The sequence below is a fragment of the Lissotriton helveticus genome, chromosome 8 (assembly GCF_964261635.1).
Source record: "Lissotriton helveticus chromosome 8, aLisHel1.1, whole genome shotgun sequence".
NCBI classification, from domain to species: Eukaryota; Metazoa; Chordata; class Amphibia; order Caudata; family Salamandridae; genus Lissotriton; species Lissotriton helveticus.
In genome coordinates this window covers 1,319,681,266-1,319,825,444 of record NC_136069.1, presented here as the reverse complement: position 1 = coordinate 1,319,825,444, position 144,179 = coordinate 1,319,681,266, and positions in this window count along the sequence as shown.

Genomic DNA, 144,179 nt, shown 5'->3' with positions numbered 1-144,179 from the left:
GTAAGGCGTTGATCTCTGCGTACTTCCAGCTCTCCGGGAGGGTCGCTGTCTCAAAGGAGATGTTGATGGTTTTCTGGAGATGGGGTGTGATGGTGCGGCTTTGTTGAAGATGTGTTGTGGGCAGGGGTCTGCCGGGGATCCGGAGTGGATGGTGTTCATGATCTTGATGGTATCGTTGTCGTTGATGTTGGTCCAAGAGAGCAGGCGGTTGGTGTGGGTGGTGGTCGTGGTTGGTCTCAGTGGTTGCTGGGGTAGTCCCTGCATTGAAGCTGTCGTGGATGTCTGGGATCTTGCGATGGAAGAAGATGGCCAGCGAATCGCACAAGTCTTGTGAAGGTGGAATATTGTTGGTTTTGGAGCTGAGGTTGGGGAGTTCCTTCAAATTGTTGAAGAGCTCTTTGCTCTTGTGTACGTTGTTGTCTAGGCGGTCTTTGAAGGACGTCCTTTTGGAGGATCTGATGAGGTGGTGTCTGCGGGTGGCGTTCTTGTGGGGTGTTTAGCTTTCCGGTGTTCGCTCACGGATCTAATTCGAGTTTTTGGCAGGTCCGCTTGGAGGTCCGGAGGTCTTCGGTGAACCAGCTGGCTTTCTTGCTGGTGTGGGTGTTTGGAGGGCTTCTTGAGCGGGGCGAGGGTGTTGGCGCAGTCGTAGATCCACTGTCTGAGATTGTGATGCGGCGACGTCAGGGTCGGTCGGGTCTGCAGGTGGGCTCCATGCGATGGTGGTAGAAAGCTAGTCTTTGGCATCTGTTGGGTGCGGTGGACCGTGGTGGGTTTTCGGACGGTGAAGTAGATGCAGCGGTAATCGGTCAAGTGGAGCTCGGTGGTGTGGTTGAAGGAGATGTGGGAGCTTGCGGAGAAGATGGGGTCAAGCATGTGGCTGGTGGAGTGGGTGGGTGTGGTGACGAGATGCCTGAGTCCGAGGTTGGCGAGGTTGGCGATCAGGGTGGTGGAATTGTTGTTGTTGTTGTTGTCGAGGTAGAATTTCAGGTCTCCGAGGAGGATGTAGTCTGTGGAGGCAAGGGTGTGTGTGCTGACGAGGTCGGTGATGGAGTCGCTGCGCTCAGGGTCCGGGGGGTTTGTAGACGAGGGTTCCTCTGAGGGTGGTGTTGGGATTGGTGTGAATCTGGTGTGAATCTGGAAGTGTAGGTATTCGGCATTACTGAGAGTTTTGTCGGTGTTGGTTGAGACTTTTTAGAGTGTTCCTGTGGACGATGGCGATTCCTCCTCCTCCTCCATTGGTGTGGTCCTTGCGGGAGATCTTGTAGCCTTCTGGGATGGCTTTGCCGATGTCTGGTTCCGCAGAGGGGTTCAGCCAGGTCTCCATCAGGAAGGCGACGTCTGGGGTGTTGGAGTCCAGTAGGTAATAGAGTTCCATGGCGTGTTTGTGTGCGGAGCGGGTGTTGAGGAGGATGCATCTGACGTAGTTGGGTTCTTTGGTAGGTGGTTTGGTAGGCCGGATGCTGGTGAAGAGGCAGTTCTGGCAGGAGAAGGGTCCATGGGTGCGTATCGGGCGGCTAGGCAGCAGGAGCTTGATCCTCCGGTGTGGAGGGTGCTGGAGTCATAGCGGATGCGGAAGTCATGGCTCCTGCGGGAGCCAGGGGTCCTGGCACTGGGCACGGTCCAGGCATGGACGTGCGCAGACGGGCTTGCCTTAGGTGCGCCAGCGGTGGGGCCGCTGCGCATCCACCATATTTGGGAATGTGGGAGGGAGGAGCAGCTGGGAGACGGGAGCGGGCGGTGAATGGGATTGCGGGGGGCAGGGACACAGAGGAAGCAGCAGTGGAAAGAGCGAGGGGGGAGCAGCCGGTGTTTATCGAAAGCAAAGTGGGCACCGGGGACAATAGGATGAGACAACAGCGCAAACTGAGGGATGAAGAAGCGGGCAATACAACAGTGCAGGATGCCGCAATTCAACAGTATAAATCAAAATGACAATCAAATAATACAGCGGAAAGCACTGGGCACGAACCAGTAATAAATGGCAACAGCGGGCTCGGGCACACAGGTGGAGCTGAGCAGCAGTGAGGGCAGCGAACTGCCTGGGGACAGGGTCAAGGGTCAACAACAACCACAGCAGACCTACATGTCTGTGTGTTGGAGACTAATGCAGTGGTATGACTGACATCGGTGCATTGATTTAGTTACTTAATTTGGAAAATGCTATGTTGCTGTATATGTGTGCTCTGTCTGGCTCAAACATCTAAGCTAAGTGGAGGTTGGGTGGGCACCGCGGGCTTGCTCTGTCCTGCTATTGTTGTAGGTTAATGCTCAAAACAGAGTAGACATGATTTAGCCATGCCGCTTTGGAAAGTGATCTTGTTGCACTCCTCCGTAACTTATGCATTTTAACTTTAATTTTCTCCTTGATTTTTCAATATCCCTTTTGTTTTTCCATCTACACTTACAGGCCCGCCTTTCCCCTGTGCTATACTAAGAAAAACAACTCACACGTACCTCACCAATCCTCATCAGCCAGGCAGGCAGTGGCATACAAGATTGACGGACAGAGCGTCCATGGAAGGAATGACCAAGAGGAATGCCGAGATGCAACTCTCAATTATACCATAACATAGTAACTCACAGTATTGTCTTCTTTTATTTCATTTGCTTAATTTTTTCTCTCCAATCATTTTACAGCTGTGTGTGTTGTTGTTTATTATGTTTGCTTATATATTTGACCCCTACAGCTCTTTTTTTCAATTTTCTATGCTAACCTTAAAAGGAAGCCCGGTACAACAGAACATAAAATGTATGTAATTTGGGTCTCTCTGGGGCAGACAGGCAAAGCAATTCCATAGTAATAATAATTAATAATCTCCTGCTGCCCTGGCCTGTACTACTAGTCTAGTACTATTCATCATTAACCATCAAGTTATCATCATGCATGTATTTCCTTTTTCTTCCTAATAGATTTATGATGGTTGCTCTTAAGATTGTGTGTTGTCCATGTGGAGTGTTTGTCTTTGTCAAAACCTTTCCTCAACTACCCCTTCCCAACCATTCATCAAACCCTAACCCTCTTCCCCCAGGCTGTGTGATTTATATTGAGGTGTGACTAAATTAAATTAATTTACGCCAATAATTGATAACACACTTTCTGGGGCAGATTTGGTGAAAGCAACACTAACTCAAGGCAGGGCGAGGATCTTCTTCTGCTTGCCCACCCATGCTCAGTATTTGCAAGTCAATTTGTTTTCCAAAGAAACATACTCCATCATAATTAATTGCCAGCATTCAGTCATCATCCTTACACAGCACTAAAGGTTATGCGTGTCCACTTCATAGGTCGAGTCAACTACAGTTTGTAACATTCACTAGACTATCCCCGCCACCATTATGTTTTATTTTACTTTAGTATTGCTTGTCATCATGGTTTCTTGTTTGGAAGTCTTCTTGTGCACTGTACTTTGTTCTACTACTTCTTCTTGAGTCTCCCTCAGGTGATTGACTGTCTCATTTTCTTTTTTTGCAAATTCTACTGCCAGTGTCTATTAGTACGACCACCACCACCATGTCATCTTGGGAAACCAAACCAACATCTCCATGCCACCATCGCTTTGCCTACGTTTAAATAAATATCAATCACAGGTAAGAGAAGAAGTTTGGGGGAGGCATAGCTAATACTATGGAAATTAATTCATTAATTCACACACCCATAGCCTTCCGTTTAGAGTCCAAATGCAGACTGTATAGACTAGGAGGAGAGACTGACAGTACAAGTAGGGCAAGTCACTCACAAGTGGGGGTACCGCATCTATCTGTTCATGTGTTACGCAATCATCATATTATTTAAATCAAAAACTGGCTGCAGCCCTGCAGCAGCAAAGGAAACCATGTGAAGTAAAAGAGTAACCCCCCACAAAACATTTACATTGTATGTGAACTTTAAGTATAAATAATTTATTCCCCCAACCAAATAAACACATTTTAAAATCCCACAACACCGACCCATCCCTCTCCCTAACCCCAAGCAGTGTCCAACGATGAAGAAAGAGCCCAACCAATGTCTACCCGAGTCCATTGTCCATAATAAATAATAAATATAAACCCCAACTTTTACCCAAAGCCCAAATCCCACCCACCAAAAAAAAGCTTAAGAAAGGGGCAATGCGATGGAGTTCTTCTAGCAGCAGGCTCACTGGTTACCCTCAAGGACCTTTTTCTGCTCCTCTCGGCACACCACTTGGAGGAGAATGCAGCACTTGAATGATCTACAATTGCATCCATGGGGGGGGGGCAGCAGTGTTGAATGAAGCACTGCGGGCGGCTGGCAGACTGCAGAGCTATACCACTGGGGGGCCTGGCTGGGGCCCAGGGCACTGGAGAAGACTGCAGCTGCTGCCTGCTCCTCCTCCGCCAGAACCACCAGCCACCGATATTCTTTGCAGATGGCCTCTAGCTTCCGGCACCGGGCCATGGCTGCTAACTCCTCTCTGTTTGGTCATTCTTTTGGTTGCAAAGGAGTAGATCTTTCAAGAAAGAAAAAAGACAATAGTAACCAATACTCTTAGCAAAACAGTAACACAAAATTAATTCCACATATAGTGGCACAGTATTACTAGCGAGCACAGTATGTAACATTTGTGGTACCCTCCCAACTCCTCAGCCTCTAACATTTGTGGGAGTTTCAGGCATTACTACTACTAGGCACTATGGAGTAGACAATTCTTCTTCTTTGCTCTCTTGTTTATCTAAATTAACCTTGTTGTAGGCATGCCAGCTCAGTCAGCTTGTGCCCTAGCCAAACATACCTGTGTTGCATACTCATGTTATTTTTATTTACTATGGTCTGCAGGTGGAGAAACTGTAGTCTACAACTACACAATTATCTTTTTGTCTATTATGGGTGGCCATACTCTGTTACATCATGGCAACTGCTCAACTTCACTTTCACCCTGACTACTACAACAAGGTAGATGATAATGATATCTGATCCAAATGATCAGTGATTATATATCTAGGGCGACATGAGGTACTTTTGATTGATTGTGCCATGCAGCCGATAGGCCACCCATGTCAGGCTGACACAGTCGAAAATAAATGACTTAGGTAGGGAGTGAGCCTCGGATTCGGAGGGAGGAGCTTGATAACATACATATACAATATATATTTTGTGCTCGCAAACTACTGTGAGTCAAGGGAGTATTCTGAAAATACAACCTTGAATAAAAAACCTTTCAAATAAAAGTCCTGATGTTTTTCTTCCTAGAGATTTTTCCATTTCTCAATCATTGCATTGCTCTTCTAGCCTTATATATTTTTAATTCTAATCTTCTATTCTCCTCGGCTTTGCTACTCTGGAACGGTTTATTTTTCTTTTACATTCTCTTCAAAGACTCTTTATCCAGTGAAAGTCTCCACTTATGACTAAATACCATCCAGGCATTTTAGTAAACATGTCTATCATTCTTCTTAATCTCTCAACAAACCTTAGTGTTACCAACAACATACCTTTGTTTTTTTCTTTTAAACCACCACCCATGCGTCCTTCCTTGCTTGCCTTTGAGTTTGACACAGGAAAGTTTTCTTCCTATCACCCATACAGTTTCACCCATCCTGGCAGGCATCTTTTCTTTCACCTTCCACTCATCCTTCAACCACCGATGCATCAGATTCCTATCAGCCACCTATAGATAGATCGAAGAAGATAGGTAAAAAATAGAATTAGAAAACGGAAATAACATTTCGGAAACAATAAGGTGCAGTAAAAGTTAGGGAAATATAATTATTAATATTAACAACAGGAGGAATTACTGGCACCAGCAGCAGAGCCCTCCGTAGAAGAGTGTTCCTGGCCCTGGGAGGCATCTCCAGCTCCCGCCTCACATGCCGTCGTCTTCTTGCCCCTGGGTGTTGATCATGTAAAATCTAATAAAGAAACAGACAAACATTGATGATTGGTGTGAAACAAATAAAATATTTTTAAAAATGCTCTAGAAACATTGTTAGAAACAACAATTTCAATAACATTGACCTATCTAACCTGATTGACTAGTAGTATCGAGGGATTCACGGACCGTCTAGTTATTATTTATTAATCCAGTGTCCCATTTTGATTCCAGAATCCTAAACCTAAGTACCACCTGCCATAGCCCACATAATCCATTCCAAAGCCATTGGAAATCAATTGCCAAAAATATACTTGCTTCTTCTAAGTTTCATTCGCATTTGAAATCATCAATGAATCAACCCCCTTTGACGGGCCAATTGTTCACTAAGTCTGCATTTCCATTTATTCTAGTCCTCAAAAATGCATAGATGGACACATGCATAAATACACCAAATTGTTGGTTGGTTGCTGCTGATGTGCTGATGACTTAGGGGCAGATGTATCAAACATTTTTTTTGTCGCAAACGCTGCGATTTGCAAAATAGCAGCGTTTGCGACAAAAAAAACGGAAAATGTGATGTAACATTGAAATCGCATCGCAAACTTAAGGAATCGCAAATTTTGCGATTCCTTAAATTTGCGTCAGCATTTAAGGAATTGCAAATTGTGATTCCCTAAATGCTCTGTATGAAGCATTCAGGTTTTCCGAATTTACACTAAGAAATCGCAAATTACCACCAACTTGTAGTTGGTGGTAATTTGCAATTTCTTTTACGAATGCACTTATTAGCATTTGTAAATGTGCCATGTGGCGCTCATACATGTACTTAGGGCATGTATGTGTGCCATATGCGCACACATGTAAATTTTAGAGGTGCAGGACACCCTTGCACTCTTGAAATATTCTCAATTTGCGATTAGCAAATTGCGAATCGCAAATTGAGAATAACTTCACATTCATTCTATGGGCCTCCTGTCCCATAAAAATGAATGGGAAATTATTCCTTATTTGAGAATTCGCAATTTGCTATTCGCAAACAAGGAATTTAAGGAAATCGCTAAAAAATTGTAGATACATACCATTTTGCAATTCTCAAATAGCGATTCTCAAAAAATCGCTATTTTAGAATCGCAAATAGGTATTTTGATACATCTGCCTCCTAGTTGCTATATTACTCACTCATTAACAAACTACGAAAAGGTTCTACTAAGGAGGAGTCAGCACTCAGCAGCACGTGAGTGACGTGACGAATAATGCGACACACATTCCGCTAAAAAATTACCAATTTATACTAAGTAACTAAACTACCTATCAATCTACCACTATCTTAGTAATAGGAGGACAAAGGGAAGGACCGGAGTCTCTCTAGATTTACCTAACTTAAGTTCTCTAAACTCTCTTACATAATGATCAGCCCAAGCAAGCGCAAAGTTGCAAACAAGTATGATTAGTAGCAAAGACCACCTGTCTAGTGTCTAGAAGAATAACAATCACATAAGATTTTTGAACATAACTTACCAGCGTGTAAGCAGCAACATTCTTGCTATTTGGGAAAAAAATAATATTTTCAATAACACAGACCCCAAGCCCCACGACCTCAACACCTAGCAGATCCAGCAGGTCCTGCTCCAGTCCAAAATGTCTGACCACCGGGGAATCAGTTGGTTATGGGTGGGCCTGATCCCAGAGCAGCGAAACACTGCTTGGCGCACCCTTGCCCTCCGGCAGTGATGCTCCTTGGCAGCGTAACAGGATCCGGGCCTGCCGCCTGCTGTCAAGGTTAAGGGGAGGTGGCGCTGTACAAAAAAAAATAAGTGCAGCCACCTCTGCCTCGGTGAAAAGGGCCCAGGGCTGTACTCCTTCCGGGCGCCATCTGCTGCAAGGAAGGCGGCTCTTGATGAAGGCACCTTCCCCTTCCCCTTGAAGCCGGTAGAGGTAGCCTTGCCCTTAGCCATGGTTCTGGGTGGGCAGGGCGGAAAAGAAAATGCAGGACAAGAAGTAGGAAAGTAAAAAAGCAAGTAATATAGAAACAGTGGAAAAAAAAGTCAAATAACTCAGTAAAAGTAGAAATAAAATGCAAAATATATACTTAGGGAGAGAGAGGGATAGATAATAAATAAAAAAGATCAGAAAAACAGTGTAAAAAACAAAGGATTGAAAAGATTAGAGCGGGATTGAAAAACAGGCCCCAGAACCATGCAAAGACTAGGAAAACAAGATGGCTGTGCCCATTGGTGACCGCGTGGTAAAGTTTGTGCGATATTTCCACTTGAACACGCAATCCGCATTGCCGAATGTCAAAAACTTCTCCCAAGCAGACGCGAGCATGCGAAACAAGCAGCTCTGCATGCTCGTGTAACTCCGCGTAGCGTTGCAGAGTTTTCTGCTGCTTCACGTAGCCTTGCGTAGCGCGGCTATGCGAACTCCACCCGGGGTTAGAATAAATATGTTATCAGACCAGACACTTGTATTTTTGTATTTATGTGTTGTTGTGACATAGTGGTGACCCTGAGTTGAACACTGTTTACATACAACATACCCATGCTTCGAGCAGTACCTAGTTTTGACATTACAAATTTCACATAGTAGTACATTTGCATTGTCATATGTGAGAATTACTACAGGAGACAATGATTTGATGACGTGTTTTTAATGAAGTGAACAAGGATAAGATCAAGAAATTTAATAAAACTTACACAGTGAAAAGCTAAAGTGAAGTATTTAGTCATGGTGGATGAAACCATGATTGTAGAGTCCAAAATGACTGGAGTACAAATCCAACATACTACTCCCATCAGATTTGAAAAAGAGGGTAGGAAAAGTACATAAAGTGACCGTGTAGCACACATAGGAGGACATTTGGGGCAAGGTTTCTTACTGGCATTGGTGGGTGTCTTGCCATCCCGACCTCCTGGAATTTTGTCTGGACATCTCCTCTTTTTGCCAGAGGAGGATAAGAAGCTGCAGAAACTGGAGTGTGGCTGCGGCAGATGTACATGGCCTGGGTAGACCCCAAGAATGGTTTGATGGAGGTAGAAAAGCCCTGCAAAGGGTGGTGTTGTTATCCCGCAGCACCCTAAACAGGGAGGCCAGTTTGGTGTTGATGCTGGCTACCTCGGTATGGATGCTGGCAAACTCCTGGTATGTGTTCCTGTGTACTTACTTCATTTCAGTCAGTACCTGGCACATCACACCTTGGGAGTTCTGGTAGACTCCCAGGACGTGGTTGATGGCAGCCTGGGTGTCTGTGGCCCAAGTGGGTTCAGTCTGCAGGCCCAATGTTACCCCCTCATGAACTCTACCCCCACAGGCTGTGACTTTGGCACAGACCGCACCCTCCAAAATGATCCTGGTTCCTCAGTGACTGGGGTGGTAATGGCCACCTCAGAATCCAGGACTGGGGACACAGGATGTTACTGACTTTGCTAGGTACATAGCATGGGGGTACAGTAGTTAACTGTGTTGTTGTAGCTATGGTGGGAGGTGCTATGCCTACTATACACATTTACAGACAAATCAACATCTCAGATGCTTTGAGCATTGCAAATTAGGAAAGTAGATACCAAGAACAATAGCAAAAGCAGAGTTGAGTGCAAACAGGACATTGTGGTATTTGGACAGTTATTGAAGTGTAACTTACCAGAGTCCACTCCCCCAGCAATTCCTGTCAAACCCTCAGAGTGCAGGATGGGCAATACCTCCTCCTCCCAGGGAAAGAATTGTAATGGGGCACTGGGAGGGCCACCCCCAGTCCTCTCTGCCTCCCTGTGATGGTTGTTGTACCATGTACGCACCCTCAGTCTGAGGTCATTCTACCTCTTCCTAATTTCTTGCTGTGTGTGCAGGGTAGTACTAACAGCATTTACTCTCTCAACTATCCTGTCCATAATTCCTGCATTTCTACTGCAAGAAGTACGTGGTCTTGGGAACCAAAAATTTGGGGCCCTAATCTAATGATTTCCTCCGCCATGACTGTCAACTCAGCCTCAGTGAACCATGGGTTTTTGGGGCCAGGAATGATAAAAAAATTTGTGAGTGACTATTTGAAAGGAAAAAGTGATACAGGTAAAATGGTGCAAAACAAAAATTACAGGTGGTGGTGAGTGCTAAATGGGGAGATGAAAAAAAGGGTGCCTTAACTCAAAATGCATATAACGGTGCTACCTGTCTTGTGGGCTGCAGTTCAGAAGCAAAGGATCCTAGTCAGGGATGCGGTGCGGTTTATAGTGTGATTTGCAGGCATGTTTACTTTGCAACAGCACATAAGCTGTGAAGCATTCAAATCCCTGCAATGGTCATTGTTGTGGTGTTTTTTTGATCATGTACTTATGCAGTCTACCATTGTTGGGTAACCGCCGCTGGGAGACCTCCAGTCCTACTGTGTAGTTGTAATAGCCTCAGCATGTAGATGGCGGACCTAATGGCGTTGGAGGACATACCACCAATATTGCAGACACCTGCAATCTCGGCAGGAAGAGCGCTGTGGCCGCAGTAAGTGTTTCATACAGCACACCTTGTAATATGGCAGGTGGTAGACCAGCAGCATTGCAGTGACCTGGAGAACGCGGATGCAGCGGTCAGACCTCCAAACTCAAAATCAGGGCCTTAGGCAGATGGCTGTAGCTAAAAACAGTTCTACGAGCCCTGATACCCTCTGGTGAAAAACCGCTTAAACTGATTTGCCGCTGCTGAGAAGAATGTAGCCAGAGAAGCTGCAAAGTCATTCCAACTGGCAATGCACCCAGTCATCAGGTTCATTGTGAAACACACAAAGGAGGCCTGAGGAGGTTTAACGACCTGCAGGGGACAACTCTTCTCGTAGTAAATGTGGCAACACAAACAAGCCACCCTGGGTCAGACTAGTAACAACGGAGTGCAAAGGGGTCCCCTTTTAAAGGTCAAATTCTCTCACCTACCCGCAGGTGGCATGATTCATCCTTGGGAATCTCCACGCACTGAGAACCTAGTCGCAGTGTGGGCTACAATACCCTTACTGGGAGAGAGGAGCTCAGGGATGTTTTTGTTTATGATGGTAAGGAGGTATACTAAAACCTTCAGATGAGCTGGGCAAAGGGGAGTGTGTGAAGAGAGTGACAGTGCAATTAAAACTAACTCCCTGGTGGGTTAAGGATTACTTTTAATAGGGCACCCAGGGGTCAGAATTAAAATCTTAGAATGTGGGCCATGGTAGAAAGATTCAACCTAATATGGTCTAAAAATGGTCACTTGGTCGACATGTTTCAGCCTTGATGCCCACTGCACAGGTGCCGTAGGTTTCTTAAGGACCAGATGAAATGTAAGACTGTGTGAGTGTGTAAGTCTGGCCACCAATCCGAATGTGGTAGTGGGAAAAAAGGATACAACCAACTGATGGGTTGCTGCATCAATCAAAGGACACTGCTCTTCAGCGTTGTCCCTGTGAAGAGACAAGTGATATAAAAAAAGATTAGGTACACAGGCCCAAATGCACTCCTAAGAAATGTTGCCACATGGAAATATGATGTTGTAACACTATGGTGTGGCAATCTAAAATGCCAAACAGATTGTTACTTAGATGCTTACCTGTATTGTCGGGAGTGTAAATGGCTAACTCACCCTCGGCGCACGCACTCGAGGTGGCTTCCAAAACCTGAGTGAAAACAAGGAGAGGAAGGGTAAAACAAAGACGGGGGAGTTGACTATGATATACAGTCTTACAAAAGCAAATCATACAGTTGACTTGGAATGTTGTGGGTTACTGGTAACCATTGAGGAGATGTTTCACCGAGTGTCAGTCACAACAAGGTTAAGTGACTGGTATGTGAACTGCACACAACTGTGCACAACCATAAATTGCAGTGTCCGTTACAGATCATGACAATAGTAATCAGAAACCTTGATATCTTACATATAGACCAAGTGATCGGATCTACTGAAAGTATGTTTGATTCCCAAGGCTAGGAGTAATACGGTGTGTAGTGGCCTCAATTCTCCAGTGGAATAAGCAAAGAGACACTCAATAGCAGTAACGTAATGTTTAGCAAAATGACAGAAGTTGTACATGTGACATGGTCTAGTGACATGGACTCTCCCACAGAGAAAGCGAAAAGACAGTCAATAACAGTGACAGATTATGAACATGTGACCCAAGTGATACAGGATGAGTGGGTACTCAACATCCAATAATAAAGTTGAATGGGAGTGTCAGCTGGGGTTTTTGCCAAGGTTGCATCTCCGCCTATTGACAAAAATAACAAGAAAAAGGCTAGGCAGGGAGCCAGGGGGTTCAAGACCTACAGAGGTTGGCATGGCAAAGGGCAGTAACCTCCCCAGCGGAGAAAGGCAAAGTGCTGGTCGAGTGCCTTCAGGGGGAACGGAGAGAGCAGGCCCCCTAGGGGGTGCGAACCTGAAAGGGATGGGACCAGTCTGCTGATGACTGGCTGCTACTAGGGCTCACCAGGAAGATCAGCCGTGAGCCCTGGGTAGTGGAATGAACAAAAAAGGTGCAGAAGAAAACCCCATTGGGGCGAGGAAAGGACAAGGTATGGGTGGCTGGGCCCCTCGGGCAGTGAAGGAGCCACCCGGAAGGTGCCAGTTGGTAGCCCAGTGGGACAGTACGCACCTTCAGAGGAGACCCTCTTTACCGGTTAGTGCAACTGGGGCAGGGAGAAGAATGTCAGGGAAAATGAGAGGATATTATGTATAGCTCCACGTCCCAGAAACGGAGATTGCAAGCTAACAGAATAAAAGAAACCAACAAAGGGCTGAGAGTGCGGCCAAAAATGGTGTGGACTTGGCGGCCATTGTAGCATGGTGTTAGAAGGTATGGGGTGGAGGGAGAACGCGAAGATATTGTGAACGTGGGACGTGTGGCTCCACCTCCCGGGACCAGAGGTGGAATGAACCAAGCTAAGTGGATAAGGGAAACATCAATGGGCTGCAAGCATGACCAGCAATGGAGCGGATTTGGCAGCCATCTTAGCATGGTCTTGAAAGTGCATGCTGAAAACCTTCCACCTGCGAAAAAGAAAAGGGGGGCATATGGAGCGATTGTCACGCAGGGGCACATAGGCTAAAGGCCAATGGGATAATGGAAGGACAACCAGGTAGCTGGTATCACAAAAGGATGCTGGTAACCAGTTCCAAGAGGGGGGGCATCATGAACAATTTGGGAGAAGTGTGCACAGAAAGGGGACAACAGGTTCCTGCGATGGTAAACAGGGTGTGATGTCGGATGTATTATGGCTAACATCATCCTGTGAGAGCTATTCAGAAGTGCCTATAACTGATGTGGAACCAGATCAAGTGTGTGTTAGGTTAAACCAAGGAATCTCATCATTAAGGGCCTTTGTATCGGTGTTGCAGTCTGAAAACCCATTGTTGTTCCTTTCTGAATAGGAATTGAGTTATATTGGCGATGGGCTGGATGATGTTGGGTTTATCTAGCATGACCCATTTAAAGTCATTATCGTCATGGCTTGCCTCCAGGAAATGTGAGGTCATCCTACTAATCTGCTTTCTGCAGCGCATCGTGCTCTTCTGTTCGAGCATACTTGTTTTAACCTTTCTTGTGGTCATCCCCACATATCTGAGACCGCAGGGGCAGGTAGTGAGATAGATTAGGCCCTCTGAGTTATGTTGTCTCAACTCCCAGGGACGACCAGTGCCTATGTCTATAGAGGTTGTGAGCGCAGTCTGTGCACAAACACTGCAGGTCCCACAGGGGAAGTGCCCTTCGATTGGTGAGAGGTTCCAGAGGGTGTTTTGCTGGTGTACCTGTTTTGTGCATGGTCTAGTATGAACTAGCTGGTCCCTGAGGTTGGCGCTACGTTTAAAGGCAAACGTTGGTATGGTCAAGCTGCAGGTTCCTTTATTCATGATACCCCAGTTCTTGATAATAATTTTTTGCAAAAGACTTGACTTCCTACTGAAGGTGCTGACACAGATAAGTCTCTTTTGGGGTTCTTTAGGCAGAGGTGGCTCGAGTAGAGCTTCACGGTGATTGTTACGCGCTCTTCTCATAGATTTACGGATTAGTGAGTGAGGATATTGTCGGTCGCTGCCAAAGTAGATGCATGCTTTTTGTATTGGCCCACGTCAGTATATTTCAGTCAGATCCTAAAAAATCTTACAGTGGGACTAGGCAGATGTCTATAGCTAAAAATAGTTCCACGAGGCTAGATACCCCTCTGGTGAAAAACCGCTGAAACTGATTTGCTGCTGCTGAGAAGAACGTAGCCAGAGAAGCTGCAAAGTCATTCCAGCTGGTGATGCATCCCGGACATCAGTTTCCTTGTGCCAGCGCCAAATGACATTGGGACACCATGGATGCACTGCAATTACAATACAGGACTCCATTGTGCAAGGATTAACAGTTGCATCAGAAATTCTGATGCATCTGTAGGCACAAAAGTGAGGCATTGCGGGAGTTGGTCATAAAACTGATTTAACTCCAGCAATATGTCAGAACACAAAGGCGAATCCTATAGTAAAAGCTCTACGTCATTACTTATGCCTGATCTGAGCAGGTGTAAGGATTTTGACGCAGTGAATGCGTAGACTGATGCAGTGAAAGTTGTAAATTCACTGCACCAGTTCTACATGGCTTTTTCTTTATGTGGGAATGATTACCCTGCATGCATTATAGCTGGCACAGGTATAATTTGATGCAGGGCTCTAGAAATTGATGCAGTGTGGAGCACTGACTGATTGCACCGCAGTTGCGTCAAAAAACAAGAGACGCAGCAATGGAGCAAGTGGCTTGCAAGTGAGGCCCTCAATTCGGCTAATTGTAATGCCAAAATGGATAAGATATGCAAATGCAATTAAACACATGTGGAAATATATTTTAAACAAAAGCACCACCAAAGACCCAGACAAGAGGTTTTTGAATCCGTGTCCACAAATGTGTTCTTCAAAGTTCTTTTATTTTGATATAAGATTAAAACACGATCAAGACGATCACAAAATAGCCAACGCGTTTCGTCCTTACAAAAGGACTTCTTCAGGGCACAATAACTCTGTACATAGAGAAAAACTGAGTGATCCAAGGGCTGAAAGTAACCAGGGAAATGTTATACTTCATCATTAAAATAGTGCCACTGGTGATATCAGATTACTCAAAAACTTCAATTAATTTGATGAAAGTCAGTGCCTTGTCTATCAAGGTAAGACACATCTTTGTATAATTACTCCAGGGTGGAGTAGTTCATGGTCCAAAGCGAATACAAAGGAATCAATATAATTGGCTACATTTCCGTGACTGGCCAGGATCAGTCAGTATGCGGATTCCTAGCTGCCGCTCGTCGGGAGCGTCAGGAACAGAAATATGCCAGCTGCAATTTCATTTATTTTATATACAGAATAAACTGTTAATAACAGAACTATGCTTAGAACCATAGGAAATCAGTATGTAGGGCCTGAGTCACCATACCACCTCAGTATTTATGGGTCCGAGTCTGACTAGTTACAGTGCCTCACTTGCCCTCCTAACCTTACCAGAGAAACAAGTTAATTGCCACCCCAGATCACAACCCTCTCAACCCTCTCAGTGATTGCAATAACAGAACGCACCCTTCCCCTCTCTAACTCATACTCGTCCACAATAAAATAACCAGGAGCCACGATGGCAGTTTATAATATTTATTAAATCTATTGTGCTTTGAAATGCAGCATAGGTGCCACAGTTAGAAAATAAATGCATACTAAAAATACTGTTAGCATAGTTAATAATCTATATATCATGAAAAGTCTTGTCATTTTATAGGAAAGACTAACCTAAATCCCCTTCCTTGCTAAAGAAGCTAAATGATTATATATCAAAGATCTTTGGGATTACTGTCAGACCCTGTACCTCAGAATACACAGATGGACTATCTACATCTCAGCAGATGCAGTGCTCTTGTCACGGAATTCTAGTTCCATATGTGTGTTTGTTGGTTGTGGGCTCATCTATTTGATAGGACATGTGTTCACATAAACAACAGCTGCCTTTTTGTGTTATGTCTAGGTGCTAGTGCCTTGTCAGAAAGAATAACAAGGGACTGTGTTGTTCCACCTTGTCTATGTTGTTCAGATGAAATCCCAGGAACAGAGCAGAACGCACAAACATTTTCAGATTCCGTGTGAAAGTACAATGTGGCACAAAAGTGAACGTGTTTCTATATTATATGTGAAAGGGAAAATGAGGCCTACATTGTGCACAGTAAGGCTAACATAGGGGAAACTACAATGGGACTTGCTGGAAACACACAACACCCCCCCCTTTGGTCAGGATAGTAGCACATACAAAGATACTAGATATGATAAATGCAATTTGAAAATAAGCACAGCCAGAGCCGTATTCCAGAAATGCAAACAACTATACATTTTAACTAAATAAAAATGTATATGTGAAAAAAAGATAAAATTAAGGTGCTTTGCAGATATCCTTAATGTGTCTCGCCATTTTGTAGGCAAAAGACTCCATGAAGGAATCCGACTCTGCATATAACGATTGGTCCACAGCCTAAATCAGAGCTCCATGGAACAAACATGCTCTCTGATCTCAGCCAATGCTGAGACAGTTACTGGGCAACCTGAGTCCTTGTTAACAGAGCCTATATCTTGTGAGTCATACGCTGATGCACAGGGCTCCTTGTAGGCCAAAGGCTCAAACTTCGCATTGTGTAGAAGTTGCAAGCCCAAAGGACAATTCTGAAAAGGGGTTGCTAAGGGACCCATCAGCAGTCCAAAGTACAAGGCAGTGGGTATTTGCGAAGCCAGGCATATATCCAGTGCCTATTAGAAGGGACTCCACATGCAGTGGAACACAGGTTACAAGCAGATACACCAGGAAGGTTGAAGTAGCAAAGACCAATCAAGATCCAGTTCTTGTGGTAGATGCATTAAAGAGCACCCACCAGGACTCGAAAACAAAGAATTAAATGTACCATTCTGCAACATCCCATTTAACTGTTCTTTAGTATAATTTGTATGAATCTGCCAATTATCAAAACTGGCAACACAGAGAATGGTTGGGGCATACATTTCTTTAATTTTGGCCAATCCTAAACAAGTAGTCTGCTGGATTGTTTCATTTAGAAAAATCATTTGTGTGGGAAACAAGCATACCCGAATCAAGGTTTCAGTGCCCTGAATCTGCCAGGACTTCATACCCCATATTGATTTCAAATCAATTGTGTCCTTCCAGTAATCATAACCTTTAAGGGCCAATTAGTTAATGTACCAATTGGTATATACACGTTTATTTGAGTAATCATATATTTCTTTGGTGTTGGAGTTAATTTAAAATAATATGACATGGGGTCTGAAGTGTCACATCCTGTGAAATAGGTATACTTATCTCTTTGCTTTTTGGAACTTTCTGGGGGGAGTTGGGGGATGTTCCAATTTGGTATTGTTAAACCGGGAGCGCTGTCTGCTAGTTTCCTGTAGGAAATCGTTCCCCTAATGATGGTAGCGGAACATATCAGCATAGGTAGCAGAATTAAGGTATAGATTTTCTGGTCCAAAAAGAGTATAATATTCTAATTCAGAAAGCATAGAATTTACAGGGTCTTCATCCTAGTCACCTGACTGTAATCTAGGTACTATTACATTACCCATAGAAACTTTGAACCCATATGGTTTCTGCAGGAACTCCATCGGACCGAATATGTCAAAAGGAACTTCATCCCAAACAAATCCATCAGTCACTGGAACGGCCGATATGTTAACAAAGGACAAGTCTCTTTTCATTGTATGCGATGAAGAATGGGAGACCAACACCCCGTCGACCAGTTCTGTACTAGAGAGTACTGGCCATGCATCAGTAGGAAAAAATTGTCACAAATCCAATCCACAAAAACAGGAAAAACAAGGAGAGTATGAGCCAGACATATATCCAAGGAGTGATCAGATAAGTGCACTTTAACAATAAAATAAAAACATAAATCCGAACTGGAGGCATGTACAAAACTCAAGAACTTTCAGAGGAAAAATTATCTTGATCCATATAGTACCTACAGGTACTCATCTGAAAAACAGGTGGTTGTGATTCAGAAGCAGGAATGGAAAATGCCAACTCAGAGGAACTCTCCAATGGTGGATCATTATAAATGACATCTTGTTTAGAAGATGTGAAATTAGAAGCAAGTATCATGTCAGGGAAATTGTCGTCGGAGGACGCAGCTTCCCCTTCTCTCAGCCAGAAAGTATCAGAATTGGTGGTGCTCACAGGCTGCAACAAAAAGTCTTGCAGCAAAGAACTGCTATTCCATGGCATACTGTGAAGTAGCTGCCACATTGTGCAGCTTGACATTTACAATGTAGACAAAATGATTGTCGTTGTACCCAGGGAGAGGTGGCAAAATCACAGTTTGGGTATCTTGAAGGCCAAGGACTAGAACAGCAGCACGGCATGCTGGGCCAAATTCCTTTTTGATGGCCACCTTTTCTCAAACCAGATTACCAAATTTCAGAAGCCAGCCGGAAACTGGAAGAGCCACCGCAGAAGTAGATGGATGAGTTGTAGGCGAATATTTGTGTGAGTTTCCAGCACAAAACTCTTGTAGGTCCTGTAAGACAGCACAATGGTTATCTATGTCAAAGGTTGCAGCAGCCGCCACAACGTCTGGACCATCAAGGTCTGGAACATTCATCTTGATGACAAAAAGTACTTTGTACGGGGTCCTCCCACCCAGAGATCTTTTAGGGAGCTTATTTAGAGCTTGTTGAACCCCATGTAGATGGCTCAACCAGCAGCGCCTTGTGCCTAATACTCTAGCTGTCAAGGACTGCTTTAAGTCACAGTTCATTCTAGGCACAACAGAATTACCCTTGGGTCTATATGGGGAAGCAACATTCACTTGCGCACCTATTGACTACCTCAAATCATGGTACCCTTTAGAAGCGAATGCCGGACCTTGGTCCGAGTGCAATGTGCAACAGGCACATGTTTCAATAAAGACTTGCAAGTCTTTATTAGCACCTCGAGAATCAGCCAAGCGCTGTGGCCAAACCCAGAGGAATCTAGAGTAGGATAACTGCAGCCAAAATATATTTGAGCACAGATTCAGAAATCAGAGTAGTGCTGTGATCTAAGTAAATGCAGCCAAAAGGATGGTTGGAAGTAAGCAGATAGATAAGGCTTTGGAGGACAATACACAGTGGAACGTTTCATCTGTTAACAAATGTCACAAGCTAAAACATATTTTTTAGTTTGTTGGTAAAAAGCCTTGCCACCAATACCGTTGCAGTTACAGTGTAACAGTTGCAGCCACACCTGCCTGTGCAGACGCTATACACTCATGTGTGGCCATAATTAAATCATGTCCGAGGTTTGCATTGGCAATCACGTGATCACCAACTCCAGGAATATTTACAAATGGAAGATGTTGGTCATTTAAATTATAGGAATTGTTTAAGAAGTAAAGCCCTTCGGTAAAGTGGTACTGTTTTTAAAAGCATTTACATCAGTCAAGATATCATTGTTGATATGAGTCTTAGAGCTTGTTACCATTGCAATTTTAGCTGTGGCTACTGTAGATTTGGCCGCATCTTCATCCAGAGGATTCCCTAAAGCGTGTGATCCGACATGTTGATGACTCAAAGTAAGTATCACATGAGCAAGAGGCAACCAATCTGTAAAATCTGCCACCTTAACACAAAGCAACTTGTGCTTGTTTGTGCTGCCTTTTGAATCTCTGAAGCCATTTTGCTTTCAAAAATGTAAAAGGATTGTATGTAGTAATACGAATCACACACTATAGGTATGGGGAATCTAGGATTCGTAGTTCAAGTACAAGAAGTAAAGCCTTCAATTCAGCCAACTGCACAGTTTTGTCTCCAAGACACTGCATGCAAGTAGTTTGAGGGTGAAAAATGCCATTGGAAATACCGCCCAGAACAATGGCACCTGCAGCAGAATACTGCTGCTTAGAACCTATAGCCGGTTATGCTGTTCCATTGGTATACATTGTTGACTTATATTGGGCAAGTGGCTGAATTGAAGAAGGCATGGCATAAATATGTTTATTATGCAAAAGTTTTTGTGTTTGCAAAGAAGGGTCAATAACATAGTTCACATCCACGGCCGATAAGGATGTAACCCACTGTATCTAACTAGGGTGGAGGTCTTTTGCCTTAGGAATGCTAGCTTTAGTGATGGCCTCAAGGGCAGGTCCGGGACAAATAACGATAATGTGCTTACTATGAGCACGTGGCCATTTCTTTAGAATGCCCATTTGGACAGCAATTAGCATTTTTTCAGTTGAGGCAAAACGCAATTCTGTAGAAGAATATAAGTGCAATTTATAAGCAATGGGTACTGTTTCACCTTCATTAAAGGTGACATACGTAAATTCAATAGAACCTGGCAAAAGCCGGATGACCAAATTCATAATATTTACACTTGTATGCAAGTGGCGTTTTTCAAGTAAGGCAGACAGCAAAGACCTGAGCGTCAGTATGCTTCGACGTACAAAAGGAAATGGAAAAACCAGCGTGTATTAAAGCATAAAGAGATTTAATACATTGGGTATAATCAGGTGTGTAAGTCCTGCCAAAATGAAAAAATCCCAGTAGAGACTGCAATTTCTTAAGGGTACTCGGAGACTGCAGTGGAGAACATTTTTCCAGAAAATAAGGGGCAAGACTTTTTCACTCATTGGTCAGACGCTATCCCAAGAAGAGGACATTGAAAAAAGCTATGAAAGATTTTTGGAAGTTGAATTTGTAACCAAGATCAGCAAATTGTAAAATAAACAATCCCCTCTACCAAATGTGGGTTTAATTCATCATCAGTTAGATAGATATCAGCAAAATAGGATAGCGCATCAGGGTCAATTTCATGAAGAATTGACGCTATGCGTACCTCAAAGACTCCTGGCACATTGTTGTAGTCCATAGGGAGTCAGGCGTAGTGCTTCTAAAAGCCAAGGGCGATAAATGCGGACCAGTCATGACTCTACGGAGCCAAATTGTGTCTGTAAAAAACATTAGAAATATCGAAGGTGGTTTTATATTTTTTACAGACGATATTATTAATCAGTTCTATACTATGAACTTTTTGCGCTTCAAATGTGTGAGAATGACAAATTAAATGTTTGTAACGTAAAACAATATGATGTGAATAATCAGGTTTCAGAACAGGAAAAAGAGGATGGTTAATTTGAGAGATACAGGGCTCAATGACTCCCTGATACTCCAGTTGGGAAAAAATGTCTGCAACAAGTGCTTTAGTATTAAGTTTAATGGGATACTGTGAATGTATCCGAGGTGTGGCTCGTATAGGAATAATGTGGTAAGGAGAATTCCTTTCCCAACTTGTATGGTTATGATATAGCGTAGGGGCCAAAGCAAAGGCCCATTCAGGAGCAAAAACTTGTTTAACTTCTCAGATGCTAGATGCAAAAAGTAAGAGAGAATGATATCCTCTCTCGGAGGGCATGCAAGAACAAAAGCTGGGGGCCAATTGACCTCCGCCAAGAGAATATCATCCGACGTTCCTCGAAGATAGCTTTAATGGTGAGACTAACGTTACCCTCAATTTGATTATCCAAATGATATAGTCAATTGGGGGCTACATGGGTGTATGCAGCTTCAACCACAACAACAGTTTCAGTTGCTATTGGTACCAGAGATTTTCAGAGATTCCAGCATACTATGGGGACATCTGCTGCGTTGTCGAAGAGAATCACTGCCCTTCTCCTATTCAAGAGTAGGGTTCTCACCATCTGTGGCATATTTAGCTGTTAAAGCTGCTGCCTTCTTTTTCTGAGCAGGACGTTTGTACAGAAGAGACCTACTCTCTAGCTGCTACTTTCTGTTTCTGAACAGGAAGTTTGTACAGAATAGGCCTACCCTCCTTCTTTATCTTCACGTTAGATGAGCGTTGAGTTTCCCTCTTCGGATGCACGTACTCTCCTTGTCTGCAATCACACGAGTCCTGAAAGGAATGAGGAGAATGAGGATCAGGAATCTGACACCTGTCAGGTGTTTTAATTTTAGTGCAATCACGAAAATCGTATTGCCTTTAAGAGGATTTTTGGGGGGCGGAGTACCTCTGCACTGTCTAACTTGAGGCTGTTGTTTACACTTGGCCCATTGTTTCATTGGAAACTCATGAGTAGGTCTGACATCCTTGTCAGAGCTAGGCTTGTCAAGTGGTGGTACTGAAGGTCTGGTTCCCAAACTATTATGTCCCAAAGACTTAAATACATTGAAAATAATGCCAGGCAACTCGCTTTGCAGTTGGCTACTTCCACCATGGCAAATCACTGGCATATGGCCAAAAATGCTGCTTCACCTTTATTTGAAAGAATAATTTCGGAGATGACGCGAACATTCCCCACAAGTTTCATGCTCAAATTAATGGCAGGACATGCCCATGCTCATTCTGCATTTGTTTGAGGACATTCAGTAGAATGGCCCTCGAGGGAGTGCCATGACAACGAGTGTAGACAGTGGCATAAATGGTCCCCCAGGTGTTGCAGTCAGCTCGAGGGGGAACCGGGCCGTTGGATAAGCACATGGTCAATTTTCTGTGGTTGTCTTGTGGCCCCGTAAGGGTAAACACAGCTTCAAGTTGATACATTTTTTGAGCTATTCAAAAGGGTATTTCTTCACGATTTGTGGGTTGCTTGCCCATAGCTGAATTAACAATTACAGGACTGATAACATGACCAGCAGGCAACTGCGGTTGTCCCTGCAGAGCAACCCTAGCTGGTCCAGCCAGCTTGGCATGTGCAATAAATTTGGTCATGTGTCTTTATAGGACAATAAGAACATTATATAAAGCTTGAGTTTGCACTAAATTGATATTACCTATATCCAGATATGGAGTATGACCCACTAGTGCCGGCCAGGTCGCCCCTTCAGTACCACAGATGTCTCTGTGTAAAGGTGCAAGGGCATTGTGGACAAGAATAAGCACTACTCATGGTTCCCTTAAATAAGTAACAGACCAAATGCTGGTGGCACAATATTACAGGGATTTTGCTCTTATAGTGGAACTGTGCTTAGAACCATCGGACATCAATATGTAGGGAATGAGTCACCATACCACCTCAGTACTTATGGGTCTGAGCCCGATTAGCTATAGTGCCTCACCTGCCCTCCTAACCTTACCAGAGAAACAAATGAATTGGCACCCTAGGACATAACACTCTCGACCCTCTCTGGAATCTCGGCAACAGGAAGCACCCTTTCAATCTCTCAGTCGTACTCATCCAAAATAACATAGCCAAGAGCCACAAAGGTGGTTTAGAATATTTATTGAAACTCTTGTGCTCTGACATGCATTATAGGTGCCACAATTAAAAAATAAATGCATACTAAAAATACTGTTTACATGGTTAATATTCCATACATCATGAGGTCAGACTGACCTAAAACCCCCTTCCCTTGATAATGATGCTAAATGATTATATATCGAAAATCTCAGGGATTACTGGTAGACCTCGTACCTCAGCACATACAGATGGATGCTTTACATCTCAGCAGATGCAGTGCTCTTGTGAGAGATCTCTAGTACCATGTGTTTGTTTGTTGCTCATGGGCTCATCTATATGATATGGCAGGTATGCGCATAAACAACAGCTACATTTCTGTGTGATGTCTAGGTGCTAGTGCCTGGCCAGAAAGAATAGCAAAGGAAATTGTTGTTTGACCTTCTTTATAGTGCTCTGACTAATTCACAAGAACAGAGTAGAATGCAAAAACATATGCAGGTTCTGTGTGAAAGTACAATGTGGCATAAAAGCAAACGTGTTTATATAGTAACAAGGGCAAAGAAAAATGAGACTTACAACGCACACTGTTAGGCTAACATAAGGAAAACTACAATGGGCCTTGCAGGAAACACATAACAAAATATATGCAAATACCCGTGAGATGATCAGCAACCTGATAATGGTAGATACTCACAGAAATTATAGAAAGATTAATACTGTAAATCCAGACATTCTGTGTATAAGTGATGGGAAACGTTTTGATGAAGAACAGCCCAGCACATTGGCCATGTTTTCAAAAGAACTCTTTAGAGAATGTAGTGCACTTCCTCGAAATAAAATTGAAAAATATCTAAATACACTAAGGTAAAATATTTGAGAGCAGACAATATGTTTACCGACAAAAGTCCTAATGGGGAAACCATGGAGACAGGCAGAGATTTAAAAGCAAGAAAGAACGTTTTTCTTATTTCTTTACCAGTGACTGAATTTCCCCTATCTCACTGTATTGGCATTATTCCTATGACATGGTTCACTATGCGGCTTTGTGTATTAAATTGATCTGACATGACAATGGTTATCATGTTTGCCGGCAGCATACACTGAAGTAGCTAATATCACCGAAGCATATCGTAGCCATTGCATTGGAACTGTGGATGATTTATTTACTGTCAGTGCATCCTATTCCTTTATTTCACCTCTCCAAGTTATCTGGTCTGAGGCTGTGTTAAATGCATTTTGTTTCTTTCTTTCACAATTTTTTCAGTCCTTTTAGCCCACCGAAGACAAATGATACATTTTCATTCTAAATTTCCAGCCATTAAATGTATCACTGAATTTCTGTATGGATATTATCGCGTATACAGATTTTTGTAAAATAAACAGAAACCGTAAGTTACCAGTTTATTTTTTTTGCAAACTTATAACCGGAGTTCAAAGAAAAGCATACACCAAAATCTCACAAGGGTATGTTCTTCTGTGACTGTTCTTCTTTGAGGATTTAGACTAATGGTATGATTTTATCTTATCTCATATATCTTAAATTTAACTAGACAATTATTTTTTGTTCTAAAAACATACATGTAATTTAATAAGGCCTAGTTACAAAGGGAACATTCTGTGTGGGTATTTAGGCATACTCTCAGGCAGAAATCTCAACCTAGATGTCATTCACAAATTCTAGTCGGAAATCAAGAACAGTAGTAGGATTCATGAGTCTCCAAACCCTTATACGAGGGGGTGGAGCCTGCTGCTTTTGAAATTACAACTGTGTAGTAAACTTAAAATTAGATTTCAAATACAACCCTGATTGTGGTAGAGATTGCTGGCACCCATGTGAAGAATTCTTAATGTAAGAAATTAGGGAAACACCAAATACAAGGCCCAAAACATAAACACCTGACACACAATTATACTCCAAACAAATTAATGTAGCACTAAATATAGCACACTCTCTAGTCTCTGCCCTCTTAACCTTGAACCGCTTAGCTGTGCAACTAACAAGATACCACACAACAACACAGATTCCAAGATACAAGCAGTCTCTCTGAAGAGAAAGAGAAAATTCACTGAGGAGGAAACAGACTGTACAATTTGCTTTGTGACTGGTCTTTACAAAGAACTACAATATAGTCAGTCTCCATATAGCCTCAGTGGAGCAGAGAAGGTAGTCACATGACCCGAATTGACAGAGGGCCTGATTTAGATCTTGGCAGATCGAGACCTGCAGTGGCTTTTTAGGCGGTCTTCCCTCCTGCGGGCCTCATGGTCCGCATGGCCTATTTAGATCTTAGTAGGCCTAAAGACAAAAGACTGATGCAGTCCTGCCATCACCACCAGGAAAACTCACCCGCATCGACAACAGGATAGAAGTGCAGCTGTCGGAGGGATTACCATCAGTTTCCCTGCTGGGCCAATCACGATGTGTCTCCCTGCCAACGTGGCGGTAAAACCTCCACAACTGAGTTGGTAAAATGGAAGGGATAAAAGGCATAAACTCACCCTTACTGACCTTCCCATTTCTTGTACTGCCATGGGCCTAATACTACACATCCTACCTCGCCTGCTACTGGCTGATCCCAATGCAAATCAACACCATCATCGCATGAACCAAAGATTCCCTCCCCCATTACCTGTTACCTTTTCACTTGGCTGTTCACATTTGCTCAGGACTCATGCATTTTTAGTTCACTCACACATTAAATATCATTCCAATTTGCAATGCATATGTCTGTAATGTTGAAATTTAAAAAATTAGAACCAACACGCCTGTTTAACCAAGTTGTGTTCATAAATTTGGTGCCAGCTGCCTTCTAAAAAAAGAACACCTGCACAAAAATAGGATATCAAACCAAAAATCAAAATCTCATTACCCAGGTGTGTTTAAATAAATTGTGAAAATTGTCACAATAAATAGTTATGCATCCCAGATCAATGGGATAAGTGCAATGTAACAGCACATAGAAATTGCAGTAGACAAGCTGTAACCCTCACCTCATAGATTTCCTTGAAAATCCATTGCAGTCCCAAGTTTGAAGCACTCTACAAAATCATCCATGTAACATTTCTCTTTGTGTGTTCAAGTCCGGTATTGTTTATAATTTCAATTTGCACATTATATTACAAAGTGCAATGCATATATATATGCATACTTGTCGGTAATCAAGGTGAAACAAACACACCTCTAATGAGATAACCTTCAATAATATGTCAGCATCTCTTTGTTAGTGCAAGTGTCCACTACTATGTTTAATGACTTCACCTAAATTCAAATGAACATCACAGAGCATGTGAACAGTGTATGCACTTTAAATAGAAGACTTTTAAAATAGTATGTAGTAGTTCCTGCCATCATGCTAAAGAAAAATATGTACTACTTTACATTGAAACATTGCTAGGAATCAAACAACTGCAAAGGAAAATGAATGCCAGGACAAACTTGGTGGAAAGAAAAAAAATTGTGATGTCTTCACAATGAGATACGTCTTCTCAGCTCTTTTAAACAAGGCAAATGCCAGTCCAAATGGTGTCCACAAAGTCCTGTGCACAGGTGTTCCACTGCACATAGCTTGCCTCCAATTGCACTGCCAGGGAAACCTCCCTGGGTAGCAACATATAGTGGGCATATCAGGCACCTCAAAGATGTTACTTGGGAGGGAGGGATGGCTTGGGTTTGGGTTGGGAAGTTTGGCTGTGGGAGGGTTGGTATTGGAATTGAGAGGGGGGTTTAACTTTGGGAGAGGGGATCTTGATTTTGGGATGTGGGCCTTTGCATTTTTCATGGGTAGCTTGGGGGTGTAGATGGGGTGGTTCCTTTCTTTTGTGGGGTGGGTTGAGACGCGGAAGGGATCAGTCAGGGGTGGAAGGGATAGGTGTGCATTTGGGAGGGGTGGGCTTGGGTGTGGCAGGGGTCAGGGCAAGGGTAAACAGAAGACTCTCATGGGTAAAATGGGTAGAATGTTTGGTAGGAAGATTGGGTTGGGAGGTAGAGGGAGTAGAAGTGTTTGTTGTTCATGTGTCAGTTTAGGGTGTGGGTGTCTGTGGGTCTAGTGTCTATCATAAATGGCTGGGTGTGTCTTACTTTATCGGTTTGTTGTTTGGATGAGTGTGGGTATTTCTTATTCTGTGCATGTGTGTGCTGTGGAGATGCTGGGTGTGGTCATGGTGAATGTAGTTTTGGTGGTGGGTGCAGTGTCTGGAGGTGTGCTTGAGGTGGTGAATATGGCTGTGGTGGTGGGTGCAGTATGTGGGGCAGTGGTTATGGTGGTGGATGTGTCTGTGGTGGTGGGTGCGTTATCTGGGATTGTGATTGTGGTGGTAGATGTATCTGTGGTGGTGGGTGCATTGTCTGGGTGTGTGCTGGTGGTAGTGGATGTGTCTGTGGTTTGGGTGTGGTCTGGTGGTTGCTTGTGGTGGTGGATGTGTTTGTGGTGGTGAGTGCTATGTCTGGGTGTGTGCTGGTTATAGTGGATGTGTCTGTGGTGGTGAGTGCAGCAATTGTGTCTGTGCTGGGGATATCGGTCTGTTTGGATGCGCATCTGTGTTTTTCCTGTTGTTTGGGTTTCTGTGTGAGTCTGCTGCTTGTGTCTGTGTGAGCGGGTACATGTAAAGGTGTGAGTGTGCTTGGGACAGGCCTGGGATTGGAGATTTTGGATGCAGATGAGGCAGGAAGTGGAGGACAAGGTTGGGTTGATTGGGAAACAGCGGTCAGTGAGGAGGATAGACCTTGAAAACACCTCCGTAGGCCAGACATAGCCCTGTGAATGCCTTCCATGTAGGCTACCATTTATTGCGATTGGCAGCCATGCCCCTGGATGGCTTTCAGTACTGCAGTCTGGCCTACAAAGATGTTCCTGAAAAGGTCAATAGCCTCCCCACTCTGTGCAACTGGGGGGGGGGGGCAAGGCAGTGGGTGAGGAGCCTGGATTGAAGGAGATGCAACCCCTTTTAGGGAGTTGGTCTGGCCAACTGGGTGGGCAGGAGGGAAGGTGAAGATGGTACTCTGGCGGACAAGGATGAAGGTGTAACAGGAGCAGTAGTTTCCACCACCACTAGGGAGTGCTCGCTGGAGAAGGCCTCCAAAGAAGATGTCGAGTTGCTGGTGGCCCCTGTTGCACTCTCCCACCCTCCATGCCATTGGGTCCCCAGTGTTGGTGGTGTCTGCACCAGAAACACTGTGGCCAGCTGCTTCACCAGCTACTTTGGCAACTTTTCCTTCGTCTGCCCCAGATGATGCTGACATGACATATACAATAGTGTTATTGAATCTGTGTAAACAGACCTGATCATGAACTTTGATCATAAAAGAGTTGTCAAGTTTTCAGATTTCCCCCGCTTCAAGCCTCTCAAACTTTGGTCCCACATTAGCATAAGCTCATGCAGGCACCATTTGGTCACTATTATGTCATTCCCCATAAAAACTCCTATATTATGTATGAACTTGTCTCTTATCCATTATTATGTCTTTCAGGAAACTGTTTAACACCTCTGAATAGTTGGCCTTTGTTTTTTAGAATAGTCAACGGATGTCGCCAAAAAGGATATAAACCAAAAATACTCTTGTACAGTGTGTTTACTATGCCCTAGAATATGCATACTTTTCATTCCCAATAAGTAAAATATGAATCAATCTCTGTCAACAAATACTGCAATGCTGTGCCAATATTAGCACAAACTGAAAGCAGGTTACCTTTGCATTGCACAATGGTAACACTTACTTCAAGTCACCAACATATATGTAAATTGTAAAAAATTGCTAATGAATTTGTGCTGAAGTAGCTTAGCAATGTATCACATGCTATGTAAATACATATGCTGTAGAAGGCAGTCTGAAACAAGTATTTGTGTGGATTGACAAATATCTTCTACAGCACAAGTCTAGAGTAGGTGTGGGTGTAACGTGCATAATTCCTTGTAGAGTAATCACACTAAATTACCAAATGATTTTTACTAGACTACAAGAGGATGCATTTTGAACTAAAAAATTGTGCTAAATGCAACAGAACACAAATAGCGAGCAAGAGCAGCTGCTCATGCTTGCTAAATATGCTCTTGGGGTAGAGTTTTCTCCTCCTGACATTTAGAGCTAATTCTTAGTGCCAAATGCACTCTTGCTTCCGAATTTGATGCATGGATGCATTTTACGCTAATTACCAGCACTAAATGCAGCAAAATACAACTAGCAAGCACGAGCGACAGCTCATGCGCGCAAAATGTGTTCTCTTAGTAGAATATTTTCTCCCCAAATTCTAAGAGGAATAATAACGTAATAATCAGTAATTCCACATAACAAGAGTAATGCAGATTACCAAAATTACGCTAATGACTCCTTCATTCTCCTTAATAATTGAAAATCCGCCCAGGCCTAGCAAAGATCCGTGTCAAAGGGCCCTGAATGGCTAAAGCTGGAAATAAAATGTACTTTGAAAATAATTGTAAGCCTAGTGTCCCTAGTAGGACTGGGACAGCGTAAGAGTAATGCCATTCCATCAGTTACTGGCTTGGACCTACATTTATCCGGCATCCACATCAGCAAGCAACAACTAAAATAACCCCGCTGTAATAGGAAATGTTATTGGTGCCTATGACACCTCAACTGTTACCCAATTAAAGAGAAACATCTCAAAGTGAAAAAAAACATATTGAATTGCCCAAAAATGCATTTGATGAAGCAAAGGATGATTTGATGCTTTCTTTCCAGTATTTAAATCATCAGACAGTTACTAGACACAATAAGTAAGTCAAGAGGCTGGGAAGAGGCTCTGAAACGGCTGTCGACTATGCTGGAATGATACAGTAATCAACCAAAATGACTGCCAGTGCAACACGACTTGGTTTGCAACACATGCTCGTGACAGCACCCATCTGGAAATTGTTGAAGATAATTCCAAAATGGCTGCCAGAGCACACATATGTTACAATGCATGTGCATTTATGCATGCACATGGCTGCCAACTTGGAATAGATAACAAGCATTTCAAGATGGCCATCACGTGTGTGTACATGTCCTTTTAAAGGTCATAAAGAAGGGAAAGGAATGCAATACAACAAGACGTCTGTTTAATTCCTCACATAGTTAGGGATAGTCTTACACGGGATAAACTGCACACATTTGGACTGAATAATGGACTATGTATGAATGTTTTATTTGAAGTCTCATTTTATTTTCTGGTTACATATTTGAGAGTATAATATTCAATTTGCAGAGACCTGTACAACCTAAAGGGCACACATTTATATCCTGGCAAGCCCAACTGGCAATTTCATTGTTATGAGCATAACAAAATGAGTGCTTTCATGTCATCATAACAGCAGGAAGTATGGTGCAATAGTTTTGGATAAAAACACAATATACATAGTTTGACGCAAGGATTTATTTGGAGCACTATTTATTCTGAAACAACAGTTATTCTGTTGCTGCCTTAAGTGGCTGAAACATAACGTTCTTGCAATTGATCGATTCTAAATTCAAGATAAATTTTATGGATAATCATACATGGCATTCAAAGTGATATAGTAAAGCTCCAGGTTTTTATACGGCATCTGAGTGGTGATGCATTATAATTCAGGTTATAAAATTGCATTTACACTAGTGTGTGTTTGTTTGCACTTGTAGGTGAAATAAGTTGTGACACATACATTCAATATTTAAAAGATGACAGGGAACCTTAAATATGTGAATCATCAAATTAAAATCTAGTCCACTTGCCCTTTTCTATTATCTGAAAATGTATGCTTTCAACCTATGCATGTCTTGGCTAGCCTTTGGATTGCTTTATGACAACTCCCTGAATGTTCTTATAAATCTGCAGCTTACATCATTCTACTTTCACATCATCCAGTCATTTATTTATCACCTTATGAGCCCGATTGTACCGTTGCCTGATATCATAGTGGTCAGGAGATCGCCCAACAAACAGTGAGCCTCATTTATGAGGCTGTGCGTCACTTTTACGCCGCCGGTGCGTCACTTTTTGTGACGCACCAGTGGCGTAACAAATGCGTCTTGTTTAGCCATATTTCCAAAGTGACGCATCTAGGTAGCGTCACTTTTTAAACCCCTGCGGTACATTATACCTGTGCCAGGTATAATGTATGCAAGGGGGGCGTTTGACGCAAGAAAGGGTCATGGAAGTGACGCAGTGAAATCTATAAGATTTCACTGCGCCATTTCTTGGCCGCTAATGCGTCAAAATCTTACGCCTGCTTCATGGGAGGCGTAAGACTGACACAGGCACTAACAACATGGGACTTGCCCATGTGAAAGTACACATTGCTGGAGTTTGCGTCACCTTTATGACTCACTCCAGCAATGTGTCACTTTTGCGCCTACAGATACGTCAGAAATACTGATATTATAAATATGATGCATCAATCATGTCGCAAGGAGTGCGCACTGAGAAGTGGCGCATCGCTGCTTTCACGCAGCGATGCGTCATTACTCATAAATGAGGCCCAGTCTGTGGTCTGACTGCCAAATTAGGATGCAAGCACCGTGCTGGCTGTCAGAAAAGTGCTCTTTGTCACGTCGGCTCATGCTGAGATCCAGGAAAAGGGCCAAAGCACAAACCACAGTGTAACATGTGTAATGTATGGCACATGGTGCATGAATGTGTGTGGGGACACTACAGGTGCCCCCTGGGACACTCTACAGTGGCACACGAGCGATGGGAGCCCTGTTTGGGCCCCCCAATGTCCCTTTTAAACAGCCTTTTCATGGCGACTGGACCGCCAGGAAAAGGCTGTCAGAAAGAGACATTGTAACCCCGATGGCAGTGCCTGCCTCTGCACCACGGTCATTAAAGGGAATTGATTCGACTGCCACCCCGACGGGATAGTAGATCCTGTCGGAGGCAGTGGTCTTTCTCCCCGATGGTTTCAGTCTTACCCGCTGCATTATAATGCGGCAGTGGGACTGAAGGGCTCTTTGTCAGTGGGACTGCCACCGATGTCCTGTCGGTGCTGGTCCAACGGACATCAAAATCAGCCTCCCTTTTCTCCTTAAAGTCTCACTTATTAGAGCCGTCTTTGTTTTGAGACTAGTGTTGTGTGAAATTTGCACAATTTGATTTTGTGTAATAGCGAGAAATTGCAGCAGAATTACGTAAAATGACTGTTACTTATGCAAAATGCAAAACAAGCATTTGGAACTGAATATTGCTGCAAAATGAGTCCTGGGAAACCAGGGTCCATTTTACACAAAGATCCTTGGGACGCAATGGGCATGTTTGCCCACTTTGTGCACCCCAAGGCTCTCTGTTATTGCAGAAGAGGCCACAGACTCTTTTGGGCCCCTTCCATACTATTGATAGGGCTAGTCCCTATGTAGCATCAGCGCTATCTTGAGTGGGTATTCCCTCATTTGAATCGGCGTGTGTTCAATGCAAATGAGCAAAGAAGCTGCCAGGGGACACACTGGAAATGCACCAGAAAAAATTGTGCACTGTCAGTGACTCGCCTGAGGACAGCCCTCTGGAAGGGGAAAGGGAGATCCCATGGATTCCCAGACATCCCCCTGCGGGTTTGGGTAGTCACTCACTGCACCCATGTGGACAGAATATCTCGCCCCCCTTGAAAGTGCAGACGGTTTGTTGCCTGCTACATGAAACACTGAGTGCCTTGTAAACAGCATATTTCATTTGAATGTGCTGCCCTTATGGTTATTAAAAATGGTGGAGGGAGGTGAGGTGGCGGCCGCGTAGGTTTGCCGATAGCAGCACTGGCGAGTACGGGCTAGAAACAGACTTGAAACCTCCCGTTTGAACTTGATGAACAACCGTGAGGCTCTGCCGCCCCCCTCCTCATGGTGGGCTTACGTTGTCGCAATAATAGTCTTGAGGCGCTTTGGCTAAAGATCGACCCCGGCTGATCGAGCGTGCTGCTCGGAGACTGCTGACTCACCTGCTGATGTCTGAGGGTGTACGTGGAGGCGAGATAATGGTGCCGAAGATTGCAGCGAACTCTGTGGGCTCGAAGGGTGCTGCGGCAGCTCGCAAGCTCAGGACGGAGGCTCTGGCTGTTACGCGGCCGGATGTTGCCGAGCAGACGAAGGTAGGCTCTGGGCAGATCTTCTCGCTGGATCCGCCGAGGAGGGGGAAAGGTGGGATTTCGGCGAAGAGTGGACCGCCTGGAGCCTCAATAGCGTAGATGCTCACTCGTGGCAAGGAGGCGCGGATACAGGCCCTGACTAGGACACCCACGAGTGTGGAGAAGGGAGCGAGGGGTCTGGATAATAAGGAGGTGAGCGCATCAAACTCCACTGGATCCCCGGCTTCAACTGCAGTGTGTGTTGGTGGTCTAGCTGTGGACAACGCATTTGGGGAGGGGTCCGAGGCTGCCCTCTATATCCCTTGCTCTATCCTTGGTGAAGAAGGAGAAAATGCTTTGATGATGGGTAATGGCCGGGAAAGCACTAGAAATATACCAGCTGTTTTACTAACAGTAGATCATGAAACTGCCGTGAGTAAGGACAAAACCCAGGTCATCGTGGTTCAGGCGCTAGAAGGGGCTGTGCATGATAAAAAAACTTCTGCGACCTGGCCTGGAGAATGAGGAGAGTGATGTAACCACTGCAATAGATTCAGCAGTCGCTGATAAAGCTAAAGATACAGATAGACCTGACACGGATAAAGAACCTAGTGACTGCTTTTTCTCATTCTCTGATGGGGGAGAATGGTCAGAAGGCGACCAAAGCTCATCACCAGGTACCAGTAATTTAGATTCTGACCCCAAAGACGATGAGCCTGACCCCCCCATTACGGCTAGAAAAACAAACCAATCTATATGCCAAAACCGAGGGAGGATTGATTTGAAATGGGACTACTCATCTACCACTCCACTATCAGGCCACGTAGTAGTGAATCCCCAGTCCTAAACTGGTGCCATTCCATCAACGCTTGAGTTGATTCACCAGGCCATCCTCTCGCATAGGGAGGAAACACGACAAGACAGTCGGAAAACACAGGCAACAATGAGGAAGATACAAGGAACTGTCAGAAAGCTTTCCAAGGCATGTTTAAATATTGGAGAGAGGGTGACAAATCTCGAGGAGAGAATCGTGGCAACGGAGTCAGAAGCTGCCAATGCCTCAGCCCAGGCCGAGGCCTATCGTTGGCAAATCAGGGACATCCAGTGGAAACTCGAGGAATCCGAGAAGAGGCAGAGGCAAAATAACCTCAGGGTGCAGGGTGTCCCTGAAGAAGTTGAGGGGCAGGATACAAGAATTTATATAATTGGCCTCTTTAAATCTGCTTTCCCTGAGCTAAGTGAATGGAATTGGGCGGCTGAAGTCCAAAGGGCCCATCACATTCCATTTAAACCCAGAGTTCAAGCAAAAGAGGGGGACAAACCTTGGGTGATCCTCATATTTCTTGGCAATTTCCTCCTAAGACAGGCCATAGCAGAGAAGGCTAGGCCAGAAGCAAAAAGGGCAAGTGAGGGCGTCTCGTTTTTCGTCTGCCCGGATTTCTGCCCCTCAACGGTGGAGAGACGATGGAGATTAAGGCAGCTAATAAAACCTTTTCACGACAAGACAGTCGGAAAACACAGGCAACAATGAGGAAGATACAAGGAACTGTCAGAAAGCTTTCCAAGGCATGTTTAAATATTGGTGAGAGGGTGACAAATCTCGAGGAGAGAATCGTGGCAACGGAGTCAGAAGCTGCCAATGCCTCAGCCCAGGCCGAGGCCTATCGTTGGCAAATCAGGGACATCCAGTGGAAACTCGAGGAATCCGAGAAGAGGCAGAGGCAAAATAACCTCAGGGTGCTGGGTGTCCCTGAAGAAGTTGAGGGGCAGGATACAAGAATTTATATAATTGGCCTCTTTAAATCTGCCTTCCCTGAGCTAAGTGAATGGAATTGGGCGGCTGAAGTCCAAAGGGCCCATCACATTCCATTTAAACCCAGAGTTCAAGCAAAAGAGGGGGACAAACCTTGGGTGATCCTCATATTTCTTGGCAATTTCCTCCTAAGACAGGCCATAGCAGAGAAGGCTAGACCAGAAGCAAAAAGGGCAAGTGAGGGCGTCTCGTTTTTTGTCTGCCCGGATTTCTGCCCCTCAACAGTGGAGAGACGATGGAGATTAAGGCAGCTAATAAAACCTTTTCACGATAAAAACATCCAGACGTATCTTATCAACCCTGCACAGCTTAAAGTAATTCATGAGGGACAGATCCAGTACTTTGCCTCAGAAATCAAAGCTAAGGAGTATTTTGATACAATTGCCAAATAAGGAGGACCTAATAACATGTTTGTAGCCGAAAGTTCTAGAAGCTGTTAGTTTTTTTGGGGGGTATTCGGGTATTCGGGATTGATGGGATTGGCAGAGTGATAGGGGGAGGGGAGGGGGGTTCCAGGTTAGCTCTAGGTTGTTCATATGTATTATGATTTGACGGATCTGATGGAATTTTGGGAGGGTTCACAAATTTTAGGTTATACTTTTTTGGTTGGCCCAGCTCGCCAATGCTGTATGCATCACATGCGCAGACTAAGGTCTGAGAACCTCACAAGGTTAGGGGGTGTGAGGGGGAGGGAGGGCAAAGGGGGGAAGGGGCGAGGGTGGGGGTTGAGGGAATGGGGGACGAAAAAATTGAAAAAAGAAAAATTCCTGGTACTATTGTTTTATGTGTGTCATTGTAGTAATGATGCTTCTGTGTTTGTGCAGTTTATGTATCTAATTCAGAGATGGGATGATGACTCAGTGGGAAAAGCTTTAAAAATTGGGAATGCTTAAAATCTGTATAGTTAATATAGGAGGATTGAATGATTGGGGGAAAAGACAAAGGTTACGGTATTTTGTCAGATCAAACCAGATGGATGTGATCTGTCTACAGGAGACCCATCTCCCATGGGCCAAAAAACATTTGCTGGGTATAAGAGGTTATGACCTCCTTGCTTGTTCCTCTGAGACATACCCAATTAGAGGGGTAGTGATTTTGGCTAAATCCTCCTGGGGGAAAATAAAGCAGCAAATGACAGATGGTCTCGGTAGATGGTCGTTGGTGGAACACGAAATGGGGTATACAATCTGTAGAGTCTATGGATCCAATCAAGATGATCCGGAGATCTTCAACTTCTGGGAACTGGAACTAACTAATTGTCCAAGACCCATTATTATGTGTGGAGATTTCAATATCTCTGCTGATTTGACTGATTATACTATTTATGGTGGTCGTAAACCCAAAGTGTTTCGTGCCCTAAGCTCTTTAATGGAATCACACGAGCTGGCTGATGTCTGGGGGAATAAGGAGCCTAACAGACAGGGATTTACTAATTTCTCATGTCCCTATAAGAAATACACCAAACTGGATTATTTTATAATTTCCTCCACTGAATTAAATAGGGTCAGGCTTAAAAAGCTACCCAAACTATTATCAGATCATGGTCCACTAATTTTGCAGTGTGATATCGGTATTTCAGCAAGGAATCAGACAAGATGGACCTTTGAGAGGAAGCTACTACCTAACCCTGTATTTGTAGAGCATCTAAGGAGTTGGGCCCGGGAATACTTTGATATGAATCGATATAGTACTAATAGAAACATGGTCTGGGATGCATTTAAACCGCCCTGAGAGGAGAAACAATACATTTCTCTGCAAGACTACGAAAAAAGAATCGGGAAGTCAATTGGAAATTGACCTCCCAGCTTGTAGAGGCAGAAGTGCGTCATATAAGGGATAGTATTCAGGGCTGTGACGCTACTGAGAGTCAGCAAGGGATCCTGGCTATAAAAGCAGAATTATGTAAGGGATTAGCCCAGAACGCGGCAGATGAATGCCAGATGCAGAAGGGTAGGCTATATGAAACAGGGGAACAGGCAGGAAAGCTTCTAGCATCACGAATAAGGCAGGGGTCTAATAGCAATATTATATCTAACATCCAAGAAGGTACCCTGAACTATACAGAACCCAAAGACATTATAAAGGTTTTTAGAAATTCCTATCAAAAGCTATATATTGAAGAGACGCTCCCTGATGGTGTTACCACAGAGTTTAAAGATGAAGGACCTCAGCTGGCTGGGATAGATAGAATTATGCTTGATAGTGACATTAATATAGAAGAAGTGATGGAAGCATTGCAGGAGCTAGCAGCAGGGAAGGCCTCGGGTCCTGATAATATGCCACTTGTAGTATATAAAAGCCTACAGAATGAGATTGCCCCGATACTGTTAGATTTTTTTAATGGTGTTATCTGTGCTGGTGACGTACCGCATTTGTGGAAGGAAACAAATATTGTTGTATTCCATAAGAAGGGCAAGCCTAAGGAAAAACCTGGCTCGTATCGTCCAGTATCCCTCATAAATACTGACACAAAGATTTACGCTAAGGGCTTGGCCAAAAGGCTCAGAAGGGTTATTGGCGGTCTGGTCTTCTCATGGCAGTATGGGTTTATCCCAGGCCATGGGCCCATGGATCATGTCAGACGTGCTATTACGTTATTTGATGCACAGGCTGCCACAGAGGGAAGGATGGCCATGATCCTTCTGGATGCCGAAAAGGCCTTCGATCGCGTCACATGGAGGTATTTCTGGGGGATATTGGACTGAAGGGGCTTTGGCCCTAGAATCTCGAGAGTTATTAAGGCGATGTACTCCAACCCAAAAGCCAGAATTCAAGTAATGGGTGGTAGCTCAGAATTATTTTCTATTTCAAGGGGGACACGACAGGGGTGTCCCTGTTCACCCATTCTCTTTGCCATGTATATAGATCCCCTGATACGTTGTCTTTTAGAATGTAGGGACATTGACCCAGTAGTCTGCAATAGGTTCGAAACCAAGCTGCTAACCTATGCGGACGATCTGGCCATTATCAGCCCGGAACCAGATAAGGCTTTGGCAGTGATCACAGGTATAGCTAGGGATTTTGGACGAATGTCAGGATATGTCCTAAATGAAAACAAAACCCAGATAATCTGTACAAATAATATTACAAGGTCTGATGGGAGGTATCTGGGCGCAGCTGTCTATCTGGGAGTTAGAATAAGCTCAACAACTAATGAAATTGTAAAAGATAATTTTAATCCTCTGATAAAAATCAATTACAGCAGATTTAAAGAGAATAGATGTCCTCCATCTTTCCATAATAGATAGAGTTAATGTTCTTAAAATGACCATGCTCCCAAAAATGTTATATATATTTCCGTTGATTCCATATTTGATTGATGAGGCGCTTTTAAAAACCATAGAGACAGTTTTTTTAAACTTCATCTGGCAATATGGCAAGATTAGACGCTCACTGAAATATTTGTCCCTTCCGCAACAAAGGGGAGGGCTGGCAATTCCAAATATTAGATTTTATCAACTGGCTTGCCTGCTGAGGCAGATGGCAATCTTATTCGAACCTGCCACAAATCTGCGCGACACTCGATATAGTGATCAGGCAATTCCATCTATATACGAGCTGTTGTTGGGCATTGAGGCCCTGGGACTTTTGCTACATAAAAACTAGGCCTGGGCGGTAAATTCTGTTCTTCGCGGAATTCTTTGCTTGTTCGCGTTCTCAAAATGCGTGTTCGCGAGATATTTCCCCCCGAGCACGCAAACAGTGACTGCGAACAGGAAAAAAGCATCGCGAACATGCAATTTCGCATGTTCGTGGAATTTCTGCGTGTTCGCGGTGATTGTTTACCGTTTCGCGGGGATTTGCGTAACGTGATTACACAAATTCCGCCCACCCCTAGTTAAAACGACAGACGATACTATAAGAAAATAAGATACAAGGTGCTGGATAGCCTCTGGGAAATATGGAAGCAAATTCAGAAGGCAATGGCGATCCCTAAAATCAATTATTATACATCTTTGTGGAATTCCAGTATTCTTCCAAAATGCAGCAATGATAGAATGGTGAGATTGTGGGAGCAACAAGGGGCTACAAGAATAGGGGATGTTTTTGGAGGAGATAGTCTGTTGAGCTTTGTAGAGGTCCAGCAGAAATTCGGAATCCCAGCAAATCAGAGATTTAAGTTTCTGCAGATCTCCAGAGTGTTGAGGGGTATTAGGCCCCGGATCACCGCAGGAGGCCAGATCAGCATGATAGAATATTTATTAAGGGGTGGAACCAAAATCAAGATGATTTATGGCTCTCTGCTTTCTAGTATACAGGACGATCTGGAAAAATGTGAAATGTCCTGGGTAACTAGATTAGATAACCCGGATGTCGATAATGATAAATCACTGCAGATGGCTAGTAAAGTATTCCGCTCCCCAAATATGAAAGCCCAACAGTATAAGACTCTTTTTAATCTGTATTTCACCCCTGCAAAATTATATGAATGGGAAAAAAGAGCTGATGACAAATGTCCAAGATGCCAAGAAGGTCCTGCCAACTTGCTGCAAATGCTTTATCAATGCGACAAATTAACTGTAATTCAAGGGGAGATTGAGAAATTTTGGGAGGGGCTGCTAGATTTGAAGATCAACCTATCCCCTACCCTAATGTTGACAGGAACTGATAGCAATCTAGGGCTTAATAAGGAGAATGAAGCTTTTGTGTTTATGTGTGTGGCCGTTCTCCGGATATTGCTAGAATCTGGTTGGAAAGATACAACACCTCCCTCCTATCAAATGTGGTTGGCTAGGCTCCTGGGTATCCATAATATCGAGTCCTCCCTCTACTCACGGAGGGGTAGAAAGATGAGGGCTTGGGGCCAAGCCATATGGGAACCAATCAGGGGCTGGCTCGATGTGCACATAGAAACTTAATGCTTCGAGAATTCTATTTGGTGCTTATTGATTCAGGATCTCCTCTTATAAATGTAATATGTTGTCTCTCATTTTAAACTGTCTTTTTTTTAGAAATCTGTACCTTAGTCTGCCGCCCATAGATTTGTCATATACATTCCTCTTAATATCATGTCTAGATCTTAAAATAATGATTCAGGATCTCCTCTTATAAATGTAATATATTTGTCTCTCATTTTTAACTGTCTTTTTTAGGAAGCTGTACCTCAGTCTGTCGCCCATAGATTTGTCATATATATTCCTTTTAATATCATGTCTAGATCTTAAAATAATGTATTTTGATACAAAATGTATTTTTTATATGATTGTACCAGATGTGTCTCAATAAAAATATATTTAAAAAAAAAAAGAATGGGCTGCCCTTAGGTCAGCCACGTGTTAATGGCTGCCTTGAGGGGAGTGTATTAAGCATAGTAGGGTAAATTTTCACTGTTTTCTCCTGGCACACCTTTTGAAAGGTGCACCATGGTGCAAACAGGGAACATGCGCCATATAAGTAATATGGCCCCAAAATGCATTTCTCCCTTAAAAAAAGGTTAAATAAAGCACACACTATCATTCATGTTGATCCCATGCGTTTGCAGTAGACAGCAAAAGCAAATGGTGGATTGATGAAAAAGGAACATAATTATGCAATGTGGCATAATAGTGTTATCTAAGGAACTGATAAAACATGAGTAATATGTAATTACTGAAATTTTGCCAATGTAGGACAAAGTTTGCCCACTTGAGACCTGACTATATCAGTTTCCTGCTCCATGGTCTGATTATCACCCTGACCAGAAAGACCCAAACAATTTTAAATATAAAAACATAACTGATTTCCAAACTGAAGACAAATGATGTCCCCAGCAAAGATGTATATTGGACCAGAATAAACAAAATATTGGGCATACTTTAAAGTTCTATTGTACGTGTAAGTTTAGTTCACAGATGCATTAAGACTTTTTAAGAGCTTAAAATATATCTACTCCCACAGATGGGAATGACGATACCAGCTATGGAATACCCTCAGGTTTGCACACTACATCCATTGTGTGCATATTTTCTCAAGCTAGTCACATCCTAGAAATGATTGGAGATGTTCTGCTGTCAAAGCCAGGAACACATGCTTCTGCTGCATGGTATGAATTCAATCATAAATAAGGTTGCCATCTAAAAAAAAAAAGCCAAAAACAAAATCAAAGATTTTTTATGCTATACACACTGACCACGTCTCCCTCTATCCTTAGCCACTCCCAGGCTGTCACCTTGTTCTTAATCGGCAACTGATGAAGATGAATTAACACTTTGATTCTATTTGCCTCTGGGAGAAGGACTTCACTCACATCTGTCCTGAACTGGACTCCAATGTTTGCCAGGCTTTCCCTGGGTTGTAGATGATATGTGGAATGATTTATTAAGAAGCCCGAATCTAGAAAGATCTCCACGTTTTTCAGTGACTGGGAATACAAAGACCATTCAGGTACAGATGAGTACTGGTGGTTTTGCTGTGCAGAATAGCCATTACTGGAGCCAAAACATTCTTGAATACTTGTTCAGTCTATATAAGGTACCCTGAACTGCCAGCAAAGATACCCTACACCAAACCTGAAAACTGTCTTTAGGAGAGTTTCTGAGAGTAATGAGAAGATACATATCTTGCGGGTCTATCTCAGACAGAATTTTCAATTTCTCCCTTTCAATCACACACGCTACATGTTGAAGTGTATTCATTTTTAAATGAGACATAGCTATACGTGTGTGCAAAAGTTACAGGACTTCTCCTAAGGTGGGACAGAGAGAATATCCTTCTTCCAGGTCAGAGAGTCAATGGTCTCCAACAACATCTTCCTCTTCATCATTTCTTTGGTCAAAGAAGTGTGGATGAAATGAGAACCTGGAACAATAGATGAGAATGGTATTGAGACACAATTTCTATTACCAATGTATCTGATAGCACACTGACCCGTTTGTCCTAAATCAGTGTCACAAGTCCTCCAACTGGCTCTGAAGAAGTCACCATCCTGGCATAGTTAAAAAAAAAGTGGTTGCCGATTTCTTTTATTTGTCGAGGATGGGCAAGAGACATCACAGTGTGTGGAATGTTTAGGCTCAAACCGGGACCTGCTGAATGTAAACATCTATTTACCACTATAATGTGTTTTAAATGATCTTCTACCCTTTCAAAGCTTCTTGATTTATATTGAAAGGGTTGAGTATGATTTTGATATTTTAATGATTTGTGATCTGCAGGCTCAAAATTTCATCCCAGAATTCTACTGTCTGAGAAAGGCATTCTAAGCTAGTTCTTTTGTGAGGCTTCCATTGTCCATTCTTTAACATTCAAATATATCCTAGCTGTCAATATGCCCTTGATACAGTGAAAAAGGGGCTCAAATGATCAAACGTAAAGTCAGACAAAAATTTGATAGACGTCCCATAAATGCTAAAAGCTGCATGCCTGAAGATAAGAATTGAAAATCTTTTACCAGGTACTGTGATGCATAAGTAAATCTCGGATCACATTGACATGTTGAAGTCAGATTTTTAATACATTTTTAGGAAAGATAACTTTTAGAAGACGTATCTTTGTTCTCCAATTTTTCCCAGCCACTGATTAGCATTTGAATAGGTGTGGAACAAGTGTGATGTGGCTCCCAGGAGCAAATAATAAGCTGACCTGCATAGACAGAGAGGGTTCCTCAGAGCTTCACATAATATGTGGGCTGCCAGGTTCTTTTTGATAGGACAGTGTCAAATTTTGCTTGGCAGGTATGCTGAACCGCATGTAATACTTGAAAAGGAGAGAACGGAGTGCCTAGACAATTCTTGTGTATCCACTGTCTGTTGCTGAAGGCCACTGCTCTTTCCTACCAGACCTCTGTCTCTGAGGTTCACATTTTACACTTGGGGTACACTTGAAAGGAAGGCTACAGGATGCCAAAACAATTCTTGTATATCTACTGTCTGGTTGCTAAAAAATCCTAATTGTATCCAACAAAACTTTTTTCTTTAGGTTTGTTGTAGCTGCAGTGTGTTCCTCAAACTGAATTTTAGTGTAAGATTTAAGAGGGCATTAGGATTACCACAGTGCACTCCACTCACTCCCCTAGCTCTCGGAGCTTAAGTTTATTATAGCCAAAGACGTTCCCATCTTGAAAATGCCCATGGTTGGCCCTGGGAACTATTGGTTAGGGCGTGTCTTGGTGTCATTCTCGCTCAAAGGTTAATGGCTGAAATACATATGGCACCTCCAGGCACCATCTCAGAACACTCCTGGACCTGGGGAAGAATTGAAGAGGACTGGACCTACTGTCTGTGACTTAAGAGGAGCCCCAAAGTACTGGGCCTGCTTCTTCATTGTCTTCCTTGTCTACGCAGGACAAAGAAGAGGACTCCAAGGGCCATAAGAAAGATCTTCTTTTCAGCTACAGGTTTACAACAAGGTAAAAGAAGATTTTCTTGCAATTTCCCAGCTGACCAATGGCAACTTGACCAGCCCTCGGCCATGCTGTTGGCTCCTGCCTGCCATTCTGTGAGTATCTAAGTGTCTTCCCTGAGGTCTTGGGAGCTTGGGGCTCAACAACTAAGTCAGATGGTAAATTCTTTGACAAGGATGAACCTGGTTGGTGTACCTTGCTCAAGCTTTAGCATGGCCAACCTCAAATTGTGCCCAAGTCCCAGCTTACTGCTACTATTGGCTATCAAAAGCACAATGTGCTTCTTGGTGCTATTCCTCCATAAAACTTTATAAACATTTATATACCTGGTTACCTATATTGGGGGTTTCTCATTTTTGTGTCATTTTATTTATTACATTTTACTCTATTTTTCAAATTTGGGATTTTTATTCTTTTGCATTCAGACGTTATCACCATTTTGGTTTTGCATAAAAACTCTGTACATTGCAGTAATTTAAGCCTGTCTGCTCTGTGCCATACCTACCAGGGGAGTGAGCTCAGAACAATTTAGAGACTTTGAGGGTACGCCCTGACAAGAGTTCTGATTATTTCTTGAGGTGTGTAGTCACCCAAACCAAATAATAAGCCAATTGTGGGATTTGAATTAGCAATTACCTTTGTCATTAACATAGTCTGACAAGTTAAATTTCTCAGAAGTAGTTCAATGATTAATTCTTGAGGAAGTGACTAATCACCTGTAACCAGTGAATAGAGTCTTTCTATTAAGTGAGGAACTGTAATCCTATACAGACCCCCCATTTTCCTCTGAAGAAACCTTGAATAGATGGAATCATGAGATGTTTTGGAATCAGTGGTCTACAGAATAGCTAAAACCATTTACCACTTGTACTTGGTGGTTCTTCTTCTGGAGGCAATTGCAGGTTTGAAGATGAATAAGAGATTGCTGGTTGCAACCCTTAGTGATAAATGTGTTCTCCTCTGGTAGAATATGAATCACCATGGAAATCCAACTCAATTTCATAGTCCGGAGATGACCAGGCAGATGACACTGTAGAAGGTGAGGAACAAGAGACATAAGAGTGATCAGATTTACTTGTACATCTTAATGGGTAGAATAATATATTACCCCCTGCTTCTTCCAAACACCAAAGGAAGACTACACCTTAGCCTGCAGCGAACTCTTCGAAATTGCAAATGACGAGCAGACCCATGCACCATAATAACAAAATGGGTCACTGCACTGTAGTTGGTGACCTCAATCCAGGCAGGCCAAAACACCACAAATGATACTTCAGATCATGACATACCAATCCACTTCACCAAATTCTCGAATTTGAGGAAATAAACAATGTTAGAGTAAGTACAACCACAAATATCATGATAAAAAGAAACATGCTGACGCACTACTAAGAAGGAGAAAATCAATTTAAAAAAGATGGAACATGGCCAAATACTTTTCCATGGTAGAGGAATAGAAAAGAGCTGTGAATTTGGGCAACAAAGAAAACAGGAAGGACCTCATTTATGAGGTTTTAATGTAGGGCATCACCGCAGGCCTTCCTTCTGCACTGCCCTACAGTGAAAGAAAAGGGCAGGAATGCACCATATCTATCAGATATGGCACATTTCTGTCCTTTTTCCCTGCACCCCCCGCACAACACAGGCATCCTTGCACCATGGTGCAAGGGTTCCTGCATTGTGGGGATGTTTATTTCTGTGCAAGAAGGCAAACTTTCCTGCACAGAAACATACGTGCGTTGTGGGGATGTTTATTTCTGTGCAGGAAGGCAAACTTTCCTGCACAGAAACAATCAGAAGAGGTTTTTTCCTCTTTCTATGTGTGCTGCAGAATGTAGCACACATTGGGGAGGTGTAAGTTTTTGGTGCTGCCTCAGATTTACAGTTTCTTGTAAATCTGGGGCAGTGTCAAAAAGCCATGGATGTTGCTGGGAACGCCCACAGCTACACTCATTGCACGCCCCTTTAACACAGAAAACTGTGCTAAAGGGAGCCATATTTGCGAGTCAGCATTAAGCCTAAAAAATGGGCTTAGTGGTGCCTCGTAAATATGGAGCCGGCTCCTGCGCCACGGAATGTCACTAAAAGTGACATTCTGGCAGCACATGGTGCCTCATAAATGAGACCCAAAGTGTGGAGGGTGGAAGTACTTTTTATAGCAGCTGGGCTTCCTCTATGGAGGAAGAAGCGATAGAATGAGATTTGAGAAAAAAGTTTTGGAATATAAAGAGACATAGTCAACTCAGTTTAGTGAGTAATGGGATAAAGAATTATATAAGAAGGTAATAGTTATATGGAGTCTGTTAGTTACTCGATTACCCAGTGAAATCTATTTACCACAGCCCATAATGGAAGACACCAGATATAATTGGTAATAGCAAACATTGAAAAATGAATTTACCACACAACTCTCAATTTCTTTGACCACCTTATAATCAATTCAATGAAATCAGAACTCCCAAACCTAAATAATCACATTTAATCTTTATAAGTATACATATATTCAACATCTTTTTTTAACTATAGGGACAAATGATATATTTGAAACCCCTTCCTTTACCTATTGCATCACCCAGTTTGTTTCACAACACAAGAAAAGTAGTAACTGTTACTCTCGTCCAGCGAGCTTTCCGTCAATGAGTGTCAGGCCACAAGTTGTACACTGAAGGATTAGGGTGCTCTTTAATTGAGGATTGGGCTGATAATGTTCCCCTTCTGTGATCACCTATAAATGATAATCTTAATTTTATTTTGCTTCTGTACCTGCTTTTCTTATCCACGTCAAGAACAACAAGGCATATAGCTACTAACTTTGGTTCAAAGCATTTCTCCTAATTGAAACATTGAATTGTTACCATGATAATATTCACGCTTTTGTATGTTTTATTGTATAACAATATTGTATGCAATATAGGTTTTCTTTGATTGTGAGAGAAATAGTACCTGCAATTTGCCTGTGCTTAATTACTTCTTTTTCTTGTGCTAGAATCTTAAACAGGTGTGGGTTACAGTTGGATGGTTGATTTTCATATAAGGTATTGTATGTTTTCTGAAAAAGAGAATTTGTAGCATTTATGAACAGACAGAATAATGCAAAGCAATATAAGTATGTGTGAATATACATTTCTATAGGGCAAACCTAGCCTCAAGCAAACACGCGCTTTAAGGAATAGGGGATTACAAAAGAATGGATGAATCAGGGGGGATAATGGAGCAAGATCAAAGGGAATTATAGGAGTTTGGTGGGATCTCTATAGTCATGAGCGGGTGCAGCGGATTGACGGAGAAAGAGTGCTGTGTCGCTTCACTGCATGACCCCAGTGCAAAGGAGAAAGTGGAGGACAGGAGTTGCATGAAAAGAGGTACGATGAGGAAATGGATGATGTTAGGAGAGGAAGGTAATCAATAGTGGCCAGGAGTTGTCTTCAGATGGCCTAGATGTTATAATGATATATTACATAAAAATGAAGACCCTGATATCTCATCAACTGTTAACATAGTCATAGCCCCTTTTAGGTTGCCTAAAAATAATTATTTCATTGATAAAAAGGTTTTGAATACTACATATTGACAAATTATTATTTCATAACCTTCTAACTTTCCTTTAAGAAGCATAGGCTATTCATTGACAATAACAAAAGGAAATTAAATGCTTAACCATTATTAAAATATGTCTTCTTGATGAAGAGTGACTGAACATTGACTATGGCATACGAAAGCAATTTGAAAGTATTCATAGATTTGATGAATTCAAAGCTGTACATATTTTACCATGAACTAGAGTTATTTCTAATAAGTGATATTAGAGAAGTAGAGGCACTATTAGTTCTCAGTTGCAAGACTGGACTGGAAACAAACTTCAGAACCAACAAAATATATACGAACCAGACCTACACTCCAAGAGGCCATGACTGAAGCAAGGCCATGTATCCATTCAAGTTTGGGTAACAACATCTAATACAGCCCCCTAGCCTGCATTTGGAACATTCTAGAGTGGCAGAATGTCTACTCCTGCTCTACTAATCTGTACAATGAAATTCAGTGGTGCATTTCTCTTACAGCTGTTCCCCAGTTTTCATAAAAAAGAATCAGTTCAGGATTTTCAGGCACTATTAAGAGGAATGGCTGATTTGTTAAGTCAGTGATCTTTAAACATTAAAGGCCTGATTACAAATGTTAAATCCCCCTTGAGCAAAGTATTTTAATTGTTACTCCAAAAATTCTAAATAATGTAGCTGGTCATATTTCCTCATGTTCAATATATAAAGTCAGCACAGTAAGATATTTGATCAATCTAAATCCATTTAGGCAACAGAGGAGAAGATGATGTTTTAAAGAGTGAAGTAAACATTACTAAATGTGTTTCGGGACATCTCTTCGTTAGCTTGTGATTTTCCTTCCTAAATTAAAATACTTCATGCAGTACATTACAAACTGCTAAAAATTGATAAAAACTATTAGGTTTAAGTACATCGGAAGTGGTGGAAGCACCATATAACCTCCTTGTCAGAGTCTTCTGCCACAACAAGTATTATTCCTTATTCCCATGCTATTTTCAAGGATGGCAGACCCCACTTCTCGAAGGCCACTAGAATATATAAAAGTGGTAGTCTTGCAGTAATGTTAGTTCACTACCGGTACTCCTTTAAATCATCACATTAGCCATCTACTTCAGCAGAACAATGATTCTTTAAAATTTGGGTCACAGCCAATCTCCAAACCTATCTTAAGTTCAGCAGCCCACTTTTTAGAATCGAGTCAACATTCCATCCATGCCACATAGCTAAGGGGCCTATTCACAAAAGTAAATCTACATGTGTAGATCAAACTACATGTAAATATGCACCTACACTTTTGAGTAACAGTAGTACTTTTGGCTACTCACCATTTATGAGTGTAATGTTACTCAAACATGTATCGGTTGGAGTCAAAACCAAATTTCATATCCAACCATAAAGTTACTTGTAGTAGTGACTTTACACCTGTATTGACATTTGCACACTTGGTAAATTTCAGAAAACGTTTGAAAAAGATATTTCTATGTTAAATATTAATGGTAAATAATTGTATATATTTATTTTAAATGCAGAACTACATACAAATGTTACAGCTTTTTAACCCTAGATCTAAATTAAAAATCAAATTATTAAGAATATATTAAAGTCGAACAAAATATATTTTTTTAAGTTTAAATAAAGGGAAAGGATATCACTCAAAGCAAAAACAATCTATATTTTTATTAAGTATAAGACGTATTAAAGTGATGTATGGAATTAATTAAATATAATGTAACTTTTGATTAAACATAATGTCATATTATTTTTATCAAAATTAAAAATGATTTTAAAATAGGTAAAATAAAATATTATATAGGTTTAATTTATAGATAATGTTTTTAACAATGTATTAAATTGATTTTCATTTGCAAATTGTTTAAATAGTTTTCATTTATTTTAACATTAGTACCTATGGGGTTTTATTTTAAGTCTCTACCTCCATTATTTTTTAATGGAGGATGTTGCAGTACCACTGTTTGACCATGTGTGGTGCTGGGCTTACTGAAGCTCCTAGATGGAGTACCTATTCAATGGTTTTAGGATTTTTTTTTGCTGCCGTAAATATAGAAGTGCAGTTTTTGAATATGAATGGGCTTACTCTTTTGCATGTCAGTGATGCCACTTCCAAACCCCTACGTTGGTCTCCCTAAACCGCTACTTACTCCAACCTTAACCCACCCCTTTAGTTATAAATATTCACAATTTTTCCACCACTCATCTCTGTTCCTCCCACATTTACTACTAAAACATATACTTACCTTGAGGAGATCTCCACAATCTCAACAGAGATTTACGCACATAAAAGATAGGAGAGACAGAGGTGGAGGTGGAGACATCTTTACATAGGTATGTGAATAACATTTTGGAGCATGATAGTAGTACTACTGTGATAGTAGTAAACATACAACAAAATGCAGTTTGTGAATAGGCCCCTACGAATGTGACAAAATGTCTGATTGAAGCTAATATGTCATTGTATGCATTAATGTATTAGATTTGCTTTTTACGTAAAAAAAAAATAGACCAATTTATTCAAGCATATCAAATGGAGAAAGGAAACATCAGAGATGTTTTATTTAGTATGCACATAGTATGTGAAATGAATGTGCCTTATTTTGTTTTGAACTAAAATCCCTTTATCCCAACAAAGTTCAAAATGGAAAGACATGTACCTGACTCTTTACTTACACTTTCCCTGCTGCTGGTATGCTTGTAAAATTTAATTTGCAAAACAATCTTTTATTTGCATGTGTCAGAAAATGTGTGGCATACTGTTTCTTTCTATTTCACTGCATACTGTGTTCCAGAGAGAGTGTCACTATATTCAAATTAAAAACTGTCCTCACCTGGTAGCCATAGAAAGTAAATCAGACATAGATCTTCAAGTAAAATCAATAGGAAACAGTTTGTTGCCAAAAGAAGCCTGGCAGTCTGTTTTAAAGGAAATGTTGCAACAAACAAAATCAAAGGCCTCTCTATTTTTTATGTCTGCATCTGGACTCCTTTAAGGTTATCTGGGGCTACTGCACCACCTTTCATGCACCCAGGGATATAGCATAAGTATCTGCTACCCGGTATCTTTAGAAGCACAGCTGGCTCCTCCTGTCACATGTTGAGGACAAAAAAGACTGTAAGAAAGATTACTGTTCTGGGGGGGGCAAGACAAGGAAGTAAGGGGGGGGAAGGGGGAGGGGTGGGAAAGGGGGGGGGGAAATGCAAAAAAATGAGATGTTTTGGAGTAAAGAGGTTTCTGTTGGCAATCAGAGGATTACATCTATAATATTGGCCAAATCAGGGCTGCCGGATTTCTCCTGTCAGGAAAGATTATCTCAAAAGGATGTCTCACATTAAAATTTGCTCCGTCAATATTGGTGGGTTAAATGATTGGAGAAAGCGCCAAAGATTATGTCATTTTGTTAAATTTAATAATTTGGATGTTCTGTGTGTGCAGGAGACCCACCTTCCTTGGGCCAGTAGAAATTTGCTGCATATAAGGGGGTATGAGATGTTAGCCTGCTCCTCTCAGACTTCAATGACAAGGGGGGTGGCTATTCTTGCTAAACCGATGTTAGGTGGGGTGAAGAGGACTAAATTAGATAGCTCTGGGAGATGGGTAATAGCGGAACTGAATCTTGGGTGTACGATATGTACGGTATACGGATCGAATCAGGACGATCCGGCAGTGTTTGATATACTAGAAGGGGAACTTGTAGACTGGCCTACCCCTATTATAATTTGTGGGGATCTCAATATTTCGGTAGACTGGAACAGACCTGGTAGTTATTCAGGTGGTAAACCAAAAGTGTTTCATGCTCTGTTCTCCCTAATGAGATCACATGGTTTGAAAGATGTCTGGAGTGCAAAAGAATCTGCCAATCCAGGTTTTACATATTACTCTTTTCCACATAAAAAATACACTAAGCTGGATTCTTTTTTGCTATCTTCAGAGAAACTTGGCAAAGTCAAGATCACAAAGCTGCCCAAATCCCTATCTGATCATAACCCCTTGATTCTATTATTCGATGTAGACAATATTGAAAGAAGACAATCAAAGTGGTCATTCGAGAGAAAGCTCCTTGCGGATGATAGATTTGTGAGACACATAAGAAAATGGACCAGGGAATTCTATGACATTAATCGGTATAGTGCCTCCCGCAATGTAGTTTGGGAAACCTTCAAGGCATCTTTGAGGGGCGAGACAATAAGCTGCTCTGCCAGACTGAGGAAGGAGGGTAGGATGAAGGTTGAGACCCTGATCAGGGAATTAGGAATAGTAGAAGCACAGCATATTAGAGAGATAGTACAGGGCGTGGATGGTCAGGCAAGTTTAAACAAAATGGTTACTATCAAAGCCGACCTCCAGGGAATAGTGACGCAGAAAGAGTCTAGGGAGTACCAGTCTTCTAGGGCAAAGAGATACGAGACAGGGGAACAGGCAGGAAAGGCATTAGCACTCCGGATTAGGCAGGAGAGATCCAAAAACGTTATCACTAGCATACAGGAAAATGGAAACGAATATACTGAGTCTAAAGAAATATTGAGGGTTTTCCATACATTTTACCAAAAATTGTATGATGAAGAGGGTGGGAGGGAGGTACAAAATCCTGTTCTCCAAGATGATGGCCCAGAACTAGATCAAAGTAGTAGGGAGATGCTGGACTGTGATCTGACTCTGACCGAGATTAAGATGGCGCTTCAGGAACTAGCAGCTGGTAAGGCGGCGGGTCCTGATGGGCTCCCCTTAGAAGTATATAAATGCTTAGAGGAGGAAATTGCCCCAATATTGTTGGATTTGTTTACTGGCATAGTGTGCTCGGGCTCTATCCCTGATTCCTGGAAAGAGACAAATATTGTCATATTTCACAAGAAAGGTAAACCCAAAAATAGTCCAGGTTCGTATCGACCGATTTCTCTTATTAATGCGGACACAAAGTTATACTCCAAGGTGTGGGCGAAAAGATTGGGGGGGATAATCGGTCGATTAGTCTCCCCGTGGCAGCATGGGTTTGTGCCAGGCCGAGGCACCACGGATCATATAAGGCGAGCTATAGTATTGTTCGATGCCCATGCTGCCACGGGTGGAGACATGGCCATGATCCTCCTCGACGCGGAGAAAGCTTTCGACCGTGTGACTTGGGATTGTTTGTGGGGAATCTTGGCTGGAAGAGGTTTTGGGAATAAGAGTATAAGGGTAATTAAGGCGATGTATAGTGATCCGGTGGCTAGGGTAATGGTTATGGGCCAAAGTTCAGAAGAAATAATAATTAAAAGAGGGATGCGTCAAGGATGCCCCTGCTCCCCGATTCTTTTTACGCTGTATATCGATCCCCTTATTCAAAATTTTTTACTGTCTGAACAGATTACTCCAGTGACACTGAATGGCCATACTACTAAACTTTTGGCATACGCTGACGACCTGGCAATTATAACAACGGCCCCCCAACAAGCTATGGTTGAGATTTGCCGGCTGGCTAAAGATTTCGGTATACGGTCAGGGTATCGTTTGAACGAGGAAAAGACACAGATCATATGTACAAGTAACATCAAAAAGCTAGATCAAAGATATGTGGAATCAGCGGTGTATTTGGGGGTAAGGGTGAATGCCAATGTAAATATGATAATTGCGGATAATTACATGCCACTGATAGATTCAATCACAAAGGAGCTTAAGAGGATAGATATATTGCATCTCTCACTGATTGGTAGGGTAAATGTATTAAAAATGACCATGTTCCCTAAACTCCTGTATTTATTCCGGGCCATCCCTTTGTTGTTGGAAGAATGGATGATCAGGAAAATTGAAGCAATGTTTATCCGTTTAATCTGGCAGTATGGGAAAATCAGGAGATCAATTGCTCACATGTCCCTACCAATTGAGAGGGGGGGTTTGGAGATGCCTAATATCAGGTTGTATCATTGGACATGTCTCTTGGTTCAAATGAATGTATTGTTTCAATGTGATCTGGAAATAGTAGAACACCAGCCAGGTAACCAGGTGCTTCCCTCCATCGTCGAGCTCTTAGTGGGTAGCAAAGCAACAGGGTTATTAATCTGTGAAATTGACCGGAAGTACTATAAGAGAGCCAAATACAAGATACTAATGGGGGCATGGGGAACTTGGAAATCGGTAAGAAAATTTTTGAAAATCCCAAAATTTCATGTTAACATCGATCTCTGGAAATCAAGTATCTTTGCCCACCTAGGCCAAAATAGAAATAGCCGTCTTTGGTGGGAGTTGGGAGTCAGGTGCCTAGGGGATGTTATGTTAGGCAATGAGATTCTTAGCTTTAATGTTCTTCAGCAAACATTTGGGCTCCCAGCTAGCCAGTGGTTTCTATATGGGCAGATTGTACAAACTATCCGCTCATTTAGGCCCAGGGTATCCCTTATGCTGAGCAACCCAATAGTAGAATATTTGAAAAGTGGAGGGAGTAAAATTAGAATAGGGTATAAAAATCTCCAACAAGAGCTGGAGGATGATATGGAAAAAACAGAAACTACCCTAGCTCAGAAACTTGGTGACCCAGATGCGGATTTAGACCTAGCCCTAGTTTTGAATAAGAAGATCTTTAGGTCCTCAAATTTGAGGGCCCAGCATTATAAGACCCTTTTTAATTTGTATTTTACACCAGCAAAATTATTTGCTTGGGGGGTTAGAGATAATGATTTGTGCCCCAGATGTAATATGGGTCCAGCTGATCTCCTCCATATGTTTTATAAATGTCTGAATTTAACACCGATTATTAGGGAGATACAGCTATTTTTGGAGGGGCTGCTAGAACAAAACATCGTTCTATCCCCTGCCGTGGTCTTAATAGGTATGGATGGCAAATTGAGAGCAGAAGCTGGAGCTGAAGCCTTGGTTTTTATTTCAGTGGCTATATTGCGTCTATTAATTTCCGCTGGATGGAAAGATCCTACAGCACCTACATTTCAGCAGTGGTAAACTAGGCTATTGGGAATGCACAATATCGAGGAGTGCCTGTATGATTTTAAGGGTAAGAAAACACGAGAACTGGGCAGAAACATATGGGCTCCTGTTAAGAAATGGAGGGTGTCCAGACAATGAAAATATAAAGGCGTAATAGGAACTGTCTATGGTTCATGATTAGCCTATCTATGCCTACCGTAGTACTTTTTCTGTAACCCTGTCTATCTAATTTATGGTATTTATCATCCATTGCTGTATTTGTATCTACTGTATATATCTATGTTATCCATTGTATTTATTCTGATTGTGTAATGAAATGATATCTGTAATGATTTTTACCTCATTTTATCCGAAACATCTCAATAAAAATATAAAAAAAAAAAAAAGATTACTGTTCTGATTCCTCACCGTTTGTAACTTTATTTTTTACAGTATGAGGACTGTAACACTGCCATCTAGAGCCACCGTGATTGACGCTCGCCCTAAAATGGTACTGTAAATTTGTTTTCATCCAATGATCAACTGAAATATCCAGTATGGTCATTATACGTTGGCATAGAAGTTGCACCAATGTTGTGGAAGTTAAATTACCTATGTGGGCTGCAGTGTGTATTTACACCATCCACATAGGTGGCACAAATGTTTGTCTACAGATAGCTTTGGCTGGGCCGCATTTGAAAGCATTGGTGTGGCACATGACTAGGCAAAGACACTTATCCATGAAGAAAAAAACATGTTTTCTGGATTAGATCCATCACACCTAAAGTGTGCCTTGTGAGCCCACAGTGCAAAGCAAACAAATGATGGATGGAATCCTGAATAGATCATGCATTCACCCCCAGTCAAGAAATTTGGGTTAAATCCATTGTTCTTTTGCTCACCGTGCCACCCCAGTTTAAACCCAGCCATATGCAAATCAGTGTTGACCCTGTGCCTCATGGAAACAGTCCAGACAGAACTGCCAACCGAGGTCCTCCCTGGACCGGAAAAAAGCATCCTGGGACCAGTTTCTGGGTATTACATATGGCTGGGTCAAAACTGGAATGGCATGGTGAGCACAAAAACGATGGATGATATTGTTCTGCATTTTGTCCATCAATTGTTGTTTTGCATATGTAAGCCCACAGGGCTTGATGCTTATTATATAAAAATGAGGTGTACTACAGTTTGGGACTAGTATTCCTCCACAGTGAGCAATTGTCTAGTAGTGGTTTTCACTGTGTGGGTACAGCTGCATTTCCCAAGACAGGTCTACTGAGTGATAACATTGTTAATTCTTATCTATGCCTGGGGAAAATTTAAGACAAATAATTAAAAGTTACTTTTCACACAGTTCTAAAAATCTAATTCAATAATGAAAGTACATTTTGATACCTTTAGTGGAAAATAATAAACTATACTTTGTGCTGTCTGAAAGACAACCTATTTAGAACCGGTTGGCCAATCAGTGCTCCCTAGAAGCCTACTAGACCTCCTTGGCTAGCGGACAATGGCGCTGCTGCTTGAGGACAATTCCTAGTCTTCACGCCCCAGGAAGGAGGGAGTGGTGGAAAAGAGTGGTCAGTTAGAATGAATTAGTCAATTAGTCATTTGGGAGAGTGACAGGAGCAGTTGTCACAACAAATGTTTCTTTATTTCACCTAAATATGCCAAAGGGAATGGACAGAATGAGCTGCTAATCATTCCTGTGTTCTTTAATGCAGCTTCTTGTAGGGTTCGCTGGAAATCAAAGGAGCAAGCACAGCAAAAGGATGAAGGGAATCTGCGAGAAATAGGATTGGCAGCAGGAATTCTTCAATCACTAGCTAGTGCACAGGATAAGGCTGGTGCCTCACCAATGCCTCTTCTAAATGTTCGTAGATCTCGGAAGAGGGTCTATGGACTACAGGAGTGACCAGGAAAACGTTCTCAACAGTAGGAGAAAAAGGCAATTCAGTTATTGTTTCTGCCTCTGGGGTACAGGGCAAAGGTGTTGAGGCTTTCCCAGGCAGTGTGTATCCTCAATACCCAAGAATGTCATGTTCTTCTCACTTGGAGATTTTTGCCAAGTGGAATACTGGTTCAGCAGGACCTCATGGGAAAGCACCACCTGCCTGACATCCTGCCAAACTATAGCCACCAGCCCAGCTATGCTGGTTGACTTTATAAACCAAAAAAAGTTATTTTCTCCAAATGTAAAACCTTGGATTGTGCAAAGTGCCAAGCCTGCTTGCTATGAAATACAGTGTGTCCCCACTCTGAAGTTATAGAGTCAAACCCAATATCTTCAGCAGAGATCAATAGCAATACATCTGACTCCAAGGGACCCTTATCAGTTACACCAGTGGACTTTTTCCCACTGAAAGATTTTGTGCCAAGGTAACACTTTGACCAGTGTGACCCACTTGGCTTATCTGACCACACCTCCATTGTGGTTAGCCAGAAAGCACACTGAGCTGATCCACCCTGAAGAGAATATTGACAGTGGCACCTTACATTATCTAGGTACTTTTTGCATTCATTGTCTGAAAAAAACTCATATTGCCATATCCCTTTATCTGATTTTATTTTTTTGTGTGTTTGTTTGCTCATTAATTCTGTCTCTACAGTTTTACATTGGTTTGGTGATTTAGATGTGTTCTTTTCTTGACTTTAAAGTTGTTGGTACTGATAGAACTTAACTTGCATATCTTTGGGAATTGCCTGCTGCTTGTGCCACATCTACCAGGGGTTGAGTAGAACATCTCAATGAACATGTTTTAACCTAGTGTGTTGGTATCATTGCATCAAGGAATTGAGGAAATGATCCAGAATACCCCTAGGATGTTTTGGTTCACGAAATCAAAAGCTGTTTTTAAGTCAATCAAGGTCTTACTCTGGGATACTTTTTTGCCTTGAGTATTTCCATGCTTATTAGCTTAAGCCTCATGGCCTGGTCAATGGTACTAAAAGCATTCTTAAAACCCCATGGGGTTTCACCCACAAATTCAATTGGCTCAGTAGAAGTTTCCCATATTTTTCCTACTCCATTCAGGAGCAAGATTTGGTGATAGTTTGCTGGAGCAAGGTGTTTGCCCTTCTTTTATATAGAAACAACTATGAGCAATCTCCAGGAGTGAGATATGTAACTGCTGCTATACACTGCATTAAAGACTTCACATACAATGACCCTCTACCATATTTTTACCAGGTTTTGTAGATATCAGCATGAACTCTACCAGGTCCAGGGGCCTTGTTTAATTTAAAACTGTGAATGGCTTCCCTCACCTCTCTAGTATGAAAATCCGTACCTCAGAACACTGGCTTATTACCTTTGAGGTTCTGACTGCTGTGGAAGTTATTAGGCAAGTCCCTTCAGCCCTTGGCTCACTGATAGACTTCCTCCCCCTTGTTTTTTACAGGGCTTCAATATGTTTCTGCCAATTGTTTGCCCATACTTTCACCTCAAGTCCCATCAGGTGCCCTTGCAGCCTCAGGAGACTAGTTCTTCTAATGTCTTTTTCAATTAGAGATTTATTTAAGTCCTTGCAGGACTGTTTCTTTTTAAGCTTGAACAGTTTTAATTTTCTTGCAGATTTTAAGAAGCTATACCTTGGCCTGATCCCACATGCCGTAATTGTAGTAATCTTGTTAGTGCCTGTTTAGCATTCCCTTTTAAGGCAGTTTAGTTTGCTAATAATGTTGTGACATGGTAATGATATCTTCGTAAAGTATGTTGATTTCACTATCAACATTTTCTGAAAAAGCAGTACCACCTTCTTCCTGACTTGGCACTTTTGTTCTTCAATTTTGTTAAACTGGGTCAACTTTATATAATCAGTGAATGGTGCTAAGGAATTGTAGTTTTCAGGGTGCCACCTTGTTGCTTTCTGGCTTCTGCTTCAAGCTAGCACTTTAGATAATGCCATAAGCTCAGTTTGTGGTGCAGATTGATTAAACCCATATAGGCGTAAGCAAGTTAAATCAGGTCAGGATTACTTTCAACTCTATGGTGGATCCTTGCTATAATATTAAGAAAGGCATAGTCAAAGAGGCTACTTCTGAGCCCCCTATTGTATGTGTTCAAAGCTGGTGGATCAGACCTGATGTGGCCATTTAATGTTTGCAGGTCCACAACCACCATTAATTTTACAAGCTGGCCTCTTATTTTTGTGCATTTCTTCTAGGATGCTTGTTTCCAGTCCAAGGAGGACACCTGCTTGGCAGTTCAGACTGGACTATTTCCATGAGGAGCAGGGTCAAGCCTTATTTGCACTATGTCATCCCAAACAAAGTAGTCAGCAAAAGAACAATTGATTTAACCGTGATCTCTTGACTGGGGTGAATGTTTGATTCGTTAAACATTCCATCCATCATTTGTTGCCACAGCACTTTTCGTCGTAAGTGGGATGGGTATGTCAAGATGTGAGTCCCTTGCTCACTGTACCACTGAATTCAAGCTAGCCTGGTTGATGAGGGGTGTTACCCCAAAACCGGTCCCAGGATGCTGGTTTTCGATCCAGGAGGGACTCAGCTTGGCAGTTCAGGCTGGACTTTTCTCATGAGGAGCAGAGTCAAGAGTGACTTGCATATGGCTGGGTCCAAAATTGGGGTGGCGTAGAGAGCAAAAGAATGAAGGATTTAACCCAGATCTCTTGACTTGGGTGAATGTTTGATTCATTGAGCATTCCGTCCATCAATTGTTGCCACAGCACACAATATTAATTAAGGCATAGTCAAAGATGCTACTTCTGTGTAGGCCTGGGTGGTAAATTCCTTTCGGCTCGCGGATGTTGCGGAATTTGGGTAATTTCGCGTTCCGCGGAGAAGGCAAAATTGCCCAAAATTCTGCGTTCCTCGACTTCGCAAAATTATTTGCTTGTTCGCATTCTCAAAATGCTTGTTCACGAGATATTTCCCCCCGAGCACGCAAACAGCGATTGCGAACAGGAAAAAAGCATCTCGAACAAGCAATTCCACGTATTCGAGTAATTTCTGCGTGTTTAGCGGAGATTTTTACAGTTTCGCTGAGATTTGCGTGACGGGATTACGCAAATTCCGCCCACCCCTACTTCTGAGTCCTCTATTGTACGTGTTTATAGCTGGTGGATCAGATTTGGTGTGACCATTTAGTGTTTGCAGGTGCACAACCACCATTCACCTCACAAGTTGGCCTCTTATTTTTGTGCATTTGTTCAATTGCATATCTGGCTCTGAGGGCCCTTATGAGTTTTATTCTCCAATGGGTAATGGTTGACTATTCTAGGATCAGGCCAGGAATTGAGGTTTGTCACAATCTGGAGCAACTAGTTTGTCCATGTTCTTATGGATTTTTTTAGAGGCTGAAATAGCTGCCTCTGTTTTTGCCAGAAGTGACTCATCTTCCTTATGATTCAAGAATGCCTAATAGCTGCTATAAATTTCAAATGAAAATGTGCTTATTTCAAGTGGTGTTTACTGAAGATTTCTTCCAAAATCCATATTTATGGTGGCATTCACTTTCAGAGTGGCTGAAACAAATGTTACTGGACCCCCCCTTGTCCTCCGTTATTTGCCTTTGGTTGCTACAACATGATAAGATATGTAGCCATCCATCTCTCCTGCTACAAGCGGGAGCATGGACTCCAGCCCCCAGGCTCCACCGCTCATTCTTGCCTTACTTCCTGGTGCCAAAAGGTGCATAAAAACAATCACCAATCCCTGCTGTGCAGGATGCCTGCTACAAGCCAGCAGCACAAACTCCAGCCCCAGGCTAACCCGCTCATTCTTGGCTCACTTCCTGGTGCCCGGGGGCACATAAAATCAATCACGAAGCCCTGCTGCGCGGGCCGTCTAATATGAGCCGGGAGCAGGGCTCCAGTCCCCAGGCTCCACTGCTCATTCTTGCCTCACTTCCTGGTGCCCGGAGGTGCATAAAATCAATCACCAAGCCCTGCTGCATGGGCTGCACCTTGTGCGAAGCCCAGGCCAAGGGTGGGCCCGTCCTGCGCCCATCAGCACCAGGAAGTGGCAGGGCGAGGCCACCCCCCTTGGCTTTGGTCGTCTGGTCAGTTTATTCAGTTTGCTGGATGTTACAGTGTGCTACAAGACCAAAAGGTATTGATTCAGTTAATTTAGTGGTGGCCAACTTTGAGATCTCTCCTAACTGGAACCCTTGAGTCCTAAAGGTGTACTGTTTTTGGGAAAACTTGACTTTGGCAAATTTTGTGACTTGGCCTTGAGGGGGGTGGTTGTGCTCCTTCCATGGTCTATATGGTCTAATTCTGAGCTCTCCATTTTTGTTGCCTTATTGTCCTGCCTACTGTTAGGCTCATTTGTTGTAAAGAGAGTTGTTTTTTCCTTGCCTATTGCTTGTCTAGCTGTAATAATAAGTGCACTTGTAGAGGCAATCCGAAGGTCCATTGTGCCATGGGCAAAAGAAAAGGCCCAGATAAGGCTCAGGGTGTGTCTTGTTCCAAAAAGAAGGTTATGGGAACAGTTTCAGATGAGGTAATGGATAGATGAACCTATACTCACCGAATGCCATTAAATAGTTCAGCAAGGGACACCCCAGCCTACCCCCAAACAAGAAGTCCCACCAGCTTTGTCTCCAATCATGGGGTCTCAAAGGAACTCTCTTCTGCACCCCCCAGCCTAAAAATCTGCTAAGCACATTCCCCTGATGTTTAAGAACTCCAATAAGGGGAGAGGGAAAGATCTCAGAAGAAGGTCCACCTTTTTTGTGCCCGGACCAGAAGCCACAGGATTACACTGCAGTGGTGCACGCAACCCAAGTAAAATGCCATAACAGATTTCAGGTCCTTGCTGAGGAGGAGACTGGGTCTTCAGGGGAAGGGCTCAATGGCCATGGTGATAACTTTAAAGTTTATGCTGGTGAGTTGCCGGCTCTAAAATCAATTATCAAGTCTCTGAAAGATGAGGTAGTCCCTCTGATGCTATAGATTGCTGACCTAAAGGGGAGATCAAAATGTGTAAAGATCACTCAAACAGAGATCAGCTCAGAACCCCTGACTAGTGTCCCTAGGGGCGAGGCTGTTATTTGTCCTGGTATGTCTAGAATAGTCGATGCTAGACCCTCACATAGTGTCAGTGGTCCCTGGCCTACCCCACTTATCCCCCCCAGCCAAGAGATTGCTGCTGTAGAGATTTTTACACTAACAACTCAATTCCATCCCGAAGTTTCCATCAGGGCAAGGCGGGGTAGGGAGATTTATAGAGGTGAGGTCGCACTTGATGAAGGGTATCCCGCTACGTATGGCCCTGGGGGAGTACTTGGAAAGGGGGTTGTGAGGGATGGTGTCTATAGCATATTGGATCCCCAGAGGAATAAAGCAGCAATATACCTAGCAGAGGTACCCGAACTTCAAAAGGGTGGCTTTGAAGATCATGATTCACTCAAGAACAAGGTCACCTACTGGTTTAGGACCACCCAACACTGCTACTCAATCATAAGAGATGACATTACGTTTGTTGAAAGATTATCTTTCCCGGGGATGTTAAAGGATATGGTTAAAGTTAGCTTCTCTCATGTGGCCCTAGTCGATAGCCTAATGTCAATCAACTCTTGTACCATCCCCATTGCTAATACATCTATTGCCATCAGATATAGACCAACAGAAAGGCCAGAAAGGACGGACAAAGAATTATATAGGGGTGCCTTGCAAAGGGGGTCCTATAACCATTTCAGGTGATGCCGGAAGGCAGGAATAACTACCACAGATAGGAGAACTGTCACCATGAGATGAAAATGCAAGGCCCTTCATGCCAAATGCGATTATGTATCAGCTTGAAGCTTATCCTCTCCCTGGGTTGGCCACAAACCTTGAGGCTAATTGTGAGTTACCAGATGTGGACCCAGGGAGATAAGGGGCAGCCAATCCCCCATAATTGTAGAAAGGGGAGTCTTTAGTACCATTCTTTCTGCTCAAAGTAATATCAAAGTATCCCATCAACCTTTAACGGTCCTAGTTTGGAATGTGGCAGGGATTACCAAATTGTTAGTAGTCCCCGACTGGTGTACTGTGATGGTTCTACACAATGTGATTTTATAGAAACCAGGAGTTTGAACACTCTGAATAGAAATGGGTTCTCCACATATGGTTTAAATGCAGATAGGAAAGAGCTGGGGTGATCCTCAGGAGGATTAGCAATTTGGGATAAAATTGCTCTTAGTTTCAAAGTAAAGCTAGTCCACTTAGATTCCCAAGATAATATAGCAGTTGATCTGGCACTCCTCTGTGGTGGGAAAATCTGTATCTTTAATGTTTATAACAGAGTTGGATGGGGCTCTGAGAAAACTACTGCTATTTGTATCCTAGACCATACTCTGTCTGAACTCCCAAACAATATTCCATTGTTGGTAGCTGGTGATTTTAATTGCACCTTCAAATCATTAACCCTCACTCCACTAGATCTGACCGAGGAGAGGGATTGCATGCAGCAAATCCCACAGCTTTATTGACCCTCAGTTAGATGGTCAAAGAAAAGAAGCCAGGTGTTGGTCCTCACATTACAGCATGACTTGAGACCCACCACTGGGAGAATAAAATCTGATTTAAAGGGTGAACTAACTTTCAATCGACCTGGCTATACCAGCAGAATTAATTATTGCTTGATTCCTCACAAACTTTGGCCCCTTGTCTATGACATTTCAGTGGCCAAAAGATCAGACAGAGACCAGAATGCCCTTATTCTCACCCTTTTAAACCAGGGTGAATCTGAATCCAATATATGGAGCAGGTCTGATTTGGGTGACTTATGTTTTTCAAATAACCAGAGAACAATTAGATGGGACTGTGTTAGGTTTGAAATCCCCATTCCCACAATCCACTTGTTTCAGGCTATATTAGGTTGGCTGTGCATGGCTAAATAGTTGACCTTTGTGCTCATGTTATGAACCCACTGTGTTATCCCCGTATTTGTAGGCTCCAGTCAGCAAGTGTGACTCCATTTTGCATTTCGTAACCTCCATTAGGCTGCTTAGACTGTGCCCGAGTTAGGCCTCACTGTTGCATTGCTCGCCTCAGCAGAACACTGTATGTCGTTATTATTTTCTCTATTGCTCAAGGCTGTTTCATGACTTGCTAATGAATAGGCCATTCTGCCCTGACATACTTATCTGAATGTGTAGTTTCTGCTCCCACGTTAGGAGATGCTGAGACCTAGCACCGTGGCCTTGGAGTCTTGATAATGTGTACCTATCTGGCAGGTGTTATATCATCCTACTGTGCCTCTTTGTTCATGTTCGGCTCAGGCCGGTATTTTTCCATTGTGGGCGTGGTTGGGGGCTTCACAAGAGGAATGATTATCCACTGTAGACTGATGGGGGTCAGTCCTTCGTCAGACATCTCAGGGTGCAGGTGATGCCGGACTCCTCTACAGAGTATTGCTAATAAACTAACAGCTTGTATTCTCTACTATCTGACCGACTCTTCATTCTTGGGAAGGTTTAGCAGGTGGTTGTGAGTAGCCCGCGTGGCCCCTAATGGCCAAATCCTTCAACTAGGTGGTGGAACATGCACAGGCCCTGGAAATAGCCAAAGGTAAAGTTTGCATGGAGGTGGAAGAGCTGGCAAAATATCCTAAAGACGAAGCAACCATGAAATTGGGTATTCGCCATGAACTCCTTTACAATGAGATTAGGGATCTGGTGGGTAAACCGTGCAAGGAGCTCAAACTGGGCAAAAAAAAGAAACAACTGAGGTGTGACCCACAGGTAGCATGGCATAATCAAGACTGCAGGAAAACCAAGGGGGACTTGGTACGGGCAATAAAACCTAATGAGCTCCTGGATATAGTGGCCTGCAGAACAAGGTATAGGCAAGCTCCAGAGTTAGCTAAGAAGAACTAGGAAGATTCCTTACGGTCCTCCCTACATAGGGCACTAACATGTAAAGACTCCAAATCCTTCTGGAAAAAAATGGCCCAATGACTTAATGGTAGAATGACTGTATTGAAGCTTACAGTGCAGCCTGAAAAACGGGTGTCCCATTTTGAACGTCTCTATACATTTAACTACCTGCCCGTTGAGGACCCTATTGAAAGGAAGGGGGAGGCTTTATATGGAGTGGATAAAGCTCTAGTATTTTCTCTGGAAGAAACTCAGGTAGCAATTCATTCTTGTGTTCCTGCCAGAGCTCCTGGCCGAGACAGAATCCCAAATGATCTGTACAGAGAAGATCCAACTGTTTGGGACCCGTACATCAACATGTTAACGAATGCCATTACATTGGGTATGGATATCCCACCATCTTGGAAGCTAGCAGAGATAATACCAATCTATAAGAAGGGCGATAGAACTGACCCGCCCAGTTATTGACCTATAAGCCTCACCGATTCCCTGCAGAACATTTTCTGCAAGCAGGTTACCGCATTTTACGTAATTACAAGGCTGGATTTTGTGCTAACATTAGGACATTGGACCAGGCCTTTCGTCTTCTTTGTCTTTATTGGAAGGATTTTCTTTGTCTTGATTGGAAGGAAGTGGCTATTAAAGGTTGGAAGCTACATGTGGCTTTTGTTTTTCAGTCTGCATTCGATTTAGTACCTTGAGCCAATCTGTAGAGAGCACGGAAAGAGATGGGCCTACCATACAACCTTTTAGATATCTTAACTCAATTGCACTCTTCAAATGCTGCTCAAGTCAGATGGGGTGCGAATAACCAACTAACAGAGCAATTTCCAATCAAATGTGGAGTCAGGCAGGGGTATGTGCTTGCACCCATCCTTTTTTCACTCTTTATCAACAGTGGTTGATTTTTTAGATAGGGACGGGTGTGATGATGGCCCTTGAATAGGCAAGAAAAGAGTACACTTTTCTTTGCTGACGACACCCTACTTATCTCAAAATCCCCTCAAGGCCTCCAACTATTGTTGATACGATTCTGCATTAAGTGGGGCGTGGTTTTAAATGAGGCCAAAACTAAATATATGGAATGCAACTCCATCCAAAAGATGTTTGTATGTAGGAAACAGTATCCTGGAGTAGGCATCTGCTTTTGACTATCTGGGTATCTACCTAACATCTAACCTAAACTGGGAACCCCTTATTTATAAATAAAAGTTGTCGTTAATCCAGCAGACTGCCCATATATCCAAATTACACAAAAGTACGGTGTCCAGGAAAAGTGGCCCCTGCACTAGAAATTTACAACCTTAAATCTCTAGGTGGGACTCTTTATGGGGCGGTATTGTGGGGAAGTGGGAATACAAATTGTCTCACCATCGTGGAAAATCGTTTTTTAAGATCTCTTCTAAATCTACCCCCTAGTATGCCTCTGACCCCACTGTATATGGACTTCGCCCAAAGACAACTGGCACGCAAGCTAGATTGTAAATTATTAATGTTTTGGTATCAATTGTGGTCCATTAAAGAGCTAGCTTCCTACAGAGCAGTGGTGATTGGCCTCTTGAAACAGCTCTAGGTAACCTCCATCCCATGGTTTAGCTCCTTGAGAGATCGACTTAGAAGACTAGGGTTGGAGGTGTACTGGTCTAATCCTAAAATCTTGTCCCTAATATCAAAGGCTAGCGCCAAAGTGATATATTGGGAAACAATAGCAGAGAAGGAGGCAACTAATTTGGCGGGTACTTTGACTAGGGATTTCATAGAATTTAAAACTGGCCCAAGTTATAAAGAAACTATTGATGAAATTGTTCCTCCCTTGGTACGCAAACTATTTATACAATTTTGTTACAAGGTTTTGCCTACCAAACTGTTCTGTAGCAAGTGGAGCTGAAATGTCTCCCGGGATGACTTTTGTCCATCTTGTAAAGCCAGTCCAGAATCTATATGCACCTGTTATTTTTTTGCCCCTATTATAAAAATCTGAGGGGCAAGTAGATTATTCCATTGTGAAGACTGGTTGGTCCTGGTCACTATCTGGAGGTGCTGAGAACTTTGTTTACTGACACACGCAGGGCAACAGTATTCTGTTTGGCCAAATATTGGCACGTACTATCGATTAAGCATTCTAAATGCATTGTATGAATTGTTTATTCATCCTTTTTTATTCAACATATCGTATTTTAGAGTATTCATGTATTTTTCTTAACAATGGTTTTTAACTTGTATATTGTTTTAAACTTGCTCAGTGCTGTGTACTTTTTAAGATCGCTATGTTCGAAATAAAGTTATATGATGGTGATGATATCTCTCCAAAGGCCCAGGTCTCCTAAACGCACCTTAGGTGGTATTTATTTATTAAGGATACTCAATCTGAGACCTCTAATTTGTACCTTGGTCCTGCTGTATCCACTCAATATAATGACAAAGAGATTTAATGGAGATCATGCTGCACTTCTGGGCTTCCAGGGTCCACGGAGCATCTACTTTGGAAGTTCACTAGGGCTGTGTTAGACCTGTCAGCCTTAGGGTGGACTTCCCCCCAACATTTTGCCTTTGTCCCCCATATTTCCTGAAGTTTTTGTGCTGGCCTTAGGACTCTGAGCACCTTGCCACTGCTAACCAGTACTAAAGTGCATGTGCTCTCTCGTCTAAACCTGGTAATTCTGGTTTATACCAAATTGGCATATATAATGTACTTATAATTCCCTAGTAGAGTGGTAATATATGTACCAAGGACCTGTAAGCTAAATGCTACTAGTGGGCTGCAGCACTGATTGAGCCACACGCATAAGTAGCCCTTTAAACATGTTTCAGGCCTGTAATTGCAGAACCTGTGTGTGCATTTTTAAGTTGTTCATGTCCTGGTTGTTAAAAACTCCTACTAAACACTAGGCCTGTGCGGTAAGTTCCACTGCGATCGCGGAATTTGCGGAATTTTGGCAATTCCGCGTTCCGCGGAGAACGCAGAATGGCCGAACATTTTGCGATCTGCGGCATAGCAGATTTTTTTCCTTGTTCGCCCTTACAAAATGCGTGTTTGCACGCCCAGGAGCAACTTACCGTGATCCCTGCATTCGCCAATGAGTTTTCCTTTACGTTTGCGTCCAGCTGCGCATTCCCCATGAGTGTGCGATCGTGAACACGACATTCTGAGCTCCTCCCTCACAGTGAGGGGGTTGAAGCCCTTGGCGGCGCAAGGTGTCCCCGCCAAGAGAAGAATCCCAGATGATGAAGCATGTCACCTTGGTGGGTGATGGGATTTCGTCCTAATTAGAGGACTACTTTACTAGTGACAAGTTCTCCTTTGCTCGTGTCTTAGCATGGTGGTTTTTCTAACACAACAGACCCGTGTATACTTTGTGTATAACAGTAATTTACCTTGGGGGATCTATCCGCGCTGGTCTTAAAATCTCCCTTGGACCCTCTACTCCCAGTTTGTTTTGTCTGTTAAAAACTCCTAACTTATGGTGAAGTTGGATTTTAAATTACAATTCTGGAAATGCCAATTTTAGATATGTGGTATTTTCTTGCTTTAGCCCTTTCGTGCCTGCAGCCTGTCTCTGGTCCCATGATTAGGTGTAATTGGCAGTTGGGCTTTGTGTATTTCTCCTAGACAGCCACGCACAATGGGAGCTTAGGTGTGACTGAATGGGCAATCACTGGCAGATGAGAGGAAGAAGCTGGGCCCTGACTCACTTACACCTGAATAGCCTGTGTCCTGTCTGCACACAAAGGTCCTTAGGACCCTGCACTGCCACTTCAGCCATCTTGTAACCAGGGCAGGTAGATTAGGAAATTCCCTGCACTTCAAAGACACTGTCAAGAAGCTTCTCCCACCTTTGAAGAACTAGGACACCACGATAAAAAAGGGAAACTCAGACACCAACTCTTCAGGACTCTTCTGGACATGTGGATACTCTGCCAGGAAGAAGGAGTGCTGTGCTACTTACTACAAGGACTTCCACTCTGCCGGTTCACACGCCAGTTTACCCGCAACCCAATTTCTCACAGGCTGAAGCTACCCAATTTTATTCATCATCAATGCCAGGATTTTGTCTCTTTTCATTGCCATATTAAAGTATCTATTTTCTCTCATTTACAGTTTGAAATATTATCCTAAACTTTAGCTCCTGACTATTTGTATGCAAGCACAGATGGAAATGGTTCTCTTATGGGTTGCATAACTTTTATACCCCATTTAAGAAAGGCAGCATCTTCGATAAGTAGTTTCTCAACCATAAACTTATGGCCCTTTCAGTCTCAGATGCTTGGCTCAGATCATCTTTGTATTTCTTCATAAACCTTCCTTCAAAAATATCTTAAAATTTTATTTTGGCCATCTCTGGTGATGCTTTCATTATACTCAAGATGTTGCCTCCATGTAAAATTCCATGGGGCCCTGAAAGTGAAAGGTGGTGAAGATGATTCTGTTGTCCCGGTCTTCATCTACAGCATGTTTAGTAATATCAACAACAGGCTAGTTTTGATTCATCATGTCCATCAATACTGTTGGATTTTGTAATACTTGATTTTCTCTGTGTTTTGTGGTTCCACTATACCATGTATCAGTTGCCCTTGCCAATCTGTCCTCTAGGTACATGCAATGATAGTATGTTTCCCCTAATTCTTAGTCCATCACTTGCCTGGCAACAAGCAAGTTAAACACCTGCTTCAACAGAATTATGTTCCTAGTAGTGGAAAAGAAGGTGTTGGCTTATGGCCTAAAATTCACTGTCCCTAGTTGGATGCTGTTTGCGGCCCTGTTGGTCCATGGTTCTTCTTTTGTGTGAATTGAGAATGTCCATGCATTGGGTGCACCATCTCTTCCTCTAACAATTTTAAGCCTGTAAGGACCGGCGCTGGAATAAGTTCTATTGCCTTTCCTTCACCTAAATCTTCGATATCCCATTTCTAACAAAGGCGTATGGGACACCACCCATAACACCACTCCTTCTGTGTTAAGCATTGCATTACGTCTATTTGCTTCCCACAGGTATTTTGAACAACACCGTGGATAATTATGTTGTTGTGAATGTATCTAGGCCCCTAATTAAATATTCCCGATTGATGCACTTATGTGGTTATAACAAGACATATCCTTATAAAGGCATAAGAATCATGTCCATATTTAGTCATAGCCCATGCAGTCCAAATACGGCAAGGCTACTCCCATAGACTCCTAGAAAGTACAACGCGTTCTTTAAACAAACCAAGCCTCCAGCAGCCCGGGAATTCCCCCTGCTTTTGTTTTGATTTGCACAGGAACTCCTGGAGTCCAGAAAGAACTGTTAGTTCTTAGTGACGTCTTATGTCAAACCTTACATCAAACTCGGCACCTTTCAGGTATAAATATACCAACGTTGCCTTAAGCAAACACAAGGTGGTTTGGAGCAGAGCGGCTATCTACTTGCCCGACGCCCAGCTGATGCGAGTGCCGAAGGAAGCGGAACCTCCCATTTGACGCACTGAGAGAGACGCTGTATTTTCTCCTGCCGAGAAATTCCAGCTCCGGTGTTTCCAGTCACCCTTGCGGGTTGCTGGGAGATCGAGTCCTGAGAGAGAGATACAAGACCTCCTTCATTCTATAACCCAAGGTACGGAGCTGATTAGAACCTTAAGAGAATTCTTGATTCAGATTCTTGTCAAAAACCAACTTAACTTAAACTGCAACTTACTTACTCCTTCCCACGTATTAGGCTTAGGTCAGGTACACCGGGGTAGGCGCATCTTAGAAACACCAGTTGAGTATGTTAGTCAATGTTTTTATGTATGTATATATTTAATCCGTTTTAAAGTATCATATGGCTCAGAAACCATATCAATGCTTTTACAGTATTATTTCATAATACACCTTTTACTGTATGCACTTTACTTCATGATAAGTATTGCAATTGTGGCAACTCACTTCTCTTGCATGAGAAATAAGACTGCTCAATAAATAACAACTTTTATTGAAAACGCCCGTTTCTCTATTTCTCAGCACTCTGGTGAAACTAAGCACGCACGATTGACTGAGTGAAATAGCTGTCTATTGTTTTCACATGACTCTGGAGATATACTCCTTATTCTGGGGGGAGCAAAGTTGTCATGTTTATGCGGTTGTCAGAAACTAATCCCTTCTTGTCTAATCAGGAAAGTTAACTTTTTCCTAAACATTCGAGAAAGTTTCTAGTGACCTCTGAGCTAGCTGGCAAACCTAAATAAGTCTAACATATTCAGTAGAGACCTAGATGACCTCAGTCCTACGTCTAAACTGCTGTTCGTGTTATTCCAATGCGCAGAGCCTATTGGGAATATAGGAACTACACTACAATATGTTACGGGCAGCATACAAACAAAATGAACAGTTTCCTCGTATAATTTGCATCAATGGTTGCAGCTTCCTGATATAATTTGCAGTAACATTGCATATTATGCAGCCTTTTTTTTTTTTAAACACTTTGATATTGGCAGCCCTTTGGCAATCCATGGTAGCCACCGTGATATTATTCATTTTTTGGCTATAGGATATCTGATGGGATAGTACAGGAATAATATTAGTAGTTTTAACTTTGATTTTGCATCTCATTTAGAGATTGTCAGGCCGGACACCATACGGCTACGCAAGGGTTTTGGAGGCACAGTCACCATTCCAAACAATTCTGTACAACATTTCTTTTACAAAAATAATGCATTTTCTATTTAAATGGTTTAACAGTGATTGCTCGGGGTCCTATTCTAATCTATTGGAAATCGTACAACAAAAGCCAAGGGGTATTGAACTGTTATGAGCCTGTAGACATCAGTATAAAAGACCATAGCAGAATGGAGGCAGACTATTAGGAGGGAGGCCTGGGAGAGGCTGTACGAAGCTAGTTTCACCAAAAATTGCAGTCTCTTTTCGAAGACCATTAATGCCCCATTCTTCCAGGACAGTCATAACAAAATCATTGATGTTACAATTGCCCCCAACAAATGGAGTAGTGAGGTCTGTGGCAATTATGCAGCAAAGGCTGTGACAAAGCTAGATCCTAGCACAATACAGGAAATCGCAAAGGCACTTAGTTTGACTAAGAAAAATAAGGCAGCGGTCCCTGATAGCATATCAGTCGATCTCTTCCTGGCAAAACCTGATCTATGGCTCCCCATTTTAACCAACATTTTAAAATGTATTGCAGTTACAGGACCACCAGAATCCTGGCTCAACGCAATTATTGTCCCCATCTTCAAAAAGGGAGACAAGTCGAACCCTAAATGTTATTGCTCTATAGCCTTGATTGATATTACATGTAAGTTGATGGGCAGGATTTTACTCGACCTCCTTGAATCATGGATAGCTGAAAAGGGGCATTCAATATGGTTTTGGAAGAGGTTTGGGCACTGTGGAGCAGTGCCTAAACCTCCAACTGGTAATAATTAAATATACCTTGGCAAAAAAAACGGAATTTATATTTGAGCTTTATGGATTTGGCTTCTGCCTTTGATTGCGTGGGCATTGATGCACCTCAGGTTCACCTTTTAGCTCAGACACACTGCAACTTCACGGACAGAGAGAGATATGGGGCGGATGGAGAACTGTCCCCCCAATTAAGATGAATAGTGGTGTGCGACAGGGGTGTGTGTTAGCCCCTTTTCTGTTTTGCCTGTATATAACGACTTGGGGTGTTTCCTGAATGTAGGGGCGATTGATGTGCCAAGGGTGGGGATTGAGTAGATGACAGTGTTCTAATTTCAAGAATAGGTGTAGGGCTGCAATCCCTTGTTAACAGATTCAGAGAATTCATGAGTGAGCTGGACCTAAAGACCAACACAGCAAAGTTACATGTTATGGTGGTGGGGAAAGTACACAGTAAAAAAATATCTTTTTTATTAACAATGAAAAATTATCTCAGGTCTAACATTTCTCATACCTAGGCATTCCTTTCAACCTAAAGGCACATGGTCTCACCTTACAGAAACTAGGAGAAGGAGCTTTGAATAAACGCTTGTTGCCCTAGCTAGGTTCAGCAGGAAGCTTGGGTCTAAACCAACTAAGACCCTCCTTAATATTTACAAAGTCTGGTGCTGTGCTGTGATCTTGTATGGCTAAAAAACAGGGGAATTATTCAATTAAGGAGTTACAGAGGCAGGAATCCTAATACATGTACAAAAACAAATTACCTCTGACACCATAGTTCAAGTTTTCTTCCTACCTCAATAGGATTTTTTAATTATCCCTGGGTTGTAATCATATATCTATTATGTTTTACACTTGGTTCACAAAACATAGATTCCTGTCACGAGACAAGCTAGAATTGAACCTTCTTGCTTTTTTTTATGCATCAAAGATGTAAAAATGATAACCAAAAAATGTGTACATTAACAAGACATACGAATAAGTGATTTGTAAACATAAACCATGGGGAATGAAACATTTCTCCGTCCAATTGTGAGGTTGACGTTGGAAAAGCCCAGGATGTTCGCGGCTTCTGCTAAGCCAAAAGACAAACGAAGATACAAGTCTACACAACCCACCGAACGCTTACAAAGGATTTCCCTTTTCCTGCCACGAAATATGTGAATGCAAATACGGTTATGTACTGGTACCACTTTTATTCATTTTATATTAATAACCTTCACCTGTTTTTAATGAGCATGTCTCCAGACATTCCTCAAATCAATTGCTTTCCTTTACCTACACTTATATATGCAGATGATACAGTTTTAATGGCGTGCACACCGAATGCCCTACTACGCCTGCTAGAGAGCTTTGTTGATTTTATGCCACCTTAGAATTACAAACAAACTTTAACAAATCTTCTATTATGGCCTGTGGACCAAAGAAACATTACTTATCCTCTATTTCTGCAGTCAACAAAAACAAGCTATTATAAGTTAGTACTTTTTTCTATTTGGCAATATCATTTGCAGACACTGGCTCATGGGACAGACAGGTTCCGCAAAGCTGGCAGAAACGAACAAATTCAAATTGCGCACTTTTTACCTTACCACAACCGAAGGGGGTGCTCTCCCCCTTAATTGCAAATATATAAAACACAATGTTTGCCTGCAGCCAGGTATGGTACTGACGTCTGAGGATTTCAGAATTGCGACCCAGTTTTATTGGAAGAGATCAGATTTTGTACAAAGGCCCTCATGGCTCCTATTTTGTTATCTACCTAGATTTGCCATAGAGACATAGGTATCCCATACATTGAGGATTACAAAAATTCCAGTCCACAATTATAATGGCCTGCCATCTAGAAAAATGAAAAGCTTGTTTAACCAGGAACATCATTAAGGATTCCCTCAGTTGTGAGAAGGGGGTTGAAATTCCTTGGTCAGCTAGTGTAAGAACCAAATTATGCTCTGTCAATCCTGAAAGGGTTTTTGATGATCCATTTAACAACTTAAGTATTAACCTTTTCAATGCGTCAGATGGCCCCAGACATCCAACGTCATGGTGGGTGTGTGCGTCGGATGGCCTGGGGGCTGTCCGAACTGCGTACGCGTCGCATTCGGCCGCACCCTGGTGAAATGTCCGCCACAGCAAAAAGGTTATTAAAAAACAGTTACAGCAGGCCCGATTCACAGAACTAACTTAAGGAAAAATCCTAAACGTACTACTTTTGGTATTCACAGAATGCACTTACTACTTTCGATATTCACAGAATCCACTTACTACTTTTGGTATTCACAGAATGGATTTACAACTACTAACTTTACGTCCGCACTCAGGCTGGAGATTCCGGCCCATAGGTGGGAATTCCGTCACGGAGGTGGAGCTTTTGACCATGGCTAAATCTCTGCCACTGGCCAGAATCCCCACCTATGGGCCGGAAGTCCCACCTACGGGCCAGAATCTCTGCCTCTGGGCACGAATCTCCTGCCCAAGTGCGCACGTAAAGTTAGTAGTCGTAAATCCATTCTGTGAATACCAAAAGTAGTAAGTACATTCTGTGAATACCAAAACTAGTAAGTTTAGGATTTTGTCTTAAGTTAATTCTGTGAATTGGGCCCTATATGACCCGGCAATTTCCATTAGATTGCATAAGGAAACCATGAAGGAGAGCGTGTCAAATTACTTGTTACTCACCCCCTCAGATAACATGGCAATATAACTTCGAGTGAGAGGGTGGTGGGAATGAAGCATTTTATTTCGGTATAAGGCTGGTACAGCGAAATATCTGTTATGTTTCCTACTGGGTTTTAACATTAATTTGGATTTAACCTCATATCCCTGTCATTGCAACCCAGGACAGTCAATGTCACATTTTATGTTTTTTGTGGGTTTTATCTTAAATATTTCAAACATTTTCTGGTTACTTTTTTAAAGAAATGAGGAGTTAGACATTTCATAGAGGCACATGAATTGTTTTTTCACCTGAATGATGACACAGAGACAATTTGCTTTGGTGCCTTCAGCTGCTGTTGTAAGAGCACATTGCTTCATGAATATTGTATAGCTCTGATGAACGATTTTTCACTTTATGTACTTTTGAGGGTGCTGGATCACTAAACATTTGTATTCATTATACGTCATATTTATGTATGTTTATGGTTTTTAATCTACTGAATTGGATGTATTTGTATTGTTGCACTTTTATAGATATACCATGTATTCAAATAAAGTTACATAGAATTGAATTGAATATATGTAAGTATTTCCTTAGGAAGGCCTATAGAGCCCTATGACAGGAAGCTGTATATTATTGTCTTAGCAGCAAAATCCTTAAAGTTAGAAGCATCATTGGCTAACACAGGGTTACCAGCTAGCATCCCACCCTGGAAAACTTCTGAATGGGACTACTTAACTGGGTACTGGAAGGTATCAAATTAATCATGGCATTAAATCTAACTAGAATCAAGATTAATGTCACTGTTAAAGTTAAGCAAAACTTTGCAGAAAGTTGCCACTCTATGACCCAGCTGGTCTGTTGGGCTCACACATGCCCTGGCCAACACACAGCTTTCAGCCCACCTGTTGTGAACGTATCTAGGACCCTATTTAAATATTCATGAGTTATGCCCTTATTTGGTTATAACAAATCATATCCTTATAAAGGCATAAGAATCATATCCATATTTAGTCATAGCCAATGCAGTCCAAATACGGCAAGGCTACTCCCATAGACTGCTAGAAAGTACAACGCGTTTTTTAAACAAACCAAGCCTCCAGAAGCCCGGGAATTCCCCCTGCTTCTGTTTTGATTTGTCCAAGAACTCCTTGAGTCCTGAAAGAACTGCAAGTTCTTAGTGACGTCTTATGTCCAACCTTACGTCAAACTTGGCACCTTCCAGGTATAAATATACCAGCATCTGCCTTAGCAAACACACAGTGGTTTGGAGCAGATCGGCTATCTACTTACCCGATGACCTGCTGAAACAAGTGCTGAAGGAAGGCGACCCTCCCATTGACGCACTGAGAGAGAGACGCTGTCTTTTCTCCTACCGAGAAATCCAGCTCCAGTGTTTCCAGTCACCCTTGCGGGTTGCTGGAAGATCGAGTCCTGAGAAAGAGATACAAGACCTCCGTCATTCTATAACCAAGGTACGGAGCTGATTAGATCCTTAGAGAATTCTTGATTCAGATTCTTGGCAAAACTATCTTAACTAAAACTATATCTCACTTACTCCTTCCCACGTACTAGGCTTAGGTTAGGTACACCAGTTGAGCACGTTTAGTCAACTTTTATCATTGTATGTATTTTATCCGTTTTAAGTATCTTATGGCTTAGAAACCATATAAATGCTTTTACAGTAATATTTCATAATACTCCTTTTACTGTACACACTTTACTTTATGGCAAGTATTGCAATTGTGGCAATTCACTTCTCTTGCATGAGAAAGAAGACTGCTCAATAAATAACCACTTTTATTGAAAATGCCCGTGTCTCTATTTCTCTGCACTCCTGGTGAAACTAAGCATGCACGATTGACTGAGTGAAATAGATGTCTACTGTTTCCGCAACTCTGGAGATATACTCCTTATTCTGGAGGGAGCAAAGTTGTCATGTTTATGCGGTTGTCAGAAACGAATCCCTTCTTGTCTATTCAGGAAAGTTAACACCTTCTTGTTAACTCGAGAAAGTTTCTAGGGACCTCTGAGCTAGCTGGCATTCATAATTAAGTCTAACATATTCAGTAGCGACCTAGTCGACCTCAGTCCTATGTCTAAACTATCGTTTATGTTATTCCAATGCGCAGAGCCTATTGGGAATATAGGTACTACACTACACACCCAGGGAGGCATGTGAATGACTTCCAGGCTTAGGAACAAAGGTAATAGCTGCAGAGTGAGGTGCAACCTCCTCTCCCAGGAAGGCCATTCGGGTGGTAGCTCAATAGGCAATCTTCAGATGGGAAGCCACCTGTGAAGGGCCTCCAGTGATAACACTCCTGAGTAGGCTGCCTTTTGTTTATTTGGAGAAGTTAGACACAGGGTCAGTGACCAAAAACCCATTCCCAAACTGGTTTTCCCGTGGGTGTGAAGCCCTTGGGTTACCTACACCTGTGGGGTGGGCCACCAAGCTCTTCACAGTCAAGGGAAGGTTCAGACATATTGAGAGTGCCAAGAATACTTCACTCTGGGATTGCCAAATGCAACACATCACCAGAACGTTGTCACAAAAGAGGAGGTGACCTACTAGCCCATTGGCTAGTGACTGTGTTGTCCCCTCAGGACGCTTACTGGGATATAATAAGCACCCCTGGCACCCTGAACTTCAGTACATGTTGGATTTGGAAAAAGGAAAAAGAAGGACTTCCCTGCCACACTTGAAACTGCATGGAGAGAGGCTGCACCATAGGAAGGACTGCACCTGCTGAAATTTGCTCTAGTGAAGTTTGTACTATGCCACTGGCTTCAGGTTCAGGAAAAAGTTGATCCCCAGCCGCTGATCGAAGCAGTGACTTCAAGGGTCATTTTGGCTGATCCCCTGTAACCAGTACCATGGACACAAGAGCTAAATAAAGCCCAAACCAGTAAGTTGGTGGTCACTGCAGAGGTTTTGTCGCTACCTCTCACTGGACATACCAAGTGACCAATCCCCGATGGCTAAAAGTTGCACCGAGTCTGCTGGAACCAGGAGTGTCATCAAAGTTCGGCATTTGTCAACCAAGAGGGACACCAGGCCCAACCAAAGGGATTCGGCTCAACCGCATTGCAAGAAGACCAGTAGCCCATCATAGGTTGTCTAGCTACTGCAACTTAGAGGACTTTGAGGGACCCTGATATTTGTGGCCAAAGACACCCACACCATCTGTGGACCAAGGACTCACCACAAAGGCATCCCCATGAACCACACCTCAACGGAGCATCCATGAGCATCGTTGCACCTGTATCCTCAACATCAGGACCACTCCATTATAGCTAATCGGTGTCATCTTGTAAAGTTTGGAACTTGCCTCAAAAACACTCCGGTGGCCAGGTAACTGTCCAAAGAACCCTCTCTGGCCCTCTAGACCACCTCCATCCTGTCAGATTTAGTCATCCAAGTTGGGCCAGAGTTTTCAAACTAACTAACTTTTCAAAAGTTTACTAACTTTTTTTGACCAGTGCATGTTTGTGGTTGCATTTAAAAGTGTTTATCTTCAAAAATCTGTGTCTCCGGATCCCTACAGTGGATTTTGATCATCAAGGTCTCTATAAATTCATGAAAATATGTCCCATTTGTACAGATTGTTGTTGTGTCTTTTTCTTGTTGTGTGACTTTCTTATTTAGTTGTTTTGGTGCTGTTAAATGCTTTACACTAAGGGCCCAATGTAGGTAATCAGAATTTACTGATTCGTAAATACCGAATTTTACCGATTCTGTATTTACAAATCGGTAAATGCTATGTAGGTATTTTTACCAAAATACTTACCGAATCGGCCCATAGGAACCAATGGCAATTACCGAATCGGTAAATACCGATTCAGTAAAATTACCGATTTTACAAGGGGGACAGGGTGTCACTTTGACACCCTGTTGCACCCATTCAGGCTTGTGTGCCATGTGACACACATACATGCCCTTAGGGCATGTATGTGTGCCACATGGCACAGGTGTACATGCACAGATGTGCATGTACAAAGGAATTCGTTATTTACCATCAAATAGTATTTGATGGTAAATAACAAATTATTATGGGCCTGTGGCACTGTTTTCAGTGCCACCTACATCCCATATTACCGAATCTGTAAATTTACTGATTCGGTAATTTACAGAATCGGTAAATTTACCTATTCGGTAATTTTACAGATTCGGTAATATTTTGACCCCCTACATCTGAAACTCCAAATACCGGTCGGTAACGGCCGAAATCGGCCGTTACCAACCGGTATTTGCCGTCCTACATCTGGCCCTTAGTTCCTTTATCAAGCCATGCTGCTTAAAGCCACAGCTACCCAGGATTGAGCCTGACTAGACCAAGGAGTGTATTCCATGCTAAAGCCTCACAGCCAATTCATATATTACACTCTGAGGCAAGCCTATTTGTTACACAGAGCCTTGCGGAGGGATGGTCTCAGACTATGAACATTCCATATATATAACATTTTGGCTCTGAATATTCACCCAAGGAACCTGTAAATGCGCTGACAGGGAACCACCACTCAGATTCAGATTTTATATGGTGAATAGTCATTCTAATTTGGACAGTATGATAATGCCTTTGGAACTGAAACTGATTCCCAAATGTACACATGTATAACCTAAGACTTTTTGTTTAAAGAAGATTTTTTTTAACATGTACTGTTTGTTATCAATCATATCTTTACATGAATCCTCATTTACAACATGCTTCTTTTGCCCACAGCAGTCCTCAAAGCATCCGATCAACCAGTGTGATGAGTTCTCAATCCTTGTCATCAGTTCACTAATGTCAGTGAATATCAAACAGGGTACAGACTGGCACTGACCATTGTACTGTCAGTTGTAATTCGCCAGAGCTGCCCACAAATGTTATTAATGGCATAATCATTATGTTGAATAAAATGCATGATAGCATGCACCCTAGTCTGAACCCAGTTGGAACCCTAAACCTAGGAGTCAATTCATTTCTATTCCATTAGCAAATCAATGCAAAGGTATGGGAAAAAAAGAGAAAACTGCCACTATTAGGAATTTCGGAGTGTGACATTTAATTAAGGATTCATTAATCAGTCATTGATCTACAGTAGGGTTCTCCAAAGTTGGTCCTGGAGGGCCAGATCTATTGTCAGATTTTTTGCATATCCCCAATTTGATAAATGTAGTGTTCTTAAAAATCTGGCATGGATCCGGCCCTCCAGGACTGACTTTGAAGAACTCTTATCTACAGTATCAAAACTTATCCTCAACCCCAATAAGGCCCCAAAAAGTTTCTCTTTCTTGAGTATAACACATATCAATATGAAATTAATTAGGCACAAACTTGTTTGATGGTGCCTATTCCCTTCCTGAATCCATTCTAAAAATTTGCCAAACCTGTAGCAAATACTTTAGCCTCAACTGCCCACTTTCATCCAAAAGTGAAGTTCTAGGGACATTGTAGTACCTTTTTTATAAATTAGTATTATTGTGATCCATTGCCAAGAAGGGGCTACTAAATGTAACTATGCAATTACATTAGAAAATGTCAGAAGTTGCATTTTCGAGGCTTTCACTCATGCCTAATAAATCTATTGTGACCATATTCCGCCCAGGGCCTTCCTCCCTGTTATTCTTATATTTCTAGACCAACAAACCAACTCTTCTGAGAATATGAAATTATTGTCATGTTGGATAACCAACTCTCCTTGGATCCAATGAAATATGGTTTGCTCCCCCCGGAAGGGGTGATATATAATTTGCAAAAGTATTATACCATGCTTTTTCACAGAAGGTGGTTCCGGTAATGTTTCTTGTAGTACTTATTCACTCTGCCAGTAACTTCAAAATACTTTCCATCTCAGAAACTTTATTTGGCAATGTCAGAATAGGCCCACCACACAGCCGCCCCGCTCTCACATCGCTAAAGCTGCGTGAGCACCACCCACCAGATTACGAGTTTTCTTGTGTCTGGCAGGCATTTCTTTGCTGGTCTCATGGCGATGCCTCTGAAAATGGGCACCCCAATGGGAGCGCCAAAAGCAATTCTTGCGGGGCATGGATTCTGCAGTCCATTCCATGCAGGAACTGCAGTGCATGCACACTGGCCATGGACATGGCCAAGAGGGGGTCCAGCAGGGCCCCCTTTCTTTCCTCACCATCAGCAGTTTCTTGAAGTAAGACCTCCATGAGACCGCTGTCTTTATAGACAAAACATCTGGAATTTGCTCTGTCAGAATGGCAGCACTATCAGCTGTAAGCCATGTCTAAGTCAGAGGCATATCTAACTTGTATTGCGTACTTAGCTCTTCTATTTGATACCTGTTCTTTACAAAGTAATATCTTTTTTAGACGGCTTGAATAATGTGTCAAGAGTTTCGATATTGATTGGCAAAGATGTCCTAGAGCATCAGTCTGATCTGTAGATATCTGTTACTGGGCAAAAAACAAGATCAGAAGATTTACGTGGGAAACCAATGATTCATGTTACATTTGTTAGAGGAAGTAAGTGTTGGTGTTTCCAAGAGTTAAGAGTCAGCATGTCTGGGAGCTAACTTTTGCTGTTGTGTGATGTGAGCTTGTTTCAAGTGGCTTGTTTTGGCGTAAGATGTTTTTGGTTCCGGGCACTATACTACCATAATTTTGAGTTTTAAATATTTTATTTCCACAATGTTGTAGCCAGAACATCAACGACCCAAATATTTTGAAGATAATTCTAGTAAGTATAGGTTTACTATACATAACTCCATGTATTTGGACCTGAGCCCTAAAACTCAGCTCCCTGCCCTATAAACAACCCGACCCCCGTCTGAGCCCGAAAAACTAATCCATCACCAAAACTACCCCATCCCCAAAACCAGGCCCTAGGCCCACATACCAGTCCGCGTCCTCTCCCGATCCTTTCTCTTCCTGTGCCTGCTCATCCACGCATCTATACCGCGTACTGCCTTAACCACACCTAGGCCTGGTTAAGGCCTATTAATGGGTAAGGGAAGTATGTTTGTGCTTGCGGGGAAAAGCCACACATGGCTCTGCCCGCATTGTAATGGCCATTTCCCCTTGTAAGGTTGGTGGGCCCACTGTGCGGCATAGGCTGTAAGGACCTGCATTATACCCCTGTGCTAAAGAGCGCTTGGCTTGAATGCACATGAAAATTAGTTTAAGGACATAGCTCACTTGAAACTAAATGGGACACTGGAGCTATTATACATGGCACGCTAAAGAGAGCCTTTTATGTGAGTCACAAAAGTTCCTGGACTGTGGAAAAAGGCACAACAGTATGTCTAAACTCATGAATCAATGTATACAGACACATGTAATAAAGATAAAGATTAAGAAAAAACATATTTAAAATATCAAATACTTTAAATTTTGGCCAATTTAGAGTGTGGACAAGTCAAAAACATCAGTACCCTTTATAAATTAGCTCTAGAGTTTAAAAATTGCAGAAGGAAAACATTGGGGCCTATATACAAACTGCGTTTTCTAGTAAGTAAAGCAGTTCTATACCATGACTATGCACATTATGCAAATTGCTTTTCCAGAAACTTACAGGCTGAGAACTACATCTCTTATATTTTCTGTGTGGAGCTCTCCTCCAAGATTGAAACCATCTCCCCACCCGTAGGTATACATTTTTGTAGTAAATGTGAAAGAGACAATAGGGAGCACTAAAAATAGGGAACATTTACTAATAAATGGGGCAAATTTAGGAACATTTAAGAAGGGTTTATGGAAGAACATGCCAGCACAAACACTATCCCACAAAAGAATAAGGCCCTGATTTAGAGTTTGGCAGTGCATATGGACCCCCCTAAAATGGTTGATTTAGCCGTCCTCTCCAATGACATCTGCACTATGATGGATGAATCTACATAAAAACTGAACCATTTCATTCCATAGGGTGCCTGCCACATGGTGCAGGGATTTATAGGATGGCACCATAGGTGCCCTCCAGGCCCACAACTGGAGGGGGAGGGCCCCAAAGTTACTCTCCAACAGCTTTTCCATGTTGGAAAGGCCAACATGGAAATATTATCGTAAACAGTCACCCTGATCCCAATGTCGGAAACACCATCCTTAAGGGATTATGTGAAGGTTTCCGACTGACAGATGGGCTCCTTGAGTCCATTGGAAGCTAGTCAAATTGACAGGCCGGCTTACACTCTGACCACCAACATTGTAATTCAGTGGTCGAATTTTAAACCTACCATGTCGGTCGGTAAGCCTCCGACAAATATCACTCTAGGTATTTTCAGAATCATACTTATAAAATCAACCATTACAACTATTTAATTCATCATCTTCTTTCTCACACTTGTCTGCATGTCTGCTTTATTTATTAGTGTATGAATATGTACACTTAAGGCATAATGTTAAAATGTCAGAGTGAATATGTGAACCTTTCTAAGTAGTTCTGCATTTACTTTAAGGATTTCTTTTATATTAGAAGCATATTTTTGTGCAATGCTGTCCAAAGTTAAAATGATGGTGTTATCTTTACCTTAGGTACTCTATTTTATTATGTTTTTATTTTTCATATACATACCCTTACTTGACCATGGTTTTTCTTGTTGTATGTATTCATAGCAAACCCTAAGATTATGCATACACTGAGTGAAACCCTTAGATTATGAATATTCCTAAGGTTTCCTATCCTAGGTGGATAGCCTCTATCTGTGAGTTTCTGTGTTAGAAGCATAGCCTCTCTCGTGAAATCATTTCATTGTGAACAATTTCTTCGTAAACGAAAAACTGTCCTACGGGTAGGTTTTCCCGTAATGATCGGGGTGAAAGCTATTAAAAGCTAATAGGCATTCTTGTCTGTTGGTTTGTGGTGCACTTTTGTGTGGATCACCCCGTCCCTAGGTTCAATGACCAAATCCAGAAATGGAAGACTGGTTTTGGTAATTGTGGAAGTAAAGTGCAACAAAGGATTGATCGTATTCAACCACTCCACACTTATCTCATTCCCTACTTCAAATGTTTTGTTCTATCACTGTACCCAGTCTTGGATTGTCATTTTTTTGTTTGTGAACACTGTTGTCACTTTCAGTTTTGTGTTGTACTTTGTTTTTGTATTATTTGTTCCCCCTCCCTATGCTCCGCCCGGTGCGTGGCTATGCCTGGGCGTTGCAGCAGACCCGATGACGAAGCATGTCACACACATTGTGTGTGAGTGAGGGCAGTTTTTCATTATACACAAATGTGTCACTGCTTGTACACTTCCGTATAGGTTTTTCTTTCCCCTCCACCCCTTTTTGTGTATATTACATTTACTTTAGGGGGTTTGGGGTGGTGGAGTTGTGTGTAGACCCTCTCCCCTTCCGTTTGTGAGAAAATATTAACTGCATACTATTCTCAATTTATTTAATCAACTCAGGGTACTGTACATATCTTTAATTATTTGCAATAATTATTTGACAAAGTCTTAATCAGAATCATCTAGGCTTGCTAACTTACATATATATTCTTTTAATGCATAGGATATTTTTATCACATCTGTCTGTCACTGTTCTCCGCTCCAATGTTTTATCCAAAGTGAGTTCACCTTCTGTATACTCTTCTTATCTTACATTTATATAATTCTTTATCAGGCGCATCTTCATCTTTGTTACTTGTCGAGCTATGTGACCTTCAATCAACATAACCACATGCATAATTGTTTTTCAAGTCATTATAAACTGAACAAATTTAGGGGCTGATTATGATAGTGGTTATGACATTAAAAATTATTAAGTCATTATAAACTGAACACATTTTGGGGCTGTTTATGAAAGCGGTTATGATGGACAGCCTTCCACTATTGCGGCATACAGGAGACCGTTAGAAAAGCAGGCAGAGGTCTGGATGCTGCATTAGGATGCAACCATCAGGCTGGCGGTTGCAAAGTGCTCTTTTTAACGGCAGCTTGTGCTTCGGCCCAACAAAAGGGACTCAGCACAAGCTGCCGAGAAAAGGAGCACTTCCTGCATTATTTTATGGTGTGAGATATTTTGAGGTGTCACTTGTGCACAGTTGGGCTTGTTTTGCCCATATGCAGCTCCTATGCAGTTAGTTTTCTTATGGTTGAGTTCTACTGTAATGTTTGGTTGTACATTTTATAGAACTTATAATATTATGTTTCTTATAATTTTGAAAAGTAATATTCAATGTACAATATACAATATTGTAAATATGGTTGCAGCACAACCATACTATTCAGCATTACTGAATTGTCAATACCATTTTATGATTAATCCCTTTGCCACGGCCGCGATTTCCTGGCAGTGCGGCACTTCCGCAAAATGGGCGGGGCTGCGCCGGCCGTTGGCCGATGGCAGCACTAGCGAGATAGTGCTACCGTCGGCCGACGGCAGCACGCAAGGGGGTTAAATAACTGTTCCAAGATGGCACCCATTGGGTAAATCCATATTCTTCCTCTGTTCATTTCAAAATGCACATTTATGGTGGTGGAATGCACTTGGGCCAGTGAGTGTGAGAAAGGTCTGTGTGTTTGTTGAGCTGATTCTGTTGAAATAAAAATATGCTGGACCTTACAGTTCTAAGGGCACATTTGGTATATCTTTCTAACTGTGGTGCAGAATGACGGATAGATGTAACTAATATATTTTAATGAATTAATTACTTCCTCAACATTTAATTTGATGAGTTAATGTGCTGTCATGTTTTATTTTATTATTTCAAGGTTAATAAAAAAATATTTCAAATGAATTGAAATATAATTTTAAATTTAAAAATAATAATAAACTTTAAGAATATCCCTATTGTTTCATATTGGGAGATTCATGATCCCCACCTCCACTTGGAAAATTAGTAATAGCAATTTTACATTTGTAAATTCTGTTGTAGGAGGCTCCAACATGTGGAGACATGTAAGTTTACACCTAGATGTATATTTATCCTTGGAAATGATGAAAAGAAAACGTGGAATTACACCTATGTGTAATAGTAAATATGCATGGGAGTTAATATTTACAGCTATATTTACCTTAGTAAACAAACCCAATTCATTTAATTAAAATTGAAAAGAATAGCCTGCTGTGGTGTCATACAATTGTCTTTCCCACTTGTATGACCTCCAACTACGAAGTCTTCTATGACATTTAGGGCCAAATTATGACTTTTGATGGAGCGGTGGCGCATCAGGCCAACCGCCATGCCACCGCTCCGCCGTAGGATCCTGGTGGTCCCGTGTCAGTGCATCTTTCAAAGGTGGCGGTGCCTTTGAAAGAGGCACCGCAATGGCAACACCACATGGAGTTCTTGCCTGGCATGGACTCAAAAGTCCCTGCCCTACAGGAACCTGGGTGCATGTACACAGGGAGACACATGTTGTGCCCCCTGTATGCATCTCCAGGTTGAGAGGGCACAGGCAGCCCTCTAGGGCCCCCTTTGTTTCAGCACTGCTAGCCTTTTTATGGAGGAAAGACCTCCATGAAACCGCTGTCTGTCCTGAAACTTGTAATATGCATGGCTGTGCCGCAATGGCACCACCTGCAAATGTATAGCCCCTGACCGCCGCTCCACCACCAGGGAACAGCAGTTTTGGTAGAGGTAATGTGTTTTGTTGTTTTTGTGCTGATTTGCTTTTGAGGTGCATTATTGAAATGTTATTTAGTTGTGTTGTACTGCAGTTCTAGTCTTGTTTCCCATTTTAAATGTTGTATTGTACTGTGCCCTGTTATGTTTTAAGTGTGTCATTATATTGCTTGGTGTGTGTTATTACATTATGTTCAATGTTTACCTTGGATATGTCAACAAACACTCTTATATTTTCAGCTATAATAGATACATGCCTTCTAAGTTCCTGTAGCAAGTAACAGTTTACCACTGTCGTAACTGGTAAAATAGTGCTGATCTAGCTCTATAACTACTTTATATACAATTCATCCCAAACCCTAGCCAGAAACTGGTTCTTGACCCTATAAGTGCGGTCTTCGGCTAAAGGGGGCGGGGCGTTCTGTCATTGCCCAAAACTGGGGAGATATGGATGGGGGTGACTACCCCCAATCTGCCCCAGAGGGCGGAACGCCCACTGTACACCAGGGATTATTTATATATAGGAGGTAGAGCTGCCCACCATGGGCATGGCCATGCCCCCGAACCTGAGCAAACAGTCTTTCCTCCCCCAAGGCGAATGAGGGTGATTACCCATAATCTGTCCACACATGGGCAGAAATCTCACTGGACAATAGGGTCGATATTCAGGCAATATTTTAGGGTGGGAGCGGCAGCCCTTGGCATGGGTCTGCACCTCTACACCATGGGCCCAATATACTTACTGCCCTTCCTGGGGGGTGTATAGGGTGTTCACCCAAATCTTACCCCCTTGGGGCAGAAAGTCCATCAGACATCAGGGATTCAAAAATGGTGCTAAAACAAAAGGATGAGGTGGCCTACCCTGTCATCAGGCCATACCCTTGCCCCAGTGGGATCCGTAGTGTCTTTCTATCCCCTGGGGACAGATTGGAGGCTTGTCCCCATTGTGGAGGTTGAGTCAAACTTGCCTCCAGGGTGGGTGGGAAGTAGAAAACCCACCTGACACCAGGGATTTCGCATTTGGGGCAAAACAACGTGTTTTAGTTGTAGCACTTAGTCATTCACCACACCTCCACTCCAAAATGGACAAACCAGTCATCTCCCCCAGGGAAAACAGGAGGTGTGCCCCCAATTTGCCCCTGGGTGGCAGAAAGCCCCCTGCATGGCAGAGATATATATATAATTTAAAAAAGTCATGTTGTGGCTCTGGCCCATCCTAACATTAGGCCCCACCTTTCACCCCTAAAGCCTAAACAGTCTTTCTGCTACCCTGTGGACTAAAGCATCCCATCCAATGGCAAGCGATAGGAAAATTGATTCATTTAGGTGTTGTTTTTACATAAGTGCCAGGAGAGTACTGCTAACTCCTAAAATAGTGAATGAATGCACTTTTTGCAGGTCGGGAGGCTACCATCTGAAACGCCTTATTTATATTAGCAAAATTACACATTTCCAAAGGTAGAGGAGCACAGGAACCAACATTTTCATCACAAGAGTCCCAGACACTGACAGAATAAGGCATATGTCCAGCATTCCTGATTAGGAATATCCTGTTATCATATGAGTCAACACAATTACTTCTTTTTATGAAGACCAAAAACCACTAGTGTCCTTGTTCATTCTTCATTTTATCCGTATGTTCTTGATTTATTATACAAAGAGACATGAAATGTCCAAAAAAAAACACAGCATACGCGTTACATCCCAAACACCACAGGACTTCTTCAGGGCAATAATCGGTAAAGGAATTGTCCCAAAAACGTGTAGAAAACAAAATGTCTACTCCTTTGGGAGGGAAGGGTGTCAATCCCTCAAGGGCGTATTCTAGTTAGTACTCTGTTAGCGCTCAAAAGACAAATAGTCCAAGAAAAAGCAGTCTGTAATGTAGCTACTGAGCGTGGCCCCAGCGCGTCCACAAAAGTTTAAAAGTCAGTTTTGCAATTCATTAGAATTCCAATGTTGGTAAATCAGCCTTTCCCCACAATCGTTATCCCTGGAATATTCTATCAATTATAAGTTCAGTCTTCTTCTGTGTTACACAGTCAGTCCTCGAATTCCAGGACCCTCAATGCTGCAAAAGACCACCTATTGAGGCATCAACAGACCTCATTCTCCCTGGACGACTGTACAAATTATAAATTTAGTCCTCTTCCTTGTTCCTTACAGTCAGACCTCAAATTCAGGGACCCTCAATGTCGCCAAAGATCACCTCTTCAGGAATCCAGTGACCTCCTACCAGAGCAGGAAAGGACATCTCTTTCGAAATGCATGACATGGAAAGCCTGTCGGAAAGCGACTTTGGGGGCCTCTAGCAGAGTCCCCTTGTCTCCATGGCCTACGGTTGTGGGTTGGAGGGCACCTTTGGTGCCTCCCTGTAAATCACCACACTGTGTGGCAGGCACCGTGAGGTGGCTGACACACGGATTTACAGTAACTCCCATTTATCTATGTGAGCTTGTGCTGCAGCCGGTTTCCGACAGCCTCACAAGCTCCCATAAGGAAATGTGAGTTTGCAACTGGACCATGTGCGATGGCATCATAATTGTGGTTCTGGACCGCCGACCCAAGGTTGATTGGTTTCGAAACTGCAAGGATGTCGTGCAGAGGCAACTCCAACCGACATGCTAATCAGCCCCTTTATGTGATATGGCCCTGTCCCTAAACTTAGTGCCCCAACTGCTTACTTAATTTGATACTACTGCATGCTGTGGTACACAAATGATGATCCGTAGTCCAGGTGTAGATGAAGACAAGACTTTATTGACATGTAGATAGGTGGCAGGTTAGTAGAAGTTAAGAGATAAGGAAGAAACCCCACCAGGAGCGAGCTACCAGCTCCTCAGCCTGAGATGACTAACTAACAATCTAGCTCCAGAAAGGCACTCAAACATTCTATGATGTCACAGGACATTCTGATGAAGTGGTACAGAGGGAAGAGACATAGAAGTAATTTACCACACATGCCTTAACTTTCAGCTGTTGTTCTCACTTTATATGATACGGCCCCCAAGTGTGAGCAAGAGTGATCAGGCCAGAGCCTGACAGAAATTTCAGAAACAGGTGGTCACACACAAAAAAATTGAATAACTGACCCTCCCGAGAAAACAATCCAATTCTCCAAGGTAAACTCAAAGGAAACTAGAAGTTGATGCATTGACCACCATCCCCCAAATGATATATTTCCCCAAGACTGTGAGAAAAAAAGCACACACTTAGGGGCCGATTAGGATGGCGGTTTTTCCGCATCCTCCGCGCCGGCGGAAGTGTCCGCCGGCCTGGAGGATGCGGAAAAACCGCAGCGGAGACTCCAAAGACCCACCGCCAAATTAGGATGGCTGGTGGGTCTGATAATCTGTCCGCCGCTTTTCCGCCGCGGTCGGAAGGCGACCGCGGCGGAAAAGCACTAACATGTCTGTCGGTGTCTATCAGACACCGCCAGGCATATTAGGATGTCTGAAAATATATGCTTTTCCGCGGCGGCTTTACCGCTGTGGAAAAGCATACGGACCTTCACTTTGGGGGCCCGTTGCGGGCCCCCTGTGTGAAGGTGGGGTGGGGGGTGCACATGGGGGGTACCTATGGTACCCCCCTGCATTTGCGTGCACAATGCAGCAGGCACCGCGCGGTGCCTGCCGCTTTGTGCACGCAAATGCTGTGCATGGATTTTTTACATTGCGGCGGATGCAGCTTGAAGCTGCACCCGCCGCAATGTTAGTGATAGAGGATGTAACCGCCACCCTGGCGGTCACATCCTAATTTGATCGGAGGGAACGCCGCAGCCCATGCGGACGTTCCCTCCTCCTCAGGGGTCGCGGACGGACTCAAGTCCGTCCGCGATCCTAATCGACCCCTTAATCTGACTAATGCAAAAATCCAAAAGCAGTCAGTAAGTGTCACACTTGCAGCAACTTAAAAAACCCCACCTATTTTTAAACATTAGAAAGTTCCCTCAATGTTGTTATACAAGATAATAAACATTCCTAGCTGATGCATGGACTTTACAAAATATGCTAGATATTATTTCAGCAAAAGAAACAAAATATATGTGTCTCAGTAGCATCTATCATCAATAAAACCTACCACTTCACTGCAACCTATGTGTAAGCCTTACCACAAATGCACATATTATGGGATTTTCTAGCACAGCAAAATACTTGCCAAAAATGTTATTATGAGTTGTTTGTTAAAAGGTATTGTACTTGGTAAACCCGTAGCCCTGGGAAAAATCGGACAGTTCAGAAATGGTTCAGAAGTGGTCCAAAAAGGCACTCTCACTACCTACGACCAAAGTGAATTCACACGTGAACTACTTGTGCCAACTTCGAGAATTAAAAACGAAAAGGTGCGTTGTGATATATTTTAATATTGCCATGATTTACGAAGTAATATCAGCCCCAATGGGGACGAAACAGATGTTCTTCCAAAATGCCTCCAAATCACATGCCAACATGACTGTCAGATTTTTTCAAAGATAGAAAAGTTAGGTGGCTACAAGTCTCTCAACTTTTGTCTAAGGTATCAAATTGTATTATTTAATTCCAGCAAAAAACGAATATGATGGTGATGAGGCAATTGAAAACAAATTTAAGACCCGGCTAGGCTGGAGGCGCTCAGTAGTGCATTCATCTCGGACTCAATGTCCCCATAAATGAAATTTCAAGCAGGATGCAGAAATATATTGCTTTTTATTGATGGACTTTGACAAGATAAAGTTGCAGGTGCAGTCATTTTACAGTATATGTTTTTCAATTTATTTTTTATATTGTTTTGATTTTATGCGCATTATGCGTAGATATTCTTTGGCAAAAATAGAAAGCGCCCGCCTTTCTCGATTTCAATATCGCATCTACATTTTAGAAGTGCATCCGTTAAGATAAAAAAACAGGTAAAAAGGCGATTATGCTCCAGTGAAAATATAAATTAGCCATTTTAAGAACTTTTAAAACACTAATTTTCGAAATGTGCACTTTTCATGAAACTTCATCTGATATTGCTGCAACTATTTTACACCACCTAATAATGCAGTTATTGATATGCTCTAATTTGTATATCCTCTTTCTGTGGGCTCCTAAAACGGTGTTCTAAGTTTTTTTATTATTAATGACGGTTTATCTTGTTTACCCCGCATGTGCACTTCATTATGTCTACGTGACATCTTCCTCGATTAGATTGTTCAATGCAAATATGCTTTTACAACACTTGGACATTTGTAAATGCTGTGCACTGTGAAATTTTTTTCACCTTGTCTATCCAGGAGAATCAGTGTTCTTCTCAATGATTACTTCCTCTTTTCTAACGTTGCCCCTCTATCTGACTCAGTTCACTTGCTTCCTCCACTCCTTTTATTTCAGTGCTATGTACTGGACTCTCTAAGTTTAACCCCATATAATTATTTTGCCTGTTTCTTCAAAACATTGAAAAGTGCTCTGAAACCCAGAGCTCACCCTATAGGAAACAATATATAAAACACAAGCCTCTATTTATGTATACTTAGCACATTTTAGTTCTTACATTACACAATACCTTAAAAACTAACAGCATACACCTCCACTGTATATAAAGAGGAACATTTGTTATAATGCAGGAGAATGTGTTATGAGAATTTGCCTCTTTTTTTATCATGGTCACTCCCATTTTTTTGTGGACAGATGCTGCTGCTTTTTTACACTGTGAATTGAAACACTGCTAACCAGGCCCTAAATGCATGTACTCTGACCAGTAAAACATACTGAAATGACTAACACCTAATTGGCATATTTAGCTTTCCTATAAGTCCAAAGTATATGGTGTCAAAAGTACATCTGTGGCATGGACTACATATGCCACCTATGGACTATAGAATGGCTCTGCCCCCCCACTAGTGTGACCAGGGCCGGCCTAAGGCATGTGCAAGCTGTGCACCTGCACAGGGCCGCCAATCCCCAGGGGCCGCCACGCCAATATATATCCTTAGATACATATTTGCGTGGCGGCCCCTGGCAGGGATTTGGCGGCCTCGGGCCCCCTACCTACACTCCCTGCTCAGGGCCTCTGTGAGCCTAGAGCCGGCCCTGGTGTGACCACGCAGACATGATTCCAGGCCTCCCTTAGGAGTATGGTAGTTGTAGTTCAAATTTGCAACTGGACCTGTCAAAATAAATCTTTTTGACAGGAAAAATCCTTCTTTTTTAATAATAATAAGTCACTCTTTGTAGCTCAAGAGGCATGGTGCATGGTATTTAGAAGTACGAAATGTAGAAATTACTAATTTAACGTTAGCATTTCTTTACAGTGACTTGTAACCCAAAGCTATTTTCACTGTAGGTTAGTATGCTGGCACTTAGAGACACACTGAAAAGCAATATTAAATATTTACCTTTATATATGAGGCGAGGGGCCAGCTTGAAACATAATTCAAGAACTATTTTTAATATTTATTAAAAACCCAACTTAAGGGGTCATTACGATGTCGGGCAGAAAGCCCCCTCCTGAAGTCGAAATCTCCTCGACCACGTCGGAGCCCTTCCAAACGACTCATTGATTTTCATTCCGACCGCCCGATTGCGATGTAAACCTCACCACAATTCCGAATCGGTTCAGACTGAATCGTGGTGTCAGTCAGAACCGCATCGTACAACCCTATGGACAGCATTCCACCCCTGGGATTAAGATGTTGATTTCCTACAGCCTTTCCGTGTCGGCCTATCCAACATGGAAAGGTTGTTGGAAAGTGACTTTGAGGGCCCCTGGCAAGGCCACCTAGCCCCCGCTGCCTACGGTTTTCTGGCTGAGAGGGCACCTAAAGGACCTCCCTGTAAAACCCTGCACAGTGCATCAGACCCCATGGGGTGCCTGCGACAGGGTGCAGGGTTTTCCACACACACCTCATTTTCCCATAGGAACTTGTGTTACAGATGGTTGTTGGGTGTACACGAGCTCCAACAGGAAACAATGGGAATCTGACCGAACAGTGTTCACTCGCAACGTAATCGGAACCACTGACCGCAAGTCGGTCAGACACAATTTCAAGTCGGGCAGAGGCTTTCTACCCAACATTCTAATGAGCAACACAATAGTGAAGTTTAATTCTTAATAAATATTTAAGAAAAGGCACATATAGAAAGGTACCGTTTTCCTGCCTGAAACTCCTGGAGGCTAATTTGCATTAGCCTCCATCTGTCACCCACCTGGCAAATAGCCCTGATGACAACAGCTTGGGTGTGGGGAGGTGTTTTTTTTCCTCTGGCAATAAGACCAGCTGGGCAGGGACTAGAAAATAAAAAGACTTAAAAGGGTCCACCCCTGTTACACACAGATGTAGCTCACCCCTGCACAGGCCCTATCTTCTATCCTTTTAGTAGACAGGCCTCAAACCTCGTTGGGCAGAGCTGCCCCAGAACTGTTTTGAAATGACCAAGGAGGAAGGGACTGCTCATTATTATGGCAACACCTTTGAGTGGTCGTGCATGCCCTGCACAAGAGGAGAAGTTTTTTCTCAATGTTGGTTATATGTCAAGAAAGCAAGCTGGTTCACCTCTACGCTACAGGAGTCCAAACACACCTGTAGATGGCTTGAGAAGACATGGAGGAAAAAAAAGCCCTGGAAGCCCACACCGCCTTCAAATCAGTCCCCACAGTGCACCACCACCTCATCATAACTACAAGAAAGAAAGACCCTCCAAGACAGAATCACGAACAATGGACACAATAGCAAAGAATTCTTCAAAATCATCAAGGAGTTCACCAAACCCAACAGCGGGGCGAAAGACGTCTCACTCTCCTAAGACCTCTGCAACAAACTCAGCACCTTCTTCTACCACAAGATCAAGACTATCTACAACAATGTCAACAGCCAAAAACACCCCACCACACCAGCAACCACCACGATGGGCACCAACCCCCTTGACTGGCTCTGCACAGCTGGTCCCCACTCACTACGGATGACACCATAAAGCATCCACTCCGGAGCAACTTCGGACCCCTGCCTGCACCGCATCTTCCACAGAGCTGCCATTACACTCAAACTATGCCAAACCATCAACTTCTCCCTCGAGACCCCCACCTTCCCTGACAACTGGAAATACCTAGAACAATCCCCTTCTGAAGCAACCCTCTGCAGACCCGGCGGACCTCAAGAACTTCAGGCCCATCTCCCTGTTCCCCTTCTCATCCAAAGTGATTGAAAAACGCAACAAATCCCAGCTTGCTAACTTTATTGAAACGAACCAAATCTTGGACAGCTCCCAATCTGGATTCCAAAGCAATCAGCATGGAGACCACCTTCCTCACTGGCACCGACGACAGCCGCTTCCTCCTTGACCAGGGCGAAACCATGGGCCTTGTCCTACTGGACCTCTAGGCGGCCTTCAACACCATCTCCCACTGCACCCTAGCCACAAGGCTCTACAACGCTGGTATCCGAGACAAGGCTCTGAACTGGTTCCGCTTCTTCCTCACTGGCAGAACACAATGGGTTAGACTCCCACTGTACCTCTCGAAACTGACAGAGATCAGCTGTGAAGTACCATATAGCTCCTCCCTCAGCACCACCCTCTTAAATGTTCACATGGCCCCCCTCACAGCCATCATCAGGAAGCACAGGCTCAACAACTTCTCCAATGCTGACAACACCAAGCTGGTCCTCTCCCTCACCAGAGAACCAACTGTTGTTAGGAACAACTTCCACAAAGGAATAAAAGACATCACCACCTCGATGAAGGACAGCTGCCTGAAGCTCCACTCTGACAAGACAGAAGTCCTCATCCAGGGAGCCATCACCTCTGCTTGGAACAACTCTTGTTGACCCTCTGCTCTAGGAAGTCCCCCTACACCCACAAACTATGCATGAAACCTCAGCATAGTACTGGACTACTCACTCACAATGGACCGCAAGATAAACACTGTCTCCATGGCCTGCTTCAACACACTCCACCTGCTTTGAAAGACCTTGAGATGTGTACCCAATAAATCCAGGAAGACAGCCACTTATGCCCTCATCCGTAGCGGACTCGAGTACGGCAATGCACTCTATGCCGGCGTTACCCATAAACTCCTCCGAAGACTACAGAATGTCCAGAACGCTGCAGCAAGACTTATCCTCAACACCCCCCATCATAGCCACATCATTCAACACCTCCATGCCCTCCACTGGCTCCCAGTCAACATTAGCATAACATTCAAACTCCTCACCCACGCATACAAGGCCCTTCACAATGCCAGACCCGCATACCTGAATCACAGACTCACATTCCACATACCCAACAAACACCTCCACTCCACACAGCTTTCCATGGCTACCATCCCTCAAATCTGAAAGATAAGAACAGGAGGAATGTTCTTCTCCTACCGCACCTGCAGGACATGGAACACCCTGCTGATCAATCTCAGAAAATCACCCTTGATGACGCTCTTCAGGAAAGACCTCAAAACCTGGCTCTTCAGATGGACTCAGCACCTAGTCTGGTCCGCTGCCCCCTCCCCCCCACAGCTCCTTGAGACACTCATGGGTGAGTAGCCATGGTTTACAAAGCCTGATTGATTGATTGGTTGATTATAGAGGGATAGGGGTATTGTGGGGTTGTTTGCAGTAGGGCACACAAGAACTGGTTCAAAAGTAGGAAGTGTTACCCCAGGTAAAATGTTCCCTATTGGTTAGGGTGGGGACAGAGTCAACCCCACCCACATGCTAGTGCCAGGCCGAAATGTGGCCTTCTCTAGCACTCTCCTCAGAACAATCTGGACTCACAGAAGGAGAACTGCACACGTTGTTTGAGACCTTTGAGGAGACCTAAAGTGCTGGACCTGGTCTCATTGTATCCAAAACAATGAAGTGTACTCAAATGCTCAATTGCCCCACCTCGTGTATGAGCTACAGCACCCCAATAAGGTGCAGAGACCATTTCCCTAAAGAGCCGAGCTGACTAGTGCCAACTGAACCTGTACTGGACCCTGCTGTTAGACTCTGCTCTAGTAAGTCTTCACCCCAAATGCTGTTCCTAAAGTCCATGGTCTGTATTAAAGTGTACTACTAATACCATTCCTAAAAAACCTGGAACTTAGAAAACCTTTGCATACACCCCCAGTTCCTTCACGGCATGGACACGACATGGACTTAACAGACCATGCCCGAAAGGAATGCACTGTAGCGGTCCCACGGCGCTGCCTTGGAAAGGCTCACATACTCGTAATCAGGCCCTAGGTTAGAAGTAAGAAATATTGACCGGATGAATGCGCCTAAAGTTTCTGTCTGGCTAGAGGACTTATTTGTGTGTGAAATTTGAATTTCTCCTACTCAGAGCTTTTCCCGCCAAAACAAACAGCTTCACCAGGACCTCGTCCAGCCTCTAGCCACTGTTGTGGAGCTCTCTTTGGAAACGGCTCCTTGGTCCTGGTGTACTGCAACCATTGACTACCATTGACACTTTGCATGTTTAGGTGCTATTTTATTCATTGATTGTTTTATTGTTTTGCTATCATTTTATCTGTGAAATCTTTGTCTATTTTTATAAATTGGATTTGTATTGTATTGTGTAGTGTTCTTGACATTTTCACTGTTTTGGTACTTCTAAAAACCTTCACATTGTCTTACGGTAAGCCTGTCTGTTCTGTGCTAGAGCTGCCAGGGGTTAAACTCAGGTTTAAATGACTGAAACCTTACTGAAATCATTAATTGGATCTAACAAGCTAGAGACCTTTTTAATTATGGTGAGTGTAAGAAACTGGGTTATTATTACAGAGAATTGAAAGCCCCACTCAAGTAACAAACACAATCCTTCCCAGGGCATACCACAAAAGTCACTAAATAAACTTGTGCTTAACCCTCTGCTAGCATAACACAAATACAGTCAGGATTCGCTTAGAGGCAACATGTAAAGTATTCATACAGCATCCAAACCGTAATAAAGTGAAAATACAGCATAAGAAAATGCTCAAACTAATTTAGAAAAATAGAGTACATTTTAATAAATACACTTACAGATAAATAATAATAACCAAATAAGTAGAGCTAGAGTTAAGTATAGTGTCAAGAGGATCTGAAACAAAGAAGACAAAGCCCCCCTCTGAGGAAGTATAAGCCTATATTTTCATGGCAAGTTATGTACAAAAAGTAAATTCTCTTTGAAAAATGCAAATGGATTTATTCACTGATGACTTTTAAGACATTGCATTCCAGCAAAGGTGCTCCAATAAGAATGGCACAGTGAGGAGTGAATAGATATAAATGTGACCAAGGGTGTATTGATGCTTTCCGCAAACATATGTACTGTGCCAGGGGCTGACATACAGATTTATTTTTATCATGACTCAAAATGAAAATATATTGTAAATTTTAAAATAAATTATATCAGTCCACTAGTATAGTTGCCAATGTTTTCATCCTAATTAAACATTTTAAGTAGGGGCATGGTCAGAACCAAAAAGGGTAGCAACCCAAGGAAAAATTTAACAAATTCATGAATTACACTTGAGGATGTAATGATCAACAGGATATTTTGGAAAGAAGTGATAAACACACCAGGAATGGAATAATCCAAATTTGTTTTGGAAGGCCCCCACTAATCAGGGCACTAAAAAGGTAAAACCATGGAAATAATGATGAAAAACATCCGTCCTAACAAAATGCGATAGTGCTCTGCCTATGTGACCCTAAACCTCTGTTGTTTATTTTTAAGAGGCAATGCTATAGCAGGCAACCAGTGTGGTCAAATGAAAAAAATAGATAAAAAGTACATAAATGGGTAAACTGTAACACTTGGAGAAATTGGGTAAAAATAACCGCTATGAAAATAGAAGTATTAAAAACCAGCAAAAAAGAAGCAAATTAGTTTTGTGTAGTTGGTCCACTCAAATAAAGGGTGGTAACTTAGGGGCTGATTACAATGGTGGGAAGTCCACCACCGCTGGGGCGGCAGCGAGGACCCCCGGCCCGGCGGTGGCGGACTTCCTGCCATAACCCTGAAGGATGTATGACGTTACAACGCATGCTATTACAACGCATGCCTTTACGAACCAAGTTTTACAACGCAAGTCGTTACAACGACTTGCGTTGGGGTGCGCTGGATAGTGAATAGTTTAATTTACTATTCCAACTCCAGTCCCCGTGGATATTAGGGAAGGTGTTGGAAACTATTCCCTATCCTAGAGCGCCCCCCAGCGCAAGACGTTGTAAAAGTTGCGTTGTAATGGTTGCGTCGTGAAGGTACTTCGTTGTAAAAGTTGCGTTGTAAAGGATGTTCCCCTAACCCTGAATATTCCCACTGCCAAATTAGGATGGAGGTGGGAATGGGAAAGGTACTGTGGCGGACAGAAAGACCGTCCACCGTGGTCCCGCAAGGCGGGCCTTTTCCACCAGCCTTACGGGACAAGGTACAATGGGGCTATGGCGGCGGTAACGTGCAGGCACCGCTGTGGGCAGTAGGATGCCTGTCTTTTTTGGCGGCGATGCTGCCGCAAAAAGACAGGTGGAGAATGCCTTTGGGAGCCCGTTGCAGGCCCCCAGGGGGTTGGGGGGTGGGTGCTGCACGTGGGGGGTACCTATGGTACCCCACTGCATTTGCATGTACAAGGTGGCAGGCACCGCACGGTGCCAGTCACGTTGTACATACAAAAGCACAACATGTATTTTAACATTGTTGCCGGTGCTGCCACCCGCCTCAATGTTAAAATACAGGATGTGCTCACCAGTGTGGCGGGCGCATCCTAATTCGTATGGCGGGTCCGCCGCACCTATGGCGGTGGTACCTCAGCACCTATGCCGGTGGTCCCTTTTCCAGCAGCTCGCAATCGGCCCCTAGGTTTCCTAAGCAAAAACAACATGCTTTTCTTAACAAAGACTACCCCAGAATCCCAGCTATCTACGCCCTCTCCAAGATACACAAAGGTTTACAAGACCTCCAGGCTGGCCAATAGTATCAGGGTGCAGTTCTGAATTGGAACCGGTGTACCAATACATTGACTTTTTCCTCAAACTCTGGGTACCCAAGACTACATCCAACATTCGAGACTGCTTGGATTTTATAAGACTAATAGAAAATAAGGATTTCAATAACACTAATATTTTGTTTGGTGAGTATGGAAACATTTAAGATTATTCAAATTTAAAAACATGATATAATCCGAAGTAAATCCCCAAAACCTGAAGAACAATTTAATTAGAAAAGTTAAAACCCCTTTAAAATCAAAGAAAAATGTGAACATTCTATGGAGAATACAATAAATGGAGAACATTGTCTTAAAAGTTATATTCTATTATCCAGGAATGAATCTACACTCTTAGATGTAAAAAGTTAAAAGTAATGCGTTCAGTCACCCTTGTGAAAACATCATAAACAACTGCTAATTTAACACCCTCTTCTACTAAGCATGCAGAACACACTAGAAAAACATATATTAAACTAAAAAGATACACTCACACATACATGAATTACACATATTTGTATATGCATTAAAACACTATAAATACATGTTAAAGAAAAGTTACTCAAAACTAAGAGCCTCATTCTGATGTTGGTGGGCCCACCACCGACATGCCGTCGGTAGCGGACCCAACGACATAGATGGAAGTGGTCCGACAGCTGGATTATGATCCGGTGGTCGAAGGCATAGGTTATAGGGACCTACCGCTGTTTTTTTCTGGGGAAACATTCATTACAACGCATGCATTACGCACACAGCCATTACTACAAATGTACCATTAGAATGCATGCTATTACAACATGCCATTGCAACGCATTTGCCATTACAACACGTACTATTACATCAATAATTAAGGTAAGTGTTTAGGTAGGTACTAATAAATATTTTAAATATATATTTTATATTTATATTTTAATACCTGGGTATTAGGACGTTTTAAGTGTAATATTATTTTTAAGTGATTATTATTAATTCAAAATAATACTTGTGAGGGTGTGATACCCTTTCTCTGGAATGGGATGCAAGGAAAATAGGGATTTTGGGTGGGGAAGTGTATCTATACTCGGGTATTAATTGTAATACCTGTGTTAATATATATCATATTCAAGTACATTAATAATCATTAAAAAATAATGCTTCTGAGGGGTGGCACCCTTTCTCTTACACAGGATGCAATACAAATATGGGTTTTGGGTGTGAGGTGGACTAATACTCTGGTAATAATTGTAATACCTGGGTATTAATATATATTACATTTAATATTATTTTTATGTAATTTAATAATAACTCAAAATAATAATTGTGAAGGTGTGACACCCTTTCTCTGGCACGGGATGCAAGGAAAATAGGGGCTTAGAGAGGGGGGTGTAATAACACTCGAGTATGAAATGTAATACTTGTGTATTAATGTATATTACATTTAATAGTATTTGTAATTAATTTAATAATAATTAAACATACTACTTGTGAGGGTGTGACACTCTTTTTATGGCATGGGATGCAAGTGAAATAGGGGTTTTGGGTGGGGGAGTGTATTAATACTTGGGTATTAATTGTAATACTTGTGTTCGGAATTTATTTTGATAATATTAATAGTTTAAAAATGTTTTTTTCTAATTTAATAAAAAAATTATGAAGATTCAACATTTACAATGTGGCATGTTAAGATATAGAAATAGATTTTTGGGGAAGGGATGAGTAGTTTTTAAAAAACCTTATGGGGCTCGATTCCACCCAACTCGACCTCGACATCCCCGACCTCCGATTAGGTTGGAAAGGCAATTCCATAGGCATTTCGGTTGCGATCGAGCATCGGTTGTCCCGCAGAACAGATTAGAATGCATCCGACCCAGTTACGGAGCCAGGTCGGTTTGTGTGCCACATGGCTAGTGCAAAACTGAAAAATCTGCCTAAAAAACAACAAGCGTAGACAGTGCCCCCAAAAAATATATAATTTAAATAGTAAACACACTCACCAATAAACCTATATAAAGTCCCAAAAATGACCATCATCCTTTGCTCACACAATACGGCTTCAAGTCCCAGAGAGAAATCTTTGGCCAGTCATTGCTGTCAGCCCTGCACACAATCCCGCATTGCATTCACACCACTACTTGCACATATCACTTTTTGGTTCATGTTCTTTTTCTTAAACATACCCTCTAATTCACATTAACACTCACCCTCATACTCAGCCTCACCATGCCCAAGAAGAAGCAGCCACGTTTAAAGCATATGGAGTTGATAGTGCTTGTTGATGAAATCATCAAAGTAGAACCACATTTATTTGAGACCCTAGTCCATTCAGAAAAATAGGATCTAGGACAGGATACTCAACAGGGTGAACGCTGAAGCACCTGTCTTGTGCTCACTGGATGATATCAAGAAGAGGTTGTATGATGTGAGAAGGAGGGTCAAAAAACTGTGTGCCCTGGAACATAAGAATGCACAATAGACTGGTGGAGGCCTTTCTGCACCACCTGTGCACCTACCTTCCTGGGAGGAGAAAGTGCATGGCATTCCTCAGCCGGAGAGCTTGTATGAAATCTCACAAGAAATTGATTCTGTTAAGTAGCTACTCCACATTTCACACAAGTTAGCAATTACACATCTGCAGACATCTCTGTATGGACCGGTTAACTAAATGACCGCTTTAAGATTCAAACCAACCAATAGTCAATGAGCATGTGATATGTATGTAATATAGATTACCCACATACCTGCAATGAGGATGAACAACTCAAAACTATTGCCATGTATACACTTCTCCCAAATTCACATCAAGGCCATCTGATCCAAACATCATGCACCATTGCCAGTACATTTCCCCTCACTGTCAGGAAAGCAGAGTTCCAAGTGGGCTGGTTGGGATGGGTGGGAAGGTGTGTGGAGGACAGAGCCTTATGAGAGTTGTAGTTGTTGCAAACAATCTTCCTCCTACCCAGCACAAGCAGCCCACCTGGTACTATGCTTACCTGACTGTGATGGGATATGTACTGCCAAAATGGCTGACACTGTGAACTGTATTTGGAGCACAAGGCCTGCATGGAAGTCCTGGTCCATTCAAACACCAGGCATCAATGTCAGCCATCTTGATAGTCCACCTCCGCTCACTGTCAGATAAGCAGAGTCCCAGGTGGGCTGGTTGGGGTGGAGGAAAGAGTCTCTGTAGGACAGACCATGACGGGAGTTGGAGTAATAGGAAACACTCCAACCTCCACCCAGCACAACCAATTCATATGGGTCTATGGCCACCTGACTGTTAGCTGAAATGTACTATCAAGATGGCTAAAATTGGGGACTGGACTTTGGCGCACAAGGCAATGAGAGGAGTTGGGTCAACTCAGACAACAGGCACCAGTATCAGACAACTTGCCAGTACATTCCCACTCACTCTCAGGAAACCATTCTGTCATGTGATCAGTTACCTCTGGGTGGGAAGAATTTGTCTAGGACATGGCCTTATGAGAGATGGAGACATGGCAAATACTTCTCCTCCCATCCATCCCAAACAGCCCACCAGGAACTCTGCTTTACTGATGATGGTGAGGGGAAGTGTAATACCAAGATGGCTGACACTGCTCCATGGTAACTGAGTTGACCACAGCTCCCATCAAGGCCTTGTGCTCCTAACCCCAGGCACCAGTGTCAGACATCTTGCAAGTACATTTCCAATCACATTCACGAAACCCTTATCCCTGGTTGCCTTGTTGAGCAGGGTGGGAAGAGTGTGTGTAGTACAGGGCCTGATGGGAGATGTGGCCTTTGCCAATCCTCCTCCTCCCACCCAGCACAAAATGCCCCACTGGAACTACGTTTTCTTGACAGTGAGTGGGAATGTACTGGCTAGATGGCCGACCCTGAGGACTTTTCTTTGCAGCACAGGGCCTTGAAGGGATTTTTGGACAAGTCAGACACCATGCATCAGTGTCAGCCATCTAGCTAGTACACTTATCCTCATTGTCAGGACACCACTCTTCCTCGTGGCCTTGTTTGATCTGGGTGGGAAGGTGTGTGTGGGACCAGGCCTGATGGGAGTTGTAGTGACAACAAAGACTCTTCCTCCTATGCAGAACAATCAGCTCCTCTCGGCCTATGGCTACCTGACGGTGAGTGAAAATGTACTGCCACAATGGCTGGCACTGTGGACTGGTGTTTGGAGCACAAGGCCTGGATGGGCGTTGTGGTCAAGTCAGACAACAAACCAAAAATGTAGACAGAGGCTTAGATGCAGTGTGCACTATTCCTGGAGAATCAAAATTCTCAGTAAATAAGCTATACTTTTTCAAATTCTTTTTTTAGTGGTAACAAAACCTCACTGATTAAGTATCACAATTCAGTTGTGTTGATTAACACAATCATTGATTTTGTAATTAACAAATCTATACAAGTATCACTATACATTAAACCTCATGACATGATACTGAAGGCATTGTCATTGGTCCTATGTATAGTCCATAACATACTGTACATTAAATTTTATAACATTTATGTACAACAAATCTGATTTTGGAGATGCGCCGCCCAATGCATTTCGGGAACCGACGTTCCCTTCTTCAGGGGAAAAAAACCTGCAGCGATATAATGTCTCAATGGCAGTAGATGTTCCGCACAATGAAATGTACTGGACGATTCTGCAGCAATTAAACCTATTAACGTGAAAACAACCCAAGATTCGTCTTTCAATGTCTGGGTAGAAGTTCCAAGTCTCTGTTTATTTCTTCAGGGTTTCGTATCTCCAACTTAAACGTTTCTTGCTGTCAAGTTGATCGATTATCGCGCTGATAATATCTCCTCCCCTTCTGTTGTCGTGTTGTAGGTGTCTTCCGTGGTTCTCCCTTTGGGATGATTAACCCCTTTGGGGTTAATCAACCCAACTGAATTGTGATACTTAATCAGTGAGGTTTTGTTACAACTAAAAAAAGAATTTGAAAGCATATAAACTGTTTTTGTGTGTTACCCATTCAGATTGAAAAAGTATAGCTTATTTACTGAGAATTTTGATTCTCCAGGAACAGTGCAAACTGCATGTAGGTCTCTGTCTACATTTTTGTTTAGTATTCACAGATTGTGCAGCCAACACAATGAGTAGTGTTGCACCCTTTAGTTAAATTGGATTTACTTATTATTATGAATAGTATTGAGTGCTCCTCCTTCCCCTTGTATTTGGCAAGTCAGACAACAGGCACCAATGGCAGACATCTTGCCAGTATATTTCCACTCACTCTCAGGAAACCATTTGGTCAGGTTTCTATGGGTGGTAAGAGAGCGTTTAGGACAGAGCCTGATGGGAGTTGGAGTAATGGCAAACACTCATCCTGCCACCCAGTCCAAACAGCCCACCGGGAACAGCGTCGGGCAAAACAATGACAGCCAGTCCCAGACTCCTGCCAAACAGGAGCTCATTGGTGTTGATGACTCTCACAAATCCTTGGAAGAGGAGTAACAACCTGCCCCATCAGGTTTTGGTCCGAAGACAGCACCGGCAGCTTCAGCAGGATCCACTGCAACAGATCCCACCTCAGCTAACGACACCCAGCTCACACCAACCCTGATGTACACAGCAGCCCCGGACAATGACAATGGCACAGCAACACAGAGCACTCTGGAGTAACTCTGGGTGTAAAACTCCGCTTGCGGAGTTTGCAGAGTTTTGGCAACTTCATGTTCCGCGTAGAATACGGAGTTGCCGAAAAACTCTGCTATCTGCAATGGAGTGGAGTTTTTTGTGTTTTTGTGTCTGAAATGAATTTTCACACTCGCTGGAGCAACTTACCGGATGCCTGCGATCGCCGACGAGATTTCCCAAGCCGTTAATGAGTGCCATGAGATTTTCTAGGCAGCCACATGGTCCAGCGAGAGTTTACGAACAAGTCATTCTAGCATGCCAGCTGAGTTCTGGTGGGGATTTTTTGAAGAGCGCAATCCCGAATGCGCAGGATCGACCGCGACTACAATGTGGAGAATGTTCGCCGCATCAAAACTTTCTCGAAATGAAGGTTTGGAGTAAAAAACACCTCAAATTGAAATTTGACTATACTTTTTTGTGCAAGAAGTCCTTTTTCTTTTTTTTGTCAAGAGGAAGTGCCCAGAGTCTCTAATTTTCTGTTCCTGTCCAGCAGGCTCCTCCCAGTGCTTCATCCATCTCCTGGTCACGTTTCATTTGGATTTGGAGCTGGAAGGATCACACTTTGTGTTTGATGCATGAAATATATGTCATAAGATTTGAGGACTTTGAGTTTGAAATTTCACAACTAAGTTGGAAAATTGGTGTTTATTTGATTGGGGTCTTGCCCCTAGATTTATTTGTACTTTTATCGTTTTTTTAGAAATGTATTCTGATGGATGGCCTGTAGTTTCAGTAGGTGCCGAGTTGTTTCTTTGTAAGTAATTTTTCTTCAATAAAAGAATTTAGTTGCACAGTTAACTACATTTTTTTCTATGGTTTGAAATCAATGTGCAATATTTATTTAGTTCACTATGTAGCCCAATAGTCTGCCAAAAATAGGCATTTTTCAGCCAGTAGGCCCAGAGCCACTCATCATGGGTGCATGAAACAGTTGTTTCTGTGGTGTTGAATTTAAACATAATTTTGGCCATGGATGGTATTATATTAAAAATACAAAATGTGTTTTTGTGGTATTTCAGTTTATTTCAAGTGTGTTAAATTAAATGCCTTTGTTGGATGTGTTTGTGGTTGTAACCTGCAAACCTTTTTAGCCCTGTGGATTTTAGTTTTTGGCATTGTTGCATTACAGATGTGTTGTTGTGCATGCCTCCTTTGTCTGGCCAGTGTGTGAGTGTGTTTGTAATACTGGGCCAGCATTTTCCTTGGCTGAGCTCCCAATGTGTCCAGGGGCCATTTTGTAATGTCTGTGTCCATATAGGCCTGCTTGAGGTCATTGTTTTGAAGGCCTCCTGCTTGTTGTTGTTGTGACTATGTGGCTGCCTGCCATTTTGTGGAGGCAGTTAATGTGCTTTTGCCATAGACCTGCATGTCTTCCCTTTGTTCCTCCTGGTTTATTGTTTCTAGTAGTAGTGGCCTGCCTATGTGGCTGGCGGCAATTTTGCAAAGGCAGTCAATGTGCGTTTGCCATTGACCTGCATTGTCTTCCCATCGTAGGCTTATTTCTTCTTGTTGTGTCCTAGCCATGAGTCTGGCGGCCCTTTTGTCAAGGCAGCCAGTGTGCGTCTGCCATAGGTCTGCATGCCTTCTTTGTGGTGGCCATGTCTTCTTGTTGGTTGTTGATTGCATGCAATTTCCTCTCCTTTTATTCAGAAAAAATGTAGCATTGTTCACTATATTTTCTCCATGTTTTTTCATGTGAGTTAAATTAAATGCCTTTGTTGGATGTGTGTGCGGTTGTAACTTGCAAATCTTTTTAGCCCTGTTGGTTTTCGTTTTTGGCATTGTTGCGTTAAAGATGTGTTGTTTAGCATGCCACCTTCGTCTGGCCAGTGTGTGAGTGCATTGGTAATAGTGGGCCAGCATTTTCCTTGGCTGAGCCTCCCCATGTGGCCAGGGGACATTTTTATAATGTGTGTGCCCATATAGGCCTGCTTGAGTTCATTGCTTTCCAGGCCTTCTGCTTGTTGTTGTTGTGACCATGTGGCTTGCGGCCATTTTGTGGAGGCAGTTAGTGTGCTTCGTACATAGACTTGCATTTCTGTCTTCCCTTTGTTGCCCTTGGCTTATTGCTTCCATCCATTCTCATTTGTCAGCTGCAGCTCCCTGAATGCTGCACCCCACGCAATGCACAATGCCAAACCGTTACATTTATATTTTTGTTGTTGTTCTTCTTCTTTCCTATCCTTCCTGAGTGTACTGTACAGTGTACAGTACACCGTGAAAGCCCTTGTTGATATCAAAGCCTCACAAATGGCTACACTGCATTGTTAATTGTTTTAATAACTGAGGTAATAATAATATGAATAACACTAACAAGTGTGACCACTTACTAAATTATATTATATTTGTTTCTCTAGTAATTGAACCACAACAATGCCATGATTCACTGATGTTCTGAGGTGCACAAAAGAGGAGGAGACAACATCATTCATTGTACTGTCAGACAGAAGGCCTGCTCACGATGTCACGTGACGTGTGACCACAGACATCTCTTCAACTTGCGCCACTGTGTGCTAACTGACATCTTCAAGATGGCCCCAAAGAAAGGTACCAGGTCCAGTACCAAGAAAGTTGCCAGTTAGAAGAAGAAGTCACTGCCACTTACCACCACTGGTATGTCACCCAGGACCTTTTTTGAGAAACCACAAATTGCAGCAGTGGTATTCAGGGAGCAAGCAGGGAGCAGCACCCCTGCATCAGTGTACCCACCCCACCAACCAAGGCCCAAGCCTATGTCTGTCGCAGAGGCAGCCAGTCTAATCACGACAACGCAGACAAACAGTGATGTTGAAATCAACTCATCGTTATTGCAAAGTAGTACCCAATCAATGCAGGAAACTCAGATCAGTGGGCAACAACAGTTTCAACCACCCCAAATAGTAGTTGTTCCTCCAAAAGTAGGGGCAGTTTAGGAGATCGAGCTTCCTGCTGAGGAAGAAGAAGATCAAGCCACTCTTTCAGAAGATCCATTGTCTTCCTGATCACCAGCAAGGAAAAGGAGCGTTAGTCCATCAACTTCTTCAGCAAGCCCCCTTCTGATGATCTAGGCACCACTTGGATCCCACCACAGTCTGAGGGTGAGACATGCCATGAGACAAGGCTAGGGAAAAGGAAGGTACCAGAAAGCCTTAGAGTTATGGAGTTAGATGTAGAAGAGGAGGATGATGACGAGCCAGTCATCATCGACATTAGCTCAGCGCAAGTGGAGACCGACATTACCCCATCTCAAGTTGCTGTGAGGGATGTGGTAAGGATACCATCAACACAGATACCACCAACACCAATCCCAGCTGCCATATTTACAAAGTCCCGGCAGCGACCTACATCCATCACAACCACCTCAGAAGAAGTAGGTACTGCAGAGCGCAAACGTTACGGCCACCTAACAGTTCATCCAACATTGCATGTGGCACCAGCAGCATCAGAAAGTTGACCTTCTTTGGGACTTCTTTTCGGTTAGCAGGAAGGAGGTGAACATTGCTATATGCTGCCATTGTGTATAATGCATTATTCGGAGTAAGCTTGGTAAATCTATGGTACCGAAGGCCAAACAACCCACCCATATGAGAAAAAAACCACTTGATCCAGTGGGAGGCGCACCTTAGCAACCAAAAACTGCAAGTATTGTTGGTGGAGGGGATGAAGAAGATCAAATGACGGTGGAAGGTGAACAAGAAGTAGACATTTTCTCTGATACACAAAGCAGCCTTGTCCACAGCAGTGCAGTGGTACCGCCCACATCATCAATAGCAATATTGCAATGACACAAGAGTCAAGCCAAGACACCAAGAGGTCCAAGGCAAGAGAGCCCTGCAATGAAAAAACATGCATTGAGCCTAACATCTGGTGTCAACAAGTCACCTGCATCAGTGGCACCAGAGAAAAAAAGAATCCAGGCTACCATTCTCAGCATGTTTAGTTTGGAGGGGCAGTAAGAACGCAACCACCCAAAGGCACTTTTGTACAATGCGAAGCAGGCTAATATGTTAGCGCTGGACCTACTCCCTTTTTCTTTTGTGGAAGGGGTGGGTTTGCTTGAATTTGTGGCATCTATCTGCCCAAAATAGTAAGTTCCCAGGTGGTCCCATTTCACCAGAGTTGTTGTTCCAGCCCTACATCACAATGTGCTGGAATTGCTTGGCCAAGTTTTGTAGCAGAGAGCTGTTCACACTATCCATCTGACAACCGGCATGTGCATCACTGCATACTGGATCTCTTTTGTGGGGGTTAGAAAAAAATATCTACAGTTCTTGACACTGCTGACATTTTTAATGGTGCTCAGAAGCATGCTACAGTAGCAATGTTCGCCATGAAGAAATCCCATACTGCTGCAAACATTTTAGAAGGCTTTAACACTAAAGTGTTTGAATGGCTCCGACCTCTTTACAACAGGAAACTCCATCACCTTCAGCCACACCACCGAACTCCCATGGACTGACCATCGATGTGTCCACTTCACCTTCATAACACCCACCATCCACAAACATCAGCACCTGCTCCCACGAAGAAACAGGACCAGAATCATAGATGAGCAGCTAACCTCATCACTCAGCAACTCCACCCCAACCATTGTGGAAAACAACGACCCCAACACCTCAGCCAGAACCGTCAAGAAAAACAACACCCACGCCAAGAAAGCTGTGTGTGTTGTTTATGTTTGCTTATATTTGACTCCTACATATATTAAAATGCTACGTGCTATCTTTCAAAGGAAGCCAGGTACAACAGAACATAATGTTTATAACTTGGGTCTAGCTGGGGGCAGACAGACATTTGCATATTGAATATACTGCCCTGTACTAGTCTAGTACTACTCATCATCATTGATGCATTTCCTTTTTCTCCCCTAACAGATTTATGATGGGCGGTTGCCCAGATGAATATGTTGTTCATGTGTAGTGTTTGTCTTTGTCAAACCTTTCCCTCAAATCCCACTTCCCAACCATTCACCAAACCCTAACCCTCTTCCCTCGGGCTGTGTGATTTATTGAGGTGTGACTAAATTAAATACACACCAATAATTGATCACACAATTGCTGAGGCAGATTTGGTGAGAGCAACACTAACTCAAGTCAGGGCGAGGATCTTCTTCTGCTCTATGTATATATATAGCCCACACTGGCAATATATAGATTAGATTGCCCACCCATGCACAGTATTTAATATTAATTGTTTTCCAGAGGAAAATAAACTATCATAATTAATTGCCTGCGTTATCATCCTTCCATCACTAAAGGTTACGCTTGTCCTCTTCATAGCTCGAGTCGACTACAATTTGTAATAACTTGCACTATGCTAGCCCACCATTCTGTTTTATTTTACTTTAGCATTGCTTATCATCATGATTTCTTGTTTGTCATTCTTCTTCTTATGTACTGTACTTCTACTAGTCGTTCCCTAGTCTCCCTCAGGTGACTATCTCATTTTCTTATTTTGCAAATGCTACTGTCTACTACTACTACCACCACCATGGCACCTTGGGAAACCAAACCATCACCATGCAGCCATTGCTTTGCCTAATCATCAATCACAGGTAAGAAAAGAAGTGTGGGGATTCAATAAAGTATATACTCTAGAAAATAATTAATTCACACACTCACACCCTTCCGAATCCATCGGGGTTTTAGTTGAAGACTGCAAAGACTAGGAGCAGAGATTGACAGTAGTAGGACAAGTGGGGGTACTGCATCTATCTATTGGTGTGCTACACTATCAGCAGATTTCAGAATCTGGCTGCAACCCTGCAGCAAAGGAAACAGTTTGAAGAAAAAGAGTAACCCCCCCAAAAAGATTTACTTCATATGTAAAACTATATATAATATATATAAATAATGTATTTCCCTAACAAATATAAACTAGAAGGAAAGAAACCCACAACACCTGACCCACCCCTCTCCCTAACCCCAACCAATGTTCAGTAAAGCAAGTCCAAATACATTGTCCATAAAAACAAATATCCATAAAAAAAGCACCCACGTTTTCCCCAACTCCCACATTCCCATCTTCTCGCCAGCAAGTCCCACCAACCCAAAAAAGATTAAAAAAGAGGCAAGAATCAAGAGACTGAGGTCTAGCGGCTGGTTAGCCAGATCTTGCGCTCAAGTAGGTGGAAGCACTCCTCAATCCTACCCTTTAGGTGCGCCATCCGGAGGAGCATGCAGCTCTGAAAGTTTTTTAAGTAACAACAGGGGTGGGCAGCAGTGGTTGACATGTGGCGGGCGGCTGCCAGACCATACTACCAGAGGCACTGGGTGGGCATGGCTGTGGCCTGGGGCATTGGAGACTACAGCTGCTACCTCCTCCTCCTCCTCCTCTGCCAGAGCCACCAGCTACCGATATTTATCCCTGATGGACTCCAGCTTCCATTGCCGGGTCTTGGCTGCTAACTCCTGCCTGTTGGGTTGGGAAGGAGTAGCTATATCAAGAAAGAAAAAAGATAATGGTAACCAATACTCTTAGCAAAACAGTAACACAAAATTACACACATAAAATGATAGGGGAAAGGTAGCACTACTAGTACATAACATTTGTGGTATCCTCCATTCCTCTGCCCTTAAGATCTGGGTGCGATTAGAGTTTCAGGCATTAGGCACTATAGAGTAGACAAGTATTCTTCTCTCTCTTGTTTAGCTAAATAAATCTTGCGCCCTAGACAGACATACTCGTGTCGCAGACTTGTGTTACTTTACTACTGTCTGTAGGTGGGGCAGCTGTACTACACAATTATCTATATTTATATTATGGCCATACTCTGTTAAATCAATGGCAAATGCTCAATTTCACTTTCACACTGACTACTACAACTAGGCAGATGATATGATTACTAATATGAATGATAGTATATTTCATGGCGTTACGTGAAGTGAGGTACTACTATTGTTTGCTTGTAACCATGCAGCGTATAGGCCACCCATGGCTGACACAGTCAAAATGACATGGATAGAGAGTGGGAGTGGGCCTCGGAGTAGGAGGAAGGCGATTGATGATGGGTGGGTACGTACATTCACAATATATTTGATGTCATTGAAAACTACTATGAGTCAAGGGAGTATTCTGAAATAAAACCTCATAACTTTGAATCAAAAACCTTAACAAAAATATTCTGAAGTAAGCTAGTTCCATGATGTAGAGATGACACAGCAGATACAACCAGGTGGTGTCTTTCAAGTTATTTATTCAAATCCATAACATCAAAGGTAACAGGGATAGCAGGTAAAGCCGCTCCACCAGGAGCAGCATGCTAGCTGCTCAGCCCATCTTCCCAACTGTCTCACACACACACCCAGGCACCCAAGCATTCCACTCATGTCAACATTCCCCACAGAACACTCCCACTGGCTGAGCAGCTAGTTACAATGTGGAGGGGAACACTATAAAAATAACATGAAGATATTACATTATCTTCTCCCTTTAAAAATAAATCAAACCATACTAAAAATACTAAACAACTATACACAGAATGAACACAAGTAATCAATAGTCTAAAACCCAGGGATAAAAGGTAAAAACCATACCATGAGAGGGAAAAAGATTATACAATGTAAGAAAGAAGGGTGAAAAGATAAGTACAAATAATCACCATCCTACTCCTTTAAACAAAACACAAAAAAGAAAGAGCATAGAACGTTTAGCTCACTGACAAAATGTGAGAAAACATCACCTAAAATTCCATGTGAAACAAATGTGCAGAGAAACACAGTAGGAAAAGGACTACTGGAACTCTACACAGTGATGAGAGAAAAGGGGAGACATCCAAAAGAACTCATACACCATGGGTGGACCACACCCATCTACGTAAAACTTAAATATGAACAGACATTATGGGTGGGCCGCACCCATGTACGTACACCATACAATTATACCAAACACTATGGATGGACCGCACCCATGTACATACTTACTAGCCATGGGTGAACCGCACCCATTGAATGTATGTCACTACATCGCATACTAATACCACGTGTGCCATTACAACGCGGGTATTACTACACGATGTCAATGACAACGACATGCCATTACATCGCAAACTTTTACCACGACTATGCTTTTACCACGCATGCCATTACAACGCAAAGGCATGCATGGTAAAGCTATACTCGTGGTAAAAGTTTGCAAGGTAAGAGACTCTATCCTACCCTACCCTAAACACTAATATAGTACCCCTGCACAACCCTCCCCTAACCCCCAGTCTAATCCCAGCAATAACACTATACTACACTGCACAACACCCCTATACTACCCTAAAACACTACACTACACATACACTACAACACTACCCTAAACCCCAAAACACTACACTACACAAACACTACAACACTACCCTAAAACACAACACTACTCAAACACTACAACACTACCCTAAACCCCAAAACACTACACTAACACTACAACACTATCCTAAACTCTAAAACACTACACTACACAAACACTATAACACTATCCTAAACCCTAAATGACCACAGTACACAAACACTACAACACTACCCTAAACCCTAAAACACTACACTACACAAACACTACAACACTAACCTGAACCCTAAAACACTACACAAACACTACAACACTACCCTAAACCCTAAAACACTACACAAACACTTTAACACTACCCTAACCCCTAAAACACTACACAAACACTACTACACTACCCTAAACTGTAAAACACTACTCAAACACTACAACACTACCCTAAACCCTAAAACACTACACTACACAACGACTACAACACTACCCTAAACCCTAAAACACTACACAAACACTACATCACTACCCTAAACCCTAAAACACTACACTACACAAAGACTACAACACTGCCCTAAAACACTACACAAAAACTACAACACTACCCTAAACCCTAAAACACTACACTACACAAACACTACATTACCCTAAACCCTAAAACACAACACTAACACTACAAGACTACCCTAAACCCTAAAACACTACACTACACAAAACTACTACACTACCCTAAAACACAACACTACACAAACACTACAACACTACCCTAAAACACTACACTACAGAAACACTACAACACTACACTAAACCCTAAAACACAACACTAACACTACAACACTACCCTAAACCTTAAAACACTAAACTACAGAAACACTACAACACTACCCTAAACTCTAAGACACAACACTAACACTACAACACTACCCTAATCCCTAAAACACTACTCAAACACTACAACACTACCCTAAAACCTGAAACAATACACTACACAAACACTACACAAACATTACAACAAAAGTAACCCCCACCCCAAGTGCAAACCCCCTTACCTCTCTTTCCTTGTGGTTCCTCTCCAGCATCACCATCTCTGCTCCAAGTTCCTGCTTCCAGTGTCATCTGTGAGGCGGTGCAAGTCATTGTGAAGAAACAGCCTCAGTTTCCTTACAACAACGTGGATAGCCATTACTAAGCATGAGCGTAAAATCCGTTCCGCTCGCGGATTTTGCGGATTTTCGGTAAATTCGCAATCCGCTAACTCTCGCGAACTTGCCGAAAATCCGTAAATCCGTGCGAAGCAGATTTTTTTGCTTGGTCGCACTTGCCAACTAGAATACTATATAATTTCGCTGGAGTAAACACTTGCGAACACGTAGATGCGGCGAGCAGTGACAATCTCGCAATTGCGAGATTGCAAATTTGCAATTTCGCACAAGAAATCCACCAGCAGGCATCATAAACCTTGAAAATTATGATTTTTATCAGAATAACTCCTCAGGTTGACATTTGCCTGCACTTTTTTTTGCAAGGAGTCCATTTTGGGGGAGGAAGTGCCGCACAGTCTCCAACTTCCTGTTCCTGTCCAGCAGGCACCTCCCAGTGCTTTCTTCATGTGCTGGTCACTTTGATTTGGATCTTGACCTGGAAGGATTACTTTTTGTGGATGCTGCTGGATATTTGGTTTTTTGCAAAACTGAAAGCACTCAGCAGGTGCAAAAGTTCAATCTTATCATTAGTAACCATTCCCTGTAGTGCTTCCTTAGGGGCCCCTTCAGAGTTCAGTTGCCTACTTGCAACTATTCTATGACCCTGCTCTGACCCTCACAGCAGGCTCAGAGAATAGCTACAAGTATACCACAAAGGTCCTGTTAAAAAAATTACACTGCAACAGAAAGCAATTACAGATAAGGAAGCAGGTGCCAGCCTGGAAGTTCAAATTCAGTGACACATTAATCAGCCCCTAATTCATTCATGTCAGTTGAGGCAGGGCAGGTGTGCTTTTCCACCCATAATCTACAGTGATGAACTAGAGGGTGGCATGGGTGAGCCAGAGGGTGGCATGGGTGAGCCAGAGGGTGGCAGTGGTGAAACAGAGGGTGGCAGTGGTGAAACAGAGGGTGCTGTGATGAACCAGACGTAGAAACAACATGTTCGCAACCGTTGCTACCCAACAAGTGAGTTCGCGTTTGCGAACAGGTAAAAAACCCTCGCGAAATGGCAGAAACACTTGCGAACACAAAAAATAAGGAATTTGCAAAATTCGTGAGAGTTCGCGAATTTTGCGGATTGCGAATCCGTATATACACAATTTCGCAGATTGCCAATTCGCAAAATCCGCCCATGCTTAGCCATTACATTACTTGCATTGTAAAAGCGCATGTGATGTAATGGTATGTGTAGTAATGGCTACGCGTAGTTACATCGCATGCGTTGTAAAGCATGTGATGTAATGGCTAAGTATGGACGCAAAATCTGCTCCGCTCGCGAAATTTGCAAATTTTCGGCAATTCGCGAGCGGGCGGATTTTGTTTTTGGGTCCCAGGAAGCACAGTTAAGGCAGGTGCTCGAGTTGAAGCTAACTTTGTAACCATTTTAGAATGCCGCCGGCAAGCTGCCAGAGTGCTTGCTGGCGCCATTCTAAAATGGTTACAAAGTTAGCTTCAACTCGGCACCTGCCTTAACTCTGTAAGTGCTTCCTCTGGGCCAAAATTAACCCTCAACAGGAAGCACTTACAGCTACAAATAAAGCAGCTGCCCGAGTTGAAGCTCAAATTCAGTAATGTTTTAATCAGCCCAAAACATTAGTGAGCATGGTCGAGGCTGGGCAAGTGTGCTTTAACCCCATATCTGCCTTCAAAAATTATCTGTAATACCCGAGGAATCCCCATTCCTGTGACCAGGAGGCTGCTTTCTCCTCACCTGTTGTCCTGCTCGCTCTCTGATCCTTTATACACGAGGCATGTTGACATGCATAGAAGCCCTGCACCACACACTAGCGGTATCAAATGTCTTCCCGCCCTTTTCCAATCCCAACTATGATGGACAGCTCACTCAAGGGACCTCGGCGCCTTTTGGCGCTGTGTCAAAGTTACAGGCACACATGGTCAGTGGAGACAAATCTTCTGGCCCTATGCACCTGCAGTGTAGGAAAAGCACAATAATTTACCCAACGAGGTAGCACTTACTGGATTAGCCAGTAGTACTCCGGTTGAGTAGAGGTATCACACAAAATGGTGGCATCTTCATGGATAACTATGCAGGGCAGGATTCATTCCTGCACGAGGCTCCTGTCACAAAAATTAAACCTCAACAGGAAGCACTTACAGATATAAATAAAGCAGGTGCCCGAGTTGAAGCTCAAATTCAGTAACATTTTAATCAGCGCAAAACATTAGTGAGCACGGTCGAGGCTGGGCAAGTGTGCTTTAACTAAACATGGGCAGAAAATTTGTTCCGCTCACGGAATTTGCGCATTTTTGGCAATTTCGCTGTCCATGCGAAATTGTCAAACAATTCGCAATTCGCGAGTTGATGGATTTTTTTTTTGCTTGGTCGCGCTTCAAAGATACAATCTTGCGCGCGCGGCGTTGACTTATCGTGATTTTGAGTTCGCCGAGTTGTTTTCCTCCCGGTTTGCGTGTGCTATGCCATTTTGGATCTGGCTGCGTGATCGCGTGAGACTTTTTAACTGCATGTACGTCATGGAGTCCCGCCATCTTGCACTGCGAGACTTTCAGAACGCGAATACGTTCGATCACGCATCGGGAGAGTAAACAATAGCGAATACATAGATGCGACGCACAGCTGACATCCGGCGGGAGATTTGAACAGCTCGCTTTCCCGAAGTCGCAAAAATTGCAATTCTGCACAAGAAATCTATCGCTGGCAGCATAAACCTTCTGAAAATGATGATTTGGATCAGAATAACTCCTCAGATTGACATTTGGCTGCACTTTTTTGTGCAAGGAGTCCATTTTTGGGGGGGTGGGAGGAAGGAAGTGCCCCAGAGACTCCAACTTCCTGTTCCTGTCCAGCAGGCTCCTCCCAGTGGTTTGTCCATGTCCTGGTCACTTTTTATTTGGATCTGGAGCTGGAAGGATTACTCTTTGTGGCTGCTGCTGGATATTTGTATTTGAGGACTTTTTGTTTGGATGACTTTTGGATTTGAGATTTTACAAGTAAGTTGGTGTTGTTTGTTTGGGGCATTGCAGTTGCTGCAACTACAATTTTCACAACTTTTAAAAAGCCACAGAAACCAATAGGCCCAGGGTTAGTCATGGGTGCATGATACAACTGTTTCTGTGAGTTTTGTTGAACTTAAATATCATTTACGGCATGGATGGCATGGAATTGATTAGCTCACTATTATATGTGGAAGTTTTTTTTAATTTTGGGGTGCGTGTTAAAGCCACACTAGCTAGTAGGCCCAGGGGTAGTCAGGGGGGCATGGACCAAATCTTTCTGTGGGGGTCTCTTGAATTTAAAAATCATTTAGGGCATGGATGGCATTGGATTGGGGTGATTTTTGTGTGTATTTCGATTTTTTGGTTGTTGTTGGGGCCTGGTCCAGGGCCTGGCCATGTGGGTAGGGACCATTTTGATGCCTGGTTCAGGGCCTGGCCATGTGGGTGGGGGTCTAGGGGCCATTTTGAAGCCAGACAATGTGTTTTGTGCCATAGGCCTGCACCCAGTCTGCCTTGCCAGTGGTGCATGGACCAAGTCTTTCTGTGGGGTATCTTGAATTAAAACTACATTTAGGTCATGGATGGCATTGGATTGGGGTGATTTGCGTGTGTATTTTGATTTTTTGCGAGTTGTTGGGGCCTGGTCCAGGGCCTGGCCATGTGGGTGGGGGCCATTTTGAGGCCTGGTCCACTCCAGGACCTGGCCATGTGGGTGGGTGTCTAGGGGCCATTTTGAAGCCAGGCAGTGTGCTTTGTGCCATAGGCCTGCACCCAGTCTGCCTTGCTTTAATTCATTATGCCCAGGGGTACTCAGTGGTGCATGGACCAAGTCTTTCTGTTGGGTCTCTTGAATTTAAAGAAACATCATTTAGGGCATGGATGGCATTAGATTGAGGTTATTTTTTGTGTGTATTTTATTTTTTTGGGTGTTGTTGGGGCCTGGTCCAGGGCCTGGCCATGTGGGTGGGGCAGGGGCATATTGAGGTCAGACAGTTTTTGCCATAGGCCTGCAAGCTCGCGGGCTAGTAGGCCTAGGGTTATGAATGGGTGCATGAAAAAACTCTCTCTGTGTGGTCTCTCTTCTATTAATTTAAGATTTAAACATCCATTTTTGTTTAGAATTGCAATTTTTATTTTGGGTCTTTCCGTTTTTGGGTGTGTTGTGTTAATAATAATAAATGCCTAGTTGCAATAGTATTAATTTGAAGCACGACATATGCAACATTTAATTAACTGATGTTCCTCTGGCTTCTGTGTTTTTAGGTGCACAAAGACTGAGAACCAGGAATCATCCTCATCATCATCACTTGTTGTAGTGCCAGTAAGAAGTCCTGCTGTGGTGTGTGCACAACGTCATGTGACGTAACGTGTGGTGGCCCCAGACAACTCTGCAACTCGTGCAACTGCGTCCTGCTGTTCTGACATCTGAAGAAGATGGGCCCAAAGAAAGGTGGCCGTAGCTCCTCTACCAAGAAAGTTGCCAGTGTCACTGCCAGTAAGAAGGAGCAGTAGAAGCAAGTGGCGCCACTTACCAAGGAGACTGGTGTGCCGACCGACAAATTTTTTTGGGAAAAAAAAACCTATGCCTGCAGCAGCGGTGTCCACCGGGGACCAAGCTGGGAGCAGCACCTCCGCTTCATTGGTCTCAGTGCCACCAGGCCAAGTTAGGCCCAAGCCCATGAGTGCCGCAGAGGCAGCCACTTTAATTGCTCTTTCACCATCGACCAGTGATGTTGGTGTTGACTCATCGCAAAGTAGCATCCAATCAATGCAGGGTGTAACTCATCTGACGAGTGTTCAACCACAGCCGCAACGACAACCACAGGTGCAACAAGGAGAGGCGCCAGGAGAGGCGCAAGGAGAGGCAAAAGGAGAGGCAAAAGGAGAGGCGAAAGTAGAGGCACAAGGAGAGGCGCAACGAGAGGCGCATGGAGAGGCACAAGGAGAGGCACAACTGCCCACAATACTTGTTCCTCCAGAAGTAGGGACACATCAGGAAATCGAGATTCATGCAGAGGTATCATCCGAGCAAGCCACTACTGATGAGCCATTGTCTTCCAGATACCCAGCAAGGAAAAGGTCAAGGAGGGCTAGTACAACTTCTTCTTCAAGCCCCCTTCCTTCTGATGATCTAGATCTTGATTGGCACCCACCAATTCAGTCTAAGAGGGAGGCACGCCATGAGCCGACAAAGCTAGGTAAAAGGAAGGTTCCCGCAAGGCTTTCAGTTATGGGTGATGACAAAGAAGAAGTAGAAGTGGTGTATTCTGCTGCTGATGAACAGTCTGACGATGACGACCCAGTCATCACAGTCATCACTCCAGCCCCAGCGGGCATGCAGCAGACAGACATTTGTACCCTATCCCGAAATGCTGCTGTGCAGGATGTGGGTGGCGTGGCACTGGTACCACCACCAACACAGGTAACTACTACACCAACACGACCTACAGCTTCCATATTTTCTCTTCAGAAGGGCCGGCAGGGACCTCCATCCAGCTCGACCTCCATTACCTCAAGTAATGGTGCTGTAAGTGCACAACAGAGTCAAATTCCACCACGCCCATCCTCCACTTCATCTGGCATTGAAAGTGACACCTCCACCACCACCACCAGAAATCTCAACTCCCCAGTTTGGGACTTCTTTAGTATTAGCAAAAAGGCGGAAAACCAAGTTATTTGTTCGATTTGTAAACAAGTAGTTAGTCGGGGTAAGCTTGGTACCAACTATGGTACCGGAGGCAAGAGAGGTCATCTCCAAAAACACCACAGCATCCAGTGGGAGGCGCACCTAAGTAACATCCGGAAAGTCAAAAGTAGAAATCCAAATGTAGCCACTGATATTGCATCTGATCTCGAGGAGCTGATCGTGCAAGGGGGAGGTGAAGAAGTGAGAGACATTTTTTCTGGTACAGACTGTACCCCTGGCAGCAGCACTGCAGTGGCAGCGCCCACACCCTCTACCCCAGCAACATCTACGTGGCAGAGTAAGAGTCTGGTAGAGACACCAATGCGAAAAAGTACATCAATGAGCTTAACTGGGTTGAAGAAGTCTGGATCATCATCACATATGAAAATGGTCCAGACCACCATTAAAAGCATGTTTTGGTCGGAGGCGCCATTCAAATGCAACCACCCAATGTCATAATGCAATGCTGGTTAAAATATTAGCGCTGGACCTTCTCCCTTTTTCTTTTGGGGAAGGGGTGGATTTTCTAGAATTTGTGGCAACAGTCTGCCCTAAATGGAAGGTTCCTAGACGGTACTATTTTGCCAGAGTTGCGGTTTCAGCACTACATCATGCAGGTGGGGAAGCTCATACTTTTCTATTATGTGTGGCACTGGCCATACTCTGTTACAAGTTACAACAAGGGCTACTGCTCAATTAATTTAACATTCACCCTGCCCTGCCCCTGACTACTACAAAAGGAAAATGAAGAAAATAATATGATCATCTATCCCTTCACATGATATTTGCTTATATCAGGGATGACTTTTGATTGACTCAACACCGATAGGCCACACATGAATGACAGAGTTGAAAAACAATTATTAACATAGGTAGTGAGTGGTACCCATAATCGCCGGAGGAAGGCACTTGTGACTTGACTTGATAATGTGAACCATACAATATATATACACAATATATGCTGTGCTTGCAAACTACTGTTAGTCAAGGGAGTATTCTGAAAAATTACAAATTCTACTTTTCTCGGCTTTGCTACTCTGGCACGGACGTGTAGTGTTACATGCTCTTTAACTAACACTCTTCATCCAGTGACCATCTACCCTGTCTACTCTACATACACCTATGCTATCTATGAAGAAGATACCATCCAGGCATCCATCCATTCAAAGTAAAAGTCATTCATTCTTCTTAATGTCTCAACTGGATAAACCTTACTTTTTGCTACCGAAAAACGCCCTTTTTATTTTATTTTGTAAACCGCCACGCATCTGTGCTTGACTTGCATTTGAATTTGACCCAAAGGATATATTGCGCACATATACAGTTTCTGTTTCACCCACCCTCGCAGTCCTCTTTTCTTTCTCCTTCCACCCATCCTTGCTTCTACCGGCCATGCATCAGATTCCTGCCAGCCACCCTTGCCTGCATTCAAAACACCATATCATTCATTGCCAGTCATTATTTTTAACTCGCTCGTCCTTCCTTACACTCTTCTTTCCCTTTTCGTTCATCCCATCCATCAAGTTCATCAGTGATCTGACTTGGCTTCTCGATATAACTTTCACAGCTGAGTTGAAGTCAAATTTAGAGGAGGCCATTGGTTACTCGTCCACTCCCGCCGCTAATGCTATTGCTAATGCGAAGTCAAGGGTGACTGTCTTCTACTTGGTTAACAAAATCTTAGTTCTAAATTTGTAAGTCTTCTTAACAGTAAAGTGTACTTGTACTGTACACCATATACACCCCTGCAGCGAGCCTACTCTGCAATCTCAATAAGTAAGGGATATATTAGCTAACCACTGCCCGCCACTACCGAGGTATCCCCCACAGCAGCAGTCCCTGCTGGCACTGGTGCCACCGCATCCGCCCCTGGAGTGACCACCTCCACGCTGGCCCTGGCATTGGTGGTGGGCTGTGCCAATGGTGTTCCGCCTAGGAAATACATTTCATATTTTTAGATGCCATATACACTACTCCCTATTTTGTCTAGGACTGAAACAAAATATTTACTACATAAACACATTTATTTATGCTTAGCCATAACATTCTAGAGTTTTTGGCACAACTGATGAATGCTTGCTTTTTAACACGCACCATTTTTCTCATAACAGACAGAAGATTCCCTTCTACGAACAGGAGCAATATGTTACTCATCATCATCACCACCAGTACTTTAAGTTCCAACCGGGTGAGGGGTCTCCGAAAATTAATGTGTAAATCAGCCACTGTTCAGTTTTCATGAGTTCACCATTTCTCTTCTATGAAGTTGATTTTAATACATGTTTTTATATAATGCACAATTAAAAATTAATATACAGAGTACACACAGAGCTAGTTGGTTTACTTTTAATAAAGCTTTAAAACTTACATAGACTCTGTGGTTTTTGGTCATGAGTGAGTGAGCGAAAGGGTTTGCAATTTGCAAGCATGATTCCGTGACTCTGAGAGGTCGGGACTATGACTCCGTAGTCTTATGTTCTGGGTTGTATAATCATTGGGGAGCATCGCTGCATTCTGGAGCTAAATAATTACTCTGACACACTACCTAGCCAGTAAGGATATTGGGGGTTCAACTTCTGTTATGACTGAGGTATGTGGAAAGTCTAACTGTGCCTATTATCAACACCAATGCCCTATTTCTTGTCCATAGTTCTGCAGAATAGTCCCTGCAACAGATGTAGTATGTCCTCCTATCCAATCAAAAAGTAAACTAGTATCTTATTCTTGGTGGCCATTGACATTTTATTGTTGGGAATTGTCAAAGCATAAACATTAGGAAGACTTCAATAGACATTATGGACAACCCAGAGGACTGCACTCAGTGCCAAGAGCTATTGCTGAATAGGAGTTTTGTTTAACACCTTTTGCCAACTGTGTAAGCTTAGCTAGCTACACAGACAGACTAATTATAATAAATAGTAGTAGCACAGAGAGTCATAGTAGAGGCAGGATAAGAATTTAGAAACAGTCTACAAGAAGATCAAAGACGATTTAGGAAAAAATAGAATTATAATGAACTTTTGGAAAAAATAGGTGCTGTAAAAGTTAGGGAAGTATAATTATTAATATTAGCAGGAAAAGTCACTGGGGCCAGCAGAAGAGCCCTCGGCGGACCAATCCTGGCCTTCATGCTCCGCCGGCGCCGCCACCGCCACCGCCACCTCTGTTCTCTTGCCCCTGGGAGGAGCTGATGTACACGATAGAAAGACACAAACATGGATGATTGTTGTCACTGAAATCAAACTTTTCAAAAAAACTATAACAAAATATTTCGGGGAAATAAACAACGATTGCACTAAATTTATTGACCTATCTGATGTGGTCTACTAGGATATTAGTATTGCTGGATTCGCGGACCGTCTACTTGGAAAGTCATGTAACTCACTAAACCAACAACAAAAGGTTTCTACTAGGACTGGCAGCACTCAGCAGCATGCGAAGTGACAGACACAGTCCGTCATGATTGCAGACCACTAAAAAATTTCCTACTACATAACAAGTCATAATATACTCAACCTATCAATCCACCACCACTATATCTTCTTAGTGGCAGGAGTACAAAGGAAGGACTGGACCTGAGTCTCTGGTCTCTCTAGCATTACGCAGTTCTGTAAAGTGCACTCATACATAATATTCACTCAGGTCAATTGAGCACAAAATTGAAAACAAGTAAGCATAGTAGCAGCGCCACTGACTGAGCAGGCGAGCACCTGCAATCACAGAAGCTTTTGAAACATAATTTACCTGTAATGTAATCAGCAGCATTCTTGCTCTTCGGAAAAAACATATATTTGCAATATAACACAGAGCAGAAGAAAACAAAGTAGTTATTAAATAGCTACTAGTACTCACCAAGCCCAGGGATCTCGAAGCCAAGCAGGTCGAGCAGCTCTTGTTCCTGGTCCAAGATGTCGGACCACCGGTGAGTCACCTGGTTGTAGGTGCGCCAGACCCCTGTCTCCCAATACATGACCCGGCACACCTTATCCCATAGCTAGCGACGCTCCCGGAGGCCGTACCCGGTACCGGGCCTGCTGCCTGCCGCGATGGTCCTGGGGAGGGGGCGCTGCACAAAGAAGACCGGTGCGGCCACCTCCACCGCGCTGAAGATCTCCCTTGGACTTACTGACTCCCCCCTTAAACGCCCGCAAGGGAGCCGGCTACGGGATGCGAGACTCTTCCCCTTGGACTTGCCGGCTCGCCTTGCCATGGTCCTGGGTCAAAGAAAAAAGGAAAAATAGGAAAGAATAGGGAAAAAAAGTAAATAAAAGAAAAGAGAGCTAAAAAAAAGTAGTTATTAAAGTAACAATAAGTTGAAAAAACACAAAATATAGATGTATAAAAATAGAGAGATAGATAATGAGTAAAAAAGATTTTAAAAAGTTCAAACAAACAAAGGATTACAAAGATTGAAACAGGATAGAAAAGGCATGCCCAGAACCATATCAATGAATGAAAAACAAGATGGCCGCACCCATTGCAACCGCGTGGTTAAGTTTGCGCAATATTTTCCCCGCGAGCACGCAAAAACGGACGCGAACACGCAATTGCGCCCCGGAAGTAGGAAATGCACAACGCGAGCATGCAACTAGCGCCCGGAAACGGAAATACGCAACGCGAACAGTGAAAACAAGATGGCCGCGCCCATGTACGACCGTATGGGTAACTTCGCAGTAGACGCACTGAAAATAAATACTGCGAACACGCAAAAATAAAAAAAATCCGCAATCTCACGAAAGTTTGCGTATTTTGCGGACCGCAAGTACGCTTTTGCGCGAATTTGCATACCGCGAATTCGCAAAATTCGCCCATACTTAATAATCATGTAAATTGTGTAATACAGATATATTTTTGTTACTTTTTAAGTGCGGGCTGCTGGGTTTGTAGAGGTATAGGGTGGGAAGTTAATGAAGTAATGATTAATTGACAAATAATTATTCATGTTTATTAATTATTGAATGTTTTATTAATGTTGTACATCTTGCAATATTGGTTTATTTTAGTTATATTTTAGTTGTGGGATGCTAGGTTTGTATGGATTATTGGGTGGGAAGTTAATTAAGTATTAATTAAAAAAAGAAATATTAATTAATGATTAAATATAGAATTGATTATTATGTAAATAGTGTAATAATCAAATATTTTTGTTATAATTCAAGTGTTGGATACTGGGTTTTAGAGTGGGAAGCTAATTAAGTAATAATTAATTAACAATGAATTATTATTTGTAAATTAAATATGCAATTGGTTATCGATGATGTAAATTGTGTTATGCTTATTTATTTTAGTTATATTTCAGGTGTGGGTTGCTACGTTTGTGGGGGTATAGGAAGACAAGTTATGAAACAATTAAATGACCATTATTTTTAATTGAAAAGTATTACATTGTTTATGATTTTGGAAATTGGGTAATTTATGTCTATTTTTTTTAAATAAATATATATATTTGTTATGATATATATATGTTATGCTAAGTAATATTATTTAGAGTTTTCTATATATTCTAGATTAATAGGATTATTCAAATATGTAATGAGTTTTACGTGAAGTAGTTTACCTACTGTTGCTTAGACTGGAGTGGAAATATTAAATTGAACCCCTTCGAAGTCTAATGCTTCCCTACTGTTGCAGAGACTGGAGTGGGAAAAGTAGATTGAACCCCTCCAAACTCCAGTGCTTTTTTCACTGTTACACAGATTGCAGCAGGAAATATATATTTAAGGCCTCTGAAGTTCTACACTTTCTTTATTGTTGCGTAAACTGGAGTGGGAATAGTATATCTGTTATTCCAAGACGCCACTATATTTCTTAAATAAATAATAAAAAAAAATGTTTCATTAATATTTGTTTATAATTTAAATTTCATGGTATTTGTTTACAGTTTAATTTGTTTGGTAATTTATTTAATGTTTTGAAATTGGATTACTAATATTATTTCTGTTTCAAATAAAAGAAAATATAAACACGTATATATATATATATATATACATACATATATATATTTTTCCTTTACGATGCTCCCTTTCTCGGAACAAGATATGAGGTGCACACAGGGGGAATCTTCATAAATGTATTGCCGCAAACAAAAAACACCAGACAGACGCGTTTCGGCTACTCGCCTTTGTCAATGTCGGGGAGGGAAGTAATTACTGTCATTTTATAACTGTAAACAATGAAGTTCATCGCCATGAAAAAAGAAAAAAATGTTTGTGTAAGTAAAGCAATTTATTAGTGCAATAGAAATCAAAGAGGGGCAAACATGTCCGTTCATTCACAGTTTTCACGGGGGCCATTTTGTAGTGTATATACATTTCATTCCTTTCTGTGTACTTGACCCACTATACAATCCTAGATTACAACTATTTACACACTGTTCGATGAGCTCATTTTGTGGTAACATCTATACATGTTGTAATGTTATATACAGTTTTCTATATTTACAGATAAACATTCTCTGTACATATTTACACTGTATGAGGAGATGTTATGAGTCAACATTTTCAAGGTGTTTTTTCAAAATTCTAGCCCTGGATGGGCATATCATCCTAACCAATGTGCCTCATTCTCCTAGGTCTTTCCTACGGTTCGTAATAGTGGATCCCATCTAACATTGGCTCCCCATTGTCAGTGTCGATCTTTTCTACTTCCAAAGTGTATAACCTTCCTTACTATGTGTGCATTGTCCCGTTCCCTTATGCAAAAGACAACAATTTCATCATTGTATCACTTTCTAATCAATGTGTATCCAAAGTTCCTCCTCGTTGTTCAACCCTGTGGGATGTTTTGACTGCATTTCTATTATATACCTTTATTCTAGTTTCTGTAATTTCCTTATCCTGTCCCCACCCCTTTCATCCTTTGGGATGTGGTCCATACAGAATAATTTAAGAAGATTGGAATTGGATTTATTGTGCACTTGAAAATGGCGTGCCACCGGGTAGGTGGCATCGTGATTTTTAATAGAACGCATGTGCTCGAGCACCCTTTTCTTCGCGGGGTGGATCGTGCTCCCTACATAGTTGACCCCGCAAGCACATGTCAGGCATTAAACTGCAAATTCTGTGTTGCAATTCATGAGTTTATTTATTTTCCTATTTGTTCTTCTGTCTGGGATAGTAAAATCCTTTACTTTCTGACCATTCCTACAAGCTGTGCAGCTCATACATGGAAAGAATCCTGTTACTACGTCTTTCCTCTTAGGATTCTTGGTATAATGGCTTCTCACAAGGTAATCTCTGAGGGCCAGACCTCTCCTATAAGTGATCAGGGTTATCTCTGGTAGGTGCTTCCCTATGATGGTATCTAATTTCAGTACCTTCCAGTTTTTTCGAAAGATTTGTACGATTTCTGATGATTGTGCTGAGTAATCGGTTATCATTCTCAAGTCATCGTTAGTGTTAGTGTCTCGACCCACTCTCTCCCCATTATAAGATTCTTCCTTTCTAGTTGTTCTCCTTTCTTTTCAGCCCCCTTCAGAGTCCTTTCCTTGTATCCTCTCTCTCCTAGTCTTTGGAACGATTCTCCCTTGGCCTTTCGGAACTCATTCTCTGTTGTGCAATTCCACCTTATTCAAACTAGTTCCCCATATGGGATCCCTCTGATGATACTCTCTGGGTGGAAGCTGTCCGCGTGAAGCGTTCTGTTTCCAGCCGTCGGTTTGCGGTATAATGCAGTCTTCAAGTTTCCTTCCTCAATGTACACTTTCAGATCTAAATATGCTACTTGTGTTCCACTGATTCATTCTGTGAATTCTAGGTTGCAATCATTGTTGTTGAGGGCCGCCACATAGATATCGACATCAGTACGTGATCCCTTCCAAATGATGAAGAGATCGTCTATGTAGTGTGCCCACAGCACAATGTTGTCCAGCCATCTTTCATTTTCCCCTGCCCAGGGCACGTGCTTCTCCCACCAGCCCACGAACAAGTTTGCGTAGCTGGGAGAGAAGCACGTGCCCATCGAGGTCCCCTGTTCTTGGCGATAGAGCTCTCCAGCGAAGAGAAAAATATTTTTCCTGAGACAGAATGAAGTGAGTTCCATCAACATTAAGTTATGCTCGTAATACTTTGCATCACATTTTTTCAAAAAGAACTTACTTGCTTTCAGCCCCTTGTCATGTTCAATGCTTGTATACAAGCTTGTGACGTCCAGCGTCACAAGCAGCATATCGTCCTTCCATTCAATCCCAGATATTATCCGCAGGAAGTCTTTGGTATCTTTAATGTAAGAGCTCAAGTCTCGGACCAGTGGGTTTAGGAAACAATCAATGTAAGTAGATATATTTTCAAGTAGACTGTTCAATGAGGAGACTATAGGTCTCCCCGGTGGATTTTTGGTACACTGTGCACTTTCGGCAAGTAATAGAAAGTTGGAATCTCCGGTGTTGCGCAGCGGATATAGTTATAATCCAAATCCTTCAATATTCCCTTGTCATGTCATCTGTCTATTATCTCGTGGAAATCAATAATACTTTTCTCGTATATTGGTCTGGTAATCTCCATGAGGACAATATTACCTCCTTTATCTGAGGAATTTATGATCAAATCATCATCATTTTTCAGATTCATTAAAGCTTTCCATTCGTTTTTTGTGGTATTTTCTTTGCTGAGATCTCGACCTCTACCTTGCAACTTCTTTAGATCATTGATTATCAGATCATGAAAGGTGTATATATATATATATATATATATATATATATATATATATATATATATATATATATATATATATATATATATATATATATTACCTACTGGCGGTCGCCAGTAGGTAGTTATTGTTAGGATTGTTTTCCATAGGGAAATCGCAACATTCTATTGGGAATAACTTTGGCACCGGTTGAGGAATCTGCCTGAAATTTTCCTCCCTGAAAGTTTGGGGGGGATTCGTCAATCGGGGGCCGAGATAAAAGGGGGATCCCATAACATGTTTTCCCCATGTTATTTTCATAGGGCGGTTGGACTCACTTTTAGCTCGAACGGCTGAATGGATTTTCACCAAACTTGGCAAAATTGTAGGGACTGGTAGCCCGATGTGCCTTTGCTATGTCTCAAGATATGGGCTCCAGAGGATTTTGAGTAATTTGGGTTCAAAAAAATATATATATCTATAGCCGCGCCCCGGTACGCGCACCGGGGAGCGCTCCGTGCGCGCCACGTGACTAGCGCACGGAAAGCTGATTGGCTCTCGGGTGTCTGTAAACATTTGAAACAGTCCACAGCGGCCGCCATCTTGTGCGTCGGTAGGATCGAGACACAAGAGGTGGCAAAAAACAAAGGGGAAAATGACCAAAAGGGGGCAGGGTAGACCCCCCCTGACCCCCTATGTTTGATGTGGGGGCCATAAAAGGCTCCGCGGGGCAAAAAAAAATATTTTTTTTTTCCGATTTTCACGGGGGAGCGCCTGGTACACGCACCGGGGAGCGTACCGGGGAGCGTACCACGGGGAAAACCCAGTGAAACAGGAAAATAATAATTTAAAGTGCTTAGAGGTAGGGTAGCTCTGCATAGAGTTGTTGTGTTGTTTGGGTGTTTTAAGTACCAACATGTAGGTACCAATGCTGAGTCTTAAATTTAATGTACACCGTTTCCTCTGTAGATATCTTGCATGTTGTGGTATATGGAATCCATATCATAGTCTGTCAGGAAAGCAGAAACAACATGGAGGCAGGAGATGAAAAAGAGATGTCAAATACACATTGGAGATAATAAAATGGGAGAACCGAAGTAACTATGAGCAAAATTACTATGTAACACAAAAAAGTTGCACAGTATACTATAAGTCTGACTTTATATTATAATCAATTTGGTACTAGTTTATGAATTACATATAAACATGAATAATGTCTCGAACAATTTTTGATTATGAAATATAAATTTATTTTTCTGATTCTTTTTCAAAATTTAATAGAACTTCTAACAATAAATTGTCTGGAATGTCCTCATTTTCAATCTGTGAATCTATTGCTTCCACACACTGAACTAATTCATGGTCCAGTGACTCATCCATAAAATCAAAGTCATCATTGTCTTCAATCATTTTTTCAGGGTTGTTCTCCAGAACAATTTCGAAAGAAATATTCTGTTCTCCTTCCATTTTCTTGCTGTAAATTGCATAAAAAATAAATATATCAGAAGATATAGGGCACTGTTGGGTTTAAGTTCAGACAGGTAGTTTTGATTTTTTGACAGTGAATTTATCTTTGAGCAGTGTATGGTATCAGGCTGGAAGTAGAAATATAAAAAAGTGTATGTGATAAAGCCTAAGTAAATTCAAAATTATACAAGACAAGCCTAAGTCCATCCATAACTATAACAGAGAAGCCTATCTTAATCTATAACTATTACAGAGGGATACTATATAACTATCAGAAAATGTTTTCCAAATTAACTTAAAGTGCACAACATACTTCACTTTCCAAAACAACAACTTACCTTTGAAAAAGCAGTTGAAGTTCTCAGTGAAAATCCTTTTCAAATGTACTTCAGGAAGTAGTAGTCAAAATGGCTGTGTTTCCCTCTCTTTTTTTATATATATTCATGTACATAACCAATCAAATGTCAGGAAATAATAGTAGAAAATGAAAGTAACATTTTAATTGGTTGTAAATTCTAACACTTCAGATGAGTTTTTGTCATGTAATTTACCTCAGGATATTTAGACAGGGCTACAGCCCAAATGGCTCAATGGAATTCCACCAAATTTGGGAAAATGGTAGGGACTGGTATGTAGTATTGCCTGTTCTATATTTGGTGAACTTCTCTACAAAGGTTTTTATGTAAACGAACTTTAAAACATTTTTGGGAGCGCTTTCCGTTGAGCGCCCCGGTACGCGTAACGGTAGCGCTACGGAAGTCCTCCATTTTGTGTTTCTGTAGATTTGAGACAGAAAATGGAGGACAAACAACGCTGGGAATGGGTATAAGGGGGCACGGTAGGCACCCCCTGACCCCCTAGGTTTTCTGAGGGGGTCTTAGGAGGCCCATATAGGCCAAAAAAAATATATATATATATTTCACGGGGGGAGCGCCCGGTACGCGTACCGGGGAGCGTACTTTGGTGAAAAATAGTGAAAAAAGTTAGAAAAAGATAATCATATGGAGTGATCAGAGGTAGGGTAGCCCTGAAAAGAGCTTTTGGGTTGTGTGGCTGATTTAGGTACCTACAAGTAGGTACCAATGCACAGTCTTAAATTCAGGAGGAATATTCTATTCCCCTCATCTGAGAAGTGCACACCATCTCCTCTGTAGATATCTTGCATGTTGAAACGCAAGTTATTGTTGTATATTGAACCCATTCCATAGTCTCTCATGTAAGCAGAAACAGATTTTTTCACATGTTTCCGTGCTTTCTCAAATTGTGGACAAAATTGGTTGGACCACTTCCATTTCTGTCTTTGGCATATATTGGAATATACCAAGGTAGTTTGTGGAAAAGGTGTTATCAATTGCCCAAAGGTGTCCTTTAAAACCATCTCCAGACCTACCCCAGTCAAAGTGCCTAGGTCATTTCCACCACAGTGCAAAATTATGAGGTCAGGGTGTGGCAGATGGTAAAAGGTTTTCACCAATGATATCAATTGATGACATCTCAATCCTCTTTGGCCAATCCATTTTATGTGCACATTTGGTAAATCAAGGTTGTGAAAATTTCTGATAGCTGCATACCTTTGAGCCCAGTGAATGTAGCTATGTCCAATAATCCAGACAGAGTACATGGTGAGAGGAGGTTCTGGTGCAGTCAGATGAAGTGTAGGAATGAAATGGCAGTTGGAACAGTAGGAGTTTGCAAAAAAAAAAAGTAGAGTTTCAGTGCTCTTGAATCACAAGCAATGATTGGTGGATTCAGATAGTTGAAAACTGAAAGTTAGGGTGCATGGTTCTGTTCAGTGAAAGAAGTCATTCGAATGGTCAAGAAAAAGTCATTAAAAGAAACATTGCACCTGATAAGCTGGTTTATTGATAGGTCAAACATCCTTGCTGAGTTCATTTGCAACATTGTAGAATAAACTTTTAACCCTGAGAGCTCAGTGAGGAGGGAGTTGCTATGGTAACAGGTAGAAAGGGCGGAGGGGGGGAAGGGTGTTGATTTGAAAATAGAGAGGGAAGAGTTTTGATTGGTTACCATGAGGAATATGTGTGTAGAATTAGAGGTTTGCTTTGCCATTAATTGTTGCAGTGCCTGGAGAACATACCTTTTGCTCTGCTAAAGAAATATTGGTGTGTGTGTCTGATACTGTTTTCAATCTCCTAAAGCATTTGTAAAGGTAAATAATGATTTATTTAATATAGATAGAGAGTTGTATACTGTATGGAGAATATTTGGAAGCATATTGTGGTTTTTAAATGTTGTTTGTGTTAAGCTTTTTCATAATGGTTGGTAAAAAGTTTGTACTGCATAGAGGAATTGTATTTTGTAGAATTGTGAAGTTTCAGTAGTGACATGGAATGCTTGTACATAGGACCTGTCCTGTGTTTCTTAAATGTGAGGTCAAAAACGATTTTGGGTAAAATGAATGGCTTTTACATTTTTGAGAAGGAATAAATAGTGTCTGCATGCTGAAAGAAATAAATTTGACCTTTTCACAATGATGTTACCTGTGTTAACTCAGTGTAGGAAGCACCTTGAGTTTCTTTGCATAGAGGAATTGTATTTTGTTAAATTGTGAAGTTTTAGTAGTGACATGGAATGCTTGTACATAGGACCTGTGCTGTGTTTTTTAAATGTGATGTCAAAAACGATTTGGGGGAAAATGAATGGCTTTTACATTTTTGAGAAGGAATAAATAGTGTCTGCATGCTTAAAGAAATAAATTTGACCCTTTCACAATGATGTTACTTGTGTTAACTCAGAGTAGGAAGCACATCGAGTTTCTTTGCTGTTGGTTTGTGTCATGTTTTTTGAGAATGGTTGAATTTCAGTAGTGAAATTGAATGCTTGTACATTGGACCTGTGCTGTGTTTCTTAAATGTGATGTGAAAAACGATTTTGGGGAAAATGAATGGCTTTTACATTTTTGAGAAGGAATAAATAGTGTCTGCATGATTAAAGAAATATATTTCAACCTTTCACAATAATGTCACCTGTGTTATCTTAGATTAGGAAGTAGATTGTGCAGATGAGGTGAGGCATGTCCAGAGTGACAGAGGAGGTGAGGCCTGTGTTCAAGACTGTAGTGGGAGAGAGGCCTTTCCTGCGGAGCGTAGGTAGTGAGGCCTGTGTCTAAGAGTGCAGTGGACTAGGCTTCATGAATCCTATCCCCCACTGCAGTCTTAGACACAGGCCTCACCTTCTTTATACCCCTGGACAGACCTCTCTTCCCTTCAATACAGGCCTCATCTCTTCTGCACCCCTAGACAATCCTCACCTCATCTGCAACCCTGAATAGACTTCAACTAATCTGCATCCTTAGACAGGCCTCAGCTTATTTACACCCTTGGACATGTGTCACCTCATCTGCACCCAGTTACCATCAATTATACTCAATACATTGTGGCCTGTCCAGAGGACACAGATGAGGTAAGGCTTGTCCAAGGGTGAGAGGAGGTCAGTCCTCTCCACTGTACTCATGGACACTGAATGCTTGTACATATGACCTGCACTGTGTGTCTAAAATGTTATTTAAAAAACGATTTTGGTTAAAATTAATGACTTTTAGATTTTTGAGAAGGAATAAATAGTGTCTGCATGATTAAATACATATATTTCATCCTTTCACAATAATGTCACCTGTGTTACCTCAGATTAGGAAGTAGATTGTGCAGATAAGGTGAGGCATGTCCAGAGGGACAGAGGAGGTGAGGCCTGTGTTCAAGACTGTAGTGGGAGAGAGGCCTTTCCTGGAGAGCGTAGGTGGTGAGGCCTGTGTCTAAGAGTGCAGTGGACTAGGCTTCATGAAGCCTATCCCCCACTGCACTCTTAGACACAGGTCTCATCTTCTTTGCACCCATGGACAGACCTCTCTTCCACTACACTCTTCAATACAGGCCATACCTCTTCTGCACCCCTAGACAATCCTCACCTCATCTGCAACCCTTAATAGACTTCAACTAATCTGCATGCTTAGACAGGCCTCAGTTTATGTACACCCTTGGACATGCGTCACCTCATCTGCACCTAGTTACCATCAATTATACTCAATACATTGACGCCTGTCCAGAGGACACAGATGAGGTAAGGCTTGTCCAAGGGTCAGAGGAGGTCAGTTCTCTTCACTGTACTCATGGACACTGAATGCTTGTACATAGGACCTGCACTGTGTGTCTAACATGTTATTTAAAAAACGATTTTGGTGCAAATCAATGACTTTTAGATTTTTGAGAAGGAATAAATAGTGTCTGCATGATTAAATACATATATTTCATACTTTCACAATAATGTCACCTGTGTTACCTCAGATTAGGAAGTAGATTGTGCAGATGAGGTGAGGCAAGTCCAGAGGGACAGAGGAGGTGAGGCCTGTGTTCAAGACTGTAGTGGGAGAGAGGCCTTTCCTGGGGAGCATAGGTGGTGAGGCCTGTGTCTAAGAGTGCAGTGGACTAGGCTTCATGAATCCAATACCCCACTGCAGTCCTAGACACAGGCCTCACCTTCTTTATACCCCTGGACAGACCTCTCTTTCACTACACTCTTCAATACAGGACTCATCTCTTTTGCACCCCTAGACAATCCTCACCTCATCTGCAACCCTGAATAGACTTCAACTAATCTGCATCTTTAGACAGGCCTCAGCTTATTTACACCCTTGGACATGCGTCACCTCATGTGCACCCAGTTACCATCAATTATACTCAATACATTGAGGCCTGTCCAGAGGACACAGATGAGGTAAGGCTTGTCCAAGGGTGAGAGGAGGTCAGTCCTCTCCACTGTACTCATGGACACTGAATGCTTGTACATAGGATCTGCACTGTGTGTCTAAAATGTTATTTAAAAAACGATTTTGGTGAAAATCAATGACTGTTAGATTTTTGAGAAGGAATAAATAGTGTCTGCATGATTAAATACATATATTTCATCCTTTCACAATAATGTCACCTGTGTTACCTCACATTAGGAAGTAGATTGTGCAGATGAGGTGAGGCATGTCCAGAGGGACAGAGGAGGTGAAGCCTGTGTTGAAGAGTGTAGTGGGAGAGAAGCCTTTCCTGGAGAGCGTAGGTGGTGAGGCCTGTGTCTAAGAGTGCAGTGGACTAGGCTTCATGAAGCCTATCCCCCACTGCACTCTTAGACACAGTTCTCATCTTCTTTGCACCCGTGGACAGACCTCTCTTCCACTACACTCTTCAATACAGGCCATACCTCTTCTGCACCCCTAGACAATCCTCACCTCATCTGGAACCCTGAATAGACTTCAACTAATCTGCATGCTTAGACAGGCCTCAGCTTATTTACACCCTTGGACATACGTCACCTTATCTGCACCTAGTTACCATCAATTATACTCAATATATTGAGGCCTGTCCAGAGGACAGAGATGAGGTAAGGCTTGTCCAAGGGTGAGAGGAGGTCAGTCCTCTCCACTGTACTCCAGGACACTGAATGCTTGTACATAGGACCTGCACTGTGTGTCTAAAATGCTATTTAAAAAAACGATTTTGGTGCAAATCAATGACTTTTAGATTTTTGAGAAGGAATAAATAGTGTCTGCATGATTAAATAAATATATTTCAACCTTTTACAATAATGTCACCTGTGTTACCTCAGATTAGGAAGTAGATTGTGCAGTTGAGGTGAGGCATGTCCAGAGGGACAGAGGAGGTGAGGTCTGTGTTCAAGACTGTAGTGGGAGAGAGCCCTTTCCTGGGGAGCATAGGTGGTGAGGTCTGTGTCTAAGAGTGCAGTGGATTAGGCTTCATGAAGCCTATTCCCCACTGCAGTCTTAGACACAGGCCTCACTTTCTTTGTACCCCTGGACAGACCTCTCTTCCACTACACTCTTCAATACAGGCCTTACCTCCTCTGCACCCCTGGACAATCCTCACCTCATCTGCAACCCTGAATAGACTTCAACTAATCTGCATCCTTAGACAGGCCTCTGCTTATTTACACCCTTGGACATGCGTTACCTCATCTGCACCCAGTTACCATCAATTATACTCAATACATTGAGGCCTGTCCAGAGGACAGAGATGAGGTAAGGCTTGTCCAAGGGTGAGAGGAGGTCAGTCCTCTCCACTGTAGTCATGGACACTGAATGCTTGTACATAGGACCTGCACTGTGTGTCTAAAATGTTATTTAAAAAACGTTTTTGGGGCAAATCAATGACTTTTAGATTTTTGAGACGGAATAAATAGTGTCTGCATGGTTAAATAAATATATTTCAACTTTTAACAATGATGTCACCTGTGTTATGTCAGATTAGGAAGTATATTTTTCAGATGAGGTGAGGCATGTCCAGAGGTACAGAGGAGATGAGGCCTATGTTCAAGACTGTAGTGGGAGAGAGGCCTTTCCTGGGAAGCATAGGTGGTGAAGCCTGTGTGTAAGAGTGCAGTGGACTAGACTTCATGAAGCCTATCCCCTACTGCACTCTTAGACACAGGTCTCACTTTCTTTGTACCTGTGGACAGACCTCTCTTCCACTACACTCTTCAATACAGGTCTCACCTCTTCTGCACCCCTGGAGAATCCTCACTTGATCTGTAAACCTGAATAGACCGTTTGCTTTTTGTCATTGCTTTGTTGTTTGGTAATAGTGGTCTATAATGTGCTTTTTTTTTCTTTAACACAGATTGAAATCAAGATTTCAAGAGTAGGGAAAGATGCCCTCAAGGCAAAGAAGAAGGAAAAATGATAAGCGGAAAAAGTAAAAAACAGCATCGGAATTACAGCACTCCTCCACAACAAATACTTCAAAAAACAGGAAAAAAGCTCCTGGTAAGATAACTAAGTCTTTCTTACGGAACATATGTAGATAAAAAAAAAATGTTGGACAGCATGTAGAAAAAGAGAAGGTGAGAGTAAAGTTGAAAAGGAAGGAGAGGCCCTCAATAAAACTTACTACTGGAGCAGGAGAGAATAATATGTATAGGAATAGAAGGCAGAATCAGTTTAGAGACATTCGTAAACGAATGTTTCGCAATAGGGTGGTTTTAAATTTGTTAAAAAACATTAGGAAAGGAAAACAGAGAGCTGCTTTTTATAAGAAAAAGAAAAGTGTAGAGAAGATTGTTGATCAGGCTTTTGAAGTTAAGAAAAAAATATTTATTTTAATAATCAATAGAATTAGCACACTTAACAAGACAATTGATGTTTTTAAATCAAACAGTAGATGGAAAAGAGTAATTAATCGGACTAATTTTTGTAAAGTTTTTTCAGGAGAATGGATGCACAGTTCAAGTTGTGAACCATTTTTTAATGAGGAGAGTTACTTCCAGGAGTATGATTTAGTGCATGCAGTTGACACCACTGGACGAGCATATGAGGTAAAAGACGGTTGTCCGATTGAAAAAGAGAAACTTGTGCCTAGAGAACCAGAAGAGGTGTTAACTGATGAAGTTTTAGGGTAGGGAGACGTACGAAGGGTCCAGTGTACACTTGGAAGTGTAGTCGTATTTGTAGTGTGCGACAGGAATCAATTGATTTGTTTTGTAATTTCTTACGTACATATAGTAAGAAAAGTCTAAAGCAGAAAGTGAAGTTGTTGCAAAAATTAGATCCTTGCAGAGTGAGAGAAAACACAGGTTTGCAAGGGCATTCACTGGCTTGTCTTTCTAGAAAAGTCTGTCAGAGTGTTTTTCATCATTTTAGGATATTAGCAGTGCATCATACCAAAATGAGGAAATTAGTGGGAATGTTGTATTATGCAAAAAGTCCAGCACTTAAACTTAAACAATTAAACAGTGCTCTTTTGCATGGAACTGAATTAGATGTGAAGAAGATTTGCGAAGAAATTGAGATTTCTTATTTTGGTGAAAAAGAGGATAGTGTAGAAAACACAGAAATTCAAGGTAATGTGGAAGACAATGTACAGATTTCAAGTACAGAAAAGTTTGACCAGGAAATTACCATGTTTAAGGTGAAATCAAGTGAAAGGCCGAATTTTACTTGTGTGTGTTGTCGACGAACTCATTATAAGCATCAAACTAGATTAGTTGATTTATACGTAAAAAGTGAAAAGATAAATAATTATGAGTGGAAGGATTTGTGGTTGGAGAATTGTTTTGATTTGAGTTCTGATCAGCGTATTTTTAAATATTGTTATGATAAATTAAATCAAAACAGAATGCCTGCTAGAGCTGTTCATAATAATCTGGAGTTGGTAGACATTCCTCCTGAATTGATGGATTTAAATACATATGAGTCTATTTTGATTCAATGTGTCCGTCCTTTTCAGGCTATTGTTCGCATGGAGCCTAAAATAGGGAAATTGCCTCCTTCAGATTTACAGGGAGGATTAAAGGGAAGAGTTGTTTATTTGCCTCTAGATTTCAAGAAAAATATTGATACAATTGGTGTAGAGAAAGTGGAAGAGGAACCTCTGGTTATTCTAGTTAATGGGGTTCCGACAAAGAGTAAGAAAATCGGGCAAGATTTAGTGGATGTTAGGAAAGTCAAAAAGGCAACATTGTATTTGGTCAAAAACAATGAGTACTACAAACATGTATGTGTTGAAGCAGAGGAAACAGCTGCAGATAAAGACAGTGATTGTTCAGCTGGCCAAATTGAAAAAGTTGATGTGTCTAGAAGTGAAGAAATATATGAACATTATACTGTTCATCCTTTGCATTCCAAAGAAGTGATGGGGAATGCAATTGACTTGTTTCAAATGAAAGCAGCAAAAGGAAATCCAATTAGTGTATGGGAAGAAAGTTTGGAAGCTCGTTGTTTTCCACATTTATTTCCAACAGGTCGAGGTGGACGATATGACGAATCGACCACTTCAAATTCCTGCATCTGAATATAGAACTGTAAGATTATATGCTGAAGATCCAAGGTTTCGTCAAAGCATTCCCTATTTGTTTCATCTACTGTATGAAAGTGACTTGTCTGGGCTTTCTTATGCAGTAAACCATATACTGAAAAGTGGAGCACATCTGCAAAAGGTTTCGGCGAGGTACTTTATGGAGAAAGTGAATCTGCAAGATAATATTTTGGAATCTCATTTAATCAATCTCATGGCATGTCAGCGTGGTACAAACGAGTATTGGTACCGTCGTCATGGGGAATTGAATTCTATGCTAAGAAACTTAGGAACTCCTACATGGTTCCTCACTCTTAGCTGTGCCAGGTATGCATGGGACGACTTACTTCAATTTCTACGAGAGGCAAATGCAAATATACAAAATATAGAATTCAAAACACCTGGAGAACTGTGTTCATTGGATCCAGTGAATGTATGCAGATATTTTAATCATAGATTTGAAGCTATGATGTCTTTTATTACCAACAAAAAAAATCCTCCCCTTGGAGAGGTTTTGGATTTCTTTTGGAGAAAGGAGTATCAAGCGAGAGGTGCTCCTCACATACGTATGTTGTTGTGGATTAAAGATGCACCCAAATTTGGAACATATTCGGATGAGACAGTGATGAGGTTCATTGAAGAGTATTCAACATGTGCTGTTCCGAAAACTACAGAAGAAAACAGTTTAAGGCAACAAGTTTTACGCTTTCAACCCCATCGTTGTGGAAAGTACTGTCGTCGAAAATTCAGAAACAAGGACAAGTTCTACACAAAATGTCATTTCGGCTTTCCACGACCAGTGATTTCTAAAGGAAGAGTCAATAATTTGATGTCTTCTCTACGACATACTGTGACGAGGAAATCACCCAAAAATACATACAATTTAAAAAGAAACGAAGAGTCCAAGTACATCAACGACTACAACCCAGTGATTTTGTCCATGTGGAATGCTAACATGGATATTCAATTCGTTGCTGACAACTCTATTGCTGTGGCTGGATATGTGACGTCTTACATCACAAAAAAAGAAAAGACAGAACTGAAGGAAATGTGGGAGGACATTTCACATGAAAAGAGTCTAAGCAAGAAATTATACAGTTACAGTCTGAAGATGTTGTTGCATCGAGAAATTGGAGCATATGAATGTTCTGATCGATTGTCATCAGCAAGTCTCTATGCCAAATCTTGAACCATCATTTGGATAAGTCTAGGTCTTGCTGCAACACGAAACCGAGTTTTGAAATCTGTACAAGAGATAGAGTATTTGGCGGGGAAAGAACCAGAAAGTACAGATATTTTGAAGACAAACATGTTGGATACATACTATCCAAATAGAATTCCTCACCTTGAGAACGCTTGTCTCTATGAAGTTCTTCAAAGCTATACTTATAAGAGGAACATCAGAGAAGATATCAATAATGGAATATATGCTGTCATTGGATGTGAAGGATGTCTAGTGAAACAGAGAAAAGGTCATTTGATTAATCATCGAAAATTGAGTTGCGAAAATCCAGAGAAAAGGGAATTTTACTATTTGGCTCTTTTGCAACTCTTTAAACCATGGTGTACAGAAGAGGAACTACTTAGAGATTTTCTCTGCTACGAAGATTCTTTTAATGCAACCAAGGATACCATAGAATGTCTTGTTTTTCCAAATTATCTGCAAATGTTGAATGAAGAAATAGAGCAAGAAGCAACAATTGCTGCAGAGATTGCGAGAGACAGTTCTCAAGACAGTCAGAGTTCTACTTCATTAAGTCAGGATCCACTAGGAGGACCAATTATCCAAAATGAAGCTGCTACTGCCATGGATGAGGTGGAAAGAGCTATGGAACAAGCTCAAGATGATGTAGTTAACTTAGAAGATTTGGTGAAACAACTAAACCTTGAGCAGAAGCAGATATATGACGAAGTCACAGAACAGATTGAACATGGATTCATTCATGAGAAAAAAGAGTGCTCATGTACATCATTTAAGCCTGTCCAACTGTACGTGAGTGGAGAAGCGGGAACTGGAAAAAGTTTTCTGATTAAAGCAATTGCAACTTATCTGCAGAAAAGGACTGAATCACCGCTATCTTGTGTTGTTACCGCTCCAACTGGGATGGTAGCACATAATAATAAAGGGATTACTTTACATCGTTTACTGATGCTGCCAGTGGAGCATGATAACAAATTGCAATACAACAAGCTATCTGGAGATGCGTGTTCCGAAGTTTCGAGAGTCCTGAAGAAAATGAAACTTCTTATCATTGATGAAGTAAGCATGGTCTCAAATCTAATGCTTGCTTTTGTGCATTTGAGAATGCAAGAAATTCTTAGAACAGAGTATGATGTGTTATTTGGAGGGAAACACATCATTGTTTTTGGAGATCTACTGCAGTTGACTCCAGTGAAAGGACAACCAGTGTTTAAAATGGTCATGCATGAAGATACCAAGAAGTGCCTAGGAAGTATTGGAAACGTTAATATATGGTTAAATTTCAAATATGCAGAACTACTCCAAAATATGCGGCAGGCAAAAGATGAAGATTATAAAAATATTCTACAAGATATAAGAATCGGAAAAGTAAGTCAGCATGGGAAAGAAGCTTTACATGGACGATTAATTTCAAATTTGTACCCAAATGAAAACATTCTTCCAGAGAATATTTTTAAGAAAATTAACGAGAAGAAATCTGGCATATGTTTGATGCCAACTCTGAAAGAATGTTCCATGTTCAACAACAAAATGTTAAAGTTAGAAAATGAAGAGATAGTGAAACTGGAAGCTATAGATAAAATAGAGCATATGGGAGCAACAATTATTTTGTCTGAAAATTTGAAATTAAAATTGGATTCATTAGAGAAGACTATATCTAAAACTGCTGGTTTTGAAAAGACTCTTAATGTGTGTTTAAATTGTCGTATTATTTTGAGAAGGAATTTAAATGTTGAAAGAGGTCTGGTAAATGGAGCAATGGGTCATGTTGTTGGTTTTCTGAATTACAAAAATAGAGATGGAATTGAAATTTTAAAAATTAAATTTAATGGCATAGACGAAATAGAACACATTTTTCGGTGTTCAGCTAGGTTTTTGCTTGTGAAAGACTTATATGTTCGCCGAAAACAATTTCCTATTTGTTTGGCATATGCGGTAACAATTCATAAATCTCAAAGTTTAAGTGTAGATAGTGCTTTGGTGAACATTGGAAGTTCTGTGTTTAAAGAGGGTATGGCATATGTGGCATTATCACGAGTCAGAACTTTATCAGGATTGTACTTGATTGAGTGTTATGAAACAAAGATTTGTGCTGATCTAGATTGTGTTAAAGAATACAATAGGTTAAGAAGAGAGTATGCTCCACATTTGCCTCAATATCCTCTGTTTGAAAAACGTGTGGTAGGCCGAAAAAGAAGAAATGAGAATAATTGCAGTGAGGTAGTAGCAAAAAGACAAAAAGTAGATGAAACTGTAATTGTAAGCAGAAAGAAAAAGGATTCTGTTGAAGATGTTGTTGGATTTCAGTTTGAAAACGGTTCTGGTGTCAACTGCTATGCTAATGTAGTGCTTAATGTTGTTTTTTATCTTCAAAATTTACAAGAACAGATTGTTGAAAATCGGGATCAAACATTCTGCTGTTTATTGAATTCCGTGTTTGAGAAATGTAGCAGTGATAGAGCAAAAATAGAAAGTGTTTCAGAAATTAGAAATCTTCTAGACATATGTTCTGGTCAAAATCAATTTTCACAGATTATTCAGCAGGATTGTCAGAAATTTCTAATGTATATGTTTGATGTTTTGGAAGATGAAGGTGTAGATATAAAAAATCTTTTTAGCCTTTCTTATCAATGGCAGCATGACTGCGACAACTGTAGTTTATCAAGTAGTACTAGAATAGACTCTGAAAGATTTATATATTTGACTTTACCAAACTGCAAATCAGTGCCTTTTAATAATCTAGTTAAAGCAGCTGATCACAATATGGTGTGTACCCAATGTAAGTCTGCAATGCTGTCCACATTATTTTTACAAACTTATGGTAAATATGTGATTTTAATGTTCCAACGATGTAGACCTGATGGAAGTAAATTGTCAACTTCTATTAAAAATTTTGTGGCTTCTCAGTTATCAATTTCAGGAAGAACATTTGCAACTGTAGCTAATATTTATCATGACGGTCCTTCAACAACATCAGGGCATTACACATGCTATTTAAAAAGTCGTAAAGGTTGGACCCACTGTAATGACAATCATTTGACTTTCAAACAACGTTTGCCTTTTGACTTAAAAAATTCATACCTAGTGTTTTTAGAACCAAAATCTAAGTAATGGTAATTGGCCTATGAAGACGGGAGAAGTTATCAGTCAGTCAGTCAGTCAAAATCTTTATTTCGATAAATGAATATCAAAAAAAGGCACGGTACAAAAAGAAACATACAATCTTGATTAAAAGCACACATTATACAATAGTTAAAAAGATACAACTTTAAAGATAAAAACCACATATCATGATTTAGCTAAGAACAAAGATACCAGAAATTTTTAAAAAATCATCACTGTTTAAAATACTATGTAAAAAGTTAAAAATGTGTCGTTCCACCTTCGCCTTGATCCTGATATACATTAATGATAATGTTTAACCACTAAAGTGCAGGGTGCAATACTTCATGACAATGTGTCCAATCTCTCTTTCATCATGAGTCCTTTCTTGGTGCGCACCGCACACACCAAGTAATTTGCTACATGAAAGACAGTGCTAGGGTCATTTAACAACTGTAAATAAAGAAGTGCTGGTCTAACTTGCAGAAACCCTACCTTTTTTAAGATTGGCACAAGATACTTCCTTCTTTCTGCTAAAAAGTGCCCACAAAACATAGTAAAATGCATAGTGTCTTGGATAGAGAAGCTATCACAAGAACAAGGTAGAAATTCGTCAGGTTTACACCAGGTTGTATACTGTCCTAGTATCAGGTGAATCATGTTCATGCGGAAACGAGTCAATAAAAACCTATGAAAGGGGCGGTTAACCAGAGTGAGGTAGAATTCAGGGCCAGGTGGGTTTGCAACCAAAAGGTGTGCTCTAACCAGGGGTTTTGTTAGTTCCTTTTCCTCTCTTATTAGCGACAGCCTCAAGAGCATATCGCTTTTGGTTCTAGCAATGTCGGCCCGGGATATCAACTCCGGTGAAGAAAAGAGGTTAGGTCGTCCCAGTATGCTAAAGCCGTTTTTAACATAAGTTAACCACCTAATTTTATGGGCGTTGTCAAGTAAGAGACAGTCCCTCAAAATGGCCTGATTTAAAGATAGTTCATTATTAAGCCAAATTTTGAGCCACATGATTAGAGGGGCCACTCGAATTTTGTCTGTTATAAAATCAGCCCCCAGTTCAGAATGGACAGAATAAGATGGTGTTGACTGGGGTACAGACAAGACTGATCGAAAAAATTTATTTTCAGAAGCCTGAAGACAGTCTATCGAGCCATACCCCCGTAGGGAACAACCATAAGTTGCAACAGACACGCACTTGGCGTTATAGATGGACATGAGGGCTGGGACTGGCCTAGCCCCCAACCTTCTGCTGAAACTCAGGATGGCAGAAGATGTTCTTACTAGGGCACTATTCCTATTTCTTATTTGGGGTCCCCAGCTCCCTTTGTCTTCAAACGTAACTCCTAGGTACGGGAATGTCGAAACTCTTTGCATTTCAGCCTTGCTGCAATAGAAAGTTTTAACTTTCTTGCAGCGTGAGCCTTTACCCACCATCATAACTTGTGATTTTTTGGCATTTATCTTAAGGTCTAAGGACGTCATGAAAAGGCCAAAGGCATCCAATAACCGCTGAAGACCCAAGCCAGTGCGGGACAGAAGCACCGCGTCATCCGCGTACAGAAGGACTGGTACACTTGTCTCCCCTATACGCGGTATGTCCGGCGTAGCAGTCTTTAATTCAGATTCAAGGGCGTTAATATAAACTGTGAAGAGCAGAGGTGCCAAAATGCCCCCCTGTCTCACCCCTCTTTTGGTCTTGAAACGACTGGTGCGTCGCCCCCCTGAGTCAACCCTGACTGAGGCCTGAAGGTCTAAGTGAAGGTCTGCCAAAAGGTTAACAAGCGCACGTTCAAGACCCAGATCGTCGAGAATGCGCCACAGTTTAGTGCGATTGACAAGGTCAAAGGCCGAAGATAGGTCCATGAACCCTAAATATAACGACCCATCTTTGGCCCTAGTGTACTTGTCCACTATCATCTGCAGATTGAGGCACTGGTCCATAGTACCCCGTTTAGTTCTAAAACCATACTGCAGGTTGGACAAGACCCCTCTATCATCCAGCCAAGCCTGAAGTCTAAGTAGGATGACCCTGCCCATAATTTTTACAGATGAATCGATTAAAGATATCGGGCGATAACATGCTGGGTCTACCCTACTCCCCTTCTTAAAGACGGGAATAATTACAGACTCCTTCCAAGATGCTTGAATACTGTTTCTAGTAATAGCGTTAAAAACACCACACAACACCCTTGACCAAAGCTTTGTGTCCGTTTTAAAAAAGTCGGCTGGGACTCCATCCGGCCCAGAGGCCTTATTTTTTGAGGTCTGATTAATGGCAATTTCTACTTCCGAGGCCTCAAAGACAACGCC